The sequence below is a fragment of the Schistocerca cancellata genome, chromosome 9 (assembly GCF_023864275.1).
Source record: "Schistocerca cancellata isolate TAMUIC-IGC-003103 chromosome 9, iqSchCanc2.1, whole genome shotgun sequence".
In the NCBI taxonomy this organism is placed as follows: Eukaryota; Metazoa; Arthropoda; class Insecta; order Orthoptera; family Acrididae; genus Schistocerca; species Schistocerca cancellata.
The window spans coordinates 298,973,673-299,117,851 of record NC_064634.1 but is presented as its reverse complement, the minus strand read 5'-3'; the positions used below and the strand labels follow the sequence as shown (position 1 = coordinate 299,117,851).

The following is a 144,179-nucleotide window of genomic DNA, read 5'->3' as shown; positions in this document are numbered from 1 at the left end:
AGTGGAGAATGTGTTGTAAGGTTAACTCCCACCTGCGCAGTTCAGAAAAGCTGGTGGTGTAGGGGAGGATCCAGATTGCCTGATTTGTGAAGCAGACATTGAAATCTAGCATGTTATGTAGGATAGAGGTTAGATATGACCATGAAGTTCTTCCTCGTCAACCCCGCGTAGCACCCAGACTCTGCCTAGCTGACCTTTTCAACTTGCTGCATCCCCCAAAACTCCCTACTAACACTCCACCAAATCTCAAACCAAAACTAATCCCACAGAAGTTTCAGTCCTATCCAAAGCATCACTTTCAGCCCTGCACCTGAATTTAACCATAGTCAACTTGTCAAAGACCTACTTTGCTTCTCCTGAGCCCTGCAATGGAAACAGTTCTTTGCCACCAATCCCTCCAACCAAAGTCTACCTAATTCCAACATTTAACCCTGCCTCTCCCAGTTCAAACCACAGTCCAACTACAATCCTCCCCTCCCTCTCTCCTCTGTCCCACTTAACCAACACCTGGCCACATTCCAGGAAGTCTGTACCTCCAAATTGGCCTCACCATCCTTCCCCAGGTCCCTTCCTAAGAACAATCACCTTTCAGCAGAAGAAAGGACAGGCACATACAACCTCGAAACAGATCCGGACCTAATCATCCTTCATACAGACAGAGGTTCCGCCACTGTCATTACGAATCACAGTGGCTACCTGGCAGAAAGCCTCTGCCCGTTGTCTAACTCCTCCACCTACAAACTTTGCCAGAGTGGTCCCATCCAAGTAGTCCAACATAACCTCAAAACTCTGCTTAAAGCCTAGTTAGTACCTTCCCAAAACTTCTCCCCGGAATCCATTTCTCTTCTCACACTTATGGCAGCCCATACGCCCACCTACATGCTCCCCAAAAGCCATAAACCAAACTATCGTAAATGACCCAGTCTAGCTGCTGATTTTGGCCCCCATTGAAAGAATTTCAGCCCTCATTGACCAACACATCCAATCAGTTGCCCAAAATCTAGCCTCCCATTCAAAGATACCAATGACGTCCTTCACCGGCTCTCTACCATCTCCACCCATCACCTCATGGATCCCTACTCATCACTGTAGACACCACTTCCCTGTGTACCAACATCACTCAAGCCCAAGGTCTCGCCACTATTGAACACTACGCCTCCCATTGTCCTTTAGAATTCAAACCCTGTGGCTCATTTCTCATGCACCTCACTAACTTTTTCCTAACATGCAACTGCTTCTCCTTTAAGTGAAGGTTTGCAACAAATAAACTGCGGCACAACCATGGGCATATGCATCCTCATATGCCAACGTGTTTATGGGCCATCTAGAGGAAAACTTCCTAGCCTCCCAAAACCCCAAACCAATGTGCTGGTTAGGTTTATTCATGATATCTTCATGATCTGGACACATGGCCAAGACACCCTATCGTCACTCCCCTCACTCCTTTACAACCCCAACACCTTCTGTCCCATCAGTTTCACCAGGTCCTCCTCAACACATTATACCACCTTTTTGGATGCTGACCCTTCTCTCTGCTTCCTCTGTCAACAGCTCTGTTCACATTAAACCCACATACTAACAACAGTACCTGCATTTCAACAGCTGCCATCCCTTCCACACCAAAAACTCTATCTCATACATCCTGATCATCTGGGGATGGCATATCTGCAGTGACAAAAACTCCCTTGCCCAGCATGTTGAAGGTCTACAAAGGCCTTCACAAACAGGCACTGTCCCCCAGACCTAGCCCACAAACAGATTTCTCATGCCATATACCAACCACTCCCCAAGAACTAGCTACAAATGAGCATCCCCTTCATTATCCAGTACCAGCCCAGACTGGAAAAATTGAACCATATCCTTCAGCAGGGCTTTCGTTATTTATCATCATGCCTCCTAAAGTGTGTTCCATCACCTGCCCAACCTTCACAACAACCTAGTCCACCCCTACACCACTCAAAAACCCAACCACTTGTCACAGGGATCCTATCCCTGTGGAGGCAAAAGTGCAATAACTGCCTAATACATCCACCCAGCCTGCTATCACAGGCTTATCCTACCACACCAGAGGCCAGGCCACCTGTGAAAACACCCTGGTCGTATATCAACTCTGCTGAAATTGTTGGATAGCTTTTTATATTGGTATGACTACCATCCAATGTCTATCAGGGTGAGTGGCCACCGCCAACTGCAACCAAGATTGAAATGTACCACCATGTGGCACAACAGACAGCTAAATGTAACATGTTTGATTTCAATGGCTGCTTCACAGCCCAGGCCCTCTGGATCCTTATTCATGATATCTTCATGATCTGGACACATGGCCAAGACACCCTATCGTCACTCCCCTCACTCCTTTACAACCCCAACACCCTCTGTCCCATCAGTTTCACCAGGTCCTCCTCAACACATTATACCACCTTTTTGGATGCCTACCAGCTTGTCTGATGGGAGTTAACCTTACAACACATTCTCTGCTCCCAGTATCATCCCAGCCTCAACCTATGGTAATATACTGCCCACCCTCCACCCAACAGTTTATCCCAACTCTCTACTCCAACCCTCATTGAACTTAGCTCACTGCCAATGCAGCTGTTCTTTCTTCCTTTCTGCTGCTCCCATTCTCTGCCCCTGTACCCTGCCCCTCTCCCTCATGCCTCCCAGTGCCACACCAGAGAGACTTGTTTGGCACCATCTCATCTTTGCATGCTCTGTCAGGCAGCACTGACTCCTCCCCCTCCCCTCCCACTCATCCATATCACTCCAGATGACTGCTTCTACTCAACACGACACCATTGCATTCTGGGTGCATCCCAACCAACAAAGTGTCTGTCCACATGAAAGGCTACTGACAAACAATGGGCAAGAGACAGCTGGTCCACTCAGTTGCTGAACATACTGCACAATACAGTATGCTTCACTTCAGAAACTGCTTCACAGCCTGCACCATCTGAATCCTTCCTACCAGCAGCAGCTTTTCTGCATTGCACAGGAACTCTCCCTGCAATATATATTACATACCTGTAACTCTTTGGCCTTCACCTACCTGTCCCCTTCCCTGCTTCCACTTAACGGTGTTCTACCCCCAACAACACATCCAACAGTCTTTTTCCCCCCCTCCTCTATTTCTCTCCTTACTCCCCCCCCCCCCCCCCCCAAGCCTCCCGACTGCACCTCGCAGCCCTGTTCTGTCCACACAACGTCCCTGCATGCTCCCATAAGCAGCACTATATCTTCCCCAGCCCTACCCTGCTATCACTCCCCCTCCCCACCCCACACTCCTCCCGATCCTCATCCCTCACCATCCATGCCAGATTGTTTCTCCCATGGGGTGGTGTTGCAGTCCAGCCTCAGTGGCCAAAGACAATGGTTTTGTTTGTGTCTAAAGAACAATTGTTCCACATATCCCCAAAGACAATGGTTGTGTGTGTGTGTGTGTGTGTGTGTGTGTGTGTTTTTCTAAAGAACAAGTGTTGAACATATCCACTGTTCACATGAAGACAGGCTTCAGAATATTTCCTCATCAATGCCCGTGTACTTTTAAAGTCCCAGACTTGTTTTGAGTGCATTGATGACCATCCATAGTTTCTCAGAGTTCATCAACTCTATCGACAAGGCTGTAATGCACAAAACTTTTAAGTATCCCCACAAAAGAAAACTCAACAGGTTCATGTAATGAAATCTGGGAGCCTTTGATGGTGAACCAAGATCAATACTCTTGTCAAAGGCATTATGTACCGTTACGTAGGTTTCCAGAATAAAGATAAAATCTAATGAGAGCAGTTCATCACTTTGTAATTACACCTCACTGGTGTAAACATAGCCGTACCCGTGAAACCTTTGGTTTCTGGACTTATGGTTGTTGGGGTTATTTGCTTGTTTGTTCTGTATTTGCCTCTTTTTCTTGTACCTGTAATAGTCAAATATCTCCTATAATGGCTGTAGGTTCCCCTTGGCTTTCAGATGTTCACTAGCAACTTAGCAAGGCTGTTTTGGCTAGAGTCAAATTATTGAAAAATTCACTACCCCTCCTACAGGAACAATTTGCTGCTCTCAAGCCCATGATTTGAGGAGTTTCTCTAAAATCGGTGCTAACAGTATAGTATGGATGTAATTGGCTACAAAGTGCGTGTATTAGGTAATTTCACATTTTGAGCTGGAATTGTCATCTGCATCTACATTTATCGCATACATGATTTTTTCTGGTCCATAATTATTTATTGATTGCATTACCCCTTATTTTAATGTTACTAAAAAAAATCTCCCCATGTGTCACACTGAAGTTGCTGATTTTTATCTATATCTTGTTTTGCACATACATTGCGCACTTCTAATTTCATAAATAGTCTTTGTATACAAATAATATTGTTCCCGTAATATAATATACATCTAAAAGATTTTAAGTTGAGTGATCAGTGTGTTTTTGTTCCCTTTTGCAGGTCGTCCGTACACTCCATATGAGCCTGTGTGGTTCAAGAAAGAGAAGGAGCCATTCACTGGCAATGTTTTCCATATGTATCAAGGACAGTACTGGGCATGCAAAGATAAACAGGATTGGGCTGTGTGCCCTGATATATTCTAGCTGCCATGGTGCTGGATTATTCTTACTTCCTCAGTCTTGCAACTGTTTTCTTCCTTTACTGTAGGGAAGAGCCCTACATTGAATAGCCATCTCCTTGATGGTATAATCGCCATCCAAATTTATCATGTAAATAAATTTGTAATTTAAAGAAAAAAGTGTATTTTATTTCTATCTGTATTTTGTTCTGTCCATTTTAATTGAACCTCACTGTGTTACGTCAGAAGTAGAGCACTTTCCAGAAACATTTTGTAAAGAGTGTGTGTGTGTGTGTGTGTGTGTGTGTGTGTGTGTGTGTGTGTGTGTGTGTGTGTGTGCGCGTGTGTGCGTGCGCACATGTGCGCTAAGGGGGGGGGGTTGGGGGGGGGGGGAATCGCAGCAGAGTGTAAGTATTGTGTTATTACTATGTTATTAATGGAAGGCTGTAGTTAATATTTTTCTTAGGTCAGAATGTACTGGAATTGTGAACTGTTAACCATGTAAAGGCTCAGCAGTAGTAAATTTTCTTCCATGTCCTGGAGGGGAGGGACGGGGACAATGAATGTTCTTCTTCATGGGGTATGGAAGGGGGGCGGGTCAGGGCAGAGATTGCTGTCTTTGTAAATTGTTGGCGTAAGTTTAACTTAAAGAAGACATTTTATTACCTCTGTTAATCATGTGGTGATGACTGTGAAGAAGTGTTTTATGCTTTCTAAGGCAGCTTTGTTGTTGTTGTTGATCTGTTGTAATATTTGATACTCTACTGTATGATTTGGTGCCACTTTTGTACAGAGTTACTTGAATCTGACTTATACTCCATAGTTAGTGTTATTTATGCTGTGGATTGCTTCATACCATTGAGATGTTTATTTTTATAAGTTTTGTTTGTGTGATCTTTGTCATGCTGATATAGTCCCATTCTGTCACACTTATGTTAAAATATTGTGCTAACATCTTTCTATTTAGTATAGATCAGACTTAGCGAGATTGTTCCTTTGTAACAAGAGTTTGGATGTTTTGTAATTCTCAGATATTATTGTCAGGTTCTTTGTTCAACTGGCTTCCATATTTAGAATAATCCAGTAAGCCATTCTGTCTGTTAAAGATTAGTTCTGTACATGTATTTTTATGATGAAGAGTATTTACTGGGAGGGAGATAGATCCTTTCATGGTAAATTTTGTCTGTGGTAATGCAGGTGTTACTACCAACATCATTTTCACTTGAAGTGCGTCTGAAACATAACTTACATGAGACATGTTGTGAATATAGGACAGAAATACTATTGTTGTGTAATGTGCCTTTTATTGTGTAGGCACAATTTATTTTTACAACACAGCTGCATGTAATTTACTACAGACAGTTGCATTCTGCATTGACTCGAAGGACTGAAATAGTTTCAGAGGTGTCCAAATTTTGTTTACAACAAAGCAGTCATTATATTTTTGCTTTTTCAGATGACTCATGTAGGGAGGAAATCTGCTTGGTGCAATTAGCAGTTACATCATGAGGTATATTTTAAGTGCTGTTCATAGGTGAAGAAAAAAGTCACTACCAGTGAAACCATAAAATTTGTGCTTTACTGTAAGATAATTTTGTGTATGTAATTGTCACATATTTATGGCCTCTGTTATAATATGAAAGGTAGTGTTTGTTGTGACATAACTGTACAAATCTGGAAGCTGTGAATGAAATCCCTTAAGAAATGAAAATGATTTTTCTTTATCATTTTTCTGTTTACACAGTTATCCAGACACGTGGGTGAATTGTACGTTATGCCACAAATGCAGTCACTTAAGTGATTTCCTAATTCCTATCATTATGACATAGCAACAACAAAATTGTTGACTTTGTCATTTGGTGTAATAAATAACATTGATTATTATCATAATTTTCTTCTAGCCATTTCTTTTATGCTGTGTACCTTTGAATGTTCTATAAAATTCATTTTGTATTTGACAGATGCTGAGATGCCCTAATTCTTCCTCTTCTTCCACTTCTTCTTCTTGTCACAGTCATCAAAATATAACTTAAAATCTGTTGCTTTTACATCTCTTGTATACTGTCATTTGCCTTTGTGAGCAACGTTCATTCCTCACCAGTGTGCACTTGTCTTTAATATTAGAATCCCATAAGTGAAATGGCTTTCATCTGCGAAACTGCTGGGAAATGTGTAACTTAAACTTAACAGTGATTATCTGTCATGAATAATTTCAGTAATAGTGTTCTGAAGCTTTGGGTAGTAAACAGAACACGGCCACTAGCACTATTTGGTCATATTTGGTATGAAAGAATTGCCCTGCCTGACTCATAATTGATGGGATCTTGAACAGTGTCTGTAAAGATAGAGGTTGATGGTTTCATTATGGTATTCTCATCTTTAAGTGCTTAGAGGACTTCGTCATTTGTACAATACAGAAATAAAATGTTTTAGTCCTGATTCAAAGTTTGCGAGAGAATAGGATAAAGGCACACAAAAGAATATTCTGACCCAACAGAACAGTAATATATATGTATCAATTTGAATTATTAAGTTGTCAGGGCCACTCATTTCTTGAGGTGGTAAGAAAATTACTTAGTGTTTCCGTATGTGAGTTTTACACAGCTTTTGTTTTCAAAAGATTCATTTCTTGCCAACACTGACCATGTCCACCACCTTCCAGAGCCACTTCTCTATAGGTGTGTTTCGTATTAAAACTGGACAGTGGGAAGTACAGGATGGTGTAACAACAATTTATGAAAAGAATAGATTTGCCAGGTGAAGAACTTTATCAGTGAAGAACTGTGAGCAGGGACTCATATAAATTCTGTTCACATTCTTACCCGCGTTAGTGTTAGCAGTAACTTGTATCTGCATTCCATGTAGTGTTAATGCATTTTTTGTAACACACACTCTCCAGAGACATGTCTGCACACTACACCACTTGCAATTCATAAGGTGTGCTGTGGAAACATCCTGTAGTTCCTTCTTGTGATGGATGGAAGTGCGTGAAAGCAATCTGGTGACATACCTTCCCTTGCACTTCTTTCCCACATACAACCCCTCCTCCCTGTTAACCACTGGTAAACAGTTAATCCCTTACTATGGCTATTCTGCACTTAGATGTGTTACAAACATTTAATATTTGTTTTTAATCCACTTCATTTAAAAATAAAAAAGTAATTTTATACCATTAGAATAACATTTCTAACAATCTGCGATTTTTCCAACACCAGAAACATGAAAACTGTTAGTCCTAGAAAAAATAAAAAATAGGACCCTATTTGTTGGAAATTTAATTTAATTCAATTTTGTACTGGGAAACATTTTCACTAGAAACCATCATTTTAAAGTTATTTGAGAAAAAACATAAAGTGACGTTTAAACTAACCTCCACCCCAATACTCACCCTCCACCTTTCAGGACTTTGTGTATTATTTAGATCACTCTCCTCTAGCACTGTGCAAAAATTTGTGACTGTGCGATTTTTTCCCCTAATTTTCCTGTATTGACTGGACTTCTGTGGCAAACTCCTAATCCGTAGAGGAGTTCCTTGCAGTAGTTGAGAACTTTTCTCTGTGATGCATTATTTATTTGTACACTGTTTTTTTTCATGGTTTATCATTTAATTTTTGGTTTATATATTTTCTTATCAGCATTCTTTAAACAATGTACTGACTCATGCCATTGCCAATTAGCATTGGTTTGTGTGGCCCCATGGAACATGATAAATAAATAACTATTAATTAGTCCTCAAATATAGAAAATAGCAGAAATGCTTGCAAATATGAAATTTAATTCTTTTATGGAATACAGAAAAGAAATAATTTTTTGAAGTTCTTGATTAATTCTATTAGTACAGTAAGTCTCCATAAATATATACTTGTTTTACTTTCCATGTGGTTTAGTGCTTGATACAGTTTCAGTAGATAACATGTCGTAAGTGTCAGACGTGTAACTGCTCAGTATTGGTGGCTGCAGTGGATGTGTAAAGTGTAGTGTCTTCAAGTTGTTGTTGTTGGTCGTGGTGGTGGTGGTGGTGGTGGTGGTGGTGGTGGTGGTGGTATGGGGATGGGGGAGGGGGGGGGGGGAGAAAAGTAAAAGATAAGGTTTTGATTCCAACACAACCTTCTACTCTCTAATAAAATAAAGGATGGATAGTGAGGTTATAATAACCATCCTGTATGTAGATCAGTATCTATATTGTCATGGGGTCCCACTCCACAAGGGACTGGGTAAATGACTGGTGGAAGTCAGGAATTTGACTCTCTCTCTCTCTCTCTCTCTCTCTCTCTCTCCCTCCTCCTCCTCCTCCTCCTCCTCTTGCTGTCCTAAAATAGACAAGCTGTTTTTCAGCGACCAACATCTGAACAGACTACCTCCAAATCAAGCCTAACTGCAAAATATGTGTCACCAGCCTCCATTATAAAGACAGATTACAATCTGAGCTAGCTGGCATTGATCTCTGTAAATTATTTTCTGATAACAGCAACAGTTGATCTGGATGGTTTTGCGTGTCATCTCCAATTAAGACACGGAGTATTCATAAATCTGTTTCCAATTATCTGACGTGATCAGATGTACTTTGATCTTGTTACTTGTCCATGTTGTACACGTGTGTCGTTTAGGTGGGCAGAGTGCCATGCTGAGGACAATATGTTTTATTTTGCATTTAAATTTTGTGACTTTTTGTGTGTAGTTTTATCAATCCTACAGTGAAATTTTTGTTTTACTGACAATGGTACTACCTTGGTAAAGGTTGCTATTTAACCACATAACTTTACTGTCATGCGCAAGTTATTCTGATCTTGCGGTGGACATCTAAATCAGCTGAACAGGTAAAAAGCCCTTTTTTTATTAAACATTTTGTAATTACTGATAGAAATGCAGGTTGTTTGTATATTCAGCTTGTAAACTTCCAGTACTTACAGAGGAGATTAAGTACACAATATTTTGAGTAGGAGTGTATGTTCAAAAATATACTCTTTCCATCAAACAACCAATTCAAACCAGATGTTTAACTTCTCCATTTCTGTTAAAGGACTTTAATTACTGTGACAAAGAGTATCATAACAACCAAACTCAATAAGGTAACAATTCCAGATCTAAATTAACAAACATATACATTTATCAATTTAACATGTTTGGCTGTAGTAAAACAAAAAAAAGTGTACATTATTCCAAAGAAACAAGTGCACCATGGTTACTGTACACTGAAACAGCAGCTTGATACGGTAACTACCAATGTTGATACTTACACTGCACTTAGAAATTGTGTTTTCATACACTCATCACATAAGGTGTCATGGTTGGGCAGCAACCAGAATTCATGCAAGCATATTACCCTCTCTTTCTTGCAAATCACTCCCTTCATACAAACACCCTGCACCCAAGAAGTCAACAGAGTTAAATCCAGTGACTGTGTGGGCCATGCAGTTGAACCGGGCAGATATTTTAGACTTAATAAGCCACTTACGGAATGAATAACCTGTTGTTATGCAATAACCAACCAGCATACGTAAAGTGTGTTAACTGTAGGTTGGCTGATTGCAGAAGGGAGATTGGGGATCAGAGAAAGCAAACCTGGACCCCACATAGACCACCATGGAGTGAGAAGCTGTGCAGAGGGGAAAAAGCCATGCAGTCCCAGCACAATAACCTGTGCTTTATGCTTTCGCAAAAGTTGGGGTCACACATGGAAGTAATAATTGGTTAAATGTTTGTAAATGAAACTGAAATTACCTTGTATAGACTTATTACAGGGAAAGGAAACAATGTGAAGTATAGTGAAGTGCAACAAAGAAATGCAGCAAACTATGTCTACCTCACACACTACTATCAATTAGCTGTATGTCAGCTGCAAACAAGAACAAATGACTACTGGCCAAAGCCTTTTGACTTCTACTAATTTATGACTATGCAGCTGATTGACCAACTTAAAGTTAACACACCGTACAAATGTTAGGAGTTCTGACTACCCTACTGAATACCATCAGAGGTAAATCTAGGACATTGTAGAAGTGAATGAGTTAACCACCTGATTTAAAATAGTGGTAGATTGGAAGAAGTACATTTCTGGTTTATTTGAAATTGTGTGTAACCAGAACTTCCAGATGCTCTGTAATTTATTGGCATTCAGTTGGAATTTAATATTGAGTCTTGGAAGCACTTAACTGCTACATACGCAAATGTTTTCTGCTCTTGTCTTTATTTCCTAATTCTGACTCACCTGTTATGTATGAATGTGTCAACCAGTCTGTGAAGTATTTTGTTTTTAGTAAATTAGAAATTTTTGTTTAGCTGTCACTATGCCACATGCTTTTGCGGAAAACTTTATTCTAATAAACTATTTTTGTTTCATTACACTTAACAAAAATACAACAATAGAAATTTTTTTTGTACGACCTTTAGTGTACACAAATTATTGCTAATCATTTAGTGTAAGATCTAGAGAGTAATAGGAGCTGTGAAACAGATTTTACGTGTTACAGAAAGCAGATCATTAATAAAGTTAGGTTGTACTGTGACTGACAGAACTTCTATTGTCTTTCATGCAATCCTAGAAAGCTTAAGATTTTACCGCAGTTAAACATACATTACACTTTCGAAGTGGATGTTCCAAATGTATTGAATAACTTTCTTTAAATTTTTTCACTTATGTGGCCATAGCGTCTGTAGCAACTACAGAACAAAAATGCCCTCAAGAACTTTCTTTTAAATTATGTTTCACATTATATGATTATTTTGCTGTGAAGTATCCTTTGCAATTACTGTTCATTAACAACAATTTTCGTAGTTCCTAATACTAATTTGCCCAATGTTTTCTTCAACCAAACTTCCATCACTTTTTCCCCATATAAAACGGTAGTTACCAGTATCCGTTGTTTATTGTTGCATGTGATTTCTTTCATATAAAGCATTCATTTTTCAAGTAGATATTAGAGAATATATTTTAGTCTGGCACATAATCTATGTGAGATTCCTTATGATTCAAATCTGGCCTTTGCAAGTTTTAAATCATAATTACTTTGTATGGTACTTAATTATATGATTCAGAATTTGATGTGCCAAAAACTTAGCTTTGTGACTAATTATTGAATTCCTTAGACATACATAACTGTTGGCATTATTCGAAAGATTTATTTGATCACCTGTTATCTTAATCTTTCACAGTAACAGGTTTTCTATTTCTCTTTTTTTGCCCCCCCTCACCCCTCCTCTCAATCTTTGAAAGGGTGTAGTATGTTGTACGTAAGGTCTCCTTTTTTATGTGCCATACACATTACATTTACAGTAAATATTGTATTTGCAGTAAAATATTTATAGCTTAAAAAGTAGCTCTCACATTTTGTGTATATCTGTGTGCTTAGAATTTATGGTGCTCCACTCTATGTAGCATCTGTGTTGCAGTTGTCCATCCTACATTGTGTGCATTGTGCTGCTGCATTAATATATGTTAATACACACTACCAGAGGAGCAGTGAATAACTGTAACCACCCATCAGTTATGTACTATAGAAGTAGCATTTATGATATTTGCACAGAGATAAGTAAATACAGAAATGACAAATTTGTTTTATCATATAAGTGTCTTAAAAGCTGTAGATGCAATATTCTTTGTATCTGTAAATTTATTTCAATTGCACATTATGCTACCGAATTTATATCACTACCAACTTCTAGGTTATCTGCAAGTCAACTTGCATGCAGTAGAACGACGATTCAGATACACGTCCTGCCATCCTTAAGGCTTCTACTGGTTTTACAGCTTATACCACAATTTGTTATATTAAACAATACAAACTTGTGTATACACTGAAGTTGGGTAGACTGGTTTCCACATCACTGTGCCCTTAACTGAAATAGTATCGGGCTGTAGACCATGCTCCATTGAATTTAAGTGACAATAGTATCAGTTTTTTTTAATTATACTGTCAGCTGTTAATGTCTGTTAAAAAGTGATCTAACTGCATAACTTTGGTAGTGTTTCTATTTTCTGAACCACTTAATCATTTGCAATTTCTTTTTCATCGAGTACTTGGTGCCAAGGTGAAATGTGTATTGTGTGCAGATGTAATTTTAGTGGATAATGTAGAATCTGTAAGAGTGGTCTCCAAATTTTCAGACAAACATTTGATAAAACAATGTAGAACAGAAATTATTAAATTTATAATTTCACATGTATTATGCATTTTTGCACTTTTTTTAAGGAGTGCGTGGTGGACTTCAGTGTTTAGTTTGTTTTTCATATATTATTCTCCATTAATGAATGCCAGTAAACCTTCGTTTACAGTGCAATCTTTGCAGTTCAAAACTTCTATCACAATACCATCTCACCTTTCTAACATATGATCAATTTATGATATTTCATCGTGTTACTGTGCAATTTATATCTACATTTTTTTTAAATTGTCAAATAGTTAAAAGGTGTTGTATAATTAGGCATTAAAAATCAGTTTCATATAAAAATCAAACAAAGTTTGCGTCCTGTAGACATTTTTAAATTCTCAAAGCTTTACATTATCATTTGTAGGAGTTTCCCCTGTGCCAGTTACAAAGGTTTCCTCAAGAGTTTTGACCTCTTGCTAAGCAAAGTCAGTTGACAGCACATGTCAGCTAGAGATAAGTATACACAGCCGTGAGGTAGGGATGTGTTGATGACTAGTGTTCCTAAGTGAATGTGATTAATTTTAGAGACAGGCTGTAGCTTTTCCCACTCCATGTTCCTGGTATAGCCTTACACATTAACTGTGTATCTGTTATTGATTAATTTTACATTTTGCTTTACAATTGTTTAGGATGTCATTGGTGTAATATTCTTTCCTAATACATCATAGTAAAACCGAGCGAGGTGGCGCAGTGGTTAGCACGCTGGACTCGCATTCGGGAGGACGACGGTTCAATCCTGTGTCTGGCTATCTTGATTTAGGTTTTCCGTGATTTCCCTAAAATCGCTCCAGGCAAATGCTGGGATGGTTCCTTTGAAAGGGCACGGCCGACTTCCTTCCCCATCCTTCCCTAATCCGATGAGATTGATGACCTCGCAGTTTGGTCTCTTCCCCGAAACAACCCAACCCAACATCATAGTAAACATTTTCCAACTATTTAGATGATATCTTGTCCTACATAAAAGTTTGTTCCTCAGCTGTTTGGTCATTTCTTTAGTTTTAGGTAAATGTATGTACTGAAACTGCATTCCAAGTAATGTATTTTGTTTATAAGCTGTATGTTTCTATGAAAGTTACTAACTCAAACTGCAGTTTTCAGCTGCTCTTGCCATTTAAAAGCTTATGAAAAATACAATGAAACTTCTTTCGAGCAAAGCTCCGTGTTTTAAAATATTGCAACCAAAACATTTATCTACTAAAAACGTGTGTCAGAGGTATGTAACCCCATGAAGCTTCATATGTCCCCTCATCTTTCCCATCTGTTGTCAGCTTTCATTTGGAACACCAATTCTTTATGATTGCCTTTGGAAGCTTAGTTTATATCTTCTGTAAATGTGTTGATTGCTTTTTCTCCAGCATTAATATACACTATTTCTGGAGCAATTTATAAAGTTCTCTTTCTCAGTATCAACATAGTTCTAGACTGCAACATTAAATAATTACGAAATTTGTTTCAAGCAGTCTTTCACTTATCTGTTGGATATTTAAGATTTTGGAATACATTGTACCTCAGTGCAGATGATAATACCCCAATGCTTCTTAATTTTATATAAGTTTCTTCTTTATTACATAAGGAGACTTCAAAAAGTAAGTTCCTCACTATTATGTGAGGCCGAGCAAATTTTACTGAATGGTGCTCTACACTTCAAAACTGACAGATAAATGACGCTGCTTTGTGACAGTCAGCAATTGTCAAAATGTCCCACCAGTCAGTAGTGTGTTATGCAGAAGACATGACACTGTTCAATACAGATCATGACATGACAGAACTACATCAGGCAACACAAGAAAAATTAGAACTAACAATGAATTGGTTTTCTTCTAATAAACTCCTATGTAATCCTGATAAAAGAGTGGAATTAATTCTGGGTTTTGCTACAGCTGTGGAAAATAAATCAGTAAAATTATTAGGGTTTTACAGTCATTCCAAATTAAACTGGGAGGAACATATTAGCCATGTCTGTAAGAGTATAGCAAGAGTATGCTATTTCGGGAGAAAACTGACAGATGCAGTTGCTGGTGAGTATCTGAAGGTGGCATATTTCGGCCTGTTCCATACACGCACATTTCCTATGGCATACTACTATGGAGACTTTCTTCCCATTTCTAGGAATACTACCCTCCTTTCTTTATCAAGCTCCAGGTATTAACTGTTGTTAATCTTTACATCTAATCTATGTTGCTTCATCTCAAAGGCAACTTAAATGAACTCGACTCCAGAAGGACTATACACCCTCACAATACAAGGCAAACCGAGCCTTGACACACTGAGACACCGACTCACAAAGACTGCAAACTCTCATAAAATAACATGCTTACAACTTTTTAATAAACTTACATTTCTAAAAGATGTGGAATTAAATTTTGAAAATTTATTATATAAATTATTGTTAATTGTATATTTAATGTTCAAACCTATTAGACAGAAAGTATTCAGTGGTGAATAAACTGAATACTGAAATCAGTTCCTCAATGACAGGAAAATGTTCTTTGGTCGTGGAGCCATTCAAGAATTGCATCTTTGGTAAATCTTGCAACCCAGATATCCCTTCAGCTTGCTGAAAAGATGGAAATTGCATGGCGCGAGATCTTCCTTCATTCACTCATTCTTTCCTTCCTAATAAGCTTCATCCATGTCTCTGCAGCCATGGTGAAATTGTTGGCACCATTTCACTGCAGCTGGATCCCCAGAATTTTACTGTGAATCTGCAGTTTAGATGCTTTGCTCGCGAGAATTGTACTGTCCCGTGTACTTCAACTTGGGACTTGGTATCCGTAGCACAGCAGAACTCTGCAGGGAAACCTGCAACATGTACTTCCTTCTGATTATGCTCCTCTCTTGTGCAGTGATCTCAGCGCGCGTTTGTATTTGTGTGTGTGTGTGTGTGTGTGTGTGTGTGTGTGTGTGTGTGTGTAACTTACTTTTTGAAGTCCTTAGCTATCAAAGTTAAAATCTCTTTATCTTATATGGTTTGACTACTAACGATTCTGAAATGTTAGTGGGCATATTTAAATTTAGCATAATAGTAGTTTAACAGTTCAAACGTATGCATTTGAAACTTTGTACTTCAGTTCATTTTCACTCCATTCTCTTTTACTGGCCAAAGTTCTTAAATGCCATTTTAAAATCTTCTCATGTATTTCATCCCCAGAAATATTTTTGGGAATAAGGCCACAAACATACCAGTTTTCTGTTGCATAGTTTAAGGAATATCCACTTCTGCTTCACAGTGTTCTCTATTTTGTAGTATCTTGATTCTTTTTTATTTAGTGAAATGAAAGAATGGTAGGGTTCTTATTCTTTACTTGCATTTTGTGTCACCATATTTGTATTGTTATGAATGATCATAGTGACAAGTGCCCATGTCTTTCAATATGTACCTGCCCTACAAATAAATGTCTTATCATTGTTTCAAGCAATTGAAACTCCAAGTTGGAATATCACAATATTAGGAAAAGGACAGATTGCTAACCACTGTAAAAATGACATGTGAAATTTGCAGACAGGCACAATGAAAAACTGTTTCACATTTAGCTTTTGGCCAAAGCCTTCTTCAGATAAAACACACACACACACACACACACACACACACAAAGCAAGCACACCTCCAGTATATATTAAAACCATCTCTGGAATCGAACTAAATGTGTGACAGCCTTTCGTTGTGCCTGTTTGCAACTGAACATGTCATCTTTACATTAGTAATCTATCATATTCCTAGCATTGCTGTAGTTGTTTCTGTTCTAAAGAGAGGGCTCAATATACGTCTTTTATTTCAATTTACCCTCTCTTTCTTCCTGCCAAACAAATACCTTGCAGAGCCTTTATTCACTGCATTTCCTCTTTTTTTCGCTGAATTGCCTTTTCTCTCCTCTGCATCTCAACTTTTTATCCACAAGATTTCAATGAATTTCATATTTTCTAGTTCTTGGTAAATAACTTCCATTTCAGTCTTTCTAGGAGGAGCCTATCTTAGTTTTATCAGTTTTGAATTTTATTATTATATAAGGGGTGGAGGCCCTCCATATGCACACTGATGTGATGACAATTTCAAAAGATCTCCAGTCACCTCTGTATTTGTTAGTTACCAGTCACTTTACGGAATGTGGGGCTGTAATGTTATCCATATGACTAGGTAGGATTGTCCACTAATATGGGTGCATCAAGGAGACAGATAGTGAATGAAAAGAGAATGATGTGTAGCAGTTTCAAGTGCAGAGGGAAAACGTGCCAAGGCAAGCACCAAGGGGGGAAACCCTCTGTGATATTCTGATTGGGTAGTAAGAGCTGTAGTGGTTTTCTTGCTATCTGCAATAGATCATCCAAGGGTGAGGTGGTTGTTCGTTTTGGGTATCGTGCAGTGCTTGGTACCGTTGTAGCAGCTTAGGTTGCCATAGAGTGTGTCAGTCCTATCGAGAAGGGCTACTGTTAGGCTGGGCACCTAAAAGTCTCCTTGGCCAGCTGCAATGTCTGTACCTGCAACAAGCCAAGATATGATGCAGTTTTAAAAGCTGACTTCAGTGTTTTTTTATGCCTGATGATGAAGTCTGTACACAACCATGCAGATGACACTCATTTTAGTTTCTCTATCATTTTCACACCATGAAGGGACCCTCTTTTCACTGCCCTTATTTGCGCAAGATGCTATTAGAACTCCTGTGCCCTTCCCGTTATTTCCCTGTTACAGTTGGTTATCTTTTCTTCCTAATTGATCTCCATCTTCCTCATTGCCAAAGTTGAATTTTTTTAAAGTACATGACCAGTAATATTCATAACCCGCTTTGTAGCCCGTTTGCCTTAAGCATTTCCTCTTCTATTACTATCATTTTGTATTGTTGTTGTTCTAATTTCTACGTTCTTCTGTCTTGCTATATTGGTACCCAAATCCATCATTTATTTTGAAAATTTAGCGTCTACATAACCTGCAAACATTCTTGGTCAGATGTTCATTCATTCTGATAAATGTTCTACAATGCTAAATTGTGTGATTATTTTCCTCCTCTCTCAACTTGTATTTAGCGCTCAGCATTTAAAGTTCTGAATAACTTATTTTAAAGCACTTATGTATGATGTAGTGCTGGCAACAGTATGTGTAGGGAGGCATAATCATTTACATAAGATATGAAATACTTTGCAGAGAGACAACTTGGTCACTTTATTTTTTTTGTGTACATGCATTGTTATGTATCACCTTAACAATCTGTTAAAATGAGAACCTTTATATTTTTTGATCCTGAGTCATTTCTGTACTGTGTCCTAACCTGATGGTAATCATCCCATGAATTATTAGAAACAACGTAATGGAGTTACTACATGTTATCCAAGGGACAGTAAAAAAATTTACAATGTGCCATTCTGTGAACAAGTGCTCTACTATGCTATGTGAGCTACAGTTGTCATTCACAGCTATTGTGATGTAAAAAGGTAACAATTTTAACCACTTATAGGTTTTCAAAATATTTACAGACTACATTTATTTGTTGGTTTTTTGTATTTATGAAACCATGTTAATAGTGTGTTCAGTCCATTTGACAGAACTTTTATTTATTGTAAAATATTGTACAGAATAGTTTAACTTCACTGTTGGCTCAGATTGTGGAGATGCACAGTACACGTGTAGATTATATAAGAATAATTAGGCACGCATATCGTGTTAAATAATAGCTCAGTGTATAAAGAAATGTCTCATTGAAGTGTGTGTAAAAAAATATACATATATTCAGAACAATCACCCTCTGTTAAAGAAGTATCTCACTCTTAATGCTTTGAGTGAAAAAGAGTTTAGTTGTTACTGAAACGCTCACTCTAGAACTCGCCCTAAAATGGCATTGTATAGCGTGCTAAGTTCTCAGGCTATTTTTGTTTTCTTGTAAACAGTATATATATATGAAGGTTTTTGTTTTATCTTCATCCATGTCTTTCATGTTTTCTGCATATTATGTGCTGAAGTTAGTCTACTTAATTTCCATTTTGTTGAAAAACTGTAACAGCTTACATTAAAGTTGTTTTGTATACAATAAGCCTGTCAGCTTTGCAAGCAGTAGGTCCTTTCTAACATACATTTGTTGATGTAGACAACCATTGGGGTTGTTTCTTTCCAGAACTTCATAATAATGCTTATGGTGTTTCCTTCTGTTGCTGTGGAGGGACCTGTGTCAGTGTATAGAAAGAAACTGTATCTTCCTAAAAGAGATGATGATGGTTGTGCTTCATATCATAGTTTTTACCTTAATAATGTAAATAAAGAAAAATTCTAATTTTTAAACTGTTTTAGTTATCTTTTCTGAAAATATGGACTGTGAAATGAGAATCACTGTCATTATAAATCATTATTCAGAATCACTTTCTCACACTAAATCCTTCAAAACTGCACCTCCCAGTTTTAAAGTGGTTATCAAAATGTAATTCATATCCCAGGTTTGTTTAATATATGCATTTCAATGTTGTGTGAAAAACTACTTAGAAAAGAACAATTAGCACTGTTTCTTTCTTTCTTCCTTCCTTCTCTTCCAGTTAAGAATTTTAAGAGCAGGGAGCAGTTTGTATCAATATTACCACACTCTGTGTGTTAAAACTTCATGGTGACAAAAAAAAACAAAAGATCTAACAGTTAAGTATTCCATGGTTGTGGTTGAAGCTCAGACAGTTCAATTTAACTCCTGTTCTTCAGAATTACTTGAAGTTTCCAAACTTGGTAAATTTTGCATTCTACTGAAACTTTTTCCACCCCCCCCCTCTCCCATACACACACACTCTTTAAGTATTTTTTTAAAAAAATTGTTAGTGAAAGATGTGTATGGAGAAAGAAGAAAGCATAATGGAAGTTCCAGGAAGATTTTAGATGATCTGGGTATGGAGACAGACAAGCTGATCTTATTTGTATTAAAGCCTGTATTGATCAAAAATTAGATGCAGAAACTTAGTACCTCTTCTTTCAGTAAGAAAGTATTAAAGAATGTTCAGCCACATATTGACATTTGATTAACATACTTTGTACTGTTTATAGTGCATTACCATCCCAGAAAATGACAGATGCCCATGTTGACAATAACATACGCACCAAACAACTTCAGAATGTGCTGCTCAGTGAGTTAAGACATATTGTTGGAATTCTGCCTTTCAGAAAGCATTTCACATTTTGCATTCCAGGAAACGAATTTGCTGACAAATTATCGAAAGAAGCACCCACAGAATACATCCCGTGATATGGCTACCATAAGCCATAACAACCTGAGAGCAATCTAGGGGACCACCGGTTTGTGGCAAACTTCTCTGCAGGCCTCTCAGAAACATGCTATCATATTATGCTGGCTGTGTATTGCCTACTCCAGTCAGCTGTCTAGTCATCTCACGAAAGTCCATATTCTCGCAGTGAGTACCCTGATAGCTGATCGAAAATGAGCCCTCAACCTGACTATCTCTCCATCCTAGATACTTGCAGATGAAGTGCTTATGAAGTCATATTTTTTCTTAGGGAAAGAAAATTTTATAATAAAATCTAACTCTTCTCAATGTTCAGTATCAGTGATGGATGTGGGACGGGACAGGAGGGTAAGCGCTTCTTGCTGCAGTGTGTGCACCTTGAGTGGCCTCCAGCTACCTTCTACCTCTGCACTCTCATAAACTTTTAAAATTTTTGTGTTTTTTTATTATTTTTTCTGTCACTTTAAGCTAATTGAATCTCTAGTCCACAAAGCCTTCATTTTATCATTCATTTTAGTTGTACTGACTATTATGACCCTTCTTGGTATATCCTTTGGTAGTTGACTATGCTTTTTAGATCCCTGGGTTTTGTTGCACTTTTAACCATCTGACTTAAGCTACTGTCATGCAAATTTCAATCACTACAACAAGATCATAAATCCTGGAGGTGCGTGTTTCGATTCTGTTACGTTGCCACTAGTAGATTTATGTTTGTTTTATGTAGCAGCATATTTGGTTGTTCTTTTGCTATATGCCTTGTATAAAACAGGTCATATTTTTATTTAGTTCATCATCTGCAGCTTACAATGCTTTCCTTGGTCACACGCTGATTGCAAATAAAAACTGAGGCTTAAATGTGAAAACAGTGTTAATCTGACTATTGTTTGAGATATTTTTTCAAACAATATACTGTATTATGAATATTTACTATTTCTGGAAGACATATTGTAATGATGTCTGCTTCTTGCAACACATTTGTTTTGAACATGTTTTTGCCATCCTTCTTGAAAGTGTGCGTACTTTGCTGCTGGTTTTAGTGCTTGATCATCAGCACACTACATCATTGGATACATGATACGCACTGCTATAACTGACTGAGGGGGCTTAGTGATTAGGTCAGTGTACTCGCATTCGGGTGGATGACAGTTTAGTGTCCAACCATCCTGATTCAGATTTCCTGCGATTTCCGTAAATCACTTCAGACAAATGCTGGTATGATTCCTTTGAAAGGGCATGGCCAAGTTCCTTTCCCATCCTTCCCTTATCCAATGGGACCGATGGCTTCGCTGTTTGGTCCCCTCCCGCGAATCAACCAACCAACACTGCTGTGCTGTAAAATTGGACAGCAGTATACCAGAAGTTTGCCAGAAACAGCAAGTAAGTAAGAATTCTGGAGTGCTAAAGTTCAAGTAATGATTATTTATCAATATTTTCGTACGTTGGCCTTATATTGCATTGGCAAAAGGCATCATTGTTATATGCAGCCAATAAACTGTTTAAAAATATCACCTGTGGTATACAAAGCAGGCAGGAGTGACGAAATTTGGTGTTAAGTAATATCAGGGTTGCCACAACTTTTGGAAATGAGGGAATTTCAAATGTATCAGGGAAATTTGGAAAATTTCATTTTTGACTCAGTAGATGAAATGGTTTGTTTACTGAGATGTCGTGCATCGTCGCTGACTGGGCACAGTTGAGTATGTTTGCTGCTTCCCTACTCCCTCGTTCTTACTGCTTCTCCCCTTCCTACCACTCCCCTCAGCTCGCAGTCAGTGCTGCCAGCACTTCTTGCTGCTAGCCTAGCAGCTGCCGATGAGAGGCAGGTAGGTGTGAGGAACGGTAATACAGTTGTGAGAGTGTGACTGTCTTTTCTACGTGCCTGTAAGCGGCTCAGTGATCATCTTTATGGTGAGTTGCTACCTATCTTCATTAGTATTGATTCTCAGAGTATTTGCCGAAGTTATCTGTTGCATGGATTGATCACTGCGGTCTCATTTCATCAACATGCTTTCTGTAACATGTGAATAGCTGGCCACACGAGTGGATTCCTGTGAAAGGCCAAAACCGCAGACCATTTCTGCAGATATCTAACAGATCTGGCCTACCAATCTGAAGCCCAAAATTTCCAACTAATGTGCAGGCCCTGCCTGTCACATCGGGCCTCATTGATCTGTCAGTTCTGTTTGTGTGTGGCATAATGCGGTGGATTTTCATGGTTTATCCATGGACCCAGGTCCAATGTGCTCCTCAGTAAGCCAGAAACCATGGGCGATGGATTTCAGGAATTGCGACTGCCTTGCAGCAAATACTTTTTACAGTGCAGCATTTTATAGACATTTCATTTATTATAGTGCATTTTATGACTTCAGAAGTAGTTTACATATTAGAAACTATTGACAATATTATGAGAAGGAAGGTTGCTACTCACAATATAGTGGAGATGTGGAGTTGCAGTTTGTCAACAATAGATATACATATGCACACAAACACTCACGAAAATGCAACTCACGCACGCGACTGCAATCTCGGGCAACTAAAACCACACTGTGAGCAGCAGCAACGGTGCATGATGAGAGTAACGACTGGGTGGGGGAAAGAAGGCAACTGGGGTGGGGAGGGGGAGGGATAGTGTGGTGGGGATGTCGGACAGTGAAGTGCTGCAGGTTGGGTTGCGGGCAGGGGAGAGATGGGGAGGGGGGAGAAAGTAGCAGAAAAGGAGAGAAATAAATAAATTTTAAAAAAAAAAAAAAGGACTAGGTGTGGAGGTGGAATGATGGCTCTGAAGAGTTGGAATGGGAGCAGGGAAGGGGCCGTATGGGTGAGGACAGCAACTAACGAAGGTTGAGGCCAGAAGGGTTATGGGAACATAGGAGGTATTGCAGGGAAAGTTCCCATACGCGCCATTCAGAAATGCTGGTGTTGGTGGTAAGGATCCAGTCATTGGAACGAAGGATATTATGTTTGACAGCATGTTCAGCAACAGGGTGATCCACTTGTTTCTTGGCTACAGTTTGTTGGTGGCCATTCATGCAGACCGACAGCTTGTTGGTTGTCATGCCTACATAGAATGCAGCACAGTGGTTGCACCTTAGCTTGTAGATCACGACTGGTTTCACAGGTAGCCCTGCCTTTGATGGGATAGGTGGTGGTGGGATGATGTATGGGACAGGTCTTGCATCTAGGTCTATCACAAGGTTATGAGCCATGAGGTAAGGGATTGGGTGCAGGAGTTGTGTAAGGATGGGTGAGTACATTGTGTAGGTTTGGTGGACGGCGGAATACCACTGTGGAAGGGCTGGGAAGGATAGTGGGCAGAACATTTCTCATATCAGGGTATGATGAGAGGTAATCGAAACCCTGGTGGAGAATGTAATTCAGTTTCTCCAGTCTTGGGTGGTTCTGAGTTACAAGGGGGATGCTCCTCTGTGGCCAGACGGTGAAGCCTTGGGAGGTGGTGGGAGACTGGAAAGATAAGGTACGGGAGATTTATTTTTGTACAAGGTTGGGAGGATAATTGCGGCCATCGAAGGCTTCAGTGAGACCATTGGTATAATTTGAGAGGTCACTGCAAATGTGACAACCATGGGTGGCTAGGCTGTACAGAAAGGACTTATTGGTATGGAATGGGTGGCATTTGTCGAAGTGGAGGTATTGCTGGTGGTTAGTAGGTCTGATATGGATGGAGGTACTGTTGTAGCTATCTTTGAGATGGAGGTCAACATCTAGGAAGGTTGGGTTGAGTAGGACCAGGTGAAGCAAATGGGGAAGGTGGTGTTGGGGTTCTGAAAGAATAAGGATAGGGTGTTCTCACCTTTGATTCAGATAGCAAAGATGTCATCAATGAATGGACAGTAAGAAGAAGAAAACTGCGGCAGTCGCTGACAGTTGGTATGCTATGTACTCATATATTACTCGAGAGAAAAGTACTCAATACCTGTAAAATAATTGACATAACACAATGGATAATAACCGACAATAATGAACATACTAGAACCAACATTTTATTGGCAGTCACCTATAGTTTTGGTTTACACAACTCCCTGTCTTATACACTTCTTTCAAAAGGCCTATTTTTTCTGAGGTTATTTCTGAAATGAAATGTTTAGATTATGAATACAACACTGAAGATCACAGTTCTTCCCAGGACTTAACAATGAGGCTATCAGCGCCCATACAAAATCAGCTGAAATGAACATGGTTAAAATTAAGAAAATGCGAGAAAAGAGGTAAAAATCGAGATAAAATCCCTCTCATTTTCACCAGTCTTGGTTTAAATTTGTGAAAGAAGGTTGCATACATGGAAAATATGTGGAGACACTTGAAAGTTTCACATACATTATACACAGTGAGTCAGGTAATACGCAGCATGTACGGTTCAGTATACGCGAACGTGGTTATCGACAAATGTTAGTGCACATAAATATGTCGTATGTTTAATTCTCTTAAATCTTGTATCCACTGAGACAATGCAAGGTGATTTTTTGAATAATATTATGAAAAGGACAGCTGCTACTCACCATATAGCAGAGATGCTGAGACTCAGATAGGCACAACAAAAAGGCCGTCACAAAATGAGCTTTTGGCCAGCAAGACCTTTGTTAAAAGTACGCAACAAACAAACAAACACACACACTCACATACACATTGCCACAGTCTCTGGCGGCTGAAGCCAGACTACGAGCAGCAGCACATGATAAGAGAGGCAACTGGGTGGGGGTAGGAGGAGGCTGGGGTGGGGAGGGGGAGGGGTTGTTTGATTCTTTTTTTAATGGCATTTGGAAGAGCATGATGAAACAATTACAGTAACATAATACATGTTGATGTTTAAATGTTCCACAAAATAATCAGAGAAGTATGCTTGAATTAAAAGGCAAGGTGGGTGGAATCACCTATTACTGTTTGCACTCATGTGGGCTCTCATCTCAGTGGCTCCAGATCCCCTCCCCAAGCATTTGTATGGTACTCACCTCTCTTTCTAATTTCTCTCTATGGCTCTCACTGCCAGTATTTCCACACATCTCTCTTTCTCTTCTACTGCCACACTCCTCTCTCTTCTACTGTCACTGTCTCTCTGCTAATCTCTTTCAGCAAAAAATAAAGCAAAGAAGGCAAAAATGAGGATTGAGGCAACTGGTTCCCCGCTTTTCTGTCCAAGGAGCGTATTCGCCTCTTGTTCCAACAGGAGCATTTTTCAACTGCTTCCCTTCTGTTCCCCGTTACATCAGGGTGTACTGCTTATATAAAATGAATTCTGTAGTTTAGCAAAGTTTTGACAGTTTGTTTATATAGTTTGACATGTTTACATACTTTGACACACACACATAAACAACAAATGACTAGACATAATATAATGTTAACACACAATCTTCTTCCATCCACTGCTACTTCATTTTACTCTTCTTTACTTTAAAATGCAGAACATTTTTGCACTACATTTACAGTACACAAAAAAAAGGCTGTGTTTGTTTTGCAAGTACAAAAAATTTCATACAGCAAAACAGGTTTTTGTAAGGTGCTTATGCTGCCAGTTGGCTTCATTGAATACTTTGTAAGAATACTGTATAAGTGTGAATTGCCCTTTATACAGAGACAGTTTGTCATAAAGTTTTATTGGTGAAAAAATGGTGATAAAAACCAAAGTTTGGTGACCTCAGCACCCTTCTCATGACCTCAGAACCCTTGCCACGTCTAGTAAAATTTATTCATTGAACGGGATATTAATGTGCATAATGTTGGTTAAGTTTGATAACTTCGAACCTCCTGGATCTTGGTAATAGATAATATCACATCTTGGTAATAGATAATGATATCACAATAAAGTTTAAAGTTCCCCTAAGAACGTTGTCTGAATAATATATGGTAAAAATTCCGATGATCTTCCGTGAATATAAATGATACAAGTGGCCATCCCCACAATTGGTACTTTTTGTACCCAAAAAATAATGATTTTCTGGGGTTTTGTGAGGAACCGTCCATGAACAAATGGTGCTTTTGCAAGCTGTCTAAGGCCCACGACCACACCTAATGCAAAAGGACCAACTGATTTCCTCACTTTGATTGGACTAGAGGAAGTGTGTAATGTTTAAATTTTGACCCGGTGCTGTAGGATAACTACAGTATGCCCACAGATATGCCCAATAGATATATGGGGTTATTACAAATGATTGAAGTGATTTCACAGCTCTACAATAACTTTATTATTTGAGATATTTTCACAATGCTTTGCACACACATACAAAAACTCAAAAAGTTTTTTAGGCATTCACAAATGTTCGATATGTGCCCCTTTAGTGGTTCGGCAGACATCAAGCCGATAATCAAGTTCCTCCCACACTTGGCGCAGCATGTCCCCATCAATGAGTTCGAAAGCATCGTTGATGCGAGCTTGCAGTTCTGGCACATTTCTTGGTAGAGGAGGTTTAAACACTGAATCTTTCACATAACCCCACAGAAAGAAATCGCGTGGGGTTAAGTCAGGAGAGTGTGGAGGCCATGACATGAAATGCTGATCATGATCTCCACCACGACCAATCCATCGGTTTTCCAATCTCCTGTTTAAGAAATGCCGAACATCATGATGGAAGTAAGGTGGAGCACCATCCTGTTGAAAGATGAAGTCGGCGCTGTCGGTCTCCAGTTGTGGCATGAGCCAATTTTCCAGCATGTCCAGATACACGTCTCCTGTAACGTTTTTTTCGCAGAAGAAAAAGGGGCCGTAAACTTTAAACCGTGAGATTGCACAAAACACGTTAACTTTTGGTGAACTGCGAATTTTCTGCACGAATGCGTGAGGATTCTCTACCGCCCAGATTCGCACATTGTGTCTGTTCACTTCACCATTAAGAAAAAATGTTGCTTCATCACTGAAAACAAGTTTCGCACTGAACGCATCCTCTTCCACGAGCTGTTGCAACCGCGCCGAAAATTCAAAGCATTTGACTGTCATCGGGTGTCAGGACTTCTAGCAATTGTAAACGGTAAGGCTTCTGCTTTAGCCTTTTCCGTAAGATTTTCCAAACCGTCGGCTGTGGTACGTTTAGCTCCATGCTTGCTTTATTCATCGACTTCCGCGGGCTACGCGTGAAACTTGCCCGCATGCGTTCAACCGTTTCTTCGCTCACTGCAGGCCGACCCGTTTATTTCCCCTTACAGAGGCATCCGGAAGCTTTAAACTGCGCATACCATCGCCGAATTGAGTTAGCAGTTGGTGGATCTTTGTTGAACTTCGTCCTGAAGTGTCGTTGCACTGTTATGACTGACTGATGTGAGTGCATTTCAAGCACGACATACCCTTTCTCGGCTCCTGTCGCCATTTTGTCTCACTGCGCTCTCGAGCGCTCTGGCGGCAGAAACCTGAAATGCGGCTTCAGCCGAACAAAACTTTATGAGTTTTTCTACGTATCTGTCGTGTGTCGTGACCATATGTCAATGAATGGAGCTACAGTGAATTTATGAAATCGCTTCAATCTTCTGTAATAGCCCTGTACATGTGGTCCGTAGGCCAAGGGCTATCCAAAACACTTGTCCTCTTATGACTTTGATCAGTAGAACCTAAGATGACCCTCTGAAAAATTGCACTTTTATGTGCAGCTTTTTGGAATGTACTGTTGCAGTGCACTGTCGTGTGGACCTATTACACACTTGCAATGACGGTGTAAATTGCAATTTTATATGCTATGATCTTACAGCAGTTCACATTTTACGTTATAAAAGGCTGGCAATTAATTCTTGTCCATATCCTACAATGATATGGGATGTACATTTTTTATTTGAAACCAGAATTTAAAAATATTCCAAATAAGTTGATGTAAGATGACTCAATGCTGTGGCTGGAATATAGTAAAAGCTTGTGACATTCCACTTTCTTGATTTAGAGTTGGAGATGGAAAAATGTCAGATGCCAGAAATACAATTACATTAATAAATGTTTCTGCACCTTAAAGTGACTAATACGCAAGACATTCCTTTTGAAATTTTGGCTTTCGTATTCCTGGGAGAGTGCCCACAAGCTGCAAATAATTACATGCTTTATACCAGCCCTATCTCAAGTAGCAAAGAACTGTTATAACCCTTAGGAACAACATTTATTTTTCAAATTTAATATAATGAATATGTATAAATAATATAATATGATGGTGAGTCAAATGAAAACCTTAAATTTGTAATAACAAATCGAAATTTTGCACCGTTATCCTGCACATTGGTAAGCATGCTACAAACAGTGTGCAGACTGGCCTGTAGGTGGTAGCATAGTGCAGATGCACACTTACAGTGATGCATGTTTGTCACAGCAGCAAGTCTACGAATGGCGTAGGAAGTTCGCATATGTTGTGACTTCAGTGGAAGATGCTCCTTGTCCAGGTCAGGCACAACGAGTTGTGACTCCACAGAACATTGCAGCAGTTGAAGCCACAGTGAAGGAAAACCGCTGAGTGACACTGAATTACATTGCAGCATGTTTACACATTAGTCATGGGTCAGCACACCACATTTTGCATGATGTGTTCCAGTTTCACAAAGAGTCTGCAAGATGGGTACCACGGCAGTTGACTCCTGAAATGAGAGGGCGATGTGTTGATGCTTGTGAAGAACTACTTCGGCACTTTGAACGAGAAGGTGATGGCTTCCTTGCAAGAATCGTTACTGGGGATGAAACCTGGTTTCACATCCACCAACTGGAAATGAAGAGAGTGAGCAAGGAATGGCACCATTCCTCATCACCAAAACCAAAGAAGTTTCGAACAGAACCATCAGCAGGGAAGGTTATGCTGGCACTCTTTTGGGACGAAAAAGGCGTTATTTTGGATCATTACATGCCTAGAGAGACCACTGTCACCAGTGCATCATACACAGATCTAAAAAATCACCTGCGGCCTGCAATCAAATCAAAGCGACATGGATTGCTGTCAGCAGGTGTCTGTTTGCAACATGACAGTGCAAGGCTCCACACTGCCCGTACGACAGTTGCAACAATCACAGACCTTTTGAGTGTCTTCCTCATCCACCATACTCACCAGACCTTGCCCCAAGTGATTTCCATATGTTTGGACCACTCAGACACAATGAGAGGAAAGAAGTTCTGTTCTGATGAAGAGGGCCACACGGTGCATGAGTGGTTGCGCAGACTACTAAAAGAATTTTTTTCTAGAGGAATTTACGCACTTTGTAGGTGCTGGAGGACTTGCATTGAGCGTGGGGGAGATTATGTTGAAAAGTGATACAGGTTTGTACCACTTCTGCACAATAAATAATATTTAAAAAAAAATATTTCAGGTTTTCATTTGACTCACCCTCATAAATATAATGAAATTGAGGCCAATTGGATCAGTGCTTCAGTCAACATTTTCCTGGATCATTTTAAACTCTTTTGTCTCCATTCTATTTTTCTACTTTAAGTGAAAGAAAAATGCACAGATTCAGCATAGCTTTGAACAGTATAAGGGAGGTAAATAAATTATTATAAATTGATGCAGATGTGGATCTTCATCCGGTTCAAATCACTTTATATGATAAGTGTGTGTCATTGATTTTGTTCTCCTCCTCCCCACCACTTGGCGGACCACAAACACCAAGCAGTTGTAATGCTTTTATTGTAACACTGATACCTGCAGTATCTCTAAGAACATACACATTCATAAATTTTGCCTAGAACAGCTTATGGAAGCATGTGCAACAGAAGTAGAATTTCACAAAAAAATACTTCATAATAATAAGTGTATATCGAATACCTGCAGGTAACTTTAATCTGCTCGTAAACCACCCTGAAGCTGTACTGGCCCATTTAACAACCAAAAACAAATAGTGGTTGCTGGTGACTTCAATGTAGATTTCCTTAAAGACTTTCCCAATAAGAACTTATTTGAGTTAATAACACTATCATTCAACTTAATTCCCACAGTAAAGTTCCCAACTAGGGTAGCCAATTGCTCAGCCATTGATAATATCTTCATAGAAAAGTCCAATGAACAAAATTATATTACAAAACCAATAGTCAATGGCCTCTTAGACCATGACATGCAGTTCCTTCTGTTAAATGTTAATACTGAACAGGATATAAAATCTGTTAAATCTGAACTCAAGAGGGTAATCAATAAGCCAAAAATTGATTATTTTAGGATACTCCTCAGACAATCACTGGAGTGATGTTTACAGTGCTCATGAAATGAAAGAAAAATAAAACACTTTTGCTAATTAAGTGCTTACCTTATTTGAACACTGTTTTCCCCCAAAACTCACCAAGATTAGAGCCAAGTCTACAAAGAAGCTATGGATTACACAAGGAATAGAGGTATCTTGTAAAAAAAAAAAAGAAAACTGTACCTGTCAATCCGAAACAGTTCCGATGCTGATGCTATAGCACACTACAAGAAATACTACAAAATATTAAAGTCAGTAATATGGACATCAAAGCAAATATATTACAAGGAAAAGATAGTCATATCAGATAACAAAATAAACAATATGGGATATAGTGAAGGAGGAGACTGGTAGAACCAGACATGAAGCAGAGCAAATAGCATTAAGAGTAAATAATACATTGGTGACAGATGTGTATAGTGTTGCAGAACTTTTTAACACATATTTTATAACTGTTACTGAAAAGATGGGGTTGTCAGGTTCTGTAGATGCTGCCACGGGATACCTCAGACCAGACACTTCAAGTAACTTTCATTACATGAATTTGACCCTCACTACCCTAGCAAAGTAACGTCCATCATAAAATCTTTAAAATCAAAAACATCTAGTGGTATCAAAAAAGTCAATTAAGGAATGTGATTCTGAGTTAAGCAACATATTAAGCTATCTGTGTAACCAGTCATTTATCAGTGGAATATTTCCTGAATGGTTGAAATATGCTGAAGTCAAGCCACCGTTTAAGAACATAGATACAGAATTGGCATCAAATTTCTGTCCAATTTCACTTTTGCCAGCATGCTCAAAAATTTTAGAAAAGGTAATGTACAATTTATTGACTTTACAACTATCTTATCACAAATAACATACTGCCAAAGTTGCAGTTTGGATTTCTAAGGGGTTCTGATACTGAGAAGGCTATCTACACTTACAGTGAAAATGTACTTAATTCATTAGACAAGAAATTGCAGGCAACTGGTATATTTTGTGATCTGTCAAAGGCATTTGACTCTGTAAATCACAATATCCTTTTAAGTAGAATATTATGGTGTAACAGGAAATGCATCAAAATGGTTTATATCTTATATCTCTGGAAAGGAACAGAGTGTTATTAGGAAAGAGACATGTATTAAGTTATCAGGCAGCATCCAACTGGCAACTAATTACATGTGGGGTCCCACAAGGTTCCATCTTAGGGCCCTTACTTTTTATAGTGTATATCAGTGACCTTTCATCAGTAACATTACCAGACACCAAGTTTGTTTTATTTGCCGATATACAAACATTGCAATAAATAGCAAATTAAGTGTAGTCTTAGAAAGATCAGCTAATAAAATATTTGCGGACATTAATCACTGGTTTCTAGCCAATTCTTCCTCACTAAACATAAAAAAAAAAACTACATGCAGTTCAGAACTTGGAAGGGGTGTCCCACAAGTATATGCCTAACATATGACAACAAGCAGATAGAAGAAGTGGACAGTGTTAAATTCTTTAGATTACAGCTTGATATTAAATTCAACTGGGAGGAGCACACCACAGAACTGCTGAAGCATCTTAACAAATCTCTATGTGCAATGCGAATTCTCTCAGACAAAGGTGATATATAGAAATGAAAAAGCTGGCATACTATGCTTACTTTCACTCCATAATGTCATATGGGATTATTTTTTGGGCTAAGTCATCAACCCAAGCTAAAGTTTTCCAGGCACAAAAACCTGCAATAAAAGTTGCATTTTGTTTGAACTCAACAACATCCTGCAGACTCCTGTTTAGGGAACTACGGATACTAACTACTGCTTCCCAATATATTTATTCCTTAATGAAATTTGTCATTAAAAATATATCACTTTTTCAAACCAACAGCTCTGTTCATGAAATCAATACTAGAAATAAGAAAAATCGTTACAAGGATTAAGTCACTTACTCTTGCACAAAAAGGTGTGCATTATTCAGGAACACACATTTTCAGTAACTTGCCAGCAGCCATAAAAAGCTTAACAGCCAATGAAAATCAGTTTAAGAGAAGCCTAAAGGATTTATTGGTGGCCAAAACTGCTTCTACTCCATTGACGAATTTCTCAGTACAAGCAACAGATTTTTGTGTGTGTTATATACAGTACAATCTAACTTCTGCACCATTTCAGTGCAATAATGTGTTCATTGTAAATTGTAGTAATTCTCACTGCAGATCAATTGGAATGAAAGTAAATCTAATCTAAATAATATGGAAGTTAGCTTCGGAGTGCAAGCAAAGCAACTGAGAGTTATACAAAGTTTAATCACGAGTAAGCACTAACACAATCTTGACATACACTGTACCACACATTAGCCTTGGGCTCTAGCTGTTGGCTGTGAACACTAGACAGCCAGTATCAGTCTAGTAGTAGGTTACGACTTAGATTTAGTGCATACCAGAGTCAGATCACTATGTTCTCCACACAGACACAATCAGGGAATCCAGCATGAGGCTTTCATCAGCAATTATCTGTGCATTCTACTTGTTAATTATTTCTCCGATACTGTGCGGAAGTATATTATAAATTATTTATATGAAAATACTAGTGCAGTACAGGGTGATTATAAACAGTCTGTAAAACCTGGAAGGGTATTACAGGTTAGTGCACACAGAGAAACAACTGTTAAGAAAAACATTTGATATGCTGCGCCATTTCTGAGTTAATTAGAGTTGATGTTAGCCAATAAAAACATTTGATATGCTGCACAATTTCTGAGTAATTAGAGTTGATGTTATCCAATTAGGCCATTGCACACTAAAATTCAAGCAAACCACCAGATACAATTAGTGGGTGTTGTTCTCATGGGGTATATGATAGCACATGACACTGCTCAGCCTTTGGCTCGGGTTCGACCTTTATTAATATTCCTCGGCCAAATGTTGGAAATGGTGCAATGAATCAATTTTTTTCCTTAAGAATTATATCTCAGCATAATCTATTCTGCAACACCCTTATGAGCTTTTTCAGATGTTTCTGACCACCCTGTATAATATTGTGTTGGCTGGTATAGGAACCAGAAAGAACTGAACTTTTACATAGTGTAAATACTTTTATTGTAATAGCATAAGGCAAAGTGTGGTGGTCTATTTTATTAAGCATTAAAGTTAAGAAAGACATTAAGTTGAAAGGGAGACGACTGTAGCCCATGGGCATGGGCCTACACTGATCAGCCAGAACATTATGACCATCAACCTGCTATCACTATAAAGCTGTCCAGGCATTAGCCAATGGCTGATCACCTTATATGCAGATGCATGTCTTAGCACTGGGCAGCCCTGATGGTACACCCAGAGGCCTGCTGGAAGACTGGACAGTGTGGAAAGGAGAGATCATGTTATGCAATCAATGAGACAGCTACGTTAAGGAAGTATTAAAAACAGTTTTCAAGTCATGCTTTAAACTTGGACTGCACACAGTTGCACTACACACTTTAAAACAATTGTCAGGAAAATATTCGGGTTATATGGGACATAGCCAAATTCAACAGTTGAGCTCTGGACAGTTATAATGGGAAATCTGATATATTTTCATATTAGAGCACTATAGCCAGCTCCATGTGGGAATTATTTTATTATTAATTTAAATAATTTATGTAGGACAACTCCTCTAGTTATTGCAAAGAGCTACCGAATGAATAAACCAATCATTTCAGTTAAAATCATGCTGGTTGACTACATCATTTAATTGTGACATCACCCAATATTTATTTTACTTAATGCAACCAGTTGCACTTTATTATTCACAATGACTAGCCAATGTCTGGTAAATCACCTGTAAGCTCACTAACAACTGATGTATATTAATGAGTCAAGATACTGCAGGGTGTTAAGAGCTGACATGTGGCTCAACTTCTACAACAATAGTGAGCCAAATATCTAATCTAAGCCACACTTAACCCGATACCGGTCTTCATCATATGCTTTCGCGGTAAATTGCAAAAGATTTGTCTCATTAGGGAAAAATCAAACGCCGTTTCTGCTTTCCTCAGTCATTCCACTCTTTTCGCCAGTACTTAGAAACATCAAGGGCGGTTATATCAATATCTCCGTCCACATCACACCTACCATCAATAATACCTCCACTTCAATAGCTGCCACCCATTCCATACCAGGAAGCCCCTTCAAAGTACTGATGAACAGTTCCTCTCCAAATATGCCAAGGGTATTACATCTCAACCCTGTTTAGAAACAGATCTCCTGTGTCTTTACTCTCGATTCAACTACCACCTCCCTTATAAATACTATCAGGCCACAACTGAGTAGTGGTGTTGGCACCCAGTACCAGAAAACTGAATCACATTTCCTACCATGGTTTTGACTACCTCTTGTATCCTGAAACTAGGAACATCCTCCCTATTCCTCCTGAAGTGGTATTGTCACCCACCAAACCTATGCAACATCCTTGTCCATCCATGCTCAGAACTCCTTGCCTCAGCACTATGCTTTACAACAGACGTACATGCAAGACCTGTTCTACACACCTTCCCACTACCACATACTTTAGTCCTGTAACAGGCATTTTCTACCCCATCAAAGGTAGGGCTTACTGTGAAAGCAGCCAAGTGATCTAAAAACTAAGTTGCAACCACTGCGCCACTTACTACATGAGCACAATACCTAACAAGCAGTCTGTCCACATTAAAAGGCCATAGCTACGCCACCCAGTTGTTGAACATGCAGCCTCAACAATGTGTTTCACTGCCTGTGTCATCTGGATTCTTCCCAACAGCACCAGCTTTCCCAAAATGTGTAGATGAGCATTCTCCCAACTGCATACCCTTCAATTCCATAACTCCCTTGGGCTCAAACTTTGCTAGTCTGTACTCAACCTCTCTCTGCCCATCCCTGCTTCCACTTTAGGACTACACACACCTTCTACCCTACCAATTAATCTATTTCTCCATTTCTTTCTCTCCTACACTCAAGCACTATTTTTATGTCCTTTAACATGATCATTCTTTAATAACATGACAGACTTTATTCTTCCTGGTTTCAAGTTTTGTACAAAGATCATTTTTTAGTAATGAAAATTTCACTTATAAAATTATATTAAGGCTTCTCTTATGTCACAAGACTGCTTTGATTTTGCACAATTTTGTTTTAGAAGAAAAGTAACACAAAGTGATTTTGGCACACTGATGAAGTAATCCATAATTAATTTTTCTGTATTTTCACTTTCAGAATTTAAAGCAAACTACACACTACCATTTATGAGCTGAGATGTTTTGTTGGAACAATATCCACTTTTCACTCAGATATAGGAATGTGAAATTACTTCAACACTAGTCTCTATGTGCCCATTTATTATTGCACAAACAAGTAACTATCTCCATGCTGATCAAATGTTTCCCATGAAAGTACACTATTGCACTGCTAATTAATTCCACAGTCTTATTTTTTTTTCTTTTTACACAGCCAGTCTTCTTATTACCTGTTGTCAATGTCAGTTCAATGCACCTCCTCAAATTTCTCCTTTAATTTATTTTCAGTATCCATCAAGCACAATTTTTCCTGTGTGTGCCTCATCTTAAAACTACTTCTCAAAGTATTGCATAGCTTACCACAAATATTAAGACATTCTGTAATTATTAATGCATGTGCAATATGTAAAAGTTGCACTATTCACAGATCCGAGTGAGTGATTGGGATCCTAGCATTGGGAATACTAATATGCTGTTAGCTTTTTATGTATCTTAATATAATTATAACACAGCAAATGTATAATAGAAATTCTGGGAGTATCCTAATACACTTGGAAAGATTTTTAAAATATCTTTGACAGTTTAATATAGGCATTCAGAGGTAGTGTTTCTTACTAGGTGCATTTACATGCTCCCCACTAATATGGTGTTGAATTCATTTTGCAGGATTTTGACAGCCACTTACTAAGCACTTTTGCAGCTAGCCTATAATCAATGTCCTCATAAGGAAGCAAAAGTTACATTGCCTACTAAGAGTATTGTCAGTATGTAGCTGTGGCAACCATCATCTGATGAAAAACATTAACAATGGCTGAAAAGAACAGGTGAGACCAACCAACCAACCACCCACCCATTCATTCATTCGCCCACCCGCATGCACGCACGTGCACACTGGGTGATAGCAGTCCTGCAATGAAACATCCAGGTATAAGACCTCTGGAAACCGATTGAGGCACTGAGAAACGTGACTACATCACATCATTGTCAATTGTAGCCTTTATTCATGCTTCTGCCATCTGTTGATCTTATAATGAGTCAGATTTATCTGTGCTGCACACCCACACTGTGTATTTGAACATTCATGAGAACCTGTCTAATTGGTTTCCGATACTCAAGTGTGAACTCTGACAGTGTGCCTTAGGCACTTGTGGTTCTAGGCAACTCAATATATGAGGGCGTCTGAAAAAATAAAAACTACTTATGCGTTTGGGGTAAACCTATTTTATTTTTTGGCATAGTGTCCTTTTAGACTTACACACTTTGTCCAATGCTGTTCTAATTTGTTGATCCCTTCCAAACAATAGGAATTGGCCAAGTCTGCAAAATAGCTATTAGTTGCTGCAATCACCTCATTTGAATAAAATCTTTGTCCTGCCGGCCATTTCTTCAAATTGGGGAACAAATAGTAGTCTGAGGGAGCCAAGTTTGGCGAACAGGGGGGGATGTAAAACGAGTTTGAATCCTATTTCCATTAATTTTGCGACCACAATAGGTGAGGTGTGTGCTTGTGCATTGTCGTGATGGAAAAGGACTTTTTTGCGGTCCAATCGCCAGCGTTTTTCTTGCAGCTCACAAGGGAACATCCTCATCGCACCCCCCCTCAGATTTAGTTATAAGTTGGCACAGTGGATAGGCCTTGAAAAACTGAACACAGATCGATCGAGAAAACAGGAAGAAGCAAAATATACAAACTGGGTCGTCCATGCGTAAGATAGGTAATATTAAGGACAATATGAGGCGAGGAGCTCCGTGGCCCCGTGGTTAGCGTGAACAGCTGCGGAACGAGAGGTCCTCGGTTCAAATCTTCCCTCAACCGAAAATTTTAACTTTTTATTTTCAGTTTATGTGAAAAACTCTGATGTTTTCATTACTTTTTTTGGAGTGATTATTACATCCACAAGAAAACCTAAATCGGGCACGGTAGAAGAAACTTTTCACCCATTCGCCAAGTGTACTAGTTAGGTGGGTCGACAACATATTCCTGTCATGTGACGCACATGCTGTCACCAGTGTCGTATACAAAATATAAGACGTGTTTTCCTGTGGAGGAATCAGTTGACCAATGACCTTGCGATCAAATGTTTTCGGTTCCCATTGGAGAGGCACGTCCTTTCGTCAACTAATCACACGGTTTTGCGGTGCGGTCGCAAAACACAGACACTAAACTTATTACAGTGAACAGACGTCAATGAACGAACGGACAGATCATAACTTTGCGAAAATAAAGAAAGCAAAATTTTCAGTGGAGGGCAGATTTGAACCAAGAACCTCTCGTTCCGCAGCTGTTCACGCTAACCACGGGACCACGGCGCTCCTCCCCTCGCATTGCCCTTAATATTGCCTATGTTACGCATGGACGACCAGTTTGTATATTTTGCTTATTTTTCCATAGTTCCACACAACTTCTTCCTGTTTTCTCGATTGATCTGTGTTCAGTTTTTCACGGCCTATCCATTGTGCCAACTTATAACTAAATCTGAGGGGGGTGCGGTGGGGATGTTCCCTTGTCAGTTTTCAAACAGTCCAATAATGATGAATAATACACACCTGTAATAGTTTTACGCTTTTCCAGATAGTCGATGAGGGTTGTCCCTTGCGAATCCCAAGACAGTCACCACAACCTTTCCGGCCGAAGGAATGATCGCCTTTTTTGGCGCAGATTCTCCCTTGGTAACCCATTGTTTAGAGTGTTGTTTGGTCTCAGGAGTATAGTAATGTATCCATGTTTCATCCACAGTGACGAAACGAAGCTCACAGTCCTACAGATTCTTCCTGAACAGCTGCAAACAATTCTTGCAACACTTCACACACTTCCGTTTTTGGTCAAGCGAGAGTAATCGCGGAACCCATCTTGCGGATAGTTTTCTCATGCCCAAATGTTTATGCAAAATATAATGTACCCGTTCATTCGAGATGCCCACAGCACTAGCAATCTCGCACGCCTTAACTCTTCTGTCATCCATCACCATATCATGTATTTTATCGATGATTTCTGGAGTCTTAACCTCCACAGGGCATCCAGAACGTTCGGCATCACTTGTGACCATACGGCCACTTGGAAAATTTTGAAACCACTTATAAACTGTTCCAATTGAATGTGCAGGGTCACTGTAATGTCTCTCAAGCTTCTCATTAGTCTCGAGGTGTTCTGCCTTTGATAAAGTAATGTTTATCACCACACGAAATTCTTTTTTGTCCAATCACTTGACTTCCTTGGTTCACACGAATGCCAAACACAAAGAAATAGACAAATGGGGCTGAAACTGTGTGTGTTCTTTCCAAAGATACTACTAACTAAACATATCCTCGATACATGCCAGTGGTACCATCTCTCAGACTTTGCAAACGCCCCTCATATATAAATTATTGTCCTTTGTGCAATTCCAACATTGTGTTGACACAAGGAAAAGCAACTTTTTTTAATGTCCCTATTTCTGACTCAGTTGCAGGGAACTAACAACAGGTCATATGTAACACCTCTGAAGTTGGTATTAACAAATTTTTCCGTTAGCTCAGTGTGTGGCACAATGGGATCATAAACTCAGTTGTTCAAACACACTAGTACTTTTTTATAATAATAAAAAAACACAACCCCTTACTAATTCACAAATGTAATTTATATTTAAGAAATACTGAATCAGAATTTCTTAATGAAAGCTACATCATTTTATATTTGTTATGCACATGAAAATTTGAGTATTCACTACACACTAAATTTTATTACAAGAGTGTGAAAGATGAAATATTTATTTCTAGAATTTTTATAAAAAATTGTGATTCAGTATTTGTTGCAGGAAAGTTCTTATAGAATGTAAATACTTTTGGATTAAAAGTAACCACTCACTATAAAGCGGACGTATCGAGTTGTTGATGGGCACACAAAGAAAGGAGGCTTGTTGGCTATCGGAGCAATCCCTTTTTGAGCTAGAGTAAGATGTGTGCACATGCAGCCATTGAAACTGAGCATGTTGCGGTCAGCTAGACACTATGCCACAGTGTGGCCAACTTGTTCTTGGTAAGAATTTAGCGGTGGCCATTCATTCCAGTAGACAGCTGGCCGATAGCCATTGTGACAAAAAGCTGTGCATCATTTGCAGTAGAGGTGGTATTTGACATGCTAATTTTGTAGATGGGCTGGCCTCTGATAGGGTGGGAAGCCTGGTGTCGAAAGTGCTGGGTGGATGTATTAGGTAGTTACTGAACCTTGGTCTACCGCAGGGATACGGTCCCTGAGGCATGCACGGGATCATGGGTGGCATAGGGATGGGCTAGGATGTTGCAGTATCTGGTGGGTGATGGAACACCACTTTAGGAGGGTTTAGAAGGATCTTGAGTAGAGTGTGCCTTCATTTCAGTGAACGATGAGAGAGAAAATCCACACGAAGAATATATGGTTAAATTGTTCTAGTCCAAAAGAAAATCTGAATGCTTGTTGTTCCAATTCAGCCTAACTTGTAAAAGATTTACTCACTGCCATCACAATGATGAACTCCAAGAATTTGGGCCCTGTCAGGCATTACTGGTTGCCCCTGCCTAAGTGAAGATGAACACAACTAAGACAAAAATTGAAGGTGTAACAATATCTGTTTTCCCTGTATTTCTTTTTACATTTCTTACTATTATGTCGCATTGTTAGGTCAAATTTTGTTCTGGTTTCATAACAAGCTACACAGCAGTGTTGAAGAAAGTTAAGTGTGTGTGTCTATATATACAGGGTGTTACAAAAAGGTACGGCCAAACTTTCACGAAACATTCCTCGCACACAAAGAAAGAAAATATGTTATGTGGTCATGTGTCCGGAAACACTTACTTTCCATGTTAGAGCTCATTTTATTACTTCTCTTCAAATCACATTAATCACGGAATGAACACACAGCAACAGAACGTACCAGCGTGACTTCAAACACTTTGTTACAGGAAATGTTCAAAATGTCCTCCGCTAGCGAAGATACATGCATCCACCCTCCGTAGCATGGAATCCCTGATGCAGCCCTGGAGAATGGCGTATTTTATCACAGCCGTCCACAATACGAGCACGAAGAGTCTCTATATTTGGTACCGGGGTTGCGTAGACAAGAGCTCTCAAATGGCCCCATAAATGAAAGTCAAGAGGGTTGAGGTCAGGAGAGCGTGGAGGCCATGGAATTGGTCCGCCTCTACCAATCTACCCGTCACCGAATCTGTTGTTGAGAAGCATACGAACACTTCGACTGAAACGTGCAGGAGCTCAATGGTGCATGAACCACATGTTGTGTCGTACTTGTAAAGGCACATGTTCTAGCAGCACAGGTAGAGTATCCCGTATGAAATCATGATAACGTGCTCCATTGAGCGTAGGTGGAAGAACATGGGGCCCAATCAAGACATCACCAACAATGCCTGCCCAAACGTTCACAGAAAATCTGTGTTGATGACGTGATTGCACAATTGCGTGCGGATTCTCGTCAGCCCACAAATGCTGATTGTGACAATTTTCAATTTGATCTCGTTGGAATGAAGCCTCATCCGTAAAGAGAACATTTGCACTGAAATGAGGATTGACACATTGCTGGATGAACCATTCGCAGAAGTGTACCCATGGAGGCCAATCAGCTGCTGATAGTGCCTGCACACGCTGTACACGGTACGGAAACAACTGGTTCTCCCGTAGCACTCTCCATACAGTGATGTGGTCAACATTACCTTGTACAGCAGCAACTTCTCTGACGCTGACATTAGGGTTATCGTCAACTGCACGAAGAATTGCCTCATCCATTGCAGGTGCCCTTGTCATTCTAGGTCTTCCCCAGTCGCGAGTCATAAGCTGGAATGTTCCGTGCTCCCTAAGACGCCGATCAATTGCTTCAAACGTCTTCCTGTCAGGACACCTTCGTTCTGGAGATCTGTCTCGATACAAACGTACTGCGCCACGGCTATTGCCCCGTGCTAATCCATACATCAAATTGGCATCTGCCAACTCCGCATTTGTAAACATTGCACTGACTGCAAAACCACGTTCGTGATGAACACTAACCTGTTGATGCTACATACTAATGTGCTTGATGCTTGTACTGTAGAGCAATGAGTCGCATGTCAACACAAGCACCGAAGTCAACATTACCTTCCTTCAATTCGGCCAACTGGCGGTGAATCGCGGAAGTACAGTACATACTGACGAAACTAAAATGAGCTCTAACATGGAAATTAAGCGTTTCCGGACACATGTCTACATAACATCTTTTCTTTATTTGTGTGTGAGGAATGTTTCCTCAAAGTTTGGCCGTACCTTTTTGAAACACCCTGTATATCAGTTGAATGTGAAGATTATGAAGGTGTTAGTAAGTAGCAAGTAATAATTGCTTTTTGTAATTCAATCTGTATGGGAAGAACATCTGAAATTATGTCCACACAATGCCCCTTTCCACGTGTACTTGCGAACCCGGAGCAAAAGCCCAGGCATAAAAATTGGTCAAACACACACACACACACACACACACACACACACACACACATTGTGCAAGCAGTCTGCTATGCTTCCATTTCTATGCTCAGCAACTTGTGCTGTGTTTATAGTGATGAAAGGCAAAAACTAATGAGACTACAGGTAAAAAACATCACCTCAATAATAGAGGTATAAGAAATCATCTGCAAATTTCAGAAGGAAGTTACATAAAGATTTTTAATATTTTGCTTGGGAAATTGCAGCAATGTGGCTAGCAATGACATTTTGTTAGCTGGCAACTGGCGGCATTATTTATTTTGCATTTGGAAAACGGAGTTTCAGTAATCAACCCTGAAACTGAGAAATACTGATGGGAGAATCTTAGTCACTCTGGGAGGTTAATTCAAGTCAAAATGTAATTTGCATTTTATTTTATAAAAAGTTGTTTCCACAACTTCAACCAAAAGAGATTACATACAGATCAACATCTTTGTACTCAACAAATCTGTAATATCATAAACCCTACTATCCACTGAAATGGAGGATGTGTTTTCCAATTCTGTATTTTTTTGCATTGTTAAATTTCCTTCATTTAAATTTCTACTACTTTCCTGAGGAGCTCCATTTATCCCACCTTTTCTCTTTTGTTCAGATGTCACACTCAACTGTTGTCCTGTTAATGTTGCCATAATATTGAATATTAGTCCACTTTCCATTAGTGCACTTTTCTCAAATATGTGGTCTGCTGCTTCTATTTTCCTACTTTGTGACCAACATCATTGTTTACAATGATATGACTTCCTTTTTAAATTTAATACTTGATTTTCAAGGCATCAAATTTTTATTTTAACGATCTTTACAAATGGCATTCCATATGACTTCTCTATCTGTAACCATTTATAAATTTCAAGGCGCTTCTTTGGAATCAATTGCACATAAATCACCATAAAGCATATACTCAACACGACGCACAATGAAACACACAGGTCCCAGCTGCCTCTCACTGCTTAACTGTTCATCAGATTCCTACCGAACATGGAAAGCAATGGGCTTTTATGCATGGCATCCATTAGAGGAAATTACAAATGACCATGTGTAGTTGTGCTATTTGAAATATATGCACATGTCCAAAGCTGAAAAAGAAATGCATTGCGTGGACGCATCTTAACATGTGCTACAATGTTAAGTACCACTCCAACAGACATCAGTGACAGTAGTTTATTTACCTTTTGTACATAAATAGTGAAGTGGTAAATGCGCGCAGACAATGTAATTTATTGTCTAAAGAAAAAAAAAAAAAAAAAATACATCACAAGAAACAAGCATGTTGACACAGAATTAAGATAACAGTGCAGCAACAAACAAGGCAGATGCCCCCCCTCCCTTGAGCCATATACTCACACTACTCAACCATTCCATTCAAATGTAAACAAGTGAAATATATGTAAAATACATATGCTTACATATAAAGTTCCACAAGTTATTTTTCAATTTCTCGAGGGGGAATTCTCACAACAAAATATTTTGAAAAAATTTACGTTGTGCTTAACATATGCTTACAAAACAAGTTAGTTGGATTAAAATATAAAACTCAGGCCAGTACACCTGCATTTATCATGGCAAATATATTACAATCTCTCTAGATAAGATGTCATTAATATCAAAATATTGTTTCTATCATCAATATTAAAAAGTGAAGGTATGCTGCATCTTATTTATACGCTATATTACATTTTTGTTTTTTCTACTATTTCATACTCTGGTAACAAATGGTTTCAAGTGTGGCCGTTACACAAAAGCCACTCAATCATGAAATACACAAATTATATAAAAAAGAGTGAACTATGTCCTTTACAGACATATTTTAGTATTAAAAGTTCATCTGTAATATTGTATATTACTGAAGTTGTAAAATTTTCTGCAATCATAGAAATATCCACGCGCCTTCAGGAAAAGTGTGCCTTAATAACTTTTGGATAATGATTCAATGTGAAATCTGAAAAAGAAGTAAAAAACAGACTCATGTAATGATAAAAGACACAATAATCAAGACATTACAACACAGTTAAAGCAAATACTCATTATTGGGTCTGAACTAGTACATTAGATTTATTATTTAAATCATCACTGACACAGTTGCACACTTTCCAATAATATAGCTTATGACGGATGAAAATCAAAACCATTCGGCTATCTAGTGTTTGAGTTACCTGAAGGGTTTTTCTACTGCAGTATATTAGTACACTGTACAGATTCCAGGAGCGAGAGCTCTCTGGGATGTGGGAAGAAAGTCAAATATGTACATTTGAGAAGTGAAGATACACAACACCTTTAAATATAATTGTATGACAGTATAAATAATAAATTAATGTAAAACATTAACATTAAAACAGCTCGCACACACACGCTTACGAATGAAAATGTGCAGAACACAGTATTTTCTAGTTTTTTAAATACACTCATGATCTGTCTGCACTCCCAAAACCTTAAAATTTTTTACTTGCTTCATTGTTCAAAGTGGACTATTTATATAGCTTTTAGAGAATTTCCAATCTTTTGACAGATTGTGATAATCCCAATTGCCTTGAACCACATCAGCGTGTTTTTAAAGACTTCATTTGTTGCCTTCTCAGTTACATGACTCATTACTTTAATTTTTAAAAATTGACATCTCTTACAAATGATCCAGTGGTCCCCACTTTATCATCTCAAGGTAAATGATTTTTTTCACAGATGTTCCTTATGCAATAAAATTAAACTGTACAAGACTTCTGCTTAAGGGAGGGACGGGATTAAGAGGAATTAGGCGATGGGCTACAATGTTTAAAACTGGATAGTAGCAGCAGCAATACGGGGAATGTTTATAGTCGATGCAACACTTTTTGTACTGAACATACTGGCAATATTTCTAGTCCATGTTACTCAAAAATTTCCACGCAAGTTTAAGTCAAATTTGGGGAAACCTTTATTATTATCCAGCCAACTGCAACAACTTTTGATGAAGCGTATAGACCAACCATTTAAACTTCTATTAAAACGCTTCATGACTGACATTTCAATTACTCTAACAGCAGAGGCAACCTACCAGTCATCTATGGAAACACTGCCACCTACCACTGCAATCTGTTAGTCAAAAAATTATTTAAATAAAGCTACAAAAATTTGTTCGATCAGCAATCTCCAACAGTTATACGTATGCACAACGTGGCAATTGAGCAGCTGTGAAGTGAATTTAAATACATTCACAGTCACATTAGATTTGTGTGTTTCTTCTTGTGACTCACTTGAAGTCTCTGATTTGACAGTTTTGATGTCATTAGCAAAGCAAGCATTGTAACTTTTGCTTTTATAAATCTGATTTTTCCCATATATTTGGGTTAACTGACCAACTAAAATGGCCTACTACTTTGCTCAGATACTGTCTATTTATTTAAAACTGAATGTATCATTCCACACTGTTGTCTAATTTCAACAGTTCAGTTAATTTCAAGTATCCATTTTAATTTCCTCTTATGCATCACATAATAGATCATGAGAGAATACTCAAGGAAAATTACAACCCAGAAACTACAATCAAAACCACAATACCAGATATGCCTACTTCACTGTGAATCAAGGAATAAGTACGCACGCTGTAACCGGGATTACAGGTATATTTTCTACAGACTAATTTGAAACTGAAACTGCACAGAAGTACCTGACTAAACTTTAATATCTAAAAACAAGAACTAAGTGTGAAAACAAAACTTAAGAGTGCTGGTACATATTTCTGTTGGAAACTAGAATTTATCTTGTCAATCCATATTAATCTAAACACACACTATTAAATAGAAATTTGTATTATGTTACATTAATGCGTAACACAGCGCAAGCTCACACGGTTGGCTGGTTGGTTTAAAAGGGGAGGGGTGGGGAGGGGGGGGGGGGGAGGAAGGAACCAAACTGTGAGGTCGTCAGTCCCTTGTTACCAGTAAAATAATTACAAAATGGAAAGAAGAAAAGAAAGGAGACGTACAGCACAATAACAAGAAAAAGGAAGGACCAGAAGAACAGGACAACCCACACTACTACGGACAAAAACAAGAAAAGAAAACCACAGAGAAACAGGTAGACCGTGGCTGACCAACCATGAGAATAATAAGGGAAAGCCAGCCACTCTGCGACACATTAAAACATCCACCCTAAAAGCGTTAGAGTGGAGAACACAAAGGGACAAAGGACACGCGCTAAAACATATATAGAATGATAAAGCCCACCGTCACGTATAAAACATAAAAACTAAATCAGCCAATGAGGTGTTGTCAGTTAAAATTTATGGCAACAAGTCCGGTAACTGAAGAGTACATCACAGAGCAGCCAAAGGACAGCTCACCAAGATATGGGCCACTGTCAGCCAGGCGTCGCACCGACACTGAGGTGGGTCATCACAGCGCAGGAGGTAGCCGTGTGCCACCCACGCGTGGCCAATACGGAGCCGGCAGAGAACCACAGAGTCCCTGCGAGACGTCCGCATGGAGGACTGCCACTGAACAACTGGACCGTTCCAGGGCATAGATGGATTCCTGGATGGCCACTATCAAAGGATGATGAGGGAAGCAATGGTCGACAGCTTGTAGGCTGCTCAAGGGGTCAGTGCACAGAAGAAATGCCTCCCCAGGGCATGAACGGATGTACTCAGGAACACAAGATATAGCCACCAGCTCGGCAGTGAAAACACTGCAGGCACCGATCGAGGAATGCTGTTCAATAAGTTCTCCATGGAAATACACGAAGCTGACGTGAGCATCAGCCATTGAGCCGTCTGTGTAAACCACTTCATGGCCTTGGTACTTGTCAACAATCGAGAAGAAGGGGCAGCGGAGAGCCACAGGGTTAACTGCGTCCTTAGTGCCATATGAAAGGTCCAGGCGAAGCCGCGACCTACGTGTACACCATGGAGGTGTATGTGACTGGAACTCAGACAGAAGGGATCGAACACGAACTGCAATTTGAAACCCTGACCTGGACCGCCTATGCAGGGGATGAACCGCCAGGGGTGGAAAAGGAGACGGTGATTTGGATGTGCAGAAGAACTACGAATGTGTGCTACGTAACTGACCAGCAGTTGTGCAATCCTAACCTGCAATGGAGGCACTCCGGCTTCCACAAGGACACTGGTCACCGGACTCGTCCTAAAAGCTCCTGTCGCTAGGTGAACGCCATAGTGGTGCACTGGGTCAAGCAAACGCAACACTGCGGGCGCTGCCGAACCATAAACCAGACTACCACAGTCCAGCAAGATTGAACAAGGGAGCTGTAGCAGCATTGAGTGATCTACACCCCAGTTGATGTTGCTCAGGTGGCAGAGGGCATTGAGGTGCTGCCAGCACTTCCGCTTAGCTTAGTGAGGAAGCCGAGTCAATCTGGCATTGAAAACCAGTCCTAAGAATCAATGTGTCTCCACTACAGTGAGTGGATCGTCATTAAGGTGAAGTTCTGGTTCCAGATGAATGATATGACACCGACAGAAGTGCATAACACACGACTTTGCGACCTTGTCGATGGATTCCTGTAGGCACCGCTCAGCAACAGTAGTACTGGTGGAGCAGTATGAAATGCAAACGTCATTTGCATACACAGGTGAGATGGACGGCCCTACAGCTACTGCTAGACCATTAATGGCCACTAAAAAGAGGGACCCCATTCTGCTGGATAGGGTGAGGGAGGGAGGGGGGGGAGAACTATGGGAGGCACCAACTTGGAGACAGAGGATGAAGCGACAGGAAATTCTATATATGGCTGTTCGGATGGCAGACTCTAGGGACACAAAATTATCAGTGGTGGAGTGGCCCTGGTGGAAGCCACCCTGACATGGAACAAGCAGGTCACACGAGTCCAGGGCCCAGCCCAACCGCTGACACTCACTCAATACGTACCAGCAGCTTATGAAGAACGTTAGTGAGGCTGATAGCTATTCCACATCAAGTGAGTTTTTACCGGGTTTGAGCACTGGAATGATTGTGCTCTCCCACCATTGCAATGGAAAGACGCCATCGCACCAGATCCGCTTGAAGATGACGAGAGAATATCACTTTTAGTCAGATGAAAGATCTTTAATTATCTGACTGTGGATCCAGCCTGGTCCAGGAGCTGTGCAGGAGCAATGTGTAAGGCCACCGAGGAGCTTCCACTCTGTAAATCAGGCGTTATAGGATTCACTGTGGCATGTAGTGAACGAGAGGACTTTCCCTTCCAGCTGCTGACAGAGTGCGAAAGGCTGGGGGGTAATTCGCGGATGCAGAGGCTCGAGCACAGTGCTCAACAAAGGGCTCCGCAACGGCGTTTGCATCGGTAGATAACATGCCATTTATGTTAACACCGGGAACACCTGTTGAGATCTGGTACCCGAAAATACGTTTGATCTTTGCCCAGACTTAGGAAGGTGGCCTATGGAACCCAATCGTCGATACTTATCTCTCCCAACACTACTGCTGTCATCATCTGATAAATTGGCGAATGCGAGCACAGAGCCATTTAAAGGCTATGAAGTGCTCCAGGAAAGGGTGCCGCTTATGCCGCTGCACAACCTGCCGACGCTCCTTAATTGCTTCAGCGACTTCCGGCTACCACCAAGGGACTGTCTTTCGCCGGGGACATCCTAAAGAGTGAGGGATCGTGTTATCTGCCACAGAAACGATTGTTGTAGTCACTTGCTCAACCATCACATCGATTTTCCACTGTGGGGGAGGAGCAATGGCGACAGCAGAGATGGAAGTTCCCCAGACCACTTACTTTAAAGCCCATCTGGGCAGGCGTCCGTGTGCCTGACGCCAGGGCAGTGACACACAGGTCGCAATGTGCTCTTCGGTGGATAGAAGGGAGAGTCCTGGGCTCCAAATTGATAAATCAATGGCCGAGTAACTACCTCAAGTCACACTGAAATGTGTAGTGGCTGCAGTATTTAAGAGGCAGAGGTCGAACTGAGACAGTAAAGTTTAGACATCTCTGCCTCGGCCAGTAAGCACAGTGCCAACCCAGAAGGAGTTATGGGCATTAAAATCTCCTAAAAGAAGGAACGGTTTAGGGAGTTGATTAATCAGTGCAGTTAATACTTTCAGGGATACTACACCATCTTGATGAAGATATACACTGCAGACACTTATTTCCTGTGTCGTCCTTATTCTGACAGCCATAGCTTCAAGAGGGGTTTGAAGGGGCAGAGTTTCACTATTGACCGAGTTTAGGACATAACGCAAACTCCACCGGACAATCAATACAGTCACTATATTTCCTGTAGTATCCCTTACAGCTGCAGAGGGCGTTTGACAGCCCCGGGAACTAGGTTTCCTGAAGGGCAACGCAGAAAGCAGGTGTAAACCTTAACAGTTGCCGTAGCTCAGCCAGGCGGTGGAAAAAACGGCCGCAATTCCACTGGAGGAGGACATCATCATGAGACTGGGAACCCCCATGGAACATTCAATGATGCAGTTTACACCTCAGGGTCACCTGCTGCCACCGACTTTTTGCCTGAGGAGTCTATATCCATTTTATCTGAGGGTCCGGCGAGATCTAGATTCTCAGCGGACACCAAAATCTCTATCTCATCGGCAGACGCAGAGCTTGGAGGTAGCGTTGGTGTGGGTGCCACCATAATTCACTTGGTCTTTGAGACCTTTTTGGATTTCTCTTTCTGTTCCTTGGGTTTCCCTGGCTGGGAGGACTTCCCTGATTCAGTCTCCGGGACTGAGAAGCGTGAAGCCCTGCGACCAGCTGCTTTAGGGCTCTTCAGCCACTGGTGGGTGTCATCTTTGCCACTAACAGAATCCTGGGAAGGGTGTGACCCAAGGGACCCTTTCCTGGCGAGAGCAGCCAAAGAAGTTTTACGCTTCTTCGGCTTAGAAGTGAGGGCAGATGGCCCCGATGGTTGGGAGGGCAGTTTTTTTTTTTTTTTGTGTGGTTTTAGGGTGCACAACTACAGTGGTCATTAGCGCCCAGACTATATTATGAATGCACTGTGAGGCACAATGTTAAAACAGCAACTAAAAAGGACAAGACTATAAAAGGCACGTTAACAGGCAAGGGATTAAAAGAGGCGCATTAACAGGCAATGGATTAAAAGAAAACAGCACCATCAAATGTCCTTAGACAGGTTTGTCAAGTGGATAATACGAAGAACGCGAGCAGCTGCTCCTAGGTCATCCACTAAAATGACATCCAGAGTACATGGCAGGCCAAGATCAATGCACAGTGTATTAAAACTCAGACAGGACGTTAAAATGTGGTGTACCGTCAACAATTGCCCACATGGGCAGAACGGCGCACCCATCAGCAGATGGCTGTGGCTGAATCGGCAGCGTCCAATCCATAATTGGGCCAAAATGACCTCCTCCCGCCCAGAAGGGCGTGAAGAGGTTGTCCAAGCTGTGGGTAGAGATTTCAAGGCCCGAAGCTTGTTTTCAGTAAGTGTAGAGCAATCGGCATGCCACAGCGATAAAATGCGCTGACAAATGACCCTGCTAAAATCAGATGAAGGCACACAACAAGAAGCTGTCCGAGGCTGGAGGAAGGAAAGTGCTGCCCGCTGCCATCAAGGGGGCAGGTGTTGTCTTCTGGTTCAGAGGTGACTGGGGGTTGGTGGAGCTGATGGGCCTGTGTCTGTGTATGATGCCCGGACCATATTTACGCTCTTATGGGGCATGATGGTTACAGAAACATCCCCCAGCTTGTTACAAGCGAGTAACGCCCATGACTGGGCAGAGGATGCTGTTTTGATCAAAACTGACCTAGATCTCATTTTAGACAAGCCTTCCACCTCTCCAAACTTGTCTCTAAAGGCCTAGCCAGACAGAATGCGGCCTGGCCGTCCGGCCTGTGGCCTTGAACCGCAGCCGGCAGGCCGCACTGTTGAATATCTCGTTATTGTATGGCTGCTGTCACACAGATTGCGGCTCTGACTCACCGGAATGCGGCCTGTCAGCTGGCAGGCCGCACTGTTGAATATCTCGTTATTGTATGTTGGCTGTCACACAGAGTGCGGCTCTGACGCACCGGCATGCGGCCTGCTGCACTGACCGCCGCTGGGTTGTCACAGATTACAGATTCGCTGCAAGCCGAAGCGGCTGCTTGCCTCTGTCGGCGCACTCAACTGCTCTGTGGTCACACTGGAGGCAGCGGCGTGAGGCGGTTTTTGTCTTGCGGCTTGTAGTGCACGCATCATGGACACAGGAAGATTTATACAGGAGGTGAGACAGTACAACTTTTTGTCTGATACACGCGATCCTGATTTGGAGGTAGAATACTTTTGCCCTTGATATACTCTTTATCGAAAGCTGAATTCTCAGAAATAGTGTTGTCACTGTGATGTCCATAATTTCCAATATCAACTATTGTAAACTCGTAGTATGGATCAACGATCATCAGGAGAACCATGGAAAATAATTGTTTATAACAGAACTGGGATCCACTATCCTTTGGGCATTTTAACCTGATATGTTTCCAAGGCAGTTCGGAAACCCCCAAAGTTCTAGAAAACCTTCTTCAGATTTCTTCCACACCTCTGTTGTAGGAGTAGGTGAATACTTGGGTTGTAGAACAGTCCATATTGCCTGGCACAATTGTTTCACAATTTCTTAGACTGTTGAACATCCTAACCGAAAGGAAAAAGCTATGGTCTGGTGACTGTCGCCTGTAGTGAAGTATCTGGAAAAGATTAAAATAAATTATGCCGATAGAACGAACAGATAAGTTAACGACCAAAGACATGTTTCTTTAAATTCAATAGCAATGTTATGAATACAATGAAACAAAACAATCTATTAACAAGAAGGTTCTCTCTAGCGGGACACGCGGAATTAGATGTTACTATCGTTTGCTGTATTCACAAACACTGCAGATATGTTTACCACTCCACTCGTAACTACGTTGTGGGATAGCAGTGATGATGATGATGATGTTTGGTTTGTGGGGCGCTCAACTGCGTGGTTATCAGCACCCGTACAATTACCCAATCTTTGCTCAGTCCAAATTCGCCACTTTCCTGGATGATGATGAAATGATGAGGACAACACAAACACCCAGTCATCTCGAGGCAGGTGAAAATCCCTGACCCCGCCGGGAATCGAACCCGGGACCCCGTGCTCGGGAAGCGAGAACGCTACCGCGAGACCACGAGCGGCGGACCGTTGTGGGATAGCAGTTTCTTCTGCCAAACCTTTCATATGAAACAGCAAAACTGAAATGGAATAAATTATATGACTTCCGTTTGAAGTACAAAGAAGCCACAAATGGTAAAACTTATCTCAGACAAATGGCTAGTCTGTGCCTTGTATAAATTGGCTTTCTCCAGTTCGTTGTGCACTTCTCGGTGCTACCTTTTTATCAGGCGATGCAGTTCCTCGAAACATTCTCGCGACATACCAAAATATTTGAAGAACCTATCTTCGTCAGACTCTAGATCAATACACAGACGATGGTATTCTCCTAATATTTCTCTCTTGCTATTAATGTCATGCACCCAACATCTCTTCTCGGTGCCATTTCGTATCGCTAGTGCGAGCTACTCATTTTCTCGCACAAAGATAATGTGTCCCGCGTGAAGCTTCCAAATCGCCTAACGCCAAGACAAACGCGCTATGCATACAAGCTTAATAATGGGGTTTGGCCCTTTCCACAGTGTTAACAGCTGACGCATTAAGAGTCGCTGCGGCCGGCCGTTGCCTGTGTGGTGTCCCTGGCCGCTGATTGGCCCGGCCTCCCGCTGCGCCGTCCATCTCAGCGGCAGGCCGGATTCTGTCTGGCCAGGCCTTAAATGCTCAACAAAAAACTGAGGTTCATCGCGATGGAAGATTCCCCCATCAGCTCTCTAACATACAAGGTACCAGGGCGAATAAGAGCCGCTGCCATCCTTAGCCCAACGTTCCTCCCATGGTGTGGCCAGGGAGGGAAACAATTTTGGGTCATACTTCTGTGCATTGAATTGAGTCCGTGAAATCTTAGAGACTGCTGGTGTTTGACCACCAACAAGAGGTGATGTACTATGCTTCATTGTGTGTCATCCACCCTGATGCCACCCACTCCGACTAGGGGACCTCCCCACGGGCGCCACCCATCCGCAGCAGAGGCTAGCTGGCAGGATGGCCATTGCCAGGAGTCTCAATGCCCCAGGGGGATGCGCATCTACCCCTTGGCATACATGGGGATTTAACGGCGTAGGCATCAGCAGGGCAATCCCTGTGTGGTCACGAGGCTACAACCAACAGGGTACATGGTGGCCCCACAACAACGGACTGGCTACTGTGCTGGATACCAGGTACAACCAAGCAAACAAGTCCATTATCACCGTCAGTGTAGAAAACTATACTGCACAGTTGATGGAAAAATACACACCCATGATGATGATAGTTGGAGACTGATTCTAACGATTTCATTTACCAACAGGATGGGGCACTGGCACCTGGAAGTGCAGGAATTTTTAAAACGAATGCGATGCGATAGGTCTCGCCGCATGATGGACACGATGCAGCATGTACGGTACCCTTTCCCAATTGGCTTGCTCTTCAGGAAAATTTTGAAAAATGGAAGTCAAACCCTACAGGGGACCATTACAAAGGCCGAAACGTGTAAGACTCCTTTTAGTCGCTTATTACGACAGGCTAGAATACCTCGGGCCTATTTTAACCCCCGGACCCGCAGGAGGTGCTCACACTGTACTATGTCTGATTTAGTGGTATAATACTTTTTCTGGTTCTGAGTAAGAAACGAGCCACGACTTGTACAAAGCCAACTGACTTATTTAGAAGACCCCATTCAAATACAGATATATTCCACATCTTAGCAAGTGCTGACATACTCTGACCATAAGTCTGTAGGAAGTAACCACAATTAATTAAATGCTCATGGGAAAGTAAAAGATAATAAAATTCCTTAATGTTAAAAAATACAGGGTGTATCAAAAAGCATCATACAATTTTTTAAAAAGTCTGAACTATTATGTTATTTGAGAAGTGCAAGAACAACATACTCCTAGAAAGAGCAAACACTCGAGTTTTACATGGTTCCTGCTAGATAGCAGCAGTGTGCGCCCACTCCAGTTCTATAAAATGGTGTTGGGACAACACAGAGTTGTGTGTTCTACATTTTGCGCAGTACAGATCAGTAGTAACTATTCAGCATGTATGGTGGGGATCCTCCCACAACACAGGGGATTAGACAATGGCCTTAACAATTCGGAGAAACAGGTGGTTTGTGTAAAGGCAAATCACTGCACTGTCCCCGAGTGTCTGACAGATGTTGAACGCATCCACCATAGTTTCACAAGGAGCCTGCAGATATCCGTCCACTTCGTAGCTCGACAGCTCAACATGAACCCCCGATGTCTGCCTGGTGTGTTGCATTGAATTTTACACATTAAGCCATATATAACTCAGCTACTACAAGCTCTTTGCGAAGGTGACCAACAACATGTGGAGTTCTGTAATTTGGTTCTAGGCAAGATGGAGGATTACAGTTTTCTTCCACACGTAAGTGTTTAGTGACGAGGCAACATTCCGTTTAAATGTAAAGGTGAACTGTCAATGTGAGAATATGGGGTACGGAAAAACCACACGAAGTTATATAACATGAGAGGAACTCCCCAAAATTTAATGGGTTTTGTGCAGATTCATGGGAAAATGTGTATGCTACACTTTTCTTTGCTGAGAATACTGTTACGCAAAGTCCGGTATTACACTATCAAATTTCTTTGACGTAGCGCTAGAAGGGGTATTACACTGTCATCAAATTCTTCGTCAAAGTTCAAGATGGCTGACAACAACTTGTTATTAACCGAAGCAGTTGTACGTACCCCAATTGCATTGTGTGCGCATGCGGAAAAGAAGTGGTGGAAAAAAATGGAACCATACATACGAGGTTAACAGTCTTAAAAGTCCTGGGATTACAACTCGATAATAAATTCAGTTGGGAGGAGCACATCCCAGAACTGCAGAAACGCCTTAACAAATCTGTTTGCAATTCGAGTGTTAGCAGACATAGGCAACATAAAAATGAAAAAGCTTGCATACTTTCATTCCATAATGTCATATGGTATAATATTTTGGGGTAAATCTTCAAGTCAAACAAAAGTTTTCAGAGTCCAAAAGCGTGTAATACGTATTATTTGTGGAGTAAATTCATGGACGTCCTGTAGAAACCTCTTCAAAGAACTGGGTATTCTAACTACTGCCTCTCAGTATATTTACTCCTTAATGAAATTTGTCGTAAATAATATATCTCTTTTTCCAACAAACAACTCCGTTCATACATACAATACCAGGAACAAAAATGATCTACCAAGCACTTAAAAGCACTTACTTTAGTTCAAAAAGAGGTCCACTACTCAGGAACACTCATCTTCAATAATTTGCCAGCAAACATAAAAAATTTAGTTACAAATAAAGATCAGTTTAAAAGGAGCCTGAAAGACTTACCATTGGCCAACTCCTACTCCACTGACAAAATTTTTAATAGAAACAAATGATGTACTGTATTTATTCATACTATTAGTATTGCTATTTCAGCTTAAAAAAATTGATATGTTCCACATCCATGAGGATCTCCTCAGCACGGATCTATGGAACAAAAAACTAATCTAATCTGGGTGAAGCCGTGGGTTTTACGACGACACGATAAAAGCATTTAACAAAACTTCTTACGTGAGCTTACAGTGGAAGACATCAAGTGGTACATCAATTACTTAAAAATGGATGAGCATACATTCCTGTATGTGCTCAGTGAAGTGTATCCTCATATCACAAAGCACAATATTCACTTAAGAACTGCTACATCTTCAGAAGACAGGCTCACTGTAACACTCCGATTCCTTGCTACAGGAGAGGGTTATGTTATATTAGGTTAGATCAGGCAGGTCTCGTCTCCAATCTTCTTATTTTATTTTTGTATTCAGGGTGCCTCATGTTGTAAAGCGCCTCATCAGCATCATACATCTCTATTAATTTTGTAGTTGTCGGCACACACCAATTGTATTTACCGGCAATGTTTATAAAAACACTACAGACGACAGAATGCTGCAGCGATGCTAGCGCTCCATGTGGTAACATGTCACATTGCAGTGAACAGAAGACAAGCGATTTCTTTGATCAAATCTACAGCGAGGCCCTAGATTTGATCAAATATTGGACGACATTTGACAAAGTTCCTATTACACCATCAAATATCTTTGACAAAGAAATTTGATAGTGTAATACCGGCCAATGCACATATCTCGATATGCATGAGAACTTCCTTTTCCCATAGTTGGAGACTGATTCTAACGACTTCATTTACCAACAGGATGGGGCACTGGCACCTGGAAGTGCAGGAATTTTTAAAACGAATGACTACTGTTCAAATCAAAAGCTTACTGAACGATGGATTGGTCGCACTGGATCATATGATTCAGCCTTACATTACTGGCCTCCAAGAACCTGACTGTATGTGATTATTTCTTGTGGGGGTTATAAAAGATTGTTTATGTGCCTCTGTTACCAACAATGAGTGAACTGACATCATATAACAGCAGCTGTGGAAGCTGCAACTCAAGGCATTCTTGCTGCAGTATGGGAACAATTTGAATATCGCATTGACATATGTGGTGCATCTCAAGGGGGGGTCATATTGAACACCCATTTGAGGAGATTTGGGGGGGAGGGGGGCGGGGAGGGACAGACACGACAACGACCTTTTGAGTTTCCAATTTGTCAAAAAATGAAATTCACTGTGTATGCTTATTAGTTTCAGAAATACAGACATGCCAAATCTGACGGTTTTTCTTTTCTTAATACAGCCTGTATAACAGGATAGAAAATAAAATCTACTCAACAAGCAATGTAAAAAAGGGAGAGGGGGCAGAGGGGGGGGGGGGGGGAAATGTGCAAGGCTCCAGAGCCAGTAGCTCCTTTTTCTAACTGAATGTTTGAGGGGTAAAGAAAAAGTATGAAGAAAAAGGGTTGAGGCTTAGGAAATAAGAAGAGATACAGAAAAGCTGCCTAGAATGTTGAGTCAGGAGTTACTGGACAGGATTTGAACGAGATCGATTGCTGGAGATTGCACTGGACAAGATTTTAACAACCAATAACTTAAAGGTAGAAGCAAGGCAAAAATTACTGGGGGCGGGCCGGGGCTGTAAGAACAGAAAGCTTAACTCATATAATGGTAGACAGGTGGTGGAGAAAAACGGTGACAGTGTCACTGGACAACTGCAGTAACACACATGCAGTTGTACCACTATTTCTGGCAACCAGGAGCCCGTAGCTGCCTTCCCTGTGAACATTGTCAGGCTGCTTCAGGATTTTGAGTACATCTCATATTTTTTTGTGTGCACATTCATTGCTGTCTTGTCAGTTCTTATGTTTCTTGAAACACCATAGTCTATCAGGTGTGATGCCATAACCAAATATAGTGCTCATGCTCTGCAACGTAAGTGCTAACGCACCTTCCAATTTCCCAACGCAGCAAACAATAACAATCCCTCCCATACAGTATCTCATATGCGAGTGCAATGTTTAGGTCTTTTATTGCGTCATATCAAGTTTCAAGAATCAAGAGTACTGGCAGGCAGCCGTAGAGGCATACACAAGAAATAACAGTGGGCACCAAAATCCGGAATAAACGTGATAACATCAACAGGGAATATTGCTACAGGCTGCTGACAATCCTGGTACAATGGGTGCATGTTATCAAATGGCAGAGGTTGGCTGAAGAAATAGTGTATAGACAACTGGTGTTATCTTTCTGCTACTAACAACAGGAAAAAAGTCCTGCCCCCGAAAGCTTGCTGCTGACTTTTAGCAGTTTACCGATTATCAGCAAGCCGTGCAACCCACTATTAGTAAGTCACATATCCCCTCCCTCTCTCCTTATACTGTGAATAAAATGAAGTGTAATAAATGTAGCATCTGTGGTCTAATGCTGTCAGTGATCCAAGGGAGAGTGCCACAGAGATACTGAAGGAACTGAACTGGAAAATTCCTGAGGATAAGATGTAAACTTTCCTGAGAAAGTCTGTTAACAGTGTTTTAAGGACTGGCTTTAAATAATGACTCTAGGAATAAACTACAACCCCATATGTATCACTCACATACTGATCGTCAGAATACGATTACCATAACCACTGCAAGCACAGATTCATTTAAACAAGAATTCTTCCTGCACTGCAGATGTGAACTGAACAGGAAGAAACCCAAACAACTGGTACAATGGGACAAATCCACTGTGCACCAATGCCCTACCTAATCAGCAACTACTGTGGTTTCGCTGGTGGCCCAGTCTCTGATGCGATAAGATAAGTCTGTGTCAGGACTGGAATAGGAATTGCTGGAGAGGTGGACTGAGCAGATCTTGCACCTTGGTATTCACAAGGAACATGATCCCCATGCGATTGGAAGTGGGGTAGGGGTGGGCTTGGATGATGTGGAGGTTGGGCGGGTGACAATAACACTCTAGGAGAGGCGGGAAGTATCTTCAGTAGACTGCCTCTCATTTCAGGGCATGATGATAGATAAACCCCTAATGAACGATGTGATACAGTTATTCTAGGTGGTTGGTTGGTTTAAAGGAGGGTGGGAAGAGACCAAACTGCGAGGTCATCGGTCCCTTGTTCCCGGTAAAATAATTACACAAGGGAAAGAAGAGAAACAAGACGTACTGTACAAAAAGAAAACTGCAGATAGAAGCAAGAAAAAGGTAGAAGGGATAAAAACAAGAGAGCAGATGACCGCAGCTGGCCGACCACGAGAATAAAAAGGAAAAGCCAACCACTCTGTGACACATTAACACATCCAGCCTAAAAGCATTAGAGTGGAGAACACAAAGGGACACAGAACATGCGCTAAGACAAATAGAATGATAAAACCCACCATCACACATAAAACTAAATTAGCCGATGAGGCGTTGTCAGCTAAAATTAATGGCAATGAGTCCGGCAACTGAAGAGTCCATCGCAGGGCAGCCAAAGAAGGACACATCACCAAGATATGGGCCACTCTCAGCTGGGCACCACACCGACACTGAGGTGGGTCATAATGGCACAGGAGGTAGCCGTGTGTCATCAAAACGTGAACAATGCGGAGCTTCCTTAATGAAATGCAGTTTGTTGTGCGTACTGAGGTTATGCCATTCCATCTCCCAAAACCACAAAACCTTGTGGCATAGTACTGAGCGCCGGTCAGCCTGCAGAGAAGCCCATCTCCAGAAGCAGTTTCCGAGTAGCCTGTCGGCAAGTTCGTTGCCTGGGATTCTGACGTGACCTGGGGTCCAGACAAACACCACTGAACGACTGGACCGTTCCAGGGCATAGATGGACTCCTGGATGGTCACTACCAAAGAATAAGGAGGGTAGCACTGGTTGATAGCTTGTAGGCTGCCCAAGGAGTCAGTACACAGAAGAAATGACCCCCGAGGGCATGAACGATTGTGCTCAAGAGCTTTAGACATAGCCACCAGCTTGGCGGTTAAAACATTGCAGTCACAGGGCAAGAAATGCTATTTAGTATGTCCTCCACGGACATATGCGAAGCCGACGTGATCATCAGCCATCGAGCCGTCGGTGTAAACCACTTCATGGCCTCAGTATATGGCAACAAACGAGAGGAAGTGCCAGCAGAGAGCCACAGCGTTAAGCGAGTCCTTAGGGCCATGTGAAAGGTCCAGGAGAATCCGTAACCTAGGTGTACACCAAAGAGGTGTACATGAATGGACCTCAAGTATAGGTGGTAAAGGCAAGGACTACAGTTCGGAAAGAAGGAATCAGACACGAACTGCAAATGGAAGCCCTGACCTGGGACACCAAAGTGGGAGATGAACCGCTGTGGGTGGGAAATGGAGACGGCAATTCGGATGTGCAGGAGAGCTACAATGTGTGCTACGTAACTGGCTAGCAGTTGAGCACACCTAACCTGCAATGGAGGGACTTCGGCCTCCACCAGGATACTGGCCACTGAACTCGTCCTAAAAGCTCCTTTTTAGCTATGCAAACACCACAGTGGTGCCCTGGGTCCAGTAAACGTAACTATGAGGGCGCCGAACCAGTAACCTGACTCCCATAGTCAAGGTGGGATTGAACAAGGGCTCTGCAGAGCTGCAGCAGCGTTGAGCGATCTACACCCCAGTTGGTGTTGCTCAGGCGGCAGAGGACATTGAGGTGCTGTCAGCACTTCCGCTTAAGCTGATGAAAGTGAAGAAGCCAAGTCAATCCGGCGTCGAAAACCAGTCCTAAGAATCACTACAGTGAGTGGATCATCATTAAGGTAAAGTTCTGGTTCTGGATGAATGGAACGATGCTGATAGAAGTGCACAACACATGACTTTGCGACTGAAAACTGGAATCTGTGGGCTAGATCCCATGACTGCACCTTGTGGATGGATTCCTGTACGCGCCGCTCAGCAACACTAGTACTGGTGGAGCAGTTCGACATGCAGAAGTCGTCTGCATACACAGAAGGTGAGATGGACAGCCCTACAGCTGCTGCTACACCACTAATGGCCACTAAAAAGAGAGGCACTCAATACAGAACCCTGCGGGACCCCATTCTCCTGGATATGGGGGGATCTATGGGAGGCAATAACTTGGGCACACAAAGCACGAAGCGACAGGAAATTCTACATAAAAATCGGGAGCGGGCCTCAGATAAACCACTTGTATAATGTGGCAAGGATATGATGTCATCAGATCCTGTCACTTGCTTTTCATAAATCATATAAATCATGAAAGACGGCAACCAGATGCTGGCATTTGGAACTGGCTGTTCGGATGGCAGATTCTACGGACACAAGGTTATCAATGGTGGAGTGACCCTGATGGAAGCTGCCCTGACATGGAGCCAGTAGGTCACATGCCTCCAGGACCCGACCCAACACAACCGCTGACACACCATACATTCCAGCAGCTTACAAAGAATGTTGGTGAGGTTCATAGGCCAATAGCTACCCACAAGTGGGTTCTTACCGGGTTTGAGCACTGGAATAATGGTGCTCTCCTACCATTGTAATGGAAAAATGCCATCGCACCTAATCCACTTGAAGATGACGATGCCATGTCACTTGTAGTCAGATGAGAGATATTTAATCATCTGACTGGATCCGATCTTGTTCATGAGGTGCATCGAGGCAACGTGCAAGAGCACTGCATATCTCCCACTCTGTAAATGGGGCGTTATAGGATTCACTGTGGCGTGTAGTAAATGAGAGGACTTACCTTTCCAGCCGCCATTTCAGAGTGCGAAAGGCTGGGGGGTAATTCTCTGATGCAGAGGCTCGAGCATAGTGCTCGGCAATCGCAATTGCGTCAGTAGATAACATGCTGTTTATGTTAACACCTGTTGGGATCTGGTACCCAAACACGTTTGATCATTGCTCAGACTTGAGAAGGTAATTTATGGCACCCAATGGTCTGATGTTGGCAGAGATGATGGGGCTAGAACTGTTGTAGCAGGGGCGTAAGACGATCTCATACATACATGTGTTCAAATTTCCTCTTAGCTCCAGTGTACGTCAGTCGGTCAAGGGTGTTGAACTCCATGATTTTTCTTTCTTTCTGGAGATTCCTGCAGTCAGGCGAGCAAGGTGAATGGTGCTCTCCGCAGTTGACACATATGGGAGGCGAGGCACATGGAGTATTGGGATGTGACGGACGTCCGCAATCTCGACATGTGATGCCGAACGTACAGCGGGAAGACATGTGGTTGAACTTACAGCATTTAAAGCACCGCATTGGGGGAGGGGTATACAGCTTTACATCACAGCTGTAGACCATCATCATGACCTCCTTGGGTCAAAATGTCGAAAATCAAGATGAAGGCACTGGTGGCATCCTGATTATCCCTCGGACCCCAGTGGACACAGCGAACGAAATGTACACCATGCTGCTCTAAATTGGCACATGGCTCATCGTCAGACTGCAAAAAGAAATCACTGTGAACTATTATTGCCTGGATCATATTTAAGTTCTTATGTGGCGTCATGATTACAGAAACATCCCCCAGTTTGTCACAAGTAGGTAACGCCCGTGACTGGGCAGAAGATGCTGTTTTGATCAAAACTGACCCAGATCTCATTTTGAACAAGGCCTCCACCTCCCCAAACTTGTCTCTAAATGCTCAACAAAAAACTGAGGCTTCATCGCGTTGGAAGATTCCCCATCAGCTCTCTAACATACAAGGTACTGGGGCAAATAAGAGCCACTGCCATCCTTAGCCTGACACTCCTCCCATGGTATGGCAAGAGAGGGAAAAATTTGGGGTCATACTTCTGTGGGTTGAATTGAGCCTGTGAACGCTTAAGTGACTGCTGGTGTTTGACCACCAGCAAGAGAATGTACTACACTTCATTGTGTGTCATCCGCCCAGTGGCCCTCCCCATGGGTGCTACCCAGCCGCAGCAAAGGCCACCTGTCAGGATAGCCAATGCCCCAGAGCAAGAGGTATCTACTCCTTAGCACACACGGGGCATTAATGGTGCAGGCATCAGCGGAGTGATCCCTGTGTGGTCAGGGGGCTACAACCAACACGGTACATGGTGGCCCCACCACAATGGACTGGCTACCATGCTGGATATCAGTTGCAACCCAGCAAACAAGTCCATTATCTTTATCAGTGTAGAAAATGATACTGTGCTGTTGATGGAACAATACACACCCAGGAAGGAGACCTCACCCAACAGTTGGAGAATGAGCAGAAGTGCACATCCATGCCGATGAAGGATGCGATAGGTCTCAGCACATGATGGTCACAATACACACCATGTAAGGCACCCTTCTCCAATTGGCTTGGACTTCAGGAAAATTTTGAAAAATGGAAGTCAAATCCTACCGGGGACCATCACAAAGTCCGAAACATGTGAGACTCCTTTTAGCCACACCTTACGACAGGCAGGAATACCTCTGGCCTATTCTAACCACCGGACCCACAGGAGGTGCTCACACTGTACTATGTCTGATTTAGTGATATAATACTTTTTCTGGTTCTGAGTAAGAAACGAGCCACGATTTGTACAAAGCCAACTGACTTATATAGAAGACCCAATTCAAATATTGATATATATCACATCTTAGGAAGTGCTGACATACTCCGATCATCAAATCTGTAGGAAGTAACCCCAATTAATTAAATGCTCATGGGAAAGTAAAAGATATAAAATTAGAGTTTCACACGGTTCCCGCTAGATAGCAGCAGTGTGCATCCACTCCAGTTCTATAAAATGGTGTCGGGACAACAGAAAGGGTTTTGTGTTCTACATTTTGCACAGTGCAGGTCAGTAGGATGGGCCACAGGTTTTAACACCAGAACCTACACTGGGGGAAGTGATGCAAGCCATTAAGACATTAAAAAAAAGAATAAGGCACCTGGAGGCGATCAGATCCAGGCCAAACTTCTCAAGTATGGTGGGGAAATGCTGTGGAAAACAATTGATAAAATAATACTGAATATCTGGCAAGAGGACAGCATGCCAAAGGAGTGGAAAACGGCTATAATGTGCCCCATACATAAAAAAGGCGATAAATTAAACTTCTAGAACTATCGAGGAATCTCCCTACTAAATACTACATATAAAGTTTTCTTCAAGATTCTAACCAGCAGGCTTCCTCCGTATGTGGAAGAGATAGTTGGAGAATATGAGAGTGGCTTTAGAAGAAATAGGTCAACATCTGACCAGATATTCACACTGTGTATACTACTTGAAAAATAACATACACCAGCTTTATATCTACTTTAAACAAGCCTATGATAGCATCTCAAGAGTGGCATTGGAGAATGTAATGGAAGAGGCTGGAATACCTAAGCTCATTAAGCTTTCTATGATGACTCTCAGCAAAACCAACTGTAAAGTAAAAATACAGGGCAAAATCAACAGAGAAGTGGAAATGAAGAAGGGACAGGGTGACAATATCTCCTCATTGCTATTCAACCTTTGCCTAGAAAAAGTCATAAGTCAGATAGAGTTAAATAAAGGAGGAACCTTCGTAAATCGTTCACTACAGTACCTAGCCTATGCTGACGATGTGGCATTACTCGCACGAAACCTTACCGTGCTAGGTAAAGCCTATCAACAAATGGGGAAAGGTGCAATGGAACTTGACCTGACAGTCAACATCGAAAAGACCAAGTATATGGCAATAACCAACCAACAAAACCTACCAAATCTCAGGATAGCCGTCAGGGAGTTTGAAAGGGCGAGAGACTTCAAGTACCTTGTGGGAGTTCGCTTCTATCAGAAAATTCCAAAATCCTCAATTACAAAACAATTATAAGACCAGTTGTTATGTACGGTGCCAAAACATGGACCATGATTGTAAATGAGGAAAGGATCCTTAGCATATGGAAGAGAAAGGTGCTACGTAAAATATATGGCCCAGTATAAGAGCAAGAAGGTTGGTGCATTCGTACGAATGCATAACTACAACACCTTGTTGAAGAACCTGATATTGTTACTACCATTAAAAAAAGAAGACTGCAGTGGGCAAGGCATGTGGCCAGAATGGAAGAAGACAGAGCATGTAAGAGGATTTTTGATGGCAAGGCTGGAGGCAGACGGCGGAGGGGACGCCCCACAAAGAGATGAGTGGATTGAGTTGAAGACATAAGAAAGCTGGGTGTCAGAGGATGGAGACGGAAAGTCATGGATCAGATAGAATGGCAGGATATTGTGATGCAGGCCAAGGCCCTTCAAGGGCTGTAGAGCCGAGGAGTAAGTAAGTACGACAAGCAGGAATACCTTGGGCCTATTCGGGTGACAAATGCGGTACTCTTCTGTGACCAGCTCTTGGACTGGTTGTGAGAGAATTGGAGGTGTGTGGAGAATTTGCATAGAAGAAGTCTGTAGACTAGGTCCAAGAGATAGTGCTTGCCTGTGAACCTGGGCGAGACCTTCAGCGTAATGGGAAAGGGAATTCTGGTCACTGCAATTACACCATTCCCAGATGGCAAGGATATGTAGGAGGGATTTTTGATGAAGGTTTTGTGGTTTTGACATGGAAATGCTTGTGGATGGAGCCATCAGATAGGAAGAGGTCAATGCCTAGGAAGGTGGCATGCTCAGTTCAGGACAGCCAGATGAAGAAGTGGATGGGAAAGAAGGTGTTGATATTGTAGAGGAATAGGATAGGGAGTCTTGGCCTGAGCCCAGGTCTGGACTCAGGGCCACGATACCCAAGACAACCTCGCCACTGCCAAACTGTGGCCAAGAGCAAAGTAGACCACCCTGTGGTACAATTTCAACTTCAATGGCTGCTTCACAACCTGGCCCACCTCGATATTCCCTCCTCCACCACCAGCTTTTCTAAAATGCACATATGGGAATCATCCTTATAACACTTTCTCCACACCCAAAATTATCCCCGCTCAACCTACAGTAATCTACTATCCCCACACCTTCCACCCAACAGTTTCCATGCTTTTCCCTTAACTGCTTCTCTTTTTCCACTCCCCAGTCTCCCCCACACCTCCTGAAGCCCCACCTAGCAGTCTAGTCCCTGTCCGTCCCACCAGACAGCACCCTTCTCTCCCACCATCCGTATCCTGCCGTCTCTCCTCCTCCTCCTCCTCCCCCCTTGCCACACTCCAGATCGCTATTCACATGACAGTCACATTTAAGTTGTGGGTGCCGGTGGTAGCCATCATGTGTGCATGCTTTCTTGTGTTCGGCCAAAAGCTATAATGTGGAACAGTCTTTTCATTGTGTCTACCTGCAAGTCAATGGGTCATCTCTATGGTGAATGGCAATCTATCCGTTTCCTAATATTGCTGATATTCCAACCTGGAGTTTCCAAGGTTGATTTTTATTATATTTCTGAATAGATTATAAATCTGACACCTTCAGAATTTCTAGAATGTCTACGAAAATTTCAAACACTCCAAGTTTCTGTAACTTGGAAATTCAGATTGATTAGGCAAGTTGAAACAAGGAATACCAGTAGCAACATGAAGCCTAGCCAGAAATATTAATGGAAGGAATGCATACACATCCCTTTGAACAGAAGAAAATTTGATCCCATTTAGGTATGTAATTTATAAATATTGGACTCAGCAGTAATTTAGTGTCAACACTGATGTAAACACCATTGTTCACAACTGTCTTTAAGGATATATAAACTGAACAGTAACTCTGTCATTCTATTGGTCGAAACAAAGAGGTATTATCTTAATATCTCAGCAGGGTGTATACAGGGACAAGGAAAAAAAATTCCCGGATTATTCCCGGATTTCTCCCGGATATCCCGCTTAAAAAATATGCTTTTTCCCGGGCGACCTACTGTCACTTAGCACAGAAAAAGTTCCCTCGGAACTGTAAAACTTATCAATCCTTTGAATGGTTAACGTTTTATATAATCGCGTAGAACTTCCCGGAAAAAAAAAAGAAAAGCCGGAGCAGAGAAGTTTTGGAATGACCTTTGATTTGCAGCAACATATACGCTGCATATTTTCGTATTACGAAAGTATAAATTCGAATTGCACCAAACACAGCTTGTTAGTTTCCGGAGCATTGCAACCGAGGTTGTGATGTCCTTTTGTAAGCGAGTCATATCTCAAGCCACGAGATCTCGCCAGCCGATGACAGCAGCTATTCAGAGCATAGGGCACGTGTTATAGTCAGCCACTAGCAAGATTACTGGTTACATAGTGCGAACACACAAGAGGAAAAGTTAACGGTTTACATTAATGTACACAGTACCGTATATCTACAAGAAAAGCTAAGCTTTCACGTGTAATATTGGTCTTTTTTTGGTGTGATATACTTTAAGATACATCACACAAATGTGCCAGTAAATTTAAAATTGTGACATAAATGCCTCGGCTCGAAATTCTTGAAGTGGCTGGTCCTCAAACTGTTCAGTTTCGAACGCTCTGTGATTTAGATATCCATCCCACTTTCACACACGTAACATAATTCATCTTGCGTAAAAAGAAATTTACTTTGAAAGTAACGCTTTTCTGACCACCGTTCGCAATACTGTTAGTTATAGGTTCGATTTACCAGTTGCCAGAGAGCGCCAAAAACGAATTATTGTGCGTGTGCAACTGCAGTGGTGTAGGAAGCCCGCATGTTCGTGTGTATAAAGCACTAAGAGAGCTTACACTACACCATAAAAGAAACAGGGCATCAGAGGATACTCCAAAAGGCATCAAAATTTCGTGAATCATACTAAAAAGCATAATTCGTCGTAAGTGCACATTGGTTTTTTCCAGATTCACAACGAAGTAGGTCCCATCTGATATTAAGCTTTTCAGTGTGGTTTTTGGGATGTAAATTTTCTTGGAGTACCAGTACTCTACGATCTCATGTTTGGTTCTTTATTATGGCATAATGCCATACATGGCAGAAGATGATAACGTGCACTTGAAATTCACCGAACAGTTGGAAGTACCCAAAATTGTTAAATGAAACACTTCGTTTCAAATAAAATGATTGCCTCAGCGGAATTTCTTTAGCAAACTTGCAAAAATAACTTCATTCTTCTGCAAGGCGATTAATGCTTGACTGCTACTAACTTGGAAAGAAAATAAAATCAGAAACTGAAATTAATAATATATTTTTGCCGTCTGTAATTATGTGAATGCATTTTAATTCACTTGATAGCTCCCGGCCACAGAAATCCGTTTTGTTTTCATTTGACGTGGGAGCTGTACACGAAGAGAAGCAGCGAAATGACTTAACGTAAACACGGGTCACGTGGAGACTAACCCCCTCCCCACTACAACTCAGACAACTCTGTGCAAGCACGAATCTGGCAGCTAGGGTACGCGAGAAAAATTTTTCTCGTTTGCATCTGGCTGCTTGCTGCTACTACCGATGCAGCTAACACCCAAACTTCAAGAAGCGGGAAGCGAGAGAAGGTACTGCTTATACGCGAGTGAAATGCGCATGCGCAACAGACCGTTGGCAACTGGTCAAACGAACCTAATGTGAACAGTTGTGACGTCATGCTCATAGCAAGCAGTTTATTGTTACGAAGAATTACAGTCTGCGCCCTACGGCCTTTAACATATTTTTGCTATCTGTAGACGCTTGTGCGTGCACGGTGTTTTGTTGTCGTAAAATGCACATTTCCTTTGCCACTACAGTTTTATTTTTTTCCCTCTCATTTATATTTTATTGCTGCAGTATCATTCTCCAGTAGCAGGATACAATAACATTCTTTGCTAGAGAATCAATTCTGCAGTCAAAACTACAAAAATGTAACTGAAAGCTAAAACAATGAAAAATTCCCGGAATTCCGAAAAATTCCCGGGTTTTTCCCGGATGAAAAAATTCCCGGGTTTTTCCCGGAATTCCCGGTTGTCCCGGGTCGTATACACCCTGCTCAGTTCTGCCATAAGAACTGCAAATACCTGTGAAATTAGCTGTTGCAGCTTCCTTAGACCTAAACCATGCCTGCAGCAATTTCTTCTTCAGTCTTTAAACGCAGTATTAATTGTTACAAACCACAGTAACAATGAAAACAAATTTAAAAAATATTTTTCAAACAACATTGTGGGACAACCAAATAAGAAACAAAATCCCAATTCGAAAGTATCCGATTCTATGAGGGACACTCCAAAAGAAACGCACACTATTTTTGTTAAAATACAGTTTTCATTCTGAATGTGTGAAAGTTTTACAGTGCGTAGATACATCCTTCCCACTTGTTTTCAAACTTAGTTAAATCTTGTTCCCGTGAGTGGCACCACCGCAGCATGTCTTCAAGATGGCTGCTACACTTGTCGTTCATCAGAAGCAACGTGCTGTCATAGAATTCCTGTGCTGTGAAAATGAGACAGTGGGAAACATCCACAAGAGGTTGAAAAAGGTGTATGGAGATGCTGCTGTCGATAGCAGTACGGTTAGTCGGTGGGCAAGCAGTTTACATGATGAAAGCAGGCACGGCAATATTGAGGATTGTCCTTGCAGCAGCAGGCCTCGTACTGCACACACTCCACACAATGTGCAGAGTTAACGAATTAGTGACTGCTGACAGACGCATAACAATGAACGAACTGTCATGCTACGATGGGATAGGGGAAGGAAGTGTTTGCAGAATACTGAAAGGTCTGTGCGTTAAAGGCTTGTGTCAGGTGGGTTCCCAGGATGTTGACAGTGGCTCACAAAGAAACAAGAAAAATGGTATGCAGCGAACTTTTGGAACAGTACGAGAATGGTGGAGATGAATTTCTTGGAAGAATTGTGAGAGGTGATGAAACATGGCTCCATCATTTTTCACCAGACGAAAAGGCAATCAATGCAGTGGCATCATGCACATTCACCCGGGGAGGGGGGTGTTCAAAACCACCCCTTCTGCTGGAAAAGTTATGTCTACGGTGTTTTCCAATTCTGAAGGACTCTTGCTTGTGGACATCATGCCAAGTGGAACCACCATAAATTCTGATGCATATATTACGACACTGAAGAAACTTGAACTCTACTGAGTTGTGTTCTACCACATTTTGCTGTTGCCTGACAATGTACGGCCACATGCCAGTCAAAAAACTATGGAAGCGATCACAAAACTCGGATGGACAACACAACACTGGCCTTACAGTCCTGACCTGGCTCCATATGACCATCATCTCTTTGGGAAACTGGGAAGACTCTTCGTGGAACAAGGTTTGAAGATGATGACTCCCTTGTGCACGCTGCCAAACAGTGGCTCCAACAGGTTGGTCCAGAATTTTATTGTGCGCATATACAGATGCTGATTACATGATGGTGTAAGGCAGTTGAGAGGGATGGAAATTATGTGGAGAAATGAAAATATTGTTCCTAAAGGATGTATCTACACACGGAAAAAATTTCAAACATGAAGTTTTTTTAAAAAAATAGTGTGCATTTCTTTTGGAGTGACCCTCGTACCTGTCTGCTTTCACCAGTTGTGTCATCAAGATGTTGGACACCCCTAATTCCAGCACACACACAGTGAACAAATATTTAAACAACAATGTGGAATATTTCCCTCCAGCAATAAAATTAAACTGATGGGACAACTGCGGGAAGTGTGTGTGTGTGTGTGTGTGTGTGTGTGTGTGTGTGTGTGTCTACAACAGTAAGAGTGACATCACTATTCCAAAAGAAACAAAACTGAAAAGAAACATATGAAATCCTCAAGAATAAACTGAACAAAAACCACATACTTCATTTGACCTACGTAGCCGATACAAAAGCAGCAATACCTAACACCCCCTACCCCCACATAGGACCATAAATACCAATATCATTTCACTCAACTACGTAGCTCAAACCGAGACAGCAATACCACCACCCACCCAACTCAACCATAAAAACAAGTGTTATAAGTTCACTTGATGTATATATATCCAAGGAAGTCCCCAGTATCAAGAACCCACAAATAGCGGAACTTTGAGTTAATGATTACCAATTAATAATATTGTCACCAATCACAAATTTTCATTTTTTAATTGCGTCCAAAGTGTTTCTGAACTACAACACAAGGATTATATGGCTATAATGGGCATTTCATCTGCTTCCATTTTCACCCAACAGTAACAAAGCTACACAGTTGTTAGATTTCAGCAGACTATGCCTAATGTGGGATTAATGAGAAAATGTTAGTTTGAATTTACTATTATTACCATTTACATGGTATGGTAGCACACCCATTACTCCATACTATCGCTGTATCACAAGTCATATCATACACATGTTGAATACAGTAGTCTGAAAATAAGGAAGTTTTTCAGCAATGCAGAAAACAAAAGTTATGGCCAAACTTAAATAAAGACTTACTTAACTTTATTTCTCACTTTTCTTTAGCATTTCCTGATTAAACCCACCTGAGGTATGGTTTATAACAGTGTCATTTTGTTACTATTAGGTGAAGACTGAAGCATATATTGATGTCCATTAAAGCCATACAGTCCTTGAATATGTAGCTCCAAAACCCCATTGGACAGTAATGAAAAAATAAAAATTTGTTGTTGATGATGGGATTTTATTAATCAATAAACCTTAACCTAGAAGTTACAGTCATGGGCACTCCGTAACTTAATGTCTATTAAGAAGATACATTATCAAAACCTAATGAGAACAAAATAACTGCAACATAGCAGACACCTACAAACTACTCCAACATAAACTTCGATAACCACGTAGCAAGAAAAATCATGTACACAGACACTGCTCAGTGTTATGAATTCCGCACAGTGCTGACATTTCACACATTCCGCAAAAAGGCCTTATAACTGTAGGAATTTAATTGTAGACACTATATTGTCACCTACTGCAGCAACCAACAAATTGCTAGTAAATCTTGGAAGATCTACATACAATAATAATAGAAGTAATAAATTAATTAAAAAAAAACACATCAAATGCACAATTAACAGGACAAACCAACAATATTAAAAAAAAAAAATAATCAGTACTCAATAACTAATGACATGAAAATTCATTACCCACTAATTTTGCATTACACATGCTGTGCTTTGGGAGAAAAGATTATACCAATTCCCTTGTGTCCAAAGTAACAATTTTTCTCCAAAAGTCTTTTCTGCTGCATTGGTTAGTTAACTTACAGGTAATAGGTTACTCTGTTTCAATCCTGACACTTTGGAGTATCTAACCACCAAATTTCACATTCATTTCATGAAGACTAAAACAGATTTTGATTTATACACAAAATGTTAAGAGCGTCATTGTGTGCTATCTGTCTTAAAATCATCATAACTTCAAAGACATTTAATACAATTACTTACCTCAGTAATGTGAACAAATAAATGAAGTTACATTCACCTCCCAGATTGCTTGGAAGACATTATATAGAATGACATATACAGCACAATAAAGTTATTCCATGCATACTTCCAAAATAATTTCTGAATTCTCATGGATGAGGTGGTGATACAGACAATCTAAATCGAGTATGTGATGGAAAGAAGATTCACAGTCTGACTGACACCACTAGTCACAATGATTGTATTGAACACGCATATTTACACTGCTGACAGAACTGAAAAAGCTAACCTGAAGTATCTTCCTTTACTTTCCAGAAAGACAACAAATACTACGCTACTTTGTAAAATTCACTTCACTTTTGTGCCCTAATTCCACTCAAACATGAGCAGTGTTCACCATAGATGATAAAATAGCCATGGAAAAAGGGAGGGGGGTGTCAGGTGAGAGATTTTCAGAATAGGTGAATCATCCAACAAATTTGCAGTTGGAATTCCTTTACCAATGACAACAATGCATCACATGATCCAGTTTAATTGTAACAAATCTTCCAACAACTATGGACATAGCACATAATTCACAGCTACCCCCAAAACTGTTATCATTTCTATTGCATTACCTGCATTATATGTCCATTTCTGGTATGAAGAACTGCTTCATTGCCACAAATAACTACACTGTAATATTGCAAATATTTTCAGCCACTCTTTCTCAGCAGCCGCTGCAAATATATTTACCACATACATAAAATAAATTCCATTTGCAAGAGATTGAATTTTTTACTTATCTATGTGGTTAAACATGATTAAAATCCAATATTTGTCTATTACATTTTGACTGAGATTTCAGTACAATGCAGCAAGCAAGCTCCACTTATCAGTCACCAACACATTTACAGTTGCAGAGTGAGTGGCAGTGTAGGTGCAACAAGCTTTCACCATGTGGTGTTGGCACAACATAGATGCTTACTTCTTTGGCACAGTGACAAGATGACAATCACTTCATAACAACTACCATATTAAAAGGTACTGTACTTATTATAACTTGGTAACATCAGTAGCAGACACCACAAAAAAGTCTACAGATTGTGCTGATCTAGAGTTGTCAGGACGTCACAGATAAATCTTACTTAACCCCAGGGCATCTATTGTGACAATAAAATTGTTCCCTGAAGTTCACTTTCCAGAGTCCACTTCTCCCCTAACCCCAAAACTTATATGCACTCATTCACATTAAGTACAATGCATTTAATATCCTGTCCCTATCACTCATTGTTAGCACTCCATATACACAGAGGACATCCAAAACTGCAGACTGAAACAGTTGCAAAAGTTTAAATGAAATTTTATCTGAATGGAAGTGCTACATATTATTGTACAACAAAGAGGGATAAGAATAGAACTGCTTGTATGGGCAACTGGAATGATTAATTATGGTAGTAAGCCATATAACATCACAAGTAAATATTAAATTTTATGTGTAGAGCATCAAATACCTATCTGTGAAAAATAGTTTTGAATGCAAATTGAAAACTTGTACCGAAAACTGGCAATAATTGTTGCCGTTCAATAGACACATCAATTTGCATACTATTAATTTTAACACCTTTCATTCGAAAACCTTTACCCATTACCGTAGCACCCGAGAACATATCAAATAGTGGTCATTACTCGGTTACTATTATGGTGTTTGTGCAGATACAATTCTGAGCTTTTAATGCGCGGTAAAATTTCGGACAAGCATTTTTCATAATATACATAAAAAAGTAAATTTTATTGTTAAAATAAGCTGCTTTATTCACAATCATCTTCGCGCACATTAATTTTTGCAACAGCGGAAAACTTATTTCTAGTCCACATTCCTTTCCTAAACATATATACACCAACATAATAATTGCATATAATATAAAAATTAAAATGCTTACCACTTGCGCTTTGCAGAAGCAGTCTTTCCACCAGATTTCCGGGCTTTCGCGCCTCGTTTAGGTTTTGCTGCAACTCGTGGCGATCCTTTCTTCGCTACTGACTTACGTGCCTCACCAGATTTTGGTTTCTTCGGTGACTCAGTTTTACCTCTTCCGCGTTTTTCGGGAGTGTTCTTAGATTCTTGGCCATCTGCAATATCAGTTTTATCCTTCTGCTTGCCTCTGGCCCTCTTAGGTGCAGGTTCGCCCTCCTCTAACGTAGTTGCAGTTTTAGCCTCCTCCACGTTTTGTGATGCAGGCTGGGCTTGAGACTTTTTAGGACTTCTACGAGGCTTTTTTTGTTCTGCATCTGTAGATTCTGCCGTTTTAGCTGCTTCTGCGACGGGCGTCTTCGTAGCTGAGCGTTTTCCTTTTCTCGCCGGCATGTTTAGAACAGTAATCCACACGTACAACGCCTAGCCAGATAACTATTTTGGCGCGAATGTTACACACAGAGCGGTAGAAGCCGCTAGCTGGCGCATGCGCAGAGCCGGTGTGACGTAACGAACTTACATTCACATAACCGACAGGCTCATTTCAAATTTGAAAAGAAAAACTCTAAAAATAAATTACTTCAACACGATTTTATGACGCCTTTTTCAGTTTGGTACAGTATTACAAACAATTAACGTGTTTGTAAAAACAAATTTATGCGCCAGAAAAACTACCGTTCCTGAGGTGAAGTTCTGATGAATCTAGACATTAAAATGGAAATCAGAATGTCACCTTGAGAATCATTTGTAAAGGGATGAATTCACTCGTACATCTCTTTCAAGAGTTCATTATCTCTTACTCTCGTAAGAAGCTTGGCGCTCATACAGTCCATTGCTAGAGGGTCGTCTATGGTCCTTATTATTTCCACATTATACGCATTGGCAAGCATAAGAGTTGCCAGGAAATAACGCGAAACATTTTCGACTGGTTCATTTCCAACTATATCACTGAAAGGCAAAACTGGGTGTTCCTCCGTATGTGGGAATCGAGAAAGCACTAAATCACAATACTTATGAATATTAAAATGACCTCTTTCCTGTGATGCCTTCAAAATATGTCTTATGGAATCATGCCATTCATTTACAATCTGTGTTATACTTTCAGCGACCTCTGCTGTTACTGCTGGAACGACAATCGCCTCTCTAACAAATTCCGCGTAACTTGGTGCAGGCACGTCGGAGGGTGGAGGTAAACATTCGAGTAGTGGCAGTTCATCGACCTCATTCACTTCAAAATTAACGTCGTCCTCGTTTTCAAGAATCACAGGCTCTTCAAAGCCGCAAAAGTCTTCTTCGCCAAATTCGCTAGCCACATCCCTCATAACATCGTCTAGATTTAATTCGACAGATTCTTTAGACCGTTTCTGCTCCGGTAAACAGCAATACTCTTGAAAGGCTAAGTAACATACTTTTTTCTTCCCTTTCGAAATGATATCCTTCGCAAAAAATGACAAAAAACTAGGTGGTCTTTTGTTTCTTTCCATACCTGCGTTATTGTCAGCAGGAGGTCTCTTTTGCAATACAGATGAAATGTACTCAGTGGCAGATGGCATATGAACTGTAGGTCTTGGTTGCAGTTCTCTTTCTCTCTCATCTTTTTGCACAATGCTATCCCATCCAGTACGATTCTCATTAACAACCTCCACATTTCCCTTTTTTCTAGAATTTTCTGCTTTGTTCTTCTCATGCTCTTGATCTGTTGCAACTTCAACTATTTCTTCTCGACTTGGTGCGGCTGCTAGTGTGCATACTTCGATGGCACAATTTTCGACAGGTTCTGGATCAATTTCCATTGGAATAGTTTCATGTTGTTCAATTGCAGGTTCCGGTGAAGGGCTTGATAACTCATCGTAATCATATTCTAGTGCGCCTGAACACTGGTTTAATTCTGGTTCACTAATTAACAGTCCAGTGGATGACAGGTATTTATTGACTCTGAAATCATATTTATTACCGACTGCGTTACCCCTCTGCCCATAAAGTTCTATTTTCTTTACACCCAGAAAGGAATCTAGCTGCGGATTGTATACGGGAAGTAGCTTGACCTTACTGCGTGTCTCGCGCGCTTGTATGTTTATGTCTCCAGCAGAAGCGCCATATTCATCATCTAAAGAACAGAATTCTGTAGAAACATGGGCATTGTCCTTCCCCTCCTTGCCTTTCTTCGTTGGTGCACCAGGTTTTGCTGGGTCAGTTTCATTTCTCTGGTTCCTAATGGTATCTAAAACATTATGCAATATCTGCCACAAGTAATCCACTTTCTTCCCATAAATGTCAGCAGATTTTTGAATGACGAGTGCAGCTTTCGCAAAATTGATGGCACTAAGAATTTCCTGGGCATTTAAACTATTTTCAACCAGCAAGTCATGGTATTCCTGCAGGTATCGTGCCAAATTAATTTCCCAATTCTCTGTCAGATCACGAATAGGGTTAAGTAACACAGAAAGAACACAGTCTTCCAGCGCGCCGTCTTCTTGAGTATAAGATGTTCCAGCCATAATGTTACCAGAGTGCTATATGAAAACGAACACACTCGCATTCCAAGCAATCACAGCACCAAACATACATTAATTCACAGTAAAATCACAAATCACATATAAAATACAATCACACAACACCTGCGGCGAAGACAATTGCAATGCATTTCAGCAAAAGATATCTCTCTCAACTCAAAAGGCCAATACCAGCGCCTTCTAATTATATAGTGAATTTTGGTCAAATCATGCATGACTAGGAATATTCCGTTCATTTTGGTCAGGGTATAATAATCAAATAACATTTCTGGCGAGTTTCCTTGCTCCGTTAGTTATTGTTGTGAGAAATAACATATAATTATGCACACATATTTTCAGCAACGGTCAGGAATACCAATGAGAAGGCGGTGTATTGCATTGTGGTGGAATTCAGTTGTGTTACAAGTTTGTGATTGAGAGAACTGAGTTATTTTTTTCCTCGGGGAGAGAATTCAGTATTCTGCTCGCGCTGATGGAACAGTCTTAAAAAGGTCAACACGTTTTTCCTTCGGAGAAAAGGAATGAAAGAATGAGCAGTGCCGTGCACAAGAAGACTGGAAACCTAAGTGCAAATGTTGGCGTTAGACAGGCAAAGGCTTGCAAAGAAGCTGTAATATTAGATTCTGGTAAATAAAAATCTTAATTAACCTATATTTATCATATAATTTTATTTAATAATTAAACCTTTGCAGAAACACAATGATATTTATTTTTATTAACAATTGACAATAAATAAAATTGAATTTCAACAGAGCCCGTTACTGAAGAAACCATTATTAAGAAGGGATATGCTTCGCCGGAAGACGTACTGAGACTTCCTAAAATAACAGAAAGTGAGTTTCAGACATTTGAAACGTTTTTGACACCATTTGAGGTCAAGTATAATCAATAGGAAAAATAACTTTCTGAATAGAACTACATATTTAAAAACGTTTTCCATATGCTCCGATATAGATGCAGTGTCTGCTATAATATGTTCATTATCACTTGTCAAAATTGGTGTGTGTGTGTGTGTGTGTGTGTGTGTGTGTGTGTGTGTGTGTGGACAGAGATGGATATCATTTGTTAAAATATGTATACATTTCTACAGATTACTTGTGTTCTCCAGAGGCAAATATCTATGACATAGACTTTACTCGGTTCAAGATAAGAGATCTGGAAACTGGGACTGTGTTGTTTGAAATTGCAAAACCACCAGCTGCAGGTAAGAATAAAAAGGTCAGATGTTCAGAATGCTGTGTAATAATACAGATTAAGTTCTTAGGTAATTGGCATGTCCTGTTATGCAAGGACATTGTAATGTATGAAGTGAAGTGAATATGTTACTAATGATAAATGCTGCCAGACCAGGATTTGTACCCAGATTTTCTGCTTTTCATGAAAAGTCGCACTAGACAAGAAACTCAGATGCACTGAGATAGGAATTGGAGCTCCACACAAGCTTGTTTTGGCAAAACCCAGTATTACAATTTGATCGACCACCACACGCACTCTCACATATAACTAATAATTTCAGAGGAAGCCTTAGCCAGTATATTTGTTCCCCAATCATATAGTTGTCCCATGGGGAAATGGGTCAAGACAAACGTGCAAATGTTAAAGTAAAAAACATGAATGTAGTTTGGCAGACGACAGTTTGGTTGTGAGTTGGTGAAGCCAACGAATGTGAAACTGAAAAAAAAATCTGGTTATGGTGACAGACTGGTCCATAGCTTAGCTCATAAAAAAAACACTGTTTTCACATTATTTTCCCCATGTTGTTACAGTGTTTGTCAAGTGTTTCCCATGTAACTGGTCAGAGTTGACGACTCGTATTGATATTCCTCTTTATTGGGGGAAACTTAATCATCCACCAATCAGTTGAGAAATTGTAATTTTTGTAAATGTAGTTGATGTTACAAGACCTGCAGAAATAATACCAAATGCTTTCTCTGAAAGCTACCTAGAACAGGTAGTTTGGAAACTCATTAATGATGGAAATGTATTGGATTTAGCAGCAACAAATAGATGTAACTTCTTTGAGAATGTCCAGGTTGAAACTAACGTCATTGAACATGACAGTGTAATGAAAAGTATAGATTGCAACTCACCTTATAATGGAGATATTGAGTTGCAGACAGGCACAACAAAAAGACTACTAAATATTTAAGCTTTCGACCAGAAGACGTACTCCGCAGGGTCAGCTGGGGGACAGTATAGTGCTGTTTGTGAGAGTGCACAGATAGGAGATAGAGAGAGGGTACATCTGCTAGGTTAAGTCAAGAGGTTAGACAGATGATTAATGGTCCATCCGGCCTCTGCCTTTGTTAATCATTGTCATTCACCCACCTATCCATTTCCTGTCCCCACTCCACCGCCTTCTGTTCCACAATTGCACCCACAGCCTTCTTGTTTCTCTCCTTTACTGTTCCAATGCCCCCTCCCCCCTCTTTTTCATCTCCGTACTGCATCTAGCTCCTGTACCTCTCTCCACTTCATTCCTGTATGCTCCGACAAACAGCACTTTACCGTACCGTGCTCTCCCTCCCCATCCCCATCCCAGTCTCTTCCTTGCTCCCACCACCCAGATTGCTTTTCTCCTTCATGCTGAGTTGCTCACAGTCTGGGCTCAGCAGCCAGAAACAGTGGTCGTGTGTGTGTGTGTGTGTGTGTGTGTGTGTGTGTGTGTGTGTGTGTGTGTGTGTGTTTTAGTATATTACAGAAAAAGGCTTCCTGGCAGGAAGTTTACATGTTTAGTAATCTTTTTTTTGTATCTGTCTGTGATTCAACATCTCCACTATATGGTGAGTAGCAGTCTTATCATTTTCATATAGTCATTATTCCCTTCTGGATTTTACATCAATGAACATGAGACAGTTTTAGAAACAATGATTTCCAAAAGTTCTAAGCAAAACTAAAAGAAGTAAGAAGATTTACATATTTATATCTAAAAACAAAGATGATGTGACTTACCAAATGAAAGTGCTGGCAGGTCGACAGACACACAAACGAACACAAACATACACACAAAATTCAAGCTTTCGCAACAAACTGTTGCCTCATCAGGAAAGAGGGAAGGAGAGGGAAAGACGAAAGGATGTGGGTTTTAAGGGAGAGGGTAAGGAGTCATTCCAGTCCCGGGAGCGGAAAGACTTACCTTAGGGGGAAAAAAGGACGGGTACACACTCGCACACACACACATATCCATCCACACATATACAGACACAAGCAGACATATTTAAAGACGCTTGTGTCTGTATATGTGTGGATGGATATGTGTGTGTGTGCGAGTGTGTACCCGTCCTTTTTTCCCCCTAAGGTAAGTCTTTCCGCTCCCGGGACTGGAATGACTCCTTACCCTCTCCCTTAAAACCCACATCCTTTCGTCTTTCCCTCTCCTTCCCTCTTTCCTGATGAGGCAACAGTTTGTTGCGAAAGCTTGAATTTTGTGTGTATGTTTGTGTTCGTTTGTGTGTCTGTCGACCTGCCAGCACTTTCATTTGGTAAGTCACATCATCTTTGTTTTTAGATATATTTTTCCTTCGTGGAATGTTTCCTTCTATTATAACCATATGATTTACATATTTAGTAAGTTAGGTTAATATGCACTTGGCTCACATCTCAAAAGAGGAATATCTCTAGACAGCAGCATGTAGAAGAACTGTGGCTCAAGTGTAAAAGAGTAGTTGACCACATATTGGCGTTTTTGTGGACCTTTCTCCAAGAGGAAGTTTTATTCTTAGCTCTCTTTCCTTCCATCAATTGAGCTTACTATGTAGTAGCTTTTAACTTCTTTTTCATATAAGTGTTCTAAGGTTATGACATGGGCGTGTATGACCTCAATTGTTTTTGTCTCCTAAAACAAAACATACTAGGTAGACGTATACTTAGTAAAACAGTTCATAATGGGATGGATCCTCCCTGGTATACAGTCGCTGTAAAGAAACTTCTAAAGAAACAAAGACCGCTGGGTAACAGGCCCAAAACCAAGCATATGGCTATAGGTACAGAGATGTTGAATGACATGAATTTGTCAGTCATGATGGCAATGCTTGAAACCTTCATCATCTTCTATAGCAGAGTACTGTCAAAAGACCTCTCTCAAAACCCAAATAAATTCCGGTCATATGTAAAGACTGTTAGATAAACCAGAGCCTATAATACCACAAGCCCTAAAATACAGCATAAACGTATTCTAAAATGGCTACCGCAATGTCATAGTTGCTCATTCCAAAACAAAACAGAAAACCCGGAACTGTGCACGAAAGAAATACAATCCTCCCCCTTCAAACCTACGAGATCTAAAATAAACTACACACATAGTACTCAGAAAACATAACAATCCATCAAATTGCTGCCATGCCATTGAGCAAACCAATACAAAAAAGAAACACAAACACTAAATTTAAAATACAAAACAGTAACTTAATTACTAATATAAAACTGAACAAAAAAAACAACAACAGAATGTACATGAAAACCCAAACCCACTCTCACACACGTACCCAACAACCCATGGCCCATGCATCTTGTCTGTAAGTTCTGTAAACCCTCGAAAATAGAAAACTACTCAGGGCACTCGTACTGTCACCATGAGATTGCAGCACAGAAGAGCATGTTTTGCGCCCTTCCAATAATAGATCTAACTCCTCCTCCCCTCCTCCCTCAAGACACCACAATAGTGTTTAAAGAAATTTCGGGCTTGCAGTTGGTCATCAACTACACTCCATGATATTTTGACTGGGTAGCTTGCATGTTATTCTCAGGCGAACTACTGAAGACTGACGAAGACGTCCTCCGTTCCACAATGTATAGTGGGCTGTGAGTATTCTGTGCATGCGACATAATCAAGTTGACAAACAGACCACACTACCTGGTGGGAGCATTCTTGCTGATGAACCACAGAAGTTAGCTGTCCTTAGCATTGCTGCTTGTTGTGGCCATTAGCACACTCTGTCATCTTTGATTTGAGCAAATTGTGGAGATGATAGAATTCCACACATTATCCAATTGGTAGCTGCGTCATGGTTTATTAGATTTTCCACTGAGCGTATTTCCACAGCTTCTTTAATAATGGAATCCAAAAAGTATGTTACTGTTGCCACAATTATTTTATCATACACCATTGAATGTCCTGTGGAGATGCAATGTTTGGCATTAGTAGACTTGCTTGGTTGCAAAAGGTGAGTGCATCACTGAGGTTCGGCACAACATTGTTCCACAGTGCTTGTGGCCTGGCCTATAACAAATTTCTGTAACTGATTCCAGCAAGGCAACACTCTTAGATTGGGAGCAGAAAACACTTTCAACTGAACAAAACATTCTTGGTATTTTAAATGAAATATTGCCAACAAGGGGAAGAAAAACTAGATATTTGGCCAGTGTGCTCTTCTCTTCATCCACATTTTCCCTGAACAGTGTTGAAATGGGTAAGCTCTTCAGGCAAACAATCTGCATCTGAGACTGTTTGAGCTCTGTGTACTAGCATTTTAAGTACACTCATACAGGGTGTCTACGACCCGGGACAATCGGGAGATCCGGGAAAAACCCGGGAATTTTTTCATCCGGGAGAAAACTGGGAAAAACCCAGGAATTTTTTAGATGTCCGGGAATTTTTCATTGTTTTTGTTTTCAGTTAAATTTTTGTAAATTTGACTGGTAAGAACCAATACTCTAACAAAGGGTAGTACTGTATTCCGCTACTGCAGGAATAAAACATGAACGAGAGGAAAAACGAAAATGAAACGTAAATTGCAGAGGAATGCGCCATATACAACAACAAAACACTGTGCTCAGACAAGTGTCTGCCAACTGCAAAATGTGTCAAAGGCTTTGGGAGGACTATGCAATGCTTCATAACAACAAATTGCCTCCAATGAGCGTGACGTCACAATCGTTTTAGCAGTTACTAGCGGGATCGTGCGCATGCGCAGTCGAGTAGTGCCATTTCCCGCTTCTGGCTACAGAAATGTGGCAGTCGGCTGTGTAAGCAGTCGCAGCAAGCAGCTAGATGCTACCAAGAAAAATTTTACTGGCGTGTCCAAGCTGCCAGATTCATGTATGCGCAGCAGGCTGGATCTAGGTGAGGGGATTCGTATTCTTGAGGAAAAAAAACCTTGTTTCACAAAGCACCTAGCCTCCAGCGCACTTTGGTCTATCGATTATTAATATGGCTTTGAAATGCATCCCTGTCTGTTTTTAAACACATTCTAAGTTGATTTCTGAATGATTTGTGAATGCGTGTATAGTGCACATGATGTCTGTCAGGGGAATCCTCGTCACACCTAGAAATAAACTTTCCTGCAGACAAAAAGGGCTATACAAGATGAGCGAAGTAAAGCCGAATGGATGAATGCCAACCACTGTCTGATTATGTGGTTGATTGGGTTTGCGAATGATGAGCGTTGTTATTACTTGCGAAATCCGTAGATTCGGACTACCAGAGTGGAAATAAACGACTAACAGGAATAACAGGTAAGAAAGATTATGTATTATCTTCTTGATGTATCTAAGAAAATGAAGTTCTGACATAAAAGTTTTGGCCAGATCGCTATACTAGTAAGGGCCAGTTGTACATTCCCCAGCTAGCAGCTGCTTTAACTTCTATTCTGGAAGTAGTGCGGATAACGCATTGTACAAACATGTAACAACGCCTAACCAGAGAATAATCGCGGGACAGAGTTAGTAAAGTTATACGGCGAATAAGCTTTGACATTCACAGGAATAGTTACAGAATTAGTGATGACAAGACTTTGATAGAACGGGGAAGGAAAAGAAACGGGGACATGACACAAATTATGGAAGAATATGACGATCCCAAATTTGTATAAAAATTTCGTACTATTACTTTTCGATCTCATGCTTGAGAAACTGGAGCGTATGAATGAAGTGTGAAACTGTTTCCCAACATAAAGCTTTTTGCTTGTAGTAGGCCTAATAGGCATTTGATATTGGTACTTTGTGAATTATATTCTGTTGTGTTATAAAAATGATAATTTGTGCCAAAACAGTCTCGTTTATTTGTGTGTTACACTTGCTGCAGTATTAGAATGGCCTATTTTGTTTTATCTAGCGGACAATGACAAAATAAACGTAATCAGATAGCGAAAGCACACGTCTTGGGTCCTGTTTGTAATAACAGCTTTTTCAGTGTTAGTCAACGAAATTTCGATTTTTCATGCAGCAAAATTTTTGACGAGCTTTGATGATGAGATAATAGATTCTTTCGCAGAAAGGAAAGCCCCCCCATGTACACCTGTAGCAAGATTAGAGAGAAAAAAACTCAAGGAACTAAGGATTGAGGAAATGCGTACTGTTGTGTGTCTCTTGTCTTTGCTGGTTTTATGTATCCTGTATTTAGTTTTATGTCACACAAAAGCAACAAGTTGTTAGCTAATAGGGAATAAAGAGTGCAAATTTTCTGAAGAGTTTTTGTTTACAAATAATCCCATCCAGTATTAACAGAGAGTTTAAAAAAAGGGGGTGGGGCAGGTTGTCAAACCAGCCGACTGGAAGCAGGAGAGGCACCGTACGACACTTTACTTTCCACTGTTCTGAATACAGTTTGATGGCATCCATTACAAAATATACACATTTCAATTCCACAGAACGAAATACAGTGACGTGTGATAGAAGATTGCTGTGTGATTAGCCGAGCGGTCTAAGGCGCTGCAGTTGGACTGTGCGGCTGGTCCCAGCGGAGGTTCGAGTCCTCCCTCGGGCATGGGTGTGTGTGTGTTTGTCCTTAGCATAATTTAGGTTAAGTAGTGTGTAAGCTTAGGAACTGATGATCTTAGCAGTTAAGTCCCATAAGATTTCACACACATTTTTGAATGCTGTGTGGAGGGGTGTGGCACCGCACTTTGGCACACTTAAGACCAAATATCATGTCTTACATTTCCTTGAACACAAATGTTTTATGCATCAGACTATTCAGAAAGATGTGCGCTACAAAATGAACATATTTTTGAAAATTCAATTTTTTTAGAAATTTTTCACTCCCTATCTCAAACGCTTGTGGGATGGGCGGAGTATTGCTCTGGTTCGGAAATACCGTAGAACCAGGGCTAATGCGCGGAGTAGTCTTGAGTACGGTGGGGAAGTGGGTAGTCTCCATGTGACCTGTGTTTACATTTAGTGATTTTGCTGTTTCTTCTTCCTTTACTGCTCTCACGTCAAATGAAAACAAAACGGATTTCTGTGGCCGGGAGCTATCAAGTGAATTAAAATACATTCACATGATTACGGAAGGCAAAAATATGTTATTAGTTTCAGATTTTATTTTATTTCCCATTTTCTGATGGCCAAGGATTAATCGCATTTTAGCACCATGAAGTAATTTTTGTCGGTTTGCTAAAGAAATTTGCTTTCATTAATATTTTCCGCTGAGGCAGTCAATATATTTGAAACGAAGTGTAATTCCACACTATTGGCTAATTTCAACTATTCACTGCATTTCAGGTGCACGTTTTCACTCCTAGCACGTATCGCATTATGCCATAATAAAGAAACAAACATGAGATAACACAGTACTGGTACTCCAAGAAAATTTACATCTGAAAACCACATTGAAAAGCTTAATATCAGGTCGAGGCCTACTTCATTGGGAATTTGGACATACTAATGTGGACTTTTAAATGTGTACATTGTAGTATGGTTCACGAAATTCCGATGCTCTCGGAATATCCTCTGATGCCTTGTTTCTTTTATGACAATGTGAGATCTTTTAATGTTTTACACGTACGAACATACGGGCCTCCTAAGTCATTGTAGCTACGCAAGTGCAGTGGCGCCTCTTATGTGGTGCTCTCTGGCAGCTGCTGAAACGAACCTATTTCTAACAGGTCGCGGGAAAATATTGCGAATGTTGGTTTGAAAAGCATTACTTTCAAAATAAATGTCCTTTAATGCAAGTTAAAGCAGAGCTTGAGGTTTACAAGAAGGAAAGGAAGATTCAGGATTTGAAGGTCAAGAGATGCATACCCTATTGTGAAGCTAAAAAAGCTTTCAAAGCTATCCAACCTCCGGTTTTCGCTATTTCTCTTGCATCAGCCCTTAAGACACCATTCGCCAAATGTGATGCCTCCACACAAACTCAGACCACAGATTCAAGTATGAGCGCATGCACTTGTCGGTGTGCCTGTGGGGGAAACGCTCCACTTGTAACTGAAGTCATTAGAAAGCAGTCAGCAATGGGCTTACCACCTAAGCCACATCTCACTACCCACCATCAGAAGCCAACTAAGCCATCCTCGCAACCCAGGCAACCACCTCCTCGCATCAATAAAGAAAAAGTCCTTCGAAAGATAGTTCTAAGTCCAAGAAAGCAGTGGTCAAACCTTCAGATTGGTGAGCTCTCTCCCTCTCAGATGGGGACTATGCTTTGGAGGATGTGGTCTTCCAATTGGAGGAACTGGAGAGACAGGAACCGGCTAATGTTCCCCCTGACCTCCCCTGTAAATCTGTGCCTCTGAGGGAGAAAGGAAAGAACAACCATCGCTGAACAATGGCTTTCACAGGGACTTCTGTATTGCAGTGAAATTTTAATGGATATCGCTCACATCTGGAAGAATTGCAGCTCCTGGTCCAGGAGAAAGCGTTCTGCATCTGGTTACAAGAAACACATCTTAAAGCCACAGACACACCTGTATTACGGGATAATCGCCCATACAGGAAGGACGATACTACTGGAGACAGGGCTAAAGTTGGAGTGACAGTTTTCATTGATGACAGATGCCACTCCTCTCCTGTCCCTCTTACCACAGCCATGCAAGCAATTTCTGTGAAATTTCTCCCACCCTTTTAATATCACAGTGTGTTCTTTGTACCTTCTGCCTAATAATTCTTTGGATGCAGACGCACTGGCAGAACTCTTCCGGGCACTCCCATGCCCATTCCTCCTTGGGTGGAGGGGACTTAATGCACGCAATGTGCTGTGGGCCTTGGCTACCACTTGCTCCAGAGGTCAGATGATTGAGTGACTTGTCCATTCTGCGAATATCTGCCTTCTGAATGTGGGTCAGATGACACATTTCTCCATAGCTACAAGGTCTTTTTCAGCCATTGTCCTTTCTTTTTGTTCCCCAGCTCTTGCAGACTCAATTCAGTGGGAAGTGGTTCCAGATTTACATTCTAGTGACCACTTCCCAGTGTGGCTCTGTCTGCCAACTAGGTCAGTGGCTGACAGGACACCATGCAGATGGATGATACACAGGGCAAATTGGTTGCAGTACAGTCTACAGGCTATTTTTGAACAAAAGAATTGTCCATAGGAGACGGTAGCCCATATCACTTGTGAGATCCAATGGGCTGCTGCAGAGTCCATCCCCGGGTCTAGTAACCACCTCAGACGACAGCCTGTACCTTAGCGGAATGACGACTGCTGATTGGCAATCGGGGCCAGACAAATAGCTCTGTGGACTTCAAGCACTGTCCAACTACAGAAAACCTTCATGCATTCAGATCTGCGAGAGCACACGTGAGCGAATGATAAATGAATGGAAGAGGTCTTTCTGGAGGGAGTTCACGGCTTCCATTAATCGGTCCACTTCCACTGTTCAAGTTTGGGAGTCAATAAAACAGATTTCAGGCAGTACACGTCCCCTTATGGACTCGTTAAGTAATGGAGTCTTGGTGGATGACATGGCGTAGATTTTAGCCAAACACTTCTTTACTGTTTGTTATGTCATCCAGACAAGCTTCTGCTTTTCGGGTGTTCCGTAGGACGGAAGTCTACAACCTTCCATTCTCCATGTGGAAACTGGATTTATTTTATTTGCGCATCAAATTTCCATAGGACCAAATTGAGGAGCAAATCTCCAAGGTCGTGGAACGTGTCAGTACATGAAATTACAACGTAAAAGTAATAACAAATAATAATTCAATATTTATGAACCCGAAAAAAATCAGCCCATAAGTTGAAGCAAATGCAATCAACAATACAACAAGAATGAGCTTAAGTTTTCAAGGAACTCCCTGTCAGAATAGGAGGAGTGACCCATGAGGAAACTCTTCAGTTTCGATTTGAAAATGTGTGGATTACTGCTAAGATTTTTGAATTCGGGTGGTAGCTTATTTAAAATGGATGCAGCAGTATTCTGCAAACCTTTCTACACAAGAGTTAAGTAAGTCCAATCCAAATGCTGGTTCGATTTCTGCTGAGTATTAACTGAGTGAAAGCTGCTGATTCTTGGGAATAAGCTTATATTGTTAACAAGAAATGACTGTGAGGAATATATATATTGAGAGGCCTATGTCGAAATACCCAGACTCGTGAACAGGGGTCAACAAGAGGTTCGTGAATTTACACCACTTATTGCCCGAACCGCCCAACTCTAAGCCAAAAATATCCTTTTAGAATGGGAAGAGTTACCCCAAAATATAATACCATACAACATAAGCAAATGAAAATAAGCAAAGTAGACTAATTTTCGTGTCAAACGGCCACTCATTTCAGATACCATTCTAATAGTAAAAATAGCAGCATTAAGCCTTTGAACACTATCCTGAATGTGAGCCTCCCACGACAGTTTACTATCTATCTGAACACCTAGAAATTTGAACTGTTCAGTTTCACTAATCATATGCCCCTTCTGTGAAATTAAAATGTCAGGTTTTGTTGAATTGTGTGTTAGAAACTGTAAAAACTGAGTCTTACTGTAAATTTAGCGTTAGTTTATTTTCTACAAGCTATAAACTTAAGTCATGGACTGCACTATTTGAAACCGAGCCAATGTTTCACACAACATCGTTTACTACCAAGCTTGTGTTATGAGCAAATAGAAATATTTTAGAGTTAGCCCCTAATACTAGAGGGCATATCATTTATATAAATAAGGAACAGGAGTGGCCCCAACACTGATACCTGGGGCAACCCCCACTTGATCATACTCCACTCAGACCCAACAACACATCCATTCTCAACATTGTGAATAATGACCTGTTGCTGTCTTGTTAAAGTAAGAGGTTAACCGTATTCTGTTAATGGTCCAACTTCTGGAGCAGTATTTTGTGATCAACACAATCAAACGCCTTAGTTAAATCAAAAAAAAAATATGCCAAACGTTGTAAACCTTTTGTTTAACCCATCCAATACCTCACAGAGAAAAAAGAATACAGCATTTTCATTTGTTAAATGACTCCTAAAGCTGAACTGTACATTTGATAGCAAATCATGTGATATGAAATGATCAATTATCCTTACATACACAGCCTTTTCAATAACTTTAGCAAACACTGATGGCATAGAAATAGGCCTAAAATTGTCTACATTATCCCATTCTCCCTTTTTAAAAACGGCTTTACTACTGAATACTTTAATCATTCAGGAAACTTACCATTCCTAAAGGAAAAATTACAAATATGGCTAAATAGAGGGCTAACATGTGCAGCACAGTACTTTAATATTCTGTTAGGCACTCCATCATGACCATGAGAGTCCTTAGTCTTCAGTGATTTAATTATTAACTCAATCTCTCCCTTGTCTGTATCACAGAGGAGTATATCAGACGTCAATCTCGGAAAGGCATTTGCCGAGAAAGTTGTACGATTCCCTGTAGAAACTAAATATTTATTTAATTCACCAGCAATGCTCAGAAAATGATTTTTAAATACTGTACATATATCTGATTTATCAGTGACAGAAATATTTTTACTGCGAACTGACTTTGTATCGTCGACCTTGTGCTGCTGACCAGACACTTCCTTCACAACTGACCATACAGTTTTAGTTTTATCCTCTGAATTAGCTATTCTATTTGCGTGCCACATACTCTTTGCCTTCCTAATAACATTTTTAAACACCTTCCAGTACTGTTTGTAATGGGATATTGTAGCTTGGTTGTGACTACTTCTAACATTTTAATATAATTCCTGCTTTGTTCTACATTATATCCTTATCCCACTAGCAGCCAACTGGGGTGCCTATTACTGCTAGTACCCCTTTTAGAATGTTCTAATGGAAAGCAACTCTCAAAGAGAAAGCATTATATTTATCATCTATGTTATCGGCACTATAAACATAAAAGCCTTTTAGTGTTAAAATTTGTGAATCATGGTCTGAAAGGCCATTCACCCTTTTTACTAACAGAATGCCCATCTAGTAATGAAGAATGAAAAAAATACTGTCTATGGCTGCGCTACTGTTTCCCTGCACCCTAATTGGAAAAAACACAGTCTCCATCAGATCATATGAATTTAGGAGATCCACCAACATCCTTCTTCTTACACCATCTATACAAAATTTATATTGAAGTCACCACATATTTCTGGTACTTCCTACAAAGTAAATCAAGAACCCTCTCTAGTTTGAGCAGAAATGCTCTGACGTCAGAGTTACTGGACCTATGAACAACAACAATTAGAAGTTTAGTTTCACTAAATTCAACTGGCCCTGCACCTAAATTCAACTGGCCCTGCACACCATTCAAATGTCTGTTCATTGCAGTGCCTTGATACGTCTATTGACTCAAATGGAAAACTGTTTTTTAAGTACATAGCCACTCCCCCAGCCTCAAGGAACTCCTTGAAAAATGGCCAGCTAATCTGTATCCTGGTAAAGGAAGCTTCTGAATAGTCAGATTATTTAAGTGGTGCTCCGATACACCAATAATTTCAGAGTCAACATCTATAAGCAGTTCACTTACTTTATCTCTAATATCTCTTATTTTGATGAAATATGCTAATTCATTTTCTACTTGGAAACATGACGTCCTCTGAAGGTGAGCCCTTAGTTACAGGGACTTCCTTTAAGCAGGTATATCTTATCAGCTGACTTCAGTCTAAAAAAAGGTGCAGCTCTAACACCCACTACTACAGGAATTTTTCCATGAGTGATCCCAACACCACCCACTACACTGTCACCTATAAGCTTTGCCAGCCTCCACTTCCCATACATATTGAGGTGCAGGCCATGCCTAGTGAAACCCGATCTACTGATAAACCCAACTGGCACCACTGAAATGTGACCCATGCCCTCTGCCATCAGTGCCCTCCCCAGCCCCAGGTTAACACGCCTAACAGCCACATTAAGATGACGCCAATCATGATGCTGAAACAGTTGCATGAAATGCACATTAGTGCCACCAGTTTGAGTAGCTATCTTTACCAGGTCATCACCGAACATCAGGGGCGGGCAAACATTACACGCGGCTCATGAGCGCACAGCGCTGCACGTGTGCTGCTCGCGTGCAATCATCGACCGGGGCAGTGGCGACAGCTGGCAGGTTGCAGCAGTGTAGTGCCAGGCTAACCTGCGGACATTGATGCGAAGCGACCACTACATAGTGAACGTTGTATTTCAAGAAAAGTAAAATGCAGAGTGAAACAAGGAAACGGAGAAGTGGAGATTTGCCATATTTTAAAAAGTAATGGGAGAATCATTTTTTCGTTGTGTGAAAACGTGAAAATTCGAAATGTTTAATATGTGATAGTATTCTTGCTGGTCAGTGGAAGTTTAGTATGGAAGTCCATTATAATAAATTTCACAAGGACGAGTACAATTTATTGTCGGATTCTGAGCGGATGGGGAAATTGACTGAGCTTAAGAAGAGCGATCTAACGATACTAGATGATCTGTCGTAGTTGTTGTTGTCACGAGAGATCTGCGACTTTCTTTCATCATGTCTCTCATCTAACTGATTTAACATTTAATGGAGCACTGTTTTCAATTTTTCAGGACGACGACAATAATAGCCCAGCGGTACGTGCAAGTTATAAGATTACGCTTAATATAGCGAGAGCTGGAAAATTTACGTAACTGTTTGCGTGTGTCTGTGTGTAGAAATTTTGTTCCAGATATTAAACGTGTTGTAAACTCCACCTGTGATAATTAAATAAAACGTATCCCAGGTAATAGGTACTCTTTCAAACCATGATTTCTTTCAAGCACTCCGACTAACCAGATTCCTTCATTCAATAAAGTAAGGTAGGAAACGAAACACATTACAGAGGAAGGAGCGGACAGAAGGTATGGTGGGGAGGGGAGATAAGCGGATGGCCAGCTTGCCCCTGTGTGCACGCAGAACACCTGTTAACTGCACGCGTGCAAGTGCACCGCACACGTGCAGGATTCCTGCCCGCCCCTGACCTACATCATATGACCTGTTTGCATCAAGACTGTTCCCTGCTCCACCCACTATCGCTACCTGATCCTCCTCCATAAAACTCCTGCATAACTCCCCTATGATGTCAGTCACCTGAGCCAACCCTGCAGTAGGCTTCATAAAGCTGGTGACCTGGTAATCACTCCCCAACACTTCCTGCAACTGCTGGCGCACACCTCTACCGTGTGAACTACCTAGCAGCAGAACCTTCTTCTTTCTGTTAGACTTTGCAGCTGACCTAGGCCTCCTAACTGCTGTGGAATGCTGCATGTTCACTACATCGAGAGGCTCTTCTCCACTCAACTCTTGTCAGTTGGTCAAATCTATTGCATATATGCAAAGTATAACTGCCTGAATACCTCCTCATGCTAGCTGCCTTCTTGCCAACTGCCAGTTCCCATTCTCTACCACCCTTCACCCTCCTCAACCTACCTAGCTCCTCCTTTGTGTGTTGTAACTGCACCTGAAGGGCATAGATCTTATGCTTCTGCTCCTCTATCAACTTATTTCTACTGCATATTCTGCATTTGCTGGAGAGGATCTCGATAGAATGCCCACTGGCTTCCCCACTGCATACACCCCCCCCCCCCCCCCCCAATGACTTTGAACAAATCCCATACTGTAACCCACTACTCACAAGCCTGCGACAGAGCCCATACTTCTCACTCGTGGTAAAATTTTACTGTTACTGAAAAAAACTATATGTCTATGTTACCTAAGTTCAGTTACACCAGTAGAACTATTTATAGAACTAACAATAGCGGTCTCGAAAGTCTCTGTCTGCTAAGAAAGCAACTACTTTTATTAATACTACTACTAATACTATACAGCTAATACCAATACCAACAAAACTTCACAAAATTATTCGCTAAAATCAAAAATTCAAGCAACCACTGGAAACCTCAACAGTGTTAAAACACTGAATGAAAATTTTACTGAAATATTTCACTATAAACAATAAGAAACATAAGCTGAAAACTAAAGCACGAAATTTAATAAACGACTTCAATGCACAGAAAACTCAAAAAGGCAAGCGAACATTTCCAAAAGTTTATTAAATCATTATCTTGTCACAAACAGCACGAAACACTGCTGAAAACTATTAAATTAATAACTGTATAACAGTGCACAAATAACTTTGTCAGTACTTGGCTTTACAACTGCAACAGCTGCAATTGCACGCCACAAAATGTAAACACACAGCTGAGGCATGAGGCTGGGACGAACGACGTAAGCACATTCACGAATAACAGACCACTCGAGTCAATAACACAGGAAGAAAGACTGAGATTAATGAATATCCACTAATTAGTTACTTTTATGCCAAATATTAACACAAATAAACTTTAAAATAAGTAACTGAAGACTGAAACTTTATGAAATATTGATGAGCAATTTCAACAGCAGTCGAGCACACGTAACGTCACACCAGGGACACTGCTCCAGGACCTGATAAGATCCATTATGCCATGCATCGTCATCTGTCCCCTGAATCGAAAGCATAGCTCCTCTCTACTTTGTCAGATCTGGTTTGATGGACAGTTCCCCACAATGTGGAAGGAGGCAATATTAATTCCATTCTGGAAACCAGGCAAGGACCGTTGCACTCCTAACTGTTACAGGAGTGTAGCCCTTATCATTTGTGTGGATAAGACTCTTGAACACATGGTCAATGCCCACCTCCTCTAGCTGCTGGAATCCTGATGTCACTTAAGCCACTCCCTGTGCAGTTTCAGGTGCTACCGTTCCACCCTTGACAAATTAATTCTACTGGAGACGGTGATACAGGAGTCCTTCTTATGCCGAACCATTTGGTTTTTGTGCTTTTTGACCTCGAGAAACCATATGACACTACTTGGAGGTACAACATTCTTTGCCAACTTCATGAATGGGGACTACACAGATGCCTGCCTCTTCTTATCCAATCCTTTCTCTAGGACCAGCATATTCGACATTGTGTTGGCAATGCTTTGTCTGAGTGTTGGGTTCAAGAGAATGGGGTCCCCCGAGACCGTGTCCACAGTGTCACATTGTTTACCATTTTTACCATTGCTATCAACGGCATTTCCTATTTCCTTCGCAGTCAGGAGCCCTGTCAAATGTTCTTTGTTTGTGGATGACTTTGCAATCTTCTACTCTTTCTCTTATCTTGTAAGGAGGACAAGGTAGCTACAGCTAACCATTAGGATGTTCGAAACCTGGCCCAGGACAAGTGGTTTTCGGTTCTCACCTGAGAAGACTACGTGTGTCAATTTTGACCATGCTCATCGAAGTTTTAACCAACTAGTGCTCACAATGGGGGGACAATTTTTTTTTTTTTCAAGTAGCAGTGCACTTTTTGGGTTTATTATTTGACTTGAAAGTGACTTGGCTTCCACATTTGAAAGACCTACAAACAAAGGGCTTCCAGTCATTTAAAATTTTGAAATGCCTTAGCGAAAAACATGGGGAGCTGACAGATGCTGGCTGCTGCAGTTTTATAGGGCATTTGTTCAGTCATGTTTAGATTATGGCAGTGTGGTCTACGGATCAGCCTGTCCTTCCTACCTCAAGATGTCCACCAAGAGGGCATTCAGATATCGACTGGAGCCTTTCAGATCAGCCGAGTTCAGAGTCTGTGTGTAGTAGCTGGATTCGGCAATGTGTCCTTTTGGCTTGACAGGTGCTGAAAATCCCAGCATCACCTCAGTCATTGACATTTAGTTTAGTGGCCCAACCCACCTTTGAATGGCTGTCCAGGAATATCAAAATACACAGCCAGGGATGGAATCTTGTACCCCAGATTATGTTTTTACACCTTTGTTTTCGTCCATTTTAAGTACGAACCAGAGTTTTATTGTTGTTTGTACAGATGGATTCCAGCAAGAGAATGTCCTTGATTGTTCTGCTGTTTTCACTGTTACTGTTTTTAAAGTGCGTCTTCCAGAACAATTCACAAATTACGATGTGGAATTACGTGGCAATGTGACGGCACCGGAGAGGGTTCACAGACATCAGTGTACAAGGGTTCTTGTTTGTTCAGGCTCTCTTAGTGCACTGCAAGCACTTCACCAACTGTATCCAGTAGACCAGCTGATTCAGCTCATCCACGACTCCTTACAGCCATCGTTTTGCTGGGTGCCTGGCCAATCGGGATACAGGGCAACGACATGGCCACGACATGGCCAACAAATCCACCAAGGGAGCATGTCAGGATGGTGCTGTCCATCAATGTCCCATCCTGTTGCACGCCATCATCTCATTTTTTGCCAGACTCATCATGTGTCAGTGGCAGTGGGAGACTGAATGGTTGCAAATTGACCACGAAGTTATGGCGGACTTCACGTCAGCCTCACCGCCGAAAGGAGGTTCTGCTTACCAGAATGCGCGTTGGACATAGCCCTTTAATACATGGCTTCTCCTCCTCTGGCAGGATGATCCACCACTCTGTAATGTTTGTAGCATGCCACTTTCAGTTCAGCATATTGTGGCAACTTGTGTCCCATGTACTGATATTAGGGCAGCACTCAGTCTCGATTGAGATTTGCCTACCATCCTCACAGATACTGATTCCAGTGTTACAAGAGTGGTGAAATTTTGTCAACTGTCCGGCCTCATCCCGCAGTTGGTGGGGGAGGGAGGCAGAATTTAATACATCCCAAACTGATCCTCATGTTGTGACAGCATTCGTCCCCACCCATGACATTCATGTGCTGACTTTTTGTCAGGGCACTGATGACCATGATGTTGAGCACTTCTCACTGAGGCATCATAATCATCAAATTGGTCATGAAATATTGAAGGTTGTATGAAGGTTACAGATAAATATTCCACACAATCTCTTGATGAGTGCTAAACAAAATGAAATTACCTGTTACTGGACAACACACTTAGGTTGTGGCTCTGATGTATTTGATGAACCGTATAAGAGTCAGAAACACATTAATGAATTTAGCATAGCGTCCAAGGCAGCAGGGTATGGTGCAGCGTACTGCCCCTATATAAAGTAGATTCACTCCAGACTGGAGTGTAATGTAGCTCTCCTTCCACCATTAAAAACAATTTTGGTACGTTGGCTACATTTCTTACTCAGCAAAGTGCCTCAAACCTAATGGCTACATTTTTCTCTGCTAATTCTTGGAACTGAATACAGCAATAATTTTGAAGCAAGATTGTGTGTCAATATCCTTAATGCCGTTTTGCTGCGGAATTCTTAAGCATTATATTAAGGTATGGAAAATTTTCTTGTGAGAAGAAAGCTCCTACACACAAATCAGCACAAATTTAGAAAGAATCGCTTGTATGGAACTCGGCTTGTTCTTTTCTTGCACAATCTCCTCCAAACTGTCAATGAAAAGTGACAGACAAATTCCATATTCCTAGATTTCTGGAAAGTATGTACCACAGTGCCACAGTGCATACTTACGATGTAGGGTCAAACACACGGAATAGATTTTCAGAGTGGCTCGATTTTTAGGTAATCAAACTCAGTATGGTGTCCTGGATGACAAGTGTTCGTAAGAGATAAGGATATTGTCAGAAGTGTCACAGTAAAGTGTGGTAGAACTGCTCCTGTTCCCTATATACATAAACAGTCTATCAGAATGAGTGAGAAGCAATCTGCTGCTGTTTGCTGACAGCTCTGTAGTGAGGACACCTACACCTGTGGACAAGAGAGGTTGTGCCCCTCCCCCCTAACCCCATCTCTCAGAAAAAGGAAAAAATATAGTGTACTCAGGTGTTTTTCTTTCAAGAAAATTATTTAAAAGTCGATATCATGTAGATTCTTAATGGCTTTGGGATTGGAATTTTTATGCCCACTGAAAAGTTGCCATTCATCTTACAAAATATTAGAAATATTGAGTATCCCTGAGTCTAACACCCCCCACCCCCCTTCCCTGCAAACTTTTGTATTGTGGCCCTGCTCTGTAGTGTTCAGGAAATGTCATTGTTGAGCGACTGTAGAACTACACAGGTTGACTTGGACAGAATTTCTATTTGATATGAGTGGTGGCTTGATATAAATGTAAAAAAAAAAATATATATAAGATAATTCAGATGAGGAAAAAAATCCATAATGTTTGAATACAACATTGGTGATATGCTGGTTGACACAGTCTCATGAATAAAATATGTAGGCTTAATGTTGCTGAATGACATGAAATGGATCAAGTATGCAATGTTGGTTTTAGGGAATGTGAGTGGTTAACTTCAGTGTATTGGGAGAATTCTAGGAAAATGTAGTCCATGTATAGAGAGACCTTGTAAAGAACACTTGTGCAACCCATTCTTGTGTTGCTCAATGTTTGGCATCCCTACCAGGACAAATTAAACGAAGACATCTAAGCAGTTCAGAGATATATTGTGAGGTTTGTTACCAGCAGCTTCAATCAGTACGCAAGTATTACAGAAATGTTCTGTTAATGCCTGTAAGGAAGAAGACGTTCTTTTTGTGAAACATTGTTGACAAAATTTGAGAACTGACATTTGTGACAGACTGCATAATGAGTCTACTGCTACCATTGTACATGTCTCGTAATGACTGTGAACACAGTTAAGAGAAATCCTGGCTCATATGGAAGCATATAACAGTTGTTTTTCCCTTGCTCTAATTATGAATGGGATAGGAGGGGGAATGACTATGTAGTCAAGTCAGTGTAAGAACAACCCAGTTGCAGTGGGCTAATCGTGGCAGCTTCAAGCCCTTACCTCAACCAATTGTGTAATGCGATTTGGTGAACATCTCTTCAGCAATGCCTCAGTGCTGTTGGAGTTTTATTTAGGTAACTGGTATTTCCAGTCAATGTCTCGACGCCTGTGAGTACTGTTTGAAAGGTTTGTGTGTGTGTGTGTGTGTGTGTGTGTGTGTGTGTTCCGTGGATTCTGTAGTGAGTTTCTTGACATTTATTGTGATAATGGTTTCTTTTAGCACACGGAAGTTTGGGGAAAGTGTTGTGCTGAAAGGCCAAGCATGCAAAATTATTCAGATTATGTGATTATTTTGAAAGGGACAATGACAGTCCTTTGATACCAGTCAGCACATCATGATTGACACAGAGGCAGAAGTTTTGAATATCTCTACTGTGACAGTCAAAAGAGTGACAGACGAGGAGGAGAGTGCAAATTCAACTGGAAGCTCTGTTCTTGTGATGTTCGGAAAGACAAGGAAGAAATTGTCATGTGACACACATTGACAACCTTGACAAAAATGCAGTTAGACATCATATACATTGAGGTGATAAAAAGTCATGGAATATCTCCTAATATCGTGTCAGACCACCTCCTGTCCAGCGTAGTGCAGCAACTAGAAGTGACATGTACTCAATAAGCTGTTGGAAATCCTGTGCAGAAATTTTGAGCCATGCTGCATCTATAGCCATCCATAATTGCAGAAGCGTTGTCAGTGCAGGATGGTGCAGGTGGATGAACTGAGCTCTTGATTACGTCCCATAAATGTTTGATAGAATTTATGTCGGATGATCCTGGTGGCCAGATGATTCAATCAAATTGTCCAGAATATTCTTCAAACCAGTTGTAAACATTTGTGGCTTATTGACATGGCACATTGTCATCCATAAAAATTCCTCTGTTGTTTGGGAACATGAAGTCCATGAATGGCTACAGAGGTCTCCAAGTAACCAAACATAACCATTTCCAATCAGTGATTGGTTCATTTGGGCCCGAGGACTCAGTCCATTCCATGTAAACACAGCCCAAACACCGTTTTGGTGCCATCACCAGCTTGCACAGTGCGTTGTTGACAACTCAGGTTCATCGCTTGTGGGGTTTGCGCCACACACAAACCCTACCATTAGCTCTTACCAACCGAAATTGGGATTCATCTGATCAGGCCACAGTTTTCCAGTCAATATGGTCATGGGACCAGGAGAGACATGGCAGGCAATGTTATGTTGTTACCAAACGCACTCACATTGGTCGATAGTTCTGAACTAAAGGAGTAAATTATTCCAGGAGCAAATTTTTCATTTACTTCCGAAGTAAATTTATTTGCTCCATTAATGTCGGAGAGCACCATTGAAGAGTACACTGTTACGTTAGTAATTTAAGGAGGAAATAAGGCCAGAATTTACTTATCAAATTGTAACATGGGATCTTATTAATATCCACCATACTACTGCTGGAAGAGCTTTTAACAATTTGATAAACAGTTTAATTGCCTTAAAGCCACTGTATGTGTCCATGCCACAAATCCAAGAAAATATATCAAAGAACAAAAGGGAATTCTACAAACTGGTAAATTCCCAAACGTCATGGGGCCATAAATTGTGTACATATACCCATACTTTGTCCTTCTGGAGCACAAGCAGAACTATACAGAAATTGCAAGAATTTTTTTCTATCAATACACAAATCATCTGTGATGCCAATATGAAGATTTTAAATATGGTAAGCCATTGGCCAGGTTCAATGCGTTATGCACACATTTGGGACAATAGTAGAGTTGCTGCAGAATTTGAAAATGGACAGTATGATGGGTTGCTTGTTGGAGATAGTGGATGTGCTCTCTCCAAACTTCTTATGACGTCTTGTGTTCTGAGCCCTCACAGGAGCCAAACGGAGATACAGTAGAGCCCATATTGTTACCAGATGTGTAATAGAGCGAGCGTTAGGTATTTGGAAGAAATGTTTCCAAATTCTCACCAAAACAATGTGATTTAAACCAAACAAGTGTGGGAATGTTATTGTGGCTGCGGCAGTTCTGCACAACTGTGGAATAGGAGTTAGAGATGTGTTTCACCCAGATGCTGTGGAGGTGAATGACATTGAACAGTGTGCATTTCAGCCAGAAGCAGATGCTGCAGGCCAAGTTGTCAGAAGGTCTATTATACTTAATTACTTTAAATAAAATTTTACCTAGTTTTCTAGTAAAATTATAAGTTAATGTAAAGACTTTTCCTTCTTAAATGAATAAATAAGCCACCAGTTCGTCACCAGTGCAGTGAAAAGTGACTCATTTTATTTATGTGTAATTTAATAGTTATGTTCTTTTTTCTTTCTTCCCCTTTTTTTGCTAGCAGATTAACATTCTCATTTTATTTCTTAATTGAGTATACAAAGTCATACATTGTTTTTGTTATTTCTAAGAAAAATTACTTCTTTTATAATATTGCAAATCCAGATAAATATTAGAATGTGGTATTAACAAAAATTAGTACTGACCCCCTCCCCCATGAACCATTGACCTTGCCATTGGTGGGCAGGCTTGCGTGCCTCAGCGATACAGATAGCCGTACCGTAGTGCACAATGGAGGGGTATCTGTTGAGAGACCAGACAAATGTGTGGTTCCTGAAGAGGGGCAGCAGCCTTTTCAGTAGTTGCAGGGGCAACAGTCTGGATGATTGACTAATCTGGCCTTGTAACACTAACCAAAACAGCTAACTGTGCTGGTACTGCGAATGGCTGAAAGCAAGGGGAAAGGCGTAATTTTTCCCAAGGGTATGCAGCTTTACTGTATGGTTAAATGATGATGGCATCCTCTTGGGTAAAACATTCCGGAGGTAAAATAGTCCCCCATTCGGATCTCCGGGCGGGGACTACTCAGGAGGACGTTGTTATCGGGAGAAAGAAAATTGGCGTTCTACGGATCGAAGCGTGGAATGTCAGATCCCGTAATCGGGCAGGTAGGTTAGAAAATTTAAAATGGAGAATGGATAGGTTAATGTTATATATAGTGGGAATTAGTGAAGTTCGGTGGCAGGAGAAACAAGACTTTTGGTCAGCTGAATACAGGGCTATAAATACAAAATCAAATAGGGGTAATGCAGGAGTAGGTTTAATAATAAATAGGAAAATAGGAATGTGGCTAAGCTACCACAAACAGCATAGTGAACGCATTATTGTGGCAAAGATAGATACGAAGCCCACCCCTACCACAGTAGTACAAGTTTATATGCCAACTAGCTCCGCAAATCACGAAGAGATTGATGAAATGTATGACGAGATAAAATAAATTATTAAGTTAGTGAAGGGAGGCGAAAATTTAAGTCATGGGTGACTGGAATTCGATAGTAGGGAAATGGAGAAATGGAAACGTATTAGGTAAATATGGATTGGGGGGAAAAAATGAAAGAGGAAGCTGCCTGGTAGCATTTTGCACAGAGCATAACTTAATCATAGCTAACATTTGGTTCAAGAATCATGAAAAAAGTTTGTATACGTGGAAGAATCCTGGAGATACTAGAAGATATCAGATAGATTATATAATGGTAAGACAGAGATTCAGGAATGAGGTTTTAATTTGTGAGACATTTCCAGGGGCGGATGTGGACTCTGACCACAATCTATTGGTTATGAACTGTAGATTAAAACTGAAGAAACTGCAAAAAGGTGGGAATTTAAGGAGATGGGACCTGGATAAACTGAAAGAACCAGAGGTTGCACAGAGTTTCAGGGAGAGCATACAGGAACAATTGACAGGAATGGGGGAAATAAATACAGTAGAAGAAGAATAGGTAGCTCTAAGGGATGAAGTAGTGAAGGCAGCAGAGGATCAAGTAGGTAAAAAGACGAGGGCTAATAGAAATCCTTGGGTAACAGAAGAGATACTGAATTGATGAAAGGAGAAAATATAAAAATGCAGTTAATGAAGCAGGCAAAAAGGAATACAGACATCTCAAAAATGAGATCGACAGGAAGTGCAAAATGGCTAGAGGACAAATGTGAGGATGTAGAGGCACATATCAGTAAGGGTAAGATAGATACTGCCTACAGGAAAATTAAAGAGACCTTTGGAGAAAAGAGAACCACTTGTATGAATATCAGGAGCTCAGATGGAAATCCAGTTCTAGGCAAAGAAGGGAAAACAGAAATGTGGAAGGAGTATATAGAGGATCTATACAAAGGCGATGTTCTTGAGGACAATATTATAGAAATGGAAGAGAATGTAGATGAATGAAATAGGAGATTGATACTGTGTGAAGAGTTTGTCAGAGCACTGAAAGACCTAAGTCGAAACAAGGCCTTGGGAGTAAACAACATTCCAGTAGAACTACTGACAGCCTTAGGAAAGCCAGACCTAACAAAACTCTACCCTCTAGTGAGCAAGATGTATGAGACAGCCGAAATACCCTCAGACTTCAAAAATAATTTAATAATTCCAATCCCAAAGAAAGCAGGTGTTGACAGATGTGAAAATTACCGAACTATCAGTTTAATAAGCCATGGCCGCAAAATACTAACATGAATTCTTTACAGACGAATGGAAAAACTGGTAGAAACCGACCTCGGGGAAGATCAGTTTGGATTCCATAGAAATGTTGGAACATGTGAGGGAATATTGACCCTACGACTTATCTTAGAAAATAGATTAAGAAAAGGCAAACCTACGTTTCTAGCATTTGCAGACTTCGAGAAAGCTTTTGACAATTTTGACTTGAATACTCTCTTTCAAATTCTGTAGGTGGCAGGGGTAAAATACAGGAAGCGAAAGGCTATTTACAATTTGTACAGAAACCAGATGGCAGTTGTAAGAGTCGAGGGGCACGAAAGGGAAGCAGTGGTTGGGAAGGGAGTGAGACAGGGTTGTAGCCTATCCCCGATGTTGTTCAATCTGTATATTGAGCAAGCAATAAAGTAAACGAAAGAAAAATTCGGAGTTAGAATTAAAATCCATGGGGAAGAAATAAAAACTTTGAGGTTTGCCAATGACATTGTAGTTCTGTCATAGACAGCAAAGGACCTGGAAGAGCAACTGAATGGAATGGACAGTGTCTTGAAAGGAGGATATAAGGTGAACATCAACAAAATCAAAACGAGAATAATGGACTGTAGTCGAATTAAATCGGGTGATGCTGAGGGAATTGATTAGGAAATGAGATGCTTAAAGTAGTAAATGGGTTTTGCTATTTTGGGAGCAGAATAACTGATAATGGTCGAAGTAGAGAGGATATAAACTGTAGACTGGCAACGGCAAGGAAAGCATTTCTGAAGAAGAGAAATTTGTTAACATCGAGTATAGATTTAAGTGTCAGGAAGTCGTTTTTGAAAGCATTTGTATGGAGTGTAGCCATGTATGGAAGTGAAACATGGACGTTAAATAGTTTAGACAAGAAGAGAATAGAAGCTTTCGAAATGTGGTGCTACAGAAGAATGCTGAAGATTAGATGGGTAGATCACTTAACTAATGAGGAGGTACTGAATAGAATTGGAGAGATGAGAAATTTGTGGCGCAACTTGACTAGAGGAAGGGCATATTCTGAGGCATCAAGGCATCACCAATTTAGTATTGGAGGGCAGTGTGGAGGTTAAAAATCGTAAAGGGAGACCAAGAGATGAATACACTAAACCGATTCAGAAGGATGTAGGTTGCAGTAGGTACTGGGAGATGAACCTTGCACAGGATAGATTAGCATGAAAAGCTGCATCAAACCAAGTCTCGGGACTGAAGACCACAACAACAACAGTACTGACACTGAAATGATAAACACAAATATTATTCCATACAAGAAACAAGCACATATTAACCATTTGAAAAAATACCAAGGAAATAAAAGATGTTTTATAAATACGAATATTTTCTTATTCATTCACAAAAACCTAAATTTCTCGAGCACACTGGCTGAAGAACCGGAACCCGAAGTTTGCTCCATTACGTTCTTGAACTTATTCATAGTTTCCAATTTAAGGTTATGCTCTCCTTTCATGATTTCTCTTTGCCTTTCTATTAACAACATTTTTGCATTGTATTCCTCTCATATTAAATGTATTTTTAAGGAATGAAGCTTGTCTGGTTTTTTCAACAACTCTTGGTTCTTCACTACAACCACATGTTCTCTCCGTCTTTTGTTGGGCACATCTTCTGATACGCTCCCACCAGAGAAGCAGGCTGAGGTTCATGACTAAGGGATAAAGTTCCATCTTCAGCAGTTTCGTTGCTACCTTCAGAGCAGTTATCATCATCAAAGTTGCTTGAAAGTATCACATTATCTTCAGGTGTGTCATTGCTGTTAACTCACAAAACGTTATGAGTGCTATTGACATAGGATTTCACATTGATTACGTATTTGTATATTTCCAGAAGGCTTTTTAAACTGTACCCCACAAGTGGCTTGTAATTAAGTTGCACGTTTATGGCATATCGTCACAGTTATGCGACTGGGTTTTGTATCTCTTGTCAGAGGGATCACAGTACGTAGTAGTTGATGGAAAGTCATCGAGTAAAACAGAAGTGATTTCTGTTGTTCCCCACGGCAGTGTTATAGGCCTTCTGTTGTTCCTTATCTATACAAATGATTTAGAAGACAGTCTGAGTAGACATCTTAGATTGTTTGCAGATTATGCTGTCGTTTATCATCTAGTGAAGTCATCAGATGATCAGCCAATTGCAAAGCGATCTAGGTAAGATTTCTGTATGGTAAAAAAATTGACAGTTGACCCTAATTAATGAAAAGTGTGGTGTCCTCTACATGAGTGCTAAAAGGAATCTGCTAAACTTTGGTTACACAATAAATCAGTCAAATCTAAATGCCATAAACTTGACTAAATATGTACGAATTACAATTGCAAACAATTTAAATTGGAAAAAACACATAGAAAATGATAGGAGGAAGGTGAACTAAAGACTCTGTTTTATTGACAGAACACCTAGAAGATGCAACAGACTTAGTAGAGAGACTGCCTACCCTACACTTGACAGTCCTCTTTTGGAGTATTGCACAATGTAGGATCATTACCAGATAGGATTAACAGAGTACATCAAGAAAGTTGAAAGAAGGGTAGCATGTTATATATTATTGAGAAATAAGGGGGAGCGTGTCACGGACGGATTTGTGGTAGACATCATTAAAACAAAGGCATTTCACGTTGCGGCGGGATCTTCTCTCGAAATTTCAGTCACCAACTTTCTCCTCCAAATGTGAAAACATTTTTTTGATGCCAACCTACATAGGGAGAAACGATCATCATAATAAAATAAGGGAAATCAGAGCTTGCACAGAAAGATACAAGTGTTTATTTTTTCTGTTCAGTTTTCCACAGTGGAACAATAGAGAATCATTGTAAAGGTGTTTCAATGAACCCTTTGACAGGCACGTAAGTGTGATTCACAGAGTAGGCATCTAGATGTAGATCTAGATATACTAAATTTTCCTACGAGAGTGCTTTTTATAGTGAGAACTTGTTCAATTTTTTAATGTAATTTTAATTTGATTGTAAACTGATCTCCTTAAAATTTGTTTGTGCTAATTTCCCAATGTCATTCGAGTGTTCCATTTTACTTACAGTTTTTATTTTATTTTGTTCTTCCAACTTCCTTTTGTACTGCTCGACCTCAGAGACGTTTCCATTGATGTATACAGAAGCATCATTCATTCCTGGATGTGGTGCTGCATTTTGTTGTTTTGATAAGCAGTTACTGTTTGCACTATGCACGAGACAACATAACTAAACCCCATCTTAGTAAATTTATCATTTATCTATGTTAGATGTTGAAGATGCTGATTCTGATCCTGAACGAGAGGAGTCTGATCCAAATGCCGGTAGATTTGTTCGTTACCAGTTTACACCCCAGTTCCTTAAGCTAAAGACTGTGGGAGCAACGTAAGTATTCTTGACTTAACAAAAATGAAATGTAACTTATTTATTAACAGTATTTATAAGTGTGTTTTTTTTCTTTTCTTTTCTCCCCTCAAGAGTTGAGTTTACTGTTGGAAATAAACCAGTCAGTAAATTCCGGATGATTGAAAGACATTTCTTCAGAGATAAACTGTTAAAGAGTTTTGATTTTGAATTTGGTTTCTGCATACCTAATAGCAAGAATACATGTGAACACATTTATGAATTTCCAACGTTGCCACCAGAGCTAGGTATGTATTACTTTATATTTCAAATTTTGTATTTGTGGGGAACCACAGCCTCCAGATGCTTAATAAATGTAAACATGATCCATAGTAGGCTGTAATGCAATGTTTATTTAATGGTGTGATTAGCTAATTTTGACTCAGCATCATCGTCATTTGAAAATGACACAAAATACAGATGTTACGAATGTGCTTGATAATGACACTTAGTTGAAATTGGCTAATTGCACAATTAAGTAAACATCGCATTACAGCCCACCATGGATCATGTTTACTTTTATTAACCTTATATTTACATAGAGTGAAACAGATTGGATTCATTAGTTGCTGTACCTTACCACTTTTTTTTTTTACGCATCTAGTTCCATATGAGCAAATTGAGGAGCAAATCTCCAAGGTCACGGAACATGTCAGTACATAAAATTACAACATAAAAGAAATAACAGATAAAATGTTTCAAAAAAAATATATCAATCCATAAGTTTATGTAAACGCAATCAACAATATAACACAGGAATCAGCTTAATTTTTCAAGGAACTCCCCAACAGGGTAGAAGGAGTGACTCATGAGGAAACTCGTCAGTTTCGATTTGAAAGTGCGTGGATTAGTGTTAAGATTTTTGAATTCATGTGGTAGCTTATTGAAAATGGATGCAGCAGTATACTGCACCCTTACTGCACAAGAGTCAAGGAAGTGCGATCCAAATGCAGATCGGATTTCTACCTAGTATTAACTGAGTGAAAGCTGCTAATTCTTGGGAATAAGCTGATATTGTTAACAAGAAACGACAGTAAAGAATATATATATATTGAGAGGTCATTGTCAGAATACTCTGACTAGTGAACAGGGGTCAACAACAGGTTCCCGAACTTATATCGGGTGTTACCCGAACTGTCATTTTCCAAGCCAAAAATATCCTTTGAGAATGGAGTTACCCCAAAATATAATACCATATGACACAAGCAAATGAAGATAAGCAAAGTAGACTGTTTTTTGTGTTGAACTATCTCTTACTTCAGATACCATTCAAATAGTGAAATCCCCCTGCGGGTTCGGGGGTTAGAATAGGCCCGCGGTATTCCTGCCTGTCGTACGAGGCGACTAAAAGGAGTCTCACATGTTTCGGCCTTATGTGATGGTCCCCTCTCGGGTTTGACCTCCATCTTTCTAAATTATTCCGAAGAGCGAGCCAATTGGGGAAGGGCGCCTTACGTGGTGCACTGTATCCGTCGTGCATTGAGACCTTTAGCCGGCTTTTTCGTCGTTGCAATGGTGTTCCGCTCGTTTTCCATCTCTTGGGCGAGGATACGTCCCTGGATGCGATTCCCACGCTGCACTCTGCAGTGTTTCTTTTAACTGCGACGACGACCTTGGACAGTTTTGCACCTAAGATCCAGCACGGTAGCCAGTCCGTTGTGGTGGGGCCGCCATGTACCCTCTTGGTTGTAGCCCCCTGACAACACAGGGATCGCTCTACTGATGCCTGCGCCGTTAACTCCCCACGTATGCCAAGGAGTAGATGCCCGTCTCCCTGGGGCATCAGGACTCCCGGCAATGGACATCCTGCCAGGTGGCTATTGCTGCGGCTGGGTGGCGCCCGTGGGGAGGGCCCTTGGTCGGAGTAGGTGGCATCAGGGCGGATGACCCGCAATGAAGCGTGGTACATCATCTCTCGCTGGCGGCCAGCCGCCAGCAGTCTCTAAGCGTTCTCGGGCTCAATTTAATGCTGAAAAGTACAATCCGAAAACGTTCCCCTCTCTGGCCACGCCGTGGGAGGAGCGTAAGTCTCAGGATGGAGGTAATAGTTATTCGCCCCGATTCTTGGTTTGTACGATAGCTGATGGGGAGTCTTTTCTCTCCACAAAGCCTCAGTTCTTCGTCGAGCATTTAGAGGACAAGTTTGGGGAGGTGGAGGGCTTGTCTAAAATGCGCTCTGGCTCAGTACTGATACAAACGGCATCCTCCGCCCAGTCACGCAGGTTACTTGCTTGTGACAAGTTGGGGGATGTTAACGTTACTATTACTCCACATAAGAGTTTAAATATGGTCCAGGGTGTTATTTTCCATAGGGACCTCCTTTTGCAGTCTGATGACGAGCTGCGCGCCAACTTAGAACGTAGAGGTGTTCATTTCGTCCGGCGCGTTCATCGGGGTCCGAGGGACAATCAGGTTGCTACCGGTGCCTTCGTCTTGGCCTTCGAGGGTGATACGTTACCGGAAAAGGTCAAGGTGATGGTCTACCGATGTGACGTCAAGCCCTATATCCCTCCCCCGATGCGGTGCTTCAAGTGCTGGAAGTTCGGCCATATGTCTTCCCGCTGCACTTCCAGCCTCACATGTCGAGATTGCGGACGCCCATCTCATCCCGATACTCCATGTGCCCCGCCTCCCATCTGTGTCAACTGCGGGGAGCACCATTCACCTTGCTCGCCTGACTGCAAAGTCTTTCAGAAAGAGCGCAAAATTATGGAATATAAGACCCTGGACCGGCTGAGCTATACTGAGGCCAAAAGGAAATATGACAGACTCCATCCTGTGAGAATGACATCTTCTTATGCAGCTGCTACGACAACTGTGCTAGCCCCATCAGTTTCGAGACTTCCAGCCAGCTCGATAAGCAGTACGACTCCTCCTGCCCCCTTGCCTGTGGGGGGCTCTACCCAACCGGTTGCTCCTGCACCACCTACCTCAGGAGCAACCTCCTCCCACCCGTCGGGGACGTCCGTCCCCGCTTCTCAGCCGGAGAAGCGTCTAACTTCTTCGGCTACTCTCGCCCGTAAGAGTTCCCTTGGGACCCTCCCTTCCCAGGGTTCCACCAGCGGGAAGGATGACGGCCGCCAGTGGCATAAGTCCTCACCAGCGGCCGGGCGTAGGGCTTCACGATCCTCCTCTGTCCCGGAGACTGAATCGGTGAAGCCTTCCCAGCCGGTGCAACCCAAGGTTCAGCGAGAGAAGTCCAAGAGAAAGACCTCTAAGGCCAAAGAACTTGCGGTGGCGCCAACCCCACCGCACCTTTCGCGCTCTGCGTCTGAGGATGCAGTCGAGATTCTAGCGTCCGCTGAGGACCTTGATCTCGCTGGTCCCTCAGACGCCATGGATGCCTCTCGTACGGGTACTGAATCGGTGGCAGTGAGTGAACAAGCGGCGTAAATTGCCTTCCCAGTCCTTTCACGCCTTTCTCAGCCATGGACAATATCATCCTCCAGTGGAACTGTGGCGGTTTTTTCCACCATCTAGCTGAGCTCCAACAACTTATCAGCCGTCACCCTTTCTTCTGCATAGCTCTTCAGGAAACTTGGTTTCCAGCAATGCGAACCCCCGCCCTCCGTGGCTATCGGGGTTATTATAAGAACAGGGCAGCGTATGAAAGGGTGTCGGGTGGCGTCTGCCTCTACGTCCTTCACACTCTGCACAGCGAGTCTGTCCCTCTCCACACACCTTTAGAGGCTGTCGCTGTTCGGGTGTGGACGCCACAGGCTGTTACCGTCTGCAGTCTTTACCTTCCACCGGATGGTGATGTCTCGCAGCATGTCCTGGCTGCGCTGATAGCCCAATTGCCGCCACCTTTCTTGCTATTGGGCGACTTCAACGCCCATAACCCTCTGTGGGGTGGGTCAGTGGCAACAGGTCGAGGCGCCATCGTTGAGCATTTATTGTCGCAGCTCGATCTCTCGATTTTAAATGATGGTGCCTTCACACACTTCAGTGTGGCGCATGGCACATACTCCGCCATTGACCTTTCAATATGTAGCCCTGGCCTCTTACCGTCTCTCCAATGGAGTGTGCATGACGACCTGTGTGGTAGTGACCACTTTCCGATCTTTCTGTCACTACCACAGCGTCACTCTTCTGGGCGCCCTAGCAGATGGGCTATGAATAAGGCTGACTGGGACTTGTTCTCCTCCACTGCCGCTATTGAGCCTCTCTCTAGTGATGACATTGATGCGGTGGTTCAATCGGTCACCACCGGCATCGTTACTGCCGCCGAATCTGCCATTCCCCGTTCTTCTGGGTCCCCTCGGCGGAAGGCTGTGCCTTGGTGGTCGCCTGAAATCGCTGAAGCGATTAAAGATCGCCGGCGGGCGCTCCAGCGTCACAAGCGACATCCCTCCTTAGACCACCTTATCGCCTTCAAACGGCTGCGTGCGCGGGCCCGCCTCCTTATCCGCCAAGGCAAGAAGGAGTGCTGGGAGCGGTATGTGTCCACCATTGGCCTCCATGTCACTCCTTCGCAGGTCTGGGCCAAGATTCGACGCGTCTACGGCTATCGGACCCCTGCCAGCGTCCCTGCGCTCTCACTGAATGGAGCAGTTTGTACTGACTCCGACGTCATTGCAAACCGCTTAGCAGAGCATTTTGCTATGAGTTCCGCTTCTGCGAATTACCCCCAGGCCTTCCGCTCCATTAAAGAGCGGATGGAACGTCGGAGCCTTTCTTTTCGCACCGACGCTTCTGAACCCTACAACGCTCCATTCAGTGAGTGGGAATTTCAGAGTGCCCTTGCTGCTTGCCCTGATACCGCTCCCGGGCCAGATCGCATCCACTGTCAGATGCTGAAACACCTTTCAGTGGACTGCAAGCGACGCCTCCTCGACCTTTACAACCGTCTCTGGGTCGAGGGCGAGTTTCCGTCGCAATGGCGGGAAAGTATTGTCATCCCCATTTTGAAACCTGGAAAGAACCCTCTGGAGGTGGACAGCTACCGTCCCATTAGTCTCACCAACGTTCTTTGCAAGTTGCTTGAACGGATGGTGAGCCGGCGCTTAAATTGGGTGCTGGAGTCTCGGGGCCTTCTGGCTCCGTCTCAGGGTGGGTTCCGGAAAGGCCGCTCCGCCGCCGACAATCTGGTGAGCCTGGAGTCGGCCATCCGTACTGCCTTTGCCCGCCGTCAGCACCTGGTCGCTGTCTTTTTCTACATGCGGAAGGCGTACGATACGACATGGCGTCATCACATCCTTTCTACGCTTTAAGTGTCTGCCTGTTTTTAATAGCCATTAACGGGCTCGCTGCGGCCGTGGGAAATTCTGTCTCTGCTTCCCTGTATGCTGACGACTTCTGCCTTTATTACAGCTCTACTGGCATTGCAGCTGTTGAACGTCAGCTACAGGGCGCTATCCGTAAGGCGCAGTCTTGGGCTGTAGAGCATGGGTTTCAGTTTTCGGCAGCCAAGACCCGCGTTATGCATTTCTGCCGGCGCCGAACAGTCCATCCTGGGCCGCGGCTTTATCTTGGCGACGAACTCCTTGCTGTGGTGGAAACCCACAGGTTTTTGGGGGTGGTTTTCGATGCCCGGTTGACTTGGCTGCCTCATATCCGGCAGCTTAAACAGACGTGTTGGCGGCATCTAAACGCTCTGAGATGCTTGAGCCACACCCACTGGGGCGCCGACCGCTCTACCCTGTTGCGGCTCTACCAGGCGTTAATCCAGTCTCGCCTGGATTATGGGTGCCTAGCTTATGGCTCAGCATCCCCATCTGCGTTGCGGGTGCTGGACCCAATTCTCCACAGCGGGATACGCCTTGCCACTGGTGCTTTCCGCACCAGCCCTGTGGACAGTGTACTAGTGGAGGCAGGTGTACCTCCACTGCGGTTCCGGCGCCAACGTTTGCTGGCCGCTTATGCGGCCCATGTTCTAAGCTTGCCCGGGCATCCAAATTATCGTGTCCTGTTCCCGCAGTCAGTCGTCCATCTGCCAGACCGTCGGCCCCGGTCGGGTTGTCCGATCGCCGTACGCGTCAAGGAGCTTCTCTGTGGGCTTGGGTTTTTCCCTGTTCCACCTCCTTTCCGGGCGCCTCTGCGTACACCCCCGTGGTGTGTTCCTCGCCCTTGCCTTCGGCTCGACTTGACACAGGGCTCGAAGGACTCGGTCCCTCCAGAGGCCTTCCGCTGCCGCTTTTATTCCATCCTGGCCACGTATCAGGGCTCTGGAATTGTTTACACCGACGGTTCGATGGTTGCTGGTCGTGTCGGGTATGCGCTAACTCTAGGGGACCATTCCGAACAACGGTCCTTGGCGGCTGGCTGCAGCGTTTACACTGCTGAGCTAGTCGCCATCTTTAGAGCCCTAGAGTATATCCGCTCCTGCTCAGGTGAGTCCTTCGTTATCTGTAGCGATTCCCTGAGCGGTTTACGAGCTCTCGACCAGTGTTTTCCTCGTTCTCGTCTGGTGATGGCTATCCATGAGTCCCTGCATACTCTTGCGCGTTGCGGCCGCTCTGTGGTCTTTGTGTGGACCCCCGGTCATGTCGGTATCCCGGGCAATGAACATGTTGACCGCCTGGCGAAAGAGGCCACGAGTAAACCATCTCTGGATGTTGGCCTCCCAGAGGCTGATTTGCGGGCGGTCCTCCGCCGAAAAGTTTTTGCGCTTTGGGACGCTGAATGGCGCGATCGGATTACACCCAATAAACTCCGTGCCATTAAGGAGACGACGACTGTGTGGCGGTCCTCCATGCGAGCCAACCGCAGGGACTCAGTCGTCCTTTGTCGGCTCCGCATTGGCCACTCCCGGCTAACACACAGTTATTTACTGCGCCGGGAGGACCCTCCTGTATGTCGCTGCGGGGCGGCTTTGACGGTGGCCCACATTCTGTTGGCCTGCCCCCTTTTAGCTGTGGTCAGGCAGACATTTGCGCTGCCTGATACGCTCCCTGCCGTTTTATCCGATGACCCTGTTATGGCTGCCTTAGTTTTACGTTTTATTAGGGCAGGGAGTTTTTATTCTTTCATCTGAGTGTTTCTGTTTTATTTTTTGTTTTGATTCTGGCCTTTGGCCTATGATTTTAAACTGATCTTTTAATGTGTTTCTAAGTGGTTGGCTTTTCCTTTTTTATTTCTATGGTCGGCCAACCACTGTCACACTCTGTGTGGTTTTAGTTCGTTTTGTCTTGTCCTTGTCTCCGTTTCTCTTGTTCTGTATCGTCTGTGATCTATTCTGTTCCTCGTTTTTATTCTCTGTGGATGTTCTTTGTCTTTGGAAAAAGGGACCGATGACCGTAGCAGTCTGGTCCCTTTCATCCCCCAAACCAACCAACCAACCAAATAGTGAAAATGGAAGCATTAAATCTTTGAACGAGATCCTGAACGTTGGCTTTCCAGTACAGTTTGCTATCTGCCTGAATACCCAACAATTTGAACTGTTCAGTTTCACTAGTCATATGCCCATCCTGTAAAATTAAAATTACGGGCTTTGTTAAATTGTGTGTTAGAAACTGTAAAAACTGACTCTTATTATGATTTAGCATTAGTTCTATTTTCTAAGAGTCATGAACTTATGTCATGAACTGCACTATTTGAAACAGAGTCAATGTTGCACACAACATCCTTTACTACTAAGCTAGTGTCATCGCCAAACAGAAATATTTTAGAATGACATGTAATACTAGAGGGCATATCATTTATAGAAATAATGAACAGGAGCCATGACTTATTAAACTGATAGTTTGGTAATTTTCACACCTGTCAACACTGTCTGTCTTTGGGATTTGAATTATATTCTTCTTGAAGTCTGAGGGTATTTCGTCCGTCTCGTACATCTTGCTCACCAGATGGTAAGACTTTTGGCTGGCTCTCCTGAGGCTATCAGTAGTTCTAAGGAATGTTGTCCACTCCCAGGGCCTTGTTTCGACTTAGGTCTTTCAGCGCTCTGTCAAATTCTTCACGCAGTATCATATCTCCCATTTCATCTTCACTTACATCCTCTCCCATTTCCATAATATTGCCCTCAAGTACATCGCTCTTGTGTAGACCCTCTATATACTCCTTCCATGTTTCTTCTTTTCCTTCTTTGCTTAGAACTGATTTTCCATCTGAGCTCTTGATATTCATAGAATTACCTCTTTTTTCCTCCAAAGGTCTCTCTAATTTTCCTGTAGGCAGTATTTATCTTACCCCTAGTGATATATGGCTCTACATCCTTACATTTGTCCTCTTGCATTCCTGCTTAGCCATTTTGCACTTCTTGTCAATCTCATTTTTCAGACGTTCGTATTCCTTTTTGCCTGCTTCATTTAGTGCATTTTTATATTTTCTCCTTTCATTAAATTCAATATCTCTTTTGTTACCCAAGGAGTTCTACTAGCCCTTGTCTTTTTACCTACTTGATCCTCTGCTCCCTTCACTATTTCATCTATCAAAGCTACCAATTCTTCTTCTATGGTATTTCTTTCCCATGGTCTTGTCAGTCTTTTCCTAATGCTCTCTTTGAAACTCTCTACAACCTTCGGTTCTTTCGGTTTATCTAGATCCCATCTCCTTAAATTCCCACCTCTTTGCAGTTTCTTCAGTTTTAATCTACAATTCATAACCAATACATTGTGGTCAGAGACCACATCTGCTAAAACCTTTTTCCTAAGTCTCTGTGTTACCATTCCGTTAATATGCTAAAGGATGTAATGGAAATTTCATTGTTCATTTGCACCACCACTGTGCTGCAAGGGGTGGACATTTCAAAAAGATTGTAAAGTGAGTCAAAGGCTGCTTGCAAAGGACAAGATTAAGTATGCACACGAAACCACATGAGCTGCATAGCATGCAGTACCATTTGTAAGCATTTTGAACTATTTCAAAACTTTTGCATAAAATTCTTACAGCTTTCACAATAAACATACCTGTTGTTGCACTTCTCTATCAATCTTAATTTTTGAGATAATTGTTTTTGAAATCTGAACTCTTTCCCTGGACACCCTGTAGATGCTACCTGTAGGAGAATGAAGAAACCTTTGGAAAAAAGTGAAGCAACTATATGAATTTTAAGGTGACAAGAGACTACTAAGCAAGAAAAGAAGGCCTGGAAGGTGAAAGAGCTATGTAAAGAAAGCAGACTTGAAAACAGTATTATGGAAATGCAGGGAGGAGTAGATGAAGAGGACATGGGATATATTAACTAAAGAGTTTAAAGATCTAAGTCAAAACAAGGCACCTTAGATAGGTGACATTCCCTCAGAATTATGTGGATAAACAGGAGAAAATACCGTGACAAAGCTATTTCATCTGGTAGGCAAGATATATGAGTCAGGCAAAATACTTTAACTTCATAAAGACTGATAATCACCATTCCAAAGAAAACAGGTGTGAATATTACAGAACCATCTATGAAATTGTTAGAAATTCTGAAGGTAGCAGTGATAAAGCACAGGGAAAATTTTTTTTCATACTTTTACAGAGACCAGGCTGCAGTTTCATGAGTCAAATGACGTGTAAGGGAAGCAGTAGTTGAAACTAAGTTGTTGCTTATTCCCAATGCTATTCAGTCCATACATTGAGCAAGCATCAAGGAAGAACGTGGGAAGAGAACTGAAGTTGACCAGGAAGAATAAAAACTTCAATGTTTGCTGATGATATTTTAATTTTATCAAATATGACAAAGGACTCTGAAGATAAATTGAATAGGAAAGGTAGTGTCTTTAAATACGAGGGTTGTACCAAAAGTAAGGTTCCCAATGAGCTACAGCCTCGAGGGAAGGTGCTAGGCTAAATCGGACAACAGTGCCATGTGCAGTGGTTCCTGCACTTTCGAGCCTGCCCATCCACGATTCGCTACGTCGCTCAGTGTTGGCTTGGCAGCAGTCAGAGATGGAAGTGTTGTTTGCTGCTCCCACCAAGTGCGAGGTTCAAGCAGTAATCCAGTTTCTCCACACAAGGAAGTTACTGCCCACGGAGATTTATTGGCAGCTGACTGAGGTTTATGGTGATGAGTGCATGTCCGTTCAGCACGTCCACAAATGGTGCAGGGCTTTTGCTGAGGGTCACACGGAAGTTCACGATGAAGAACGGAAATCGCTGGTTTCGGATCGGATTGTCCAGGAGATCAACAGTGAGCTGCTCAAAGATCAGAGGGTCACTGTTTGTGAACTTGTTGAATGTATTCCTGAAGCTTCCCACTGCATAATTGAAAGAACTTTGACAGAAATGTTGGGTTATCGCAAGGTATGTGCTCGCTGGGTCCCTGGATGCTGACTCACGGACACAAGGAGCAACGCCGTGACTGTGCTTGCAAGTTTCTTCAACAGTGGGGGGGGGGGGGGGGGGGGGGGGCGCAACAAGGAGAAGTTGATGGGCTTTATCCTCATGGGCAGTGAAACATGGGTGTTTCATTACACCCCCGAAACAAAACAACAGTCTTGTCAGTGGCGTCACACGCTTCCTCAGCGGGTGATGGGAGACTTCTTTGACTTAGTAATACAGAACCTGGAGCACAATCTTTAAAAGTTTGTTGAAAAAAATGGAGACTATGTTGAAAAATAGACAAAAGTGTAAGCTTTTCAACGATGTATTAATTAGTAACAATAAACAATGTTTTCTACTTGTAAAAAATATCGGAACCTTACTTTTGGTTTGACTTGTCATTGATCCTCATTACCTGCCACTGTACACTGACAGAGATTTTTATTTTCTTATTATTGTTTTCATATCTCTCTCTTTTTTAATGTGGTAAGTTATTACTGGTGAAGTGATGGTTTATGACATGCGGTGATCCAATGTGGGGCTTCACTGCATTCACTGTCACTGAAAAAAAAAGTAAATCTCCACATTTTCTACTTTTTTGCCTTGATGAAAATATTTGTCAACCAGTATTTCATTTTACAGTTTCTGTGTAACTCCAGTTTTAATGTACGAGGGTAATTGTAAAAGTAAGGTCTCCTATTTTTTTTATAAGTACATAGACCTGTTTATTTCTACAATGGTTTACATCAGTTTACAGCTTGAACATTTAGCTATTTTTCAACATAATCACCATTTCTGTCGATGCATTTTTGTAGATGCTGTGGCAGTTTTTGTATGCCCGTGTCATACCAACTCGCCACTATGCTGTTCAGAAAGTTATGAACCTCTTCTTTCACCTCGTCATCGGAGCTGAATTGCTGGGACCACAATTAGCGCTGACAGGTACTGTGAGACTCTGAAAAAACTCAAACGGGCAATTCAGAACTGGAGAAGAGGATCGTTGAGCAAGGGCGTACACATTCTCCATGACAACGCTCACCCACACATCGCTCGGCAAACCGTTGCCCTCCTGCAACAGTTTCAGTGGAACATAATCAACCACCCACCCTATAATCCTGACTTGGCGCCCAGTGACTATCACCTGTTCCCAAGATTAAAAGAACATTTTACTGGAAAGCAATTCAGCTCCAACATAGAGGTAAAGAAAAGGTTCATAACTTTCAGAACAGCATGGTGGTGATCTGGTATGACATGGGCATACAAAAATGGCCACAGCGTCTACAAAAATGCATCGGCAGAAATGGTGATTATGTCAAAAAATAACTAAATGTTCAAGCTGTAAACTGATGTAAACCATTGTAGAAATAAACAGATCTATGTACTTATTTAAAAAAATAGGAGACCTTATTTTTGGGATTACCCTCGTAACTGTATAAATCAGCAGGTTAATGTGCCTTCTGAGCTACAGAACATGACATAATTTCTGTTCTCCCAGCTCACTTGACTGATTTGGATTAATAATTTGTTCACTTCTTCACAGTGGTGTATTGTCTCACTGCTGTGCATGCCTCATTTTCCCATTGCCAGAACGCTTTTCTGAATTCTAAATAACAATAAAAAAAGCAGGGTAAGGAATGGTAGTTTTCATGGATAAATAGGAAAGGCATCGTGAACACTAGGTTTGTTGTGTGGGTCAAAACTGTGCATGTTACTCTTATAGTTATATCTGCTTATGTGCTTGTGCACATCTCAGAATGCTGAGCAGTTCATCACTACATAATGATGATAAATAGTACAGTATGGTAATTACTCAATAATTAATATAACAATATTATGAAAAGGAAAGTTGCTTCACACCATATAGTGGAGATACTGAGTCGCAGATAGGTACAACAAAAACACTGTAACACTGTCACAAATATAGCTTTTGGCAAGCAAGGCCTTCGTCAAAAGTACACCCCCCCCCCCCCCACACACACACACACACACACACACACACACATGCATATGCACACACACATGACTGCAGTCTCTGGCAGCTGAAGCCACACTGTGAGCAGCAGCACCAGTGCATGTTGAGAGCAGTGACTGGTTGGGAGTAAGGGGGAAACTGGGCGGGAAGGGGGACAGTGAAGTTGGTTGGTTTGTGGGATTAAAGGGACCAGACTGCTACGGTCATCGGTCCCGGGACAGTGAAGTGCTGTTGGGGAACACACAGGGACGAGATGGAGAGAGGGTAGGGCAGCTATGAGTAGTCGGAAGATTAGACCTTTCCTCCAGAAACCTTAACCCCACAAATATCAGTCCTTTTTCCAAAGGCCTCACCTTTTTCCCGATTCCCAAATTCAATCTTGCAGGACTTGTTAAAGAGCTTCTCTCTTTCTTCTGATCCCTACAGTGTAAACACTTTTTTGCCACCACCTCTACCAATTAGACTCAACCAAAAGCCTGACTCAGTTAAGTCCTCTAGTTAACTCCTCCATCAAACTGTGATCCACCCCCACTGCCCCAAAATCACCCTCTGTTAACTTTCCAGAATTTCTTAACCTTGAATCTTGCCTCATCATCATTCCCCAAATCCCTCAATATGTAAACTAACCTTACATCCACAGAAATAACCGCAGTCCACCATCTAAAAACTGATCCCGACCTTATAATCCTACTTGCGGACAAAGGCTCCACCACTGTTGTCTTGAACCGCAAGGATTACCAGGCAGAAGGATTCTGCCAGCTATCAGACACATCCGCCTACAAATCTTGCCACAATGACCTCATTCCAGAAATCCAGCAAGATCTCCAGTCACTCTTCAAATCCTTAGGCCCATTCCAGGAACCTCACCCCTACCATTCCCCACCCTCCTACCATCTGTATGCTTCCTAAGTCCGTAAACCCAACCATCCAGGATGTCCCATTGTGGCTGGTTACTGTGACCCCACTGAGAGAATCTCTGCTCTCGTAGACCAACACCTCCGAGCTATTACCTGGAACCTACCCTCCTATATGAAAGATACCAACCATTTCCTCCACCAACTCTCCACAGTTCCTGTCTCTTAAACACCCGGTACCCTGCTCGTCACTATTGATGCCACCTCCCTTTATACTAACCGCCCTCGTGCCCATGGCCTTACCCCTATGGAACACTATATTTCTCAACGCCCTACGGATTCCAAATCAACAACCTCTTCCCAAATTGCCATGACCAACAATATCCTCACCTATGATTACTTATCCTTTGAAGGCATTACCTACAAACAAATTCAGGGTATGGCTATGGACACCCGTATGGCACCATCCTATGCCAACCTATTCATGGGCCATCTAGAGGAATCCTTCCCAAACACCCAGAATTCTAAACTCCTCACCTGGTTCATATTCATTGAAGACATCTTCGCAGGCTGGATCGAGGGTGAGGACACCCTATCTACATTCCTCCACAACCGTAACAGCTTCTCCCCCATTTGCCTCACCTGGTCCTACTCAGCCCAACAGGCCATCTCCCTAGATGTTGACCCCCACATCAAAGATAGCTACATCAGTATCTCCACCCATATCAAACCTACTAACCACCAGCAGTACCTCCACTTTGACAGCTACCACCCTTTCCATACCAAGAAGTCCCTTTATACAGACTAGCCACCCGAGGTTGTTGCATCTGCAGTGATGAGCAGTCCCTCTCAAAATATACCAAGTGTCTCACTGAAGCCTTCACAGTCCATAATTATCCTCCCTACCTTGTACAAAAACAAATCTCCGGTGCCTTATCTTTCCAGTCTCCGACCACCTCTCAAAGTCTCACCTTCTCGCCACAGAGGAGCATTCCCCTTGTAACTCACTACCTCCCAGAACTGGAGCAACTGAATTACATTTTCCACCAAGGTTTTGACTATCTCTCGTGCCCTGAAATGAGAAATGTGGTGCCCACTATCCTTCCCATCCCTCCCACAGTGGTATTCTGCGGTCCACCGAACCTACACAGTCTACTGGTCCATGCCAACAAAACCCTGCTCTCAAACCCTTACCTCATGGCTCATAACCCTGTAATAGACCTAGATGCAACATCTATCCCATACATCCTCCCACCACCACCTACTCCCGACCGGTCACTAACATAACCTATCCCATCAAAGGCAGTGCTACCTGTGAAACCTGTCATGTTATCTACAAGCTAAGCTGCAACCACTGTGCTGCAGTCTATGTGGGCACGGCAACTAAAAAGCTGTCTGTCTGCATGAATGTTCACTGATAGTGTGGCTTCAGTTGCCAGAGACTGCAATCGCGTGCGCGCGCCCGCGCGCGCGCGTGTGTGTGTGTGTGTGTGTGTGTGTGTGTGTGTGTGTGTGTGTGTGTGTGTGTGTCGTCTTTTTTGACGAAGGCCTTGCTGGCCAAAAGATTTATTTGTGACAGTGTTCTTGTTGTGCCTATCTGCAACTCGGCATCTTCGCTATATGGTGAGTGGCAACTTTCCTTTTCATAATTTTGTTCCATTCCATTCCGGATTTTCCAATAAATAATATAGGATTAAAAGTATTAAAGCCAACCAATTGTGCCTGCATTGGCTGTTAAAGTCTGCCTGGCTTTATTTCACAGTCACGAAAACTATTATATGAGGTATCAAATGATGGCCAAAACATAATTGCTCACAATTGGAAATATTTACATAGTGTAACTTTTATATTTTGGATCCTTTACTTGTATCTGAACTGAGTGGTTTATTTTTCTGAGGCACCAGACATCATTCAGATTGACCTTTCGACTTGTAAATATATTGTTACATTACAGTGATGTTATGGTCATACTACACTTAACCGTAGAATGGACGGGCTGGGTCTTTCAGACCCAAGCGGATTTAGTTTTAAAAATATCCACAAGATTACACTACTTTCGAGTCAGCCATCCAGTGTAGCTTTCAGTTAATGTTCCTAGAGGACATTGCTTGTGACATCATTTTTCTTTGTTCGCCAGTTGATTGTTGACATGGAAGGAAGCATGTTGTGGGTCTGAGAGACCCAGCCCGTCCGTTTACATTAGCTTTTTCTGCTTATGCACACTTCTTGTTATACTGACTGCGAGCAATTAAGCTGCTCGAAAATGGCCTGGCAGCATCCTCTAAGTGATGAAGAAATTGAAAAACTGTTACTAGAAAGTGATAATGATGATTCGGATGTAAATCGTGATTTTATTCCCGAAAGTGATCGCAACACAGAAAGCGAAATGAGTGATGAACAGCTGGACGGCGAAGATAACATCGTTATTCTTGCGAGAAATGTGAGTACACTCACTAATACATCTCGAGATTCTGTATCAACTAGTGTGGTTGGTTCCAGTCCCTCTTCGAGTGAATAATCACCTTACTACTTGTCGAGAGATGGACGAACTAAATGGCGGAAAAAGGTTCCCAACCAAAATGTACGTACCATATCACAGAATATAATTACGCATTTGCCTGGTGTCAGTGGGGAAGCCAGAAATGCTACCAACATTGTCGAGGCCTGGAAGCTGTTCATTGACAAAGATTTGCTCAATTTGATAATAGAGAGCACAAATACTTACATAGATCATGTAAAACCACTTTATAAAAGTGACCCAAATACTGCAAGGAACTTGGAAAAAAGAGGAGTTCCAGGCATTTTTGGGTCTTTCGTACATTTCTGGCTTTCTTCACGGAGGCAAAATGAATATGGAAGAATTTTGGGACACTTATGGCACAGGGACAGAAATCTTCCCTCCAAGTATGTCACTGCGAAGATTTCATTTTCTTCTGAGATGTGTTAGGTTAGATAATATTCACACAAGGGAGGAACGTAAAAAAATGATAAAGTGGCCCCTGTACATGATGTTATCGAAGGATTCACAAAAAAACTGCACAAGGCATTACACAACAAGTGAATACCTTACAGTGGACGAGATGTTACTATCTTTTCGGGGACATTGTTCTTTCAGAATGTACATTGCTTCAAAATCCGGAAAGTATGGGATCAAAATATTTACCTTACACTCGTTGGGACACTGTGCAAAAATAAAAGAGAAATTCCATTGGAATTCTTGCCTCACAAGAAAAGAGAAATACATTCATCCATATTCGCATTTTGTGACAATTTCACATTAGTGTCATATGTGCCAAAGAAAAACAAACGTGTAATTTTGCTGTCTTCAGTGCATACAAACAATAAAATCGATGAAGAAACTGGTAATATGAAGAAGCCAGAAATTATTACATTCTACAATTCAACAAAGAGTGGAGTGGACGTGGTTGATGCCATGTCTTCAGAATATAACGTTGGAAGGCAAACAAGACGCTGGCCATTGTGCATGTTTTATGCCATTTTGAACATAGCTGGTATAAACGCATTTGTGGTATGCAAAGCAAACACGGGACTGGATATTTCAAGAAGGATATTTCTCAAGTAACTCCGTTTGGAACTCATAAAACCACACATGGCACAGAGAGCTAAACAGAAGAATCTCCCGAGCAACATTCAACAACTGGCAGCACGTCTGTCTGAGATTACCATTGACAAGGAAGTTTTTCCAGTAGGAAAATGAGTTGTTGTTGTAAATGCAAAGACAATAAAACAAAATATTTTTGTAAAAGTTGTGGAAAGTGGCTGTGTCTTTCCCATTCTGTAAAGTTATGTGAAGATTGTGCAGAAAATACAGGTCAGTAATATGTATATCGTAACAAGGGAAACCATTTTTTATTATATTATGCTATGCACTAAAATGTATAATATTTTGTAATAGCATGCTTGACAATCCTAATTTCATAACTTGTGAGGACGTGAACTGTCAAAAATAAAATAAAACTGTTTTAAATGTTCAAGAATGTTTTTAAATACTGAATAATTTTACTTTCAGATTTTCGGAGAAATACATTATTTTCAAAGAAATGTATGGTAAATTTAAATATTAATAAACAGGAACAGAAGTATAGTAACACTGGTGTTGAAAATTTAAGTCTTACTTATTCTGGAATGTAAATAAAACGGTGGGTCTGTCAGACCCAGCCCGTCCGTTTGTGTTACTTTTTTTCGCCTGTCCATTCTAGGGTTAAAGAGATAGGAATCCATTTATCTTTATTTACTGGATTACAAATTGTTCACAATATTATGTGCAGACTCGAGAATTACATATTATTTACGCTTTCCTTGTTTTTGTTATATTTCAGTGAAGGAGATGATTGCTCACCCATTTGAGACCCGTTCAGACAGTTTCTATTTTGTAGATGACTGTCTAATAATGCATAATAAAGCTGACTATGCTTACGATGGTGGGCTTCAGCAGTGAACAACATTCACTTGGATGGCTGTTTTCTACATTCCATTAATTTTTCTTCAGTTAACTATTTTATATATTTTTTTAAAAAAAAATTTAAACTGACAAGCATTCCATTGATTTTTTGTTTTCTTACTTGGAATATTTATTTTTTGTTATAAATTATTAAGACATATTGGATTTATTAATCCAAATAAAAATATGTTTTTACTTGAATTTTATTTTTCAATTTAAGATACTATTTTTGATGTTTTTTCTCTATTCATTGCCCTACTGTACATAAGAGAATTTTGTTTGTACTGCCCGCTTGCCTCAGTTTCTTTTTGTGACTGCCCAAAGTGTTTATAAATTCAGTTAATCATTTTATACAATTTGCATGTTTTAAAATTGAGGCAAGAGAACTGTGCTATCATTCATCTTATCGGTGAGGCATGCAAAATAGTCTGAAGGGATCAAGAGAAACATTTATCTTCTTCTTATATTGAGTTGTATTTTGGAATGAAGAGGGAGTCTGATGAAGACTATGCTGTGGATTGTGATATATGTGAAATGACAGTAATTAAAAAAAAGTGAGGCAATTAATGACTTGAGCTGCACATGATTGTTGTTAAGATTATGTAGGACACCTTGGACAGGATCCCATCTATCAAAAGTTTTATCCTGTTGGTGTGGCTTTTTCATCCATTACGGTATAGGGAACATTATAGATTTTTGTGTCAAAAGTATACGACATTATCAGCTGTTAAATCTCATGTACATGTATGTCTACAAATTACTGCCGTATCAAATAAATAATGGTCCTGCCACTGGAAATATTATCACATAAGGTATCAGCGAAAAAACTGTAGGTAACACAACCAGGGATAGCAAAATCAAAGACAGAAAAAAGCCTGAGAAAGAAAGCTACAAGGTAACCATATAATAGTTCAGGAATTAGGACACAAGGCCTCTAAGAATTTGCAGTGAAAACCTAGGATGTAACTTATAACATAATTGTGAGGAAGGGTCACACAGTGTAGCATGATTATTAATTTTTTTTTTTTTTTACCTGTGCTGGTTCCTTTTGCCTTAAAATGAAGGAAAGGCAATCGTGTAACAGTCCTGCCTTGCTGTTGCCGCCAGCAGGGCATAGATTCCTCAGGCTCTTATGCTTTGTACAGTGTTTCTTACAATGTTTGCTCTTCATTATAAATTAAAGGTAATCTAGCTTGTGAAGATCAGACAGTCCTGCACCACTCACAGCATGATGAACGGTATGGTGTAATCTACACACATTTAAAGAAAGTGTACCATTATTTTTTAATTGATTTTTGTCATTTTTTCTTTATTTTCCTCAAAACAGACTTTTGTCTTATCTAAAATATGGTGGAATGATTAGGTTACATTTTATTTGACAATAATTAATTTATTCTAAACAGCAGTGTATCATTTGTAGGAACTATGATACAACTCTATGAAGGGAAGTGTACTTCCACCTCTGTGTTCCATATCTTGAATATCTGAATTGTGTGAACTTCATTTAAGTGAGAACGATGAGAGACAAGTGCGGGTAGGTTATTTGTTTGTGAAACTACACGAATGTGTTTACTTTGAAATTCATAGTTGCAATTTATTATTGCTCAAATGACTTTCTTTTAATTTTTTGTTGATTTCACTTTCTCATATTATTTTAAGCACATGAATGTCAAATTTTACCAAAAACTTCCAAATATGTTGCCTTTCTTAAACTCTTATATTTTACACCCTAAAAAATAAACATGAACTTTTGATTCCAATGAAGAGACTAATCCAGCCCATTATTGGAAACTGCCAGTTTATCCGTCGTTATTGTTTAAAACACTTTACCTGTTCATGAAAAAAAATGACAATTTTATCTATTGAATAGAATTTTTTAGCTAATGTCCTTTTTGTTCAGAAGAAAGCACTATTTTATTTGCCTTCATTTCAGTGCAAAGGAACCATTTACACACAGACAACAGAATCACAAATAAAAACTAAAATTTGCTGCACAGTGCTCTCCATTTACTTAAGTGTGAAATAAACTGTACAGGCAAGTGTTATGTTCTTTTTTAACATATTGTGCAGCTGTCACAGCTAGAATTTTACTGTGCATTAAGAGTGATGTGAATATTACACAGAAATGGTGAACTGGTAGATACTGATCATGTCTTAGTTATTGATGTTACAGCACTTCTGGAATATTAGACAAGGACATGATGTAAGTATATGTTGTGTGTGTATATCCATCAACAGAATTCATTCACATAAATGGGCACACTTGGCTGTTCAACAATGGTTTTGATTTGTAGTAATCATTTCATGTTAAATTTTGTAATCTATATGCTTCTTTAGTTATATTCCAGTATTTATAAAATTAGTATGAAGTGTATATTTCAGAGGTACTTTGGTTACTGAATGACATCATGCTAATCATGAGAGATACAATCCTTGTGTGTATTTTGACTTGATTCATTGTGTAGTAGCTTAGGGTTATCATTTTACCTACATTGGGCTGCTGTTAATTTTCATTTATAATTACAGTAATGTTTGGGAGGATGCATGATTTTCCTGTTTCGTTTTGAGCATCCTTGAACGAAGTCTGTCATCTTCTCACTAGTCATTGGCAAAGAATGTGTCATATGGTCAGGCACTGGACCGTACAAATTTTAAAAGTTGCAGCACTGCACTTTATGGGCACATAGATTTTCTCCTGCCCTACATAAGAGAGACATGCACTTAGAATAGCAAGGAGCTATGCGAGGTAGGGGGGGTGTATGAATTTTGTAATCTTGGAGGCAGACAATAAGTGGATGTGGAATAATTAAATATTTAGTCCTTCCCCTTTCCCTCCACATCACCCTTCATCTCTGCAAATTTGTTTTGTTATTTGTTGGATTTTTCTCTGTCTGAAATGTCTAATGGGAAAAAGTAGGATATTCTTAAGTTTTTTCCTTGATAGTCCCTGCTTTCTGTCTGCATCAGAATTTCCTCTGCTGGATGCATACAGTAAAATTATGTTTATATTTTTGACATCCATCCCCATTTATTTTGGGTCGGAATTATATTTTGAAATAGTTGTTTTTTGTGTTAATGGTGAATAAATAGAGGTAATAAAAAAATAAAGGTTGTGAAAATGCTGTTCCAGCATGTCTTGGATAAACCAGCATGGTTTTGGTAGCCTTTTTCTAAAGTAAGTGCAAAAGATATCCCATAAAATTCTGATTTACACTGTAATCCATATTTCAAACAAGTGTTCATTAAAATAATTACCTAAGTCATAACAAAGCAAACACAAACCATCAAACTGAGGGTTCATTTGGATGCTATATAGTCAGCTGTGCTTAAATGGAGCATGGATCTCCTGAAGCTAGTTTTGCCATAGCATCCTTCTGACCTGCTAACTAGTTTTCACAATTAGTTAACAGTATACAAACTGGCTGTGACACCTTCTGTTATATGTATAAAAAATGTAAAGCCCAATCGCCCCACAGGATTCTAATTGGTGTTTGCAATTTGCTATAGCAGTGTTGATTCCTAGACGTGGATTGTTCTGACTGTTATTGTCAAGTTGGGAAATTCACTTTATTGCTAAATGAAGGGTATATTGATGGGCTAGAAAGCCTCTCCTCGGAAAATGGTTGCTTCCAGGTTGTCCTATAATTCAGATCCAACTGAGTTATATTTTGTGACAATTTAAAATTTATTGCTTACGGACTAGGTGACTAAATTTTGGGAGGACCATTAACAACCCTGAATACACTGCACCTTCATTGTTGCAGTAATATGAAAATATGATTGTTGATTATTGTAGATGGGGAAATTATTTTATTGTAAAGATTTTCATACATATGTCTTGTTTGAGAATTGTTGTCAGAAGAGATGAAAAGGCAAAGTTTACTAATACAAAGAATTCTTGTCATTGATGATTGTATATACATAATGATGGAGTAGTATTTTACATTATAATATACATACAAATGCACACAAAATAATGACAGTTGTTTGGTTACAACTATTAGGTTAGAAAAAAATGGAACACTTTCCTTTTGTGTGTGAAAGTACATTTTGTCTTCTTATATTTTCAAATAATTGATATTGTGTAAATACATAATCTACTGTATTGTTCTTGACTGTTGGAGATTGACATAAAATAAATGGACCTCCTCCTGAAAGCAGTTTTATTTGATACTGATACGTAGATGTCGTAGAACCAGACTTTGTAACAGTTATTTATTTGCTGTGGTTGATTTAGTGTCTTAAATTAAGAACAGTGGATACTTTTTTCTTAAATACACTTCATGAATAGCTCCACAACTTTTGAAGATGTATCACTGCTCAGATGGGAGCTCATAGAAAATAATTGTTGAATGTTCGTAACTAATTGGAGATGTTACGTATAAATGCTGTAAGCTTTTGTTTTGAATACACCAACTTTCGATTTTATCATGATTGTTGGAATTCAACAAATAAGATCTGGCAAATGTTGTTGTAGCACACTTTTCTAGTTAAGCTTAGCTGTGCCTGTGGTTGACACAAATTAAAACATTTCAAGAAGCATTAGATTACAATAAGAGCTAAAGTGAAAGGAAATGCACAAAAAGGACAGACGTGTGGAAAACAAAACAATGAAGTGTGTCATATATTTGTCAAACAGCTAAAAATCTGCATATCACATAAAAGAGTATACCCTCTACATACTCCTTGTTTCCTTTTTCTTATGTATGAGAGAACATGCAGTGTCTTTAAGAAAGCGGGTATTATATAGTTGTTTTGTCTCATTTCCCTCGAATAGAACTAGAAGTGCAGCTATACAAAAATTTATGGTATCCATTTTGTGAAAGTTGGTGCATTTGCTAGTCAGGTTTATCTACCAGCTTGATATATGTGAGTACAAGCATTAGGAGAACATGGTAGTGGGCTCAAGTAATAACAATACTCAGTTGTAGAACATGCCGTCAGCACAATAACATGCACCTCAGTATCTACGACTCACTTGAGATTGGTATTTTTTCCGATGCCATAACTTTCAGGCTTGGGTTTCCACAAAATGTGGTCTCAAATAAACATTTTTCTCTTCTTTTGTTTGATTTTTGTCTTTCTACCTGTGTGCCCAGTACTATATTTGGTGTTTTTTTCTACCTGTTGTATTGTTTTCCCAATTTTATTTCGTTTTTCATCAACTATATTCATTATTTCCAAATTAACCTCTGAATTTTATCACTAAATCGTTCCTCCGTATATGCTTTGAGTTGTTTATATTAAAAAATTATTCACGTAACTAGCTAATTTTACATTTGCCAAATAGTCTTGTCTTCAGTGTTGTTCATTGAAAAAGTTGGTCACAACAAAGGATAATTTTTCAATAATAAAATGCTATTTTCAAGGTCCATTTTAACTGTAAATGAATAATATTATGTGTAAATGGATAAAAACTTGATTTTCAACATAATCAATCTTGTGTTTTATACAAGGTGTTACAAAAAGGTACGGCCATTCCTCACACACAAAGAAAGAAAATATGTTACGTGGACATGTGTACGGAAACGCTTACTTTCCATGTTAGAGCTCATTTTATTACTTCTCTTCAAATCACATTAATCATGGAATGGAAACACACAGCAACAGAACGTACCAGCGTGACTTCAAACACTTCGTTACAGGAAATGTTCAAAATGTCCTCCATTAGCGAGGATACATGCATCCACCCTCCGTCACATGGAATCCCTGATGCGCTGATGCAGCCCTGGAGAATGGCGTATTGTATCACAGCCATCCACAATATGAGCATGAAGAGTCTGTAAATTTGGTACCAGGGTTGCGTAGACAAGAGTTTTCAAATGCCCCCATAAGTGAAAGTCAAGAGGGTTGAGGTCAGGAGAGCGTGGAGGCCATGGAATTGGTCCGCCTCTACCAATCCATCAGTCACCGAATCTGTTGTTGAGAAACGTACGAACACTTCGACTGAAATGTGCAGGAGCTCCATCGTGCATGAACCATATGTTGTGTCGTACTTGCACATGTTCTAGCAGCACAGGTAGAGTATCCCGTATGAAATCATGATAACGTGCTCCATTGAGCGTAGGTGGAAGAACATGGGCCCAATCAAGACATCACCAACAATGCCTGCCCAACGTTCACAGAAAATCTGTGTTGATGACGTGATTTCACAATTGCATGCGGATTCCCGTCAGCCCACACATGTTGATTGTGAAAATTTACAATTTGATCATGTTGGAATGAAGCCTCATCCGTAAAGAGAACATTTGCGCTGAAATGAGGATTGACACATTGTTGGATGAACCATTTGCAGAAGTGTACCCGTGGAGGCCAATCAGCTGCTGATAGTGCCTGCACACGCTGCACAGCTGATAGTGCCTGCACATGGTGTGGAAACAACTGGTTCTCCCATAGCACTCTCCATACAGTGACATGGTCAATGTTACCTTGTACAGCAGCAACTTCTCTGATGCTGACATTAGGGTTATCGTCAACTGCACGAAGAATTGCCTCGTCCATTGCAGGTGTTCTCGTCTTCCTAGTTCTTCCCCAGTCGCGAGTCATAGGCTGGAATGTTCCGTGCTCCCTAAGACGTCGATCAATTGCTTCGAACGTCTTCCTGTCGGGACACCTTTGTTCTGGAAATCTGTCTCGATACAAACGTATTGTGCCACGGCTATTGCCCCGTGCTAATCCATACATCAAATGGGCATCTGCCAACTCCGCATTTGTAAACATTGCACTGACTGCAAAACCACGTTCGTGATGAACACTGACCTGTTGATGCTACATACTGATGTGCTTGATGCTAGTACTGTAGAGCAATGAGTCGCATGTCAACACAAGCACCGAAGTCAACATTGCCTTCCTTCAATTTGGCCAACTGGCGGTGAATCGAGGAAGTACAGTACATACTGACGAAACTAAAATGAGCTCTAACATGGAAATTAAGCGTTTCCGGACACATGTCTACATAACATCTTTTCTTTATTTGTGTGTGAGGAATGTTTCCTGAAAGTTTGGCCGTACCTTTTTGTAACACCCTGTATAAATCCAAGTGCTGGCTTGTTACTGCCACTAATCATCTGTGAACTATGCAACACAGTTATATGCAGTAAACACAATGCACAGTGATTTTGTTCTGTTGTTAAATTTGACCTTGAATGCAAAGCATCAGCAGGCACCGAGGGATCAACCCATTCCACAAAACCACATTTTTTTAAAGCTTTTAACGTGTACAACACGAAGTGCTTTTGCCAGTTGTACTTCTCTGGAGTTCTGTCATAAGTAATTTGATTGCAAGAAGAGCAATGAAGACCCACAAAGGAAAACTTAAACTCAAACTGTGCAGTAAGCAGCATTATTACTTTCAAGTTCTAACCATTTTGTTTATATTACAATTATAATGTTGTTATGGACTTGTGAAGAAAGAAGATTTTGTTCAGATTGGCTTATTTCGTTTGAATACGAAACTTTATAATCCAGGTGGTTTCCACAAAGTTACCTTAGTAATTTATTTTGGATATAAACAGTCTTTTGCATTGTTGTTGGAGATTGTACTATTAATAAGTGTGAATGACTGTTTACTGAAGTTTTCTTCAATTCATATGCTCCCAGGGACCCAATTGGCATACAATTTGAGGCTGGCTGTTGCGGCTTGTGTACTATCAGTTGAGCTGTAGAGTATGTTGCCTCTGAAGGACAGTGAAACACACTGAAGCAATCCCCATGAGAACAGCTCACTATTCATTGAAGTGACACATATCTTATTCACGCCATTACAGATAATTTGAGGGAATGATTTTGTACCAAAGTTATTGACACTGGAATACCCAACCAACTAATTTGTTTGTAAAGAAATTCAATAACATTTCAAAACACACACCAAAAGAAGAGGCAGTAAAGTATTTGTAACAATGATGTGCACAACACTCTTTGTTATTGAATTCTAAAGCACTGAATTTTCTTTGCGTTTTATTCATTACATGGCCAAGAAAGTGCCTACAACACTATATATACGAGGGTTGGAACTTAAATAGTGGCAACTATTTATTCACAACTGATACAAAAGAGTTACATGTTTGCATCTGTTACTGTCCTTCAAAGAAGTCACGAGCATTGTGTAGAACCTGTTGCCAGTGATGTGGATGGCGTAGTATACTGTTAGCAGAGCCTGTTCTGTTGGTGGTGCAAATAGAGCAGTCTGCTGCCTGTCGAATCTCTGGAACAGTTCTGATGCTAATGCCACAAAGTTGTTTCTTCATCTTCTGAATCAAATCAATCACAAGGACTTAAGCCCAGGGAGTATGGTGGATGGTACAGCACTTCCCAGTCCCATTGACCGAACAGAGCAGCCACAGCTTGCGCTGTATGCACCCGCGCATTGTCGTGCAGAATGGTGGGTGGGTTGTGCAGAAAGTGTTGCCGCTTCTTTCGCAAAGCTGGTCCTAGGTTATGCTCCAAAAATGAATAGTAATACTGTGCACTGATGGTCTGCCGTGGAGGAACGTAATGCGTTAGGGTAACACCATCACAGTCGTACATGAGAATCATCATAACTTTAGACCGCTCCATTCCCACCATCAACAGAACAGGCTCTGCTAATGTTATACTACACCTTCCACATTGCTGGCGATGGGTTCTACCCAGCACTGGTGACTACTTGGAAGAACAGTAACAGGTGCAAACATGTAACTCTTTTGTATCGGTTATGAATAAATAGTTGCCACTATTTAAGTTCCAAACCTCGTACTCAAAATATACGAGGTTTCTGCCATGTTTTTGCTTACCATGAGGAAATTTTTCTTGTAAGGGAAGACACCATCCAGCTAAATTCAGTGTGTTGTCTTTTCTGCAAGCAGGCTGCATTCTAGCTCTTCAAAATCTTGCCCAAAAATACTGAATAAGCTCTGGTATCTTAACTAGGTAGTTAGCAAAGGAGCTGCTAGAAGATGATAATGAAGATAAAAGATGTTCAAAGAATGTTAAATTTTTCTATAATATTTGGCAGTTTACAGTATGCTTCTCTGCATATCAGGTTTTAAACCTCTCCTAGTAGTGCATGTTCAAGCTGTGATGTAAAACTATCTGCCAGCAGAGTTGATCTGATATCAATTATGGTGTATTCAGTGTTTGCATTGCTTTTGTTTTCATTATTAGAGGCAGTACCACACAAATAGAAGAAAAAAACACTGCTGTTTTTCCTAACAGTTCCAGCAACTGTTCTGTTATTGATCCTTTTCTTTAAAAAGGACAGTTGAGACACCTATCCTGATTGTGGGAAATGTAACATTTCAGTTGCTGTTACTGCTTTTGAAATTAAATATTCTACCGGTAACACAGTGAAACGTTCCTCATTGATACAATGAGATTTCTAGAATTTGTTGGCTTGCATTTTCTTCTGTAAAATTCATCTCAAACTTAAATGTGATATTAAATACACAATGTTGCAGGAAGTTCCTAAAAACTCTGAAACAGAGAAATTATTTAAAAATTTAGGCATATTCTGTCAAAGTCAGTCTCCCCCCCCCCATCTCAAGTTTGTTCAGCTCACTCACACTGCACCCACAAAAACAAAAAATGTGTCTAATGTTATGTAGTTTATTGTTTCAATGATTAGAGTGCTTCAGACCATGCACAATGACACTGTGGAAGTCTGTCATTTATGCTAGTGAGAAAAAACTCTCATTAAACAGTTGAAGGGCTTCTGTGACAAACCATATCATTTGTTGTCAGTCTTATCCTCCTTGTGGATACTTGCATTTCATGACTGTCAATTGCTACAGCTCATTTCAGGGGAGAATTGATGTAGTGTAAAAACATCATTATTTTCATTTTCACAAAATAGTTTTTTTTGGTTGCTGATTTCTGTTATATCATTTCACCTCGCTTGTTTGTTGGACACTTAATTATACATCAAATGATAAATGAAATGAAATGAGTGTATGGTATCGGTGGTCGGGAGTCCCCATCCAGGAAAGTTTGGCTGCCAAGTGCAAGTCATTTCAGTCAGCACCACATAGGACGACTTGTGCGCTGATGATGAGGATGAAAAGTGGAGAAAAATCTCCTTCCCGGCTGGGAACCGAAGCCGGGCCTGCTTGCATGGGAGGAGAGCGTGTCACCAGCCAGCTAAGCAAGTGGACATTAAATGATAGTATAGGTTGAAATGACAAACTAGTACAATCAAATGATAATATAGGTTGTATTAGTTTGTCATTTCAAGTACGATGTACACGTGTTCAGTGCACAGAAAGATATTTCGAAATGTTTATTTCTGTTTCATCAGGGCACAGTCTAGGCTGCTGTGAGCTCTCTCTAAATTCGAAGAAATTTTTGGAAACTTTTAGTCTTCTGTGCAACATATTGTCAGCTTTACTGTATAACAGTAATTTTATGCCATCATGTTACCTGTATATTATGGTAACATGTTTAATGTGAGAGTGACATTTATCATTTTAAATTAGTGGTGTGTTTTAATGCATTTATTGATGCATCTAATAATAAAAAATGGAATTTTACTTCATAAACCTTTTGCAGTATATGTTTCACATTGTCCTCCACCACATCAGAATTAATCTGTCAGTTGAGTCAATATAATTTCATGCAGCTGATGTAATCCAGCAAATGCCTGCATCTTCATACACTATTTACCCCTTGGTATAACAGCCACTAGCAGCAGTTACCATTGTGATCACTCAAATAATAATAATAATAATAATAATAATAATAATAATAATAATCTATTAACGCATACTTCCTGTGTATACAGTTTGTGGTAATTCCTATTCGCATGATGAATTGATGAAGAAAGGATATCATCAACACAAAGTAAATGTACAGAGAAAGCACATTTTTTGAAGTTATCACATTGCAAGGGGTGTAACACACACAACTGATTTTGAAACCAGACTGGGTAGAAGATAATCACGAAGTCCCTCACAGTAGGATTGTTACAATCAGCCTTTACATGTTCGATATTGGTGTTCACCACAGGGTTGCCCCCACCCCACTCCACCTGGCAGTGCAGAGCACAGGGGAGGAAACAAAGAAGTGATCATGTGGCAGTCAGGTGCCTTGTGTATCAAGTTTGCCTGGCCAGCCGCATTGTGGCGAGCCTGGAGGGAGGGGTCATGGTTGAACGGTTTCTCACAAAGAGGAAAAGTGCGGAGCAGTGTGGATCCGAAAGAATGTAGTCTTGAAGCTGCTGGACATCAGAATGGGCAGCTGGGGTGAGACACAGGGATCAACTGGTCTTGCATCATGGCGGTGCTACACATGACGAGGCATGCAGGTGGAAAGGTGGTCGTGGTCATCGACTGAGGCAGTGATGCCGCCTTCCTCTGCACTGAGAGGAAGCTTGAAGGTAGGCAAGAGTGCGATGTGGTGGCGCATAAAGTGTGTAGCGCGTGTGGAGGGGGTGAGAGGGAGAGGGGGCAGGTGCACAAAAGAGAGTCCCATTGTGTAACTGTAAGGGGAGATCCTCGACAGGGAAGCTCGAGACGAACACTAGTGAGGTGCATGTCAGAGGGAAGGATGTAACATGCAGTACCTGGAGCAGTCAGAACAAATGAAGCACACGGATCGTATGCATCGCTTGCAACAGCGGGGGTTCTGTGGGGGGTGGGAGTGGTGGTGTTGGTGGTGGTGGTGGGGGGGGGGAGTCTTTTCAGCTGGGGGAGATGCCGAGATATCGGGGGGAGGGAGGTCATTATCAAGTGTCCAAGTTGGCTTGAGTCTGTTGATAGAGAAAGTTTGTGGCACTTACCATGTAAGAAGAAAGCAAGGGTGTGGTTGGAGCACTGGAATAAGACTGTTGGAGAGTGGCCCGCACAGTGCAATTCATAGCGTAACATAGTCGCAGTTCTCCAAGTTCTTATGAATAAAGATGCATGGGGCAGTGGAGGCGGAGTATGTCGGCAAGCGAAGCCTGAAGGTTGTCCTTTGTATGTTTCTTAAAGTACTTCTGAGCACTTTTAATGCTGTGCAATAAAAGCCTTTATTGTGTCTTTATTTTTATCTTGGCAATTATATTGAAACTAAAAAATCAATTAACTTGTCAAAGTGAAAAAGGAAAGGAAAAAAAAGGCTGCATATATAGGTCGAAGGCCAAAGCAGTTATGAGGGTTGCTCAGCTACGTGATGTGTAGTGCGAGAGGGGTAAGGCTGTCCCTGCCTCAGGCATGCAGAATAGAGTGGGGGTATGATTACATACAGCACTGGCAAATGACACCATTACTGCAGTGTGTGGTAGTGGAAGATAATATACAATGGCACCAGTAGCAAGGAGCCAAGAGACCTTAACCAAAGAGTACAACTGTGACAAGAAAATATCTGTGGCAAAGCGTCATTTATCGGTCATCCTTACTTGTAACATGGGTTTGGTGAAAATGATGCGAACAGGTGTATTTATTGTAATTAAAATGCCTGGAAAGTGTGCATTAGTCAACTGTGGCCATGATAAGATGAATATAAACAATGGCTAGTGCTATTGAAAGGAAAGTGTAAGATTTATGTAAAGGACCTCGATATAATGATGATGGGAGAAGTGACATAATAAGCCCATGTGAGAGGTAAGTGTTATTTCATGTTACATGCACTTGATTAGAATGACTTGACTTATTGTGCTGCTATGGAGTTTGGAAGTTTTGTGCAGCAAATTCCAAATAAAAAATATGGAGATTTTGATGATAAAATTTCAAGATTAGATGACTTCCTATACAAGCTTATGTATTCAAGAGGTTTAAAAGAAATCTGGGAGCTTTTCAGGAAGATTTTAATCTGTTCACATGGTCGGGCAACAGTAGAGCAAATTCTCAATCAACAAACCTTGAGGAGTAGAGAGTTTGAAAGAAAGATCCTATGTTTCTATGTGCCAATTTAAAGACCACCTTAAACTTTTTGAGGGAGTGCAAAATATACAAATTACTAAGGATTTGTTAGCATATGTGTCTTCTGCAAGAAAAAAAATATGTGGCTTATCGTGAGGAAAAACAATTTCACAAACCAAGACACTATCAGAAAGGAAGTGCAAATTGCAAGAGGAATTGGAAACTTTAAAGCAGAAAAGAATGATCCTCGATTCTGACATTTGTTCATTGCACAAATCAGTTGATGAACTTTCAGAGGCTGAAGAAAAAGACAAGGATCATTCCATACTCCTCACAATCTAATATACTAAGGAAAAATGCTCATGGAAAGAAAGAAGAGGTTTAAGCATTAGACACAGATTAAGGAAAAAAACTGATGAACTAGAAAACATGATTTACTGTTTTTATCTGTACTGTGGCTTTTGTAATTAATTATTTTTTAGTGCATATAAGTTTTTCTTATTGACAATTGATGCTCAATTTCAATAAAATTCATATGTTTGAAATTACTTTTATGCATTATTGTATGATAGAAAATGCAGAGAGGACTATAAAATGTGACATACGTAGTTTAACTGCGTTTAATAAGAAAAACATTTTTCAATGATCGAGTAGGAGTGCAGTGAAGGATATTGATGGTAAGTTTTCAAAGAATTTGTCTTATTTCTATGATGTTGATACTGTTGGATTTTATTATAGTGATACTACATTGAAGTTATCATCTGTTTGTACATGTTTACTCTTGACCTGACTACAGCATTAAGTGCAACGACTGTCAGTAAAGAAAAGCCCCTTAAAAGTCCGTAATTTTTGTTTTGTAAATTCAGTATGAACCCTGTCCTGTGCGAATTCCGAGCAGAACCTTGGGTAGAGCCTTGGACCAGTAAGTAGAAATGACACATTAGTGTGGCTTTAAGGGCATGGTGCCAGCATTCAACCAACTCATTAATGGTAAACAATTGTATGAAATTTATTGGCATCACACAAGTCACACAGCCCTCTGAAAAGAGCGGATTTAAAATGCCACCCGCAATCAGTAGTAATAGAAGACGTGCAACTGAAGCTAGCAATCTGCAAGACGACAGTATCGGTGGTAATGTCTGGGAGAGGCACAGCCTCAACCCATTTGCTGATATGTTCGATAACAGATAGTACGTATTTGCAGCTGTCTGAGGAGGGTAGAAGCAATGAGGTTGTTGTCAAAATTGTCCTTTGGGGATGCCGAATTGACTTAGTGTAGAATGGGCGTGGTGTCCGACTTTACTATGTTGACATGATAAACATGTGAACATCCATCTGAAACTGTTTATCTTAATCCCCATCCAAATGAAGCATATGGTGACAAGGCAATTGGTGGTCTTAATGCCTCGGAGAGCAAGATTATGAATGGCTGAGAAGATTTTGTAGTGCAGTGAGTCCAGAATAAGGGGCCAGGTGTATCTGTGGAGGTCAGCAAGTGGTGGGCAGGATTACAGGTGGCGTCTACAAGTGGTTTGTGATCTGTATAGATAGTTACAGATTGGCCTTGGGTGTCCTCTTGAAAGTAGTGGGCTATCTTGTATATCACAAACAGCTCCATATTGAAAGTGAACCACTTATGTTGTGAGGTGGAGAGTTTCTTGAAGAAGAAATTAATGGGTTGTGTCGATTCATAAACATGCTGTTGTAGGATGACACTGATCAAAGATTTGCTCGTGTCAGTAATAATAAAAATTCATGCATCAGTGATGGGTAAGTAAGAATGACAGTTTGACCAGTGTGGTTATAAGTGCCTCAAAACTGTCACTTGTCATCAGTTTATATCATTTTGCAGATGCCTGAAGTGGTTTTGCCTGCCAAGGTATCTAACAGAGGAACTTGAAGGGATGCAGCAGGCTTCCTCAAACCCAAATCATCCTTCACTGAGTGCAGCAGTGCTCTAGTCTTAGCTGGCATCAGAATACACTTTTAATATCAAATCTCTCTAAAAATTCTTCCTATTTTTGCAGATATGCTTCCTGTGAAAGCTAGGAATGCCACCTATTTGCTTGTATCTTCCGTTGATTTCTGCAAAGGTCCAATCTGTAAATCACGGCAGATTGTTTGTCGATATAACTGTTCTGCTTGAACACTGCTTTTAGATGATCCAGTTCTTTTGTCAAACTATCTGCATCTGAGATGGCATAAGCTCTTTTTACTAAAGTACATAGGACCCTTTTGCATTGGTATGATGGATGACAACTTGATGCATGAAGATATCGGTCTGTATGTGTCGGCTTACGATAAACACTGTATCATAAGTCTCACCATTCCTCCTGTAGGCCAAATCATCTAAAAATGGAAGTTTTCCATACTTTTCAACTTCCATCATGAACTTAATATTGGGATGTAGACAATTAGTATGATCTAGGAAATGATCCAGAGCATGCCTGCCATGTGGCCACACCATGAACGTGTTATCTATGTGCATCCAAAAGCAAGTTGGTTTTGACAATACTGTCTTCAATGCTGTGTCCTCAAAACCTTTCCATAAACAAATTGGCGACTGTGGGGGTGATGGACTCCCCACAGCCACTCTTATCAGTTTGTTCAAAGTATTTGTCATTAAATAAAAAATATGTTGACGTCAACACATGGTGACAAAGCTTAGTGGTTTCTTCGATCCATTTTTCACTAATTAACTGCAAAGAATCTTCAAGAGGAACTCTGGTAAAAAGTGACACAACATCAAAACTAACAAGCAAATCCGTGGGACTGAGACTCAAAAACTTCAAATACTGAATAAAAACCAGAGGATTGGAAATATGATGTTTGCATTTTCCAACATGGGGACTGAGAATGGATGCTAAATACGTGGCCAAGTTATAAGTAGGAGCATCCAAATTGTTAACAAGAGACCGGAGAGGCACCCCTTGCTTGTGTACCTTAAGCAAACCATATAATCCCAGTGGGACTGCAGCACCACGTGTAACTTTTTTAAGAACATAACCAGATAATGAACTCTGATTCAAAAGTGAAAGCGTCTTGTATTTTATACATTCAGTTGAATCATTGTGTAATCTTCGGTATGCCAAGTCTGCAAGTGAAAGATCAGTTTTACCTAAATAATTGTTCTGTGAAAGAGAATCGTTGCATTGCCCTTGTCCCATGGTAGATGTACTATATCCCGGTCTTCTCTGATGAACCGGTCTTCGGCTGTTGGAAGCGAGGAGATATTACTTCACGGGGGTGGCACCTGACGCAATGTATGTGAGACCTATTGCCTACTGCATCAGCTAGATCCTCAGGAAATCTGGACACCGCTTGTTCAGCAGCAGAAATGAATTCAGTTATGGTAACATTCCTGGGTGTAGGGACAAAATTTAATCCCTTTTCCAATACTCCCAGCGTAGCAGTGTCTAGTTTGGTTGTGAGATTAATCACAACATGTGGATGGGTGTCATCATCCATTATTGTAGACTGAGAAGAAAGCTGTTGAAACTTCGAAGATTGCATATTGATGGCATTTGCATGGACCCAGTCTCATATTGCCCAGGATGACCTGTCAACCCATTTCCAGGACGCAGCAGATAGCAGCGCTGATACTTCCAAATGCAAATAAAATAAATCCTCGGATATGAAATCCAGTTGTCTGCACGTAAAATGAATGCATTTCCTTGCGAAGTCAAAACCAGAATGCTTCTTAATGTTGTTGGCCATTTTTGTTTCAGTGTAATGAACAACTCTGACAAATTTAGGTATTATACCTTAATTCCTGCATCTCAGCAGAAAAGCGAGGCTGCTCGGCAGCTTCCCCCTTCTTCTTACAAAGTTTATCAAACCTCCTTACAAGTTCAAACACCTCCTCCCAGTAGAGGCTCTTGATGTGACTCCATAAGTAATTGTTGATATTCATATTGGGTCTCCAGCTGGAACATAACGTCATGTCTCAATATCTGGGCAGTCCACGTGGTTGCCATCTTCAGGTAAGTAAGCCATCGCACTAATTCACGGGAAATGAAATGAAACTGCAGCGGCGGCTTCTTTATACACTGACTGTAGATCCACTGCACGTGCACAAATGTAACTGCCCTCTAGTGCAAATCACAAAAGTGCACCGGTGGTGAGAACTCAAGGAAACAATAAATCAATATCAAACAATGTTGACATCTTTTGATGACTGAAGCAAAGACTGTTGGTTTTTAATGCAAAACAAAACAGGGTTCCAACTCTTACTTAAGGGATACTCCTTTCTCTGTTCATAATATTGTCTGATAGCCAGATTTCAATAGCTACTTTTGCTACCCAGTCCTAATAACATTAGTGCAGGGGCAACCACTTGTATCTCATCATACAACATTTTATGTCCTTCAGTAAGACAATGTTCCACAACTGAAGATTTTTCTGGCTGAAATAAATGCATCCAGTGATGGTGCTCCATGAATCAATCCTGGACCATACCAATTGTTTGTCCAGTATTGGCTTTCATGCAATGGCAGGGAATTTTGTAGTCACTGGGCTTCCTCAAACCCAAATCATCCTTCACAGAGACCAGCAGAACTCTTGATCTTTGCTGGTGGATAGAACACACTTTTAATATCAAATCTCTCTCATACTCTTCCTATTTTTGATGATATGCTTCCTGCAAAAGGTAGGAATGCCACAGATCTGATTGTCAGTATAACCATTCTGCTTGAAGACTGCTTTTAGATGATCCAGTTCTTGTGTCAAACACTCTGCATCTGAGATGCATAAGCTCTTTTTTTACCAATATATGAAGCACCCCTTTGTATTTGTATGATGGGTGACAACTTCATGCTTAGAGATATTGGTCCGTATCGTGGGCTTACGATAAACACTGTGCCCTAATGTCCCACCATTCCTTCTGTAGAGCAAGACATCTAAGAACAGAAGTCTTCTATCCTTTCCTTTTCAATGTCCATCATGAACGTAGTATTGGGATGCAGGCAATTAAAATGATCTAGGAAACGATCCAGAGCATCCCTCCTATGTGGCCATACCATAAACGTATTGTTGACATGTCTCCTAAAACAAGTTGGTCTTAAAAATGCTGTCTTCAATGACGTGTCCTCCAAATCTTCCATAAACAAATTGGCAATAATGGGGGATAATGGACTCCCCAAATTATTAGTTGCTAATTAAAAAAGACTTCAAACACTGAATAAAAACCAGAGAATTGGAAATATGATTTTTGCTTTTCTAACATTATGACTGAGAATGGATGCTAAATATTTGGCCAAGTTGTAAGTAGGAGCACCCAAATTGCTGACAACAGGCCAAAGAGGCACTCCTTGCTTGTGTACCTAAGGAAAAACGTATAATCTCGGTGGGACTGCAGCAACAGGTGGTCTTAAGGTGGTGTCTAAAGGAGCTGCCATGTCAAGATGACGTTATGTTCTGGCTGGAGACCCAATATGAATATCAGAAGCGACTACTCACTTACACTTGTGCCTTCAGTTTGTAATATTTCTGGCTTTGCAGCCATCATATTCAGGTATAAGAAGCTCTTTTAGAGCAATTCAGAGAGCAGCAGTGGAAAGATGGCATAATGTGGTGTGAGGCACCAGTAACAGATGATTTTTTATCAATAAGGGTATAGTGAAAAAGACCACCTAAATTTTGGTCCTTCTCTTCAATTGACTGCTACATTTGGAAGCTGTGTGCCAAAATTATAATCTTCTGTCATTATTATTAGACGAACTAAACAGCATATTCACTTGCACTTCAAATTAAAGCATCTCTCAGTAGTGTGCTATCATTCCATTATTTCACAAGTATTAATAACCAGCAGAATAATAAACAACTGCAGAATGAAAAAGCAGACAAGGCACTTTAAGAGATCTTCGGATCGCGCGTAAATTGGATGTTGGGCGAAGTGTTTCAGCTGCAAGATCAAGTCTGGTTTGGCAGTGTTGGAGGACAGACATATTGTCTGCCACAGTATCAGTTAAGACTTAATTTTCAGTGTCTGGTTTGTAAATGTGAGAGCTGTAATTATGGAAATATGCAGTTCATTAATTTGTTGAAGAATAGAAATTATTTGTGACTCTAAAATGTATTGTAATTGTGCAGTTTCTCGTGTTCTGCCAATAAAAAGCGAGTAGCATCCCATATAAAGAAACTAAATGGAAATTTAATTATTCACATAATATCAATTCCTCACTAAGAGTTTCTTACAGCCTAAAGATAATGGATTCATGACGTACATGCTGTTCTCTGCACAGGGGACAACAACTATAGAAGACTGCAGGTTGGTGAACATTTTTAGAACTTATACGTTCCACTGACAGCTGTGGAAGCAAATAGGCACCTCACATGTACTGCAGTCTTAGTACAAATGAGATCAGTGATACATCATCTGTGGTAACACAGAGGAGGTTTGAAGGGGAGAAATTTTTGAGAGAAAGGGTTTATAATGTGCACATATGTATATCACCTCCTGCTCTCTCTTTCTCTCTCCACCCACCCCCCTGCCGCCCTACCATACTCTCAAATGAAAGGTGGTAAGTAGACTGGATCAAACTTTTAAGCTCATTTGGGGAAGAGGAATTTCCTGACCAAAGATCATTGGTAAGATGTATTTCTGCACTTTCTTATAGGAATGCATTATTGGATGGCGGGGTTTCCAGCGACTACAGAAAGCATCGTAGGACATAAAAAAGAAAGAACACTGATTCTTTCAATGGCACATTTTTGATACTAGTATTTCTTCTGAAAGGATAGCAAATGTAAAAATAATGAAACAGTTGATACACACGATGAAAAGTTCTCATTTTGTTATGTGGAGTCACTGGAAAAGGAGAACAAAGGGAAAGGCAGAGCATCAGGAGAGAGCTGGTAAAGAAATTAATTTTTTTACAATGAAAAAGTTAGCAGGTAATGAAAGGGAGTGGCAGTTATTGAAGAAAAAATACAAGATTTTGAAAAGTGTTCAAGTTTTTTTTTTTTAAATCGGTGTATGGAGAAGATTGTATATACACAACAGAGGTACATGTGTGTTAATGTAACTAGTATATTGCTCCATTGAACATTTATCTGTGTAACAGAAAAATATTAGGAACTAAACTTTCCGCATCATCAAACAGGAGATTCGGTTTATTAAATACCAGTTCACAAGAAGTCTTCCAAAAAGTGTATGAATTTTGGATTTGAGTTAAATTGTAAGTATTTTGCCAGTATTTTGTATTTAATAGTAGGTTGTTATTTAAACTTAAAACTGTTTGCACACAATGAATAAATGTGTTATTTTCAGTTTTTATCACAATTTTTCTTGGTCAAATCACTTAATTTAATCTTATTTTAGGGATCCATTTAAAATATGTGCCCTTCATATTGGGAAAGCAGAAGTTCTGCTTGCAGCTAATCATTTTATGCCCACTGAGTTTTTGCACTTAAGCAAAACATAGTTCAGCACTTTTTCCAATAAATATAGCTGTTCATTTAGCTAGTCAAATAACATGTCCCTTCCAGCAACTGGTTTTATTTCAAATAATTTATCTGTGCTCAGTTTTGCTGCTTCACATTACTCGTGCTTAATCCCTTTTTTTCTTAATTATCTTTTTTTCCATGCAGCTACTCCACTGGTTCCATGAACCCCATTCTCTGAAACTATCACTGTGGTCAATCTTAAAAATTACTTTATGCTCTGAATTTAGTAATATTTGAGTATGCCCAATTATGTTAAAATCTTTCACATACAGATAACTGTGATTCCTAAAAAACAATTTTTTTGTCCAAGATTTCCAAACTCCAGTCTCCCATTTTGACACTATACACATACAGTTATGTTGCAAACTATAGCCAGAGTAACTCTACACAATCTACCTGAGAACCTATTCCACTAACAGTCATTCACTGAAAATCGGAGATACGTGAACTGACCGTATGTCCTTCATATGAGGGTTGACTGAAAAGGAACTTCTCCCTATCCACAGGTCCCCCTCGTCATCAACTGGTACTGTGGTGAACCAGTGATGTAGCAGTAGCTGTCCAGGAATGCCGACAGCTGCTGCAGCAATTTAAACAACACCCTTCACAGACCAACCTCCTTGCTTTTACCGTATTTACTCGAATCTAAGTCGCACTTTTTTCCGGTTTTTGTAATCCAAATAACTGCCTGCGGCTTAGAATCGAGTGCAAAGTAAGCGGCAGTTCTGAAAAATGTTGGTAGGTGCCGCCACAACTAACTTATGCCGTCGAATATATGTAGCGCTACACAGGCATGCTTTGCAGGCACAAAGATAAATAATGGCGCCAAAACCTCTGTGTCAGTAAAAAAATTTTAAAACAAGGAGGAAGACGAGCTTTTTTCTCCGCCCCGAGTTTCGACCACTTCATTTTCATACATTATCCAACGAAGTAAATACAAATTCCGTATTGTTCATCTTCGAATGTAGCAGCATTTCAATGTACTACGAAAATCCGACTGGCAAGACTGTTTGGGATGTTTGTCAATATGGCCAACTCTACGTTCTGAATTTTTTCCTACCTGTGAGAAGAGATGGTTGCTAATAGGAACTTTATGATTTGTGAATCACACGCAGTATTCTCTTCACCATACAAATATAAAAATTTTGCCATGTATTCTTTCATGTTTGCTGTTATCTCATTTAAATCCTGTCTGCCTAATAAACTACGAAACTAGAGTGAGACAACAGCAAACGCGGAAGAATATACATATCATGTCATGTGTATATTCGTATTAATCTTATGCCTAATAGTGATACAGTCAGAATTGAAGCACGGCAATTGACTAGATTTTTAAATCTAAGATGACTAATTTCTGTGCAGAATATCATGTACTAAAGAGGCGTCTGCAAAGATTTTCAAACGGAGAAAAATTTTCGCTAAACTCTCGTTCAGAACATCTTCTATCATATGCAGCCTATTATTTGGTTCTTGTTGATCATTATCAAAGAAAGCAGCTGTGTAACAACAAATAGTAGTCTCTGGCCATTGTTTCGATAATGAGACGATTCCTCTCTCTCTCTCTCTCCCTCTCTCTCTCTCTCTCTCTCTCTCTCTCTCTCTCTCTCTCTGTATCTCTCTTGGTTTTTTTTTTTTTTTTTTTTTTTTTTTTTTTTTTTTTTTTTTTTTTTTTTAATTGTAAGCGGCGGTAAGGCGCACAAAGCCAAGCGATGCCGCAAGTGGCAACAGGCCGTAAACACACATTATCAGAATGCGACAAACAATGCTTGACACAGTACAGTAGTGCATTTTCAGCTTAGAGTGATGTAAACACCTATAACAAAGAGAACGGCACTTATCAGATCAAAGAAAAAGAAGCAATCAATTCAAACCAGACAAAGCACGTGAAAAAGGAAGGGTACGGAGCGCCTGACGCATAGCAATGGCTACCTGGTAAAGCTTAACTGCCAAGCTTACGACTCGAACCAAATTACTGTAGCTGTATCGTCCTT

The 144,179-nt window shown here is 40.8% G+C and overlaps 3 protein-coding genes across 5 annotated transcripts in view; 2 read left to right on the top strand and 1 right to left on the bottom strand.

Annotated features, from left to right (window-relative positions):
- Window positions 1-4,753, top strand: part of LOC126100286 (oxysterol-binding protein 1) — a 328,991-nt gene extending 324,238 nt beyond the window's left edge. For both annotated transcript variants that reach the window (XM_049910887.1, XM_049910886.1), the window contains one exon: window positions 4,440-4,753. In XM_049910887.1, the coding sequence (XP_049766844.1) occupies window positions 4,440-4,582 (143 nt within the window). In that variant the 3' untranslated portion in view covers window positions 4,583-4,753. The remainder of the gene's footprint in view (window positions 1-4,439) is intronic.
- A 37,752-nt stretch (window positions 4,754-42,505) lies between these two features.
- LOC126100934 (condensin-2 complex subunit H2-like) lies at window positions 42,506-75,940 on the bottom strand. Its single transcript, XM_049911597.1, has 2 exons — window positions 73,275-75,940; window positions 42,506-43,679 (listed from the first exon to the last, which is right to left on the bottom strand). The coding sequence occupies exon 1, from the start codon at window positions 75,802-75,804 to the stop codon at window positions 74,068-74,070; it is 1,737 nt and encodes a 578-aa protein (XP_049767554.1). The 5' UTR covers window positions 75,805-75,940; the 3' UTR covers window positions 42,506-43,679; window positions 73,275-74,067.
- Window positions 75,941-76,167: 227 nt separating this feature from the next.
- LOC126100935 (protein unc-119 homolog B) lies at window positions 76,168-122,131 on the top strand. Of its 2 annotated transcripts, XM_049911598.1 has the most exons (6): window positions 76,170-76,445; window positions 76,572-76,652; window positions 76,910-77,023; window positions 104,322-104,436; window positions 104,530-104,702; window positions 121,809-122,131. In XM_049911598.1, the coding sequence occupies exons 1-6, from the start codon at window positions 76,349-76,351 to the stop codon at window positions 121,925-121,927; spliced, it is 699 nt and encodes a 232-aa protein (XP_049767555.1). In that variant the 5' UTR covers window positions 76,170-76,348; the 3' UTR covers window positions 121,928-122,131. The 2 variants fall into 2 exon arrangements, with proteins under 2 accessions (XP_049767556.1, XP_049767555.1); XM_049911599.1 differs by lacking the exon at window positions 104,530-104,702 and having other exon boundaries at window positions 76,168-76,445.
- Window positions 122,132-144,179: the final 22,048 nt, after the last annotated feature.

Coding starts and splice junctions, on each gene's coding strand:
- LOC126100934 (XM_049911597.1), bottom strand. CDS start 75,804: ATGGCTGGAACATCTTATACTCAAGAAGACGGCGCGCTGGAAGACTGT.
- LOC126100935 (XM_049911598.1), top strand. CDS start 76,349: ATGAGCAGTGCCGTGCACAAGAAGACTGGAAACCTAAGTGCAAATGTT. Junction 76,446..76,571: donor AGCTGTAATATTAGATTCTG/GTAAATAAAAAT, acceptor GAATTTCAACAG/AGCCCGTTACTGAAGAAACC. Junction 77,024..104,321: donor TGCAAAACCACCAGCTGCAG/GTAAGAATAAAA, acceptor TATCTATGTTAG/ATGTTGAAGATGCTGATTCT.